The sequence below is a fragment of the Lynx canadensis genome, chromosome C2 (assembly GCF_007474595.2).
Source record: "Lynx canadensis isolate LIC74 chromosome C2, mLynCan4.pri.v2, whole genome shotgun sequence".
In the NCBI taxonomy this organism is placed as follows: domain Eukaryota; kingdom Metazoa; phylum Chordata; class Mammalia; order Carnivora; family Felidae; genus Lynx; species Lynx canadensis.
In genome coordinates this window covers 29583559-29727737 of record NC_044311.2, presented here as the reverse complement: position 1 = coordinate 29727737, position 144179 = coordinate 29583559, and the positions used below count along the sequence as shown (strand labels likewise).

Genomic DNA, 144179 nt, shown 5'->3' with positions numbered 1-144179 from the left:
AACTTTTTGAGGAACCTCCATACTCTTTTCCACAGTGACTGCAACAATTTGCATTCCCACCAACAGTGCATGAGTGTTCCCTTTTCTCCACATCCTTGCTAACACTTCTTATTTCTTGTCTTTTTAATTTAGCCGTTCTGACAGGTGTAACGTGATATCTCACTGTGATCACTGTGATTTTGATTTGAATTTCCTTGATGATTAGTGATGCTGAGCATCTTTTCATGTGTCTGTTGGCCATCTGTATGTTCTTTTGAAAGATGTCTTCTGCCCATTTTTAATTGGATTATGTCTTTTTGGTGTTGGATTATTTTGTTTTATTGATGGTTTCCTTCGCTGTGCAAAAGTCTTTTTATTTTGGTATATTCTCAATAGTTTAATTTTTCTTTTGTTTCCCTTGCCTGAGGGGACATATCTAGAAAAATGTTTCTACAGCCAATGTCAAAGAAATTACTGCCTATGTTTTCTTACAGGAGTTTTTTGATTTCAGGTCTCACATTTAAGTACTTAATCTATTTTGAATTTATCGTTATGTATGGTGTAAGAAAGTGGTCCAGTTTTATTGTTTTGCATGTAGTTGTCTAGTTTTCCCTGCACCATTTGTTAAAGAGGCTGTCTTTTCCACATTATATGTTCTTGCCTCTTTCATTGTAGATTAATTGACCATGTAATCATGGGTTTAGTTCTCAGCTCTTTATTATGTTCTATTGATCTGTGCCTGTTTTTGTGCCAGTACCATACTGTTTTGATTATTACAGCTTTGTGGTGTATCTTGAAATCTGGGATTGTGATACCTCCAGCTTTATTCTTCTTTCTCAAGATTGTTTTGGCTATTTGGGGCCTTTTGTGGTTCCAGACAAATTTTAGTATTATATGTTCTAGTTCTGTGAAAAATATTGTTGGTATTTTGATAGCGATTTCATTAATCTATAGATTGCTTTGGGTAGTATGGACATTTTAACAATATTTGTTCTTCCAATCCAGGAGCATAGAATATCTTTCCATTTGTGTCATCTTCAAGTTCTTTCAACAATGTTTTATAGTTTTCAGAGTATTGTCTTTTACCTCCTTAGTTAAATTTATTCCTAGGTATTTTATTATTTTGGGCGCAATTATAAATACAATTATTTTCTTAATTTCTCTTTCTACTTTATTATTGTATATAAATGTAACAGATTTCTCTATATTAATTTTGTATCCTGGTATAACATTATCTGACACTAGTATTAAAACAAAGATAAGTATTGCAAACTTTGGAGAAGACATTAAAAAATAAAAGGCTAGGTAAAAGCCAGTAGAGAAGATAAAATGGAATACTAAAAAACAATCCAACAGAAGGCAGAAAAGAGGAAGTAAGAAACAAAGAACAGATGAGACAGATAGAAAACAAATATTAATAACTACATTATATATAAATGAACTAAACACATCCTTTAAAAGGATAAAGATTATCACACTGAATGAAAAAAGAAAGACCCAACCCTATGCTCTTTATAAGAAACCCCCCTTAATATAAACAGATGGATTAAGGTAAAAGAATGGAAAACAATATGACCAAGCACACACTAGTCATAAGAAAGGTGAAGTGGGCATTTTAATATCCAATAAAGTAGACTTAAGACAAGAAGTATCACCAGGGACATAGGAACATTTCATAATGATAAAGCAGCCAATTCATCAAGAAAGCCTAACATCCTAAATGTGTATGACCTAGCAGAACAAAATATATGAAGCAAAATCTGACTGAACTGGAAAGAGAAATGAGCAGATCCATACTTACAGCTAGAGATTTCAATCCTCTTCTCTCGGTGATTAATGAAAAAGTAGATAGAAAATGAGTTAAGACAGAAGATTTGAACAATAACATTAACCAACCTAACCTAATTGCTGTTTATAGAACTACACTATATATTACAGATCTACACACAATAGAATTACACCCCAAAATACAGAATACATATTTTTTTCAAGTGTACATGGAAGGATGGCAAGTCCTGTACTGGTTACTCTTTCACAGGCAGAAGCACAAGTCCACACTCATAAAACTAACATTTAACAATGTATAACTTAGGCTCCCATTCAACTTTTACTGAGGCACTATCATAAGCTGCAATTATGGTAACACTAGGTATGACAAAATCTCTGATAAGAAACTAACTTAAAAGAAATGAGTATAAATCCCACTTTAAGGAAGTTGACTATAAAAGGGTAGTAAGATTAGATTTTTTTGCAGTAATTTTAATGTTTTCCAATTAATCTGAGTCAGGATTTTGATTCCATTTAACATTGTGAATTTTAAATTCAAATATGTTTTTATATGTTTATATGTTCAAATATGGTTTTATAATATTCAAATATGTTTTTAAAATACACAAACTCGTTCCTTAGCCTTTGTTTTTATTATGTAAGTCCTTGATACAGCACACACTGATGCTTTTTTTTTTTTTTTTTTTGGCACACTTGTAATCACCACTCAGACTCCCTTCAGACATATTTATTGCTTATATTCTATTTAAGTGACTTGACTCTTGGGTAAAATAAAGAATGGGGAGGGAAGATGAGCTAGTCTTATACAGTTCTTTACAAAGGTACAATTTAATAGATATTAGATTCAGAAGCATAACTCTAGTATAAAGACATAGTTTTCTCCCCTCAAAAGAAATCTGAGAACATTTAATGAAGTTTTCTGAGAAGACACAATAATTTTCATTCATTTTAATTTTTTTTATCAGTTCCAGCACATAATTACAAAATAACTGAGGTTAACACAGGCCAAGGTGCAGACAAATGAGAATGTGGCCCCACCATATCTCAGGCACTGAGCATCCCCATATGTTGTCCACTTTGATCAGTGTTTAATGTACGTGGAATGTACAGGCATCCAGAAGTTCTGTGAAGCAAAACATAAGAGAAAGAACTTCAGGTACTGCCTATGCTTGCTAAACACAATTCTGTTCCTCTTTTCTAAAAGTAAATGCTAGGTAATAACAATTTTTTTTAAAATCTCTATCTGTCTATCTATCTCCTGATGTCAGTGCTATACTTAAATACCAACATTTTCCTTTCCTCCTGCTCTCATCATCTCCAACACATAATATAATTCAACAAAAATTCAGGCACACCCCCAGCAATTTGATTATCCCAGCTCTAATTTTATTTCTCCAACTTAATCCTTTTGGAGGCAGCTATGCCATTCTAAATTTTTTTTTTTTAACATTTATTTATTTTTGAGACAGAGAGAGACACAGCATGAACGGGGGAGGGGCAGAGAGAGAGGGAGACACAGAATCGGAAGCAGGCTCCAGGCTCTGAGCCATCAGCCCAGAGCCCGACGCGGGGCTCGAACTCACGGACCGCGAGATCATGACCTGAGCTGAAGTCGGACGCTTAACCAACTGAGCCGCCCAGGCGCCCCTATGCCATTCTAAAATACATACACATATATAAAAACATATATATGCATGTATAAACTATGCCATTTTAATATATATTTATTTATATATTTAAATATAAATATACATATATATAAAATATACATATAAAAGGCATATTATAGTGCTAACTTCATTTTGTTTCTATTAATATTATTTATACATTGACTTAAAATCTTTGAAAATTGATCCTCTATGAGTCATGCTGTGGGTCATCTCCCAACCTTCTCCCTACACTGAAGTGCTCACACATGTGTACCTTTTCATTTTGTTAGCAAAAAAAAATGGAAATGCACAAGTAAACAAGTCCGATTTCCAAATGATCTCAAGTTCTATTGTACTCTCTGTCTCCTTCAAGTGATTTGGTCTTTTCTCAGGTAGTCTTATACTGTTGTCTAATTGAGTTGCTTCACTGGTAAGTCTGAATCCTCCTGCAGGGCCAGGAGCAAGCCCTCTCCATCTTTATGTTCCTATCAGTACAGGCCCAGGGCTTGGCTTACGATGGTCCTTAATACTCTACTCACCAGAGTGTAAACATGGTTTCATGTTAGCAATGGCCATAAGATACTCTGGTCCTAAGTATTTTCTGTAAGTTGTTTCATCCTGAAGGTTAGCCAAACACGCAGTGTCATCACTGAAAAGCAGATCCTTGTTTGAGGATTCAAACATCTGGAACATCCTGTATTCAAACCCATTTCTTCCAAAGAGCTCCTGAGTCAGACAGACAGACAGACAGACAAGCAGAGAGTGAGCAGCAGCACCAGGGAGCACAAGGTTGTGTATTCTGCCTCAGAAGATCTAAGTCTGCTGGGCTGCTTAGCTCCAGCACCTGGAACCCTGGGGCACAGCAACAGTTTAGGAGGCACCATTAATGGCAAAGAGCATGGCCTCTGGGTTCAGATTCTGGGCCTAGCTTTTGTTTGTCATGTGACTGTAGGAAAATTCTTTACTAAGCTCAGTAAACCTTGTTTACTCATTTGTAAACAAAGATAATAACCCTAAATAGTAAGATGATGTATGTAAATTAACTGCTAAATAGGAAAAGCTTCAAGTTGGCCACTATATCACAGTTCCACCAATCACTGCTGGATATTTTCAACTTCCTGGGTCACGCTTGCCTGTCTTCCTGCTGCCCGAAGCCCTTGCTGTCTTGCCTCTGCTATTCCCTAGATCTGCCCCAGGCACCTGACCATTTCCATCTCTTCCTGCCCCTCCTCTCCTTTCTTTCGTTCAACCCCCCTGTAGCCATGGGGGCAGCTTGCCCTTTGGGAGATGCACCTCTTCAAAAGTCCATGACGGAGAGCCTTTTGTTTTGCCAGTTCTCCCTGGGTCATAATCCTTTAACTGGGATGTGTGGGCAGCATATGCTAAGACATGGAATGTTCATCTGGGGCTCTTCCAGGAATGGGGTGTGTGAGTGCAAAAGGCAGATGAAGCTTTGGGTTTTCCTTAAGATCATTTGATTTAGGCATCCTGCTACTCCATAGCCCTTGTTGGCTGCCTGTAGAGGTCATGAGTTGTTTGAATGTTAGCTCTGGAACTTTCATGAAGCCTGAAACAGTGCTTGGCCTGCCCAGGCTCATTAATGCATTGGGACCCACCCTAGGTCAGGTAGAGCAGCCTCCATTCTGCTCTTCCCACAAATACCTCACCCTTGTGTTAAGGGCTCTGAGCCAACACCCTTATTTCTGTGACAGAAGAAGAAAGAGACAGCTCTCATGGAGGAACTGAACAAGTCCAGGAGGTACCAGGAGTCTGCTCAGAGAAGCAAGTGAGTCTCAGGGAGATACTTCAGATATCCACATGTCCAAGGCTTTTTCAGTCCACTTTGATACCTTAGACAGCCCCAGAGCACAAAGTGAACATGGCCACCATCTAGCTTTCTGCTTTCATCAGAGGCAGGGTTGCAAGAATCTAGTTCCACATCCCAGGGATAAAGTCCCAGGGAGAAAGGGTATGAGACTGGGCTGGGTGTGTCTATCAGCTCTGCAACTGACCTGAGCACTCAGTTGGGAGGACTGTGTGGACAGGACCTCCTGTGTGGCCATACCTGTTGGTTGAAGAGAATTCTGCGAACAAAATCTGCCTTATCTTTCCTTGAGACCACGGCATGATTTGGGACTCTGGCCAGGTGGCAGTTCTGAGCTTCAGTCACAGGTTTCCTGGTACCATCGAGGCACAGCAGCTCAAAGTCTTCATGCTTCAGATCCTTAGCCCATGCTTCAGTGTTCTTTCCTAGGGGGAAGGAAGGTGGGTCAGCCACAGCAGACAGCTTTGGTCAAGGTGGCCTCACCGGGGGGATGTGACCAACCACCAATGTCTGGGAAAATCATAGAGACATGGAAGAATGAAATAATAAGGCTTTAAAAATAAAACAGAAAAGAAAATTCATTTTCGGTCCTGTTAAAGGCAAAGATTTCTTAAACATCCCCCAAAAAAGCACTAGCCAAAAAGGAGAAGATTGGTTGAACTATATTAAAAATTAAATTTTAACTATATTAAAAATGTAAATGTTAATCAAAAGACATCATTAAGAAAGTGAAAAGTCTTTCAGAGAGGGACAAGATATTTTCAATCCATATAGCTGATAAAAACTTGTATCCAGAATATTTAAGGATTGCCTATATATTAAGGGAGCTAGACACGCTTAAATAAACTTTCCTGGTTACCTGACTGGGGAGTGACTTCCCATAAGAGACTCAGATTTTTTCCAAGGGAGGAAAGGACAGCACAGACACATACCGTCAGTGTTCTGAGAGACCGTGCGATCCTTCACAAAGGCCACGTCTCCCTTCTCAACCAGACACCTGCACAGCAAGGGTCCAGTTAGTGAGGAGGATCAATAGGAGTGAGAGGGAGAGACACCCAGAGGGAACCACCTAGGGGTTCACACCCCCTCCACCAGAGCCACCAGGCACACCTAACACTGACCACATCCACACACACAACTGTAACACCCAACTGTCCCTGGGAATTGGAGGGGAAATGTAATAGAAAAAGAAATCTGCCTGGGGTGCCTGGGTGGCTCAGTTGGTTAAGCATCCGACTTTGGCTCAGGTTATGATCTCATGGTTCGTGGGTTCGAGTCCCATGTTGGGCTCTGTGCTGATAGCTCAGAGCCTGGAGTCTGCTTCAAATTCTGTGTCTCCCTCTCTCTCTGCCCCTCCCATGCTCATGCTCTGTCTCCATCTCTCTCTCAAAAATAAACAAACATTGAAAAAGAAATCTGCTCATTTTGTTTCTATTGTAGATAATAACCCTTGTTTGGTTCCTATTTGAAATACTGATTGGTTTCTCCAGAGAAGATGCTTGTGTTCTCCTATTAACAGGGATATTCAAGAACGGCTCTTTGGTTGGATCAGAACTCACATCAGAGGGGCGCCTGGGTGGCTCAGTTGGTTAAGCGTCCGACTTCAGCTCAGGTCATGGTCTCACGGTCCATGAGTTTGAACTCTGCGTCGGGTTCTGTGCTGACAGCTCAGAGCCTGGAGCCTGCTTTGGATTCTGTGTCTCCCCCTCTCTCTCTGCCCCTCCCCCACTCATGCTCTGTCTCTCAAAAATGAATGTTAAAAAAAATTTTAGAAAACTCACATCAGAGATTAAAGTCAGCATGGAAGACATGATTTTGAAGGAGTCTTTTCACATTCAGATGTCTAGTCAGCTTTAATAAAAGTTAATGTGCACCACTTAGATATGTTTTCATGATTAATCCCCTGAAAAATGTTTCTCTGTGTTTAAGGTCCATTTTTTATGAGAAATGTTGAACATACTAAAAATCAGTTCTATGACATCCAGTCAGTTGGCAATTGATACTAATGATTCATTATCAGGAGCACCTCTCCAGTTTTCTCTAACTTCAGGTCCCTCTATACTTAGCTAGGATCAGTTACTCCCATTCAATTTTCCTAAGCCTTGCCCTATTTCTTTCCTCCCCCCACTCTCCATATAGTCCCAGTCCTGAATAAGCACGATCATCTGCCTCAGGTGTGTCTGTACCTCAGCAGGGAGGCAGACCAGAGACCCTCCCGATCATTAACTTCTCTGGGGCATTCCTATGTTCCTTGCTCTACTCTAGATCTGTGATTCTCAAAGTGTGAGCTGGGATCAGCAGTATAGGTACCAGCTGTGAACCTTTTAGAAATACGAATTCTTGGGCCCCACCCCAGACCTACTAGATTAGAAACGTCTGGGGGTGGGGCCCAGCAATCTGTGTTTTAACAATCTCCCCAGGAGATTCTGTGCTGTAGTGGTGAGAACCACTATTTCAGATAGCCACCTCCCCATTCTATAGAGCAGTGACTAAAATGTTTTCCAAATTTCCACATACTTCTATCTCTCCACATTCCCTCTCCCCAATACTCACTCTGACATGTCCTCCTGCTTCCCAGAGAAAACACAGATAACATCACATGGGCTTTCTTCCAGCCAAATCTGTCAGTCCAAGTCTCCAGTGCTCTTCTCCTGCCCATCAGGCACAGAGAAGAAACAAAGGTCTCCCTCCCAGCAGGTGTCCTCCCCAGGTGCCTTGCATCCCATTCCTGCCCATACTCTCAGGCACTTTCTCATAGTTTTCCTCTTTCTCTTATGCAATTGGAGTCTTTCCCTGTTCCCTGGGCTCTTTTTATCAGCATTTATACTTTTCTTTTTTAAAAAACAATAATCCCTGTTTTGATCCCACATTGCCCTCAGCAATGGGCCTCCCTCCCCGACTCATCCAAACACCTACAAGTAATCATTGCACTTACAATCAGCATCCCTTCTCACCACCCTCACTGACCCCTGCTGGTCAGTTTATGGGATTGACTCACTATTGAATCTGCTCCCACCAGATCCAGGGGCCAGTTCACTATACTCATTTTATCTGGTCTCTCAAGTTCGTCCTTTCCCCAGTTTGAAATGTTATCTCTGTTATAGACCAGATATAATGTGTCCACGTATAAGTGTTGGAAGTCTATTCTCTACCACTGATTTGTCATTTTTGTACATAAACAACTCTGTACTGATCATAATATTGCAGTATTATATAGTATTACAACATAATTTTTATATCTAGGAAAACAAAATTCCCTTTATATAATTTTATTTAAAAATTGACTTTCATTTGTCTACCAAGCTTTAATATTTTGAGAACTGACTCCTTCCCCCATCTCCCCCAATCCACTTGGTCACGGTGGAAGCAGCTAAAACTTTACAATGCAACATCACTGCATGAGTTGTGTGAACTCAAACTTTCACTGGAACTGGGCTGACAATCCCATTTCTTGAGAATTGGGAGAATATATTATAGTCTGTGTTTTACTGCTTCTGTAATAATGTTAATCACAGACATTTCCTTCCATGTAGACTGAAAAATAGAGAAAACCATCCTGCAGGGAAAGACAAAATGAGGCAGATGTGGAGGGGACGGGGGGAAGGGAGAGGGAGAGAGAGAGAAGCAGGGTATGTTCCCTTATGCTAAAAATTAATTCACTGTTTATCTACAATTCTAATTTGGCTGGACATCCTAAATTTTATCTGGCAACTCTTGCCTTATAGTATCTTGGCTGTCTCCTGAGGCTCAAATCTTAGTCCTTACAAGGTGGAAGCTCCTTGGGTTTTTTCACTTGCAACCAAAGGAGTCTTTATTCATTACATTAAAGAAAAAAAATTCAACAAGTAGATAAAATATATAGTATTCTATAGAGTGAAAAGTGCTTTAAAAAAAACCCATAAAGCAAGAAAGGGGGATGTGAAATATTGGTAAGGGCATGTGTGTGTGTATGTGAAATTATAGTGGCCAGGAAAGACTCCCTGATAAATCCTAAAGAAAATGAGGCAACTAGCTATGATATGAGGAGGAAGAATACTCTAAGTGGGAATAAGAGCAAGGACAAAGACACTGAGGCAGGAGTGTGCCTGATGTCTTCAGGGAATAGCTAGGATGCCAAGATGGCTGAAGTAGATACAGCAAGGGGAAAGATGTAGGAGATGAGGTCACAAAGGGCCTTCCCAGGTCATAAAGAGGCCTTATAGGTCAAAGAAGGACCCTAAATTTTACTTTGAGTGATATGGGAAATTACTGGAGGGTTTTAAGCAGAGAAGTGTGATACTCTGATTTATATTCTAACAGAATCACTCTTGCTGATATGTTGGGAATAGACTGGACGTAGGAGGGAGAAGAGGATAGAGCAGATGCCTCCTAACCCTTTAAGAATGTATGATAACAATCTGGAGAGAGATGATGGTGGTTTGGATCAAGGTGATATCAGTGGAGATGGGTGATGAGGTCAATTCTGGTTACCCTTTGCAGGTAGAGTCAACATGATTTGATGAAGGACCAGATATGGAGTCTGAGAGAAAGAAAGTAGACATAAATAGCAGACACTAAGGTTCTGACTTTTTTCCAAAAGGAAAAATGGAGTTGCCTGTAACTGATGTGGGTAAGACTGCTGGAGGTACAGGTTTGGGTGGGAGTATGTGAAATTTTAGAAGCTCAGTTTGGGACATTTAAATTTGAGACAGTGATTAGAAATCCAAGTGGAGATGCCCACTAGGCAGTCTGGAGTTTCATCTGGAGTTCTGAAGAGAACCGGAACATAAGTTTGGGAATTGTCAGCATGTAGATGGATCAAGAGTAGATAAAACCACCAAGGGTGTGAGTATGAACAGAGAAGTCCAAAGACAGAGCCCTGGGGTGCACCAACATGTTGAGGATGGGGAAGTGAGGCGGAACCAACAAAGAGACAGGTGCAATAGCAGGAGAGGGAGGAGGGAATCCAAAGAGTGTGGTGTCCTGGAGCCAAGGAGGAAAATGCATCCATTGGGAGGAAGTGATGGGTGGTACCAATGATACTGGTCTGGTAGATGAAGCAATGCAAGGACTGAAAACTGGTCCTTCATTTGGGGATGAGAACAAGTTGTGTTTCAAGACACAGCTCTGACAATTCCAGTCCTCTGTAATATTATATTAGTGCCAAGGAGACCATCAACCCTAATACCAATGCACTTTCTGATGTAAAAACAAAAACAAAAACTACGTTAGCCTAGGTTTCATGTTCAGTATATAGTGTTGTAGTGGATCTGTGAAAATATGTCATTTATGTACGGCTTATGAAAGAGAAAATTTTGGAGATGGCAGGACAAAGTCATCTGGCAGTGTGACAAATAAAGGGGCCTTTCCTAGAGGCTCACACATTCTCCACACAACCCTGATTCATACAACATGCCTACTGCCTCCAAGTGTCCCGTGCTGCTCAGCACACTTAGAATTAAATCTACCTCCCTGATCAGGTTGATAGGGCACAGAGACATATCCAATGCCTCAGCTCCAGCTCTGCACACCCCCGATCCCCTCTCACCCATGCGCCACCCCCCCTCCCCATCATGGCCTTTTCTGGCCTCAAACACGGCACAATTTGTCCTGCCCCATGCCTGTATCCTTGCTGTTCCTTCTTCCTTAATACTCTTCCTCCAGATTTTCTGAGGTCTGACTCCCTGTCAATATTAAAAACTTTTTTTAATGTTTATTTATTTTTGAGGCAAGAGAGAGAATGTGAGCAGGGGAGGGGCAGAGAGAGAGGGAGACAGAATCTGAAACAGGCTCCAGGCCTTGAGCTGTCAGCACAGAGCCTGAGGCGGGGCTCGAATGCATGTACCATGAGATCATGACCTGAGCTGAAGTTGGACGCCCAACCCACTGAGCCACCCTGTCAATATTTAATCCTCCTTCCTTATGCAATTCCCTTCCCTGTCAATATTTAATCCTCGATTCATACAGTCCCTTCCACTTGCTGTTATCAAAACTGTCCACTACCCAAGTCACTACCACACTACCCCCTTCTGTTCCTTTGTAGCTCCTACCTCAGTCAGGAAGTGATTGGCCCTTCATTTATATTTATTGTCCTACTCTCCTCATGAGAGGAGACAGGGAGCAGGACCTACATGTGTCTTGTTGCTGCCATAACCCCTCTACCTAGACCAGTGCCTGCCACATACTAGGTGCTCAATAACTGTTTCTTGAATGGATGGGGAGCCTAGGAATATCTATTTTTAAAATGTACTCATCAGCCAGATGTAAGAAGCACACGCCCAGTACCCCTCCTCTGATTTTAACCTGAGACTCTGAAAGATTCCATGACTTGTCCACAATCACACAGAAGAAAAGAACAAAAGTAGAAGCATGGCTGTGACCCTGTACCCCTCATTCTTGCCTCTCCTCAGGTGCCCTAAGTCTGGTGGGTCTGCAGAAAAGTGTTCCAGAAAGGAGCTGGACTTGAGTCCTTGGGGCCGGTGGGAATCTACAGTTTTGTTTTCTAATTCTGGCTCCTCTTAAATGCAGTGCCCAGATGCTGGGGTGATAGAAAAGATGAAAGGACAAGAAGTTCACTGGTTGGTGCCAAAGAGAAAGGTGCACAGACACTACTCACCTGAATGCCCCACTGGAGCCATAGTATCCCTCATGGTTGTTGGGAGCACAAGTATGGGCTGGGTCGTTGCCACCACTGCACAGAGCACAGAGACTGGAATCTGGATCAGACCCAGGGGCACAGCTTTGACTGAAGAATTCATCTGTGCAGGAAAACACAGGAGGTCAGCTCTGCCTGCCTATGTTAGAAAGAGAGCCCCAGATTTTATCCCTAGAATTGCCACATTCAGGTGTTTGGTACCATATTATTAGAAATAAGAACCTTATGGAACTAAAAAATAAAGGTTGCATCTAGAGTAAAGGGGAACTGGCTGAAGTTGGGACAAGGGTCTGTGGAATAGAAGTGGCACAGGGCAGAGGTGTGGAAGGACAGACACAGTTGTAATCCTAAGAGACACAACAAAACTGAAAGTCCCAGCTGGTTGAAATTGTCCCCCATTTTTCCTGCCCTCTGCTTCCCTTGCCTTTCCTTAAAAGGTATTCCATCTTGACTCCAGATCCAGGAAGGGGCCTGAGAGACCCAGCTGCCAAGCACTGTGCTGGGCCCCAGGGCACTGTGGTAAGGACGTCACATAGGCCCTGCACTCCGGGAACCCAAGCTTGTGAGCAACAGTCATAATTTAAGTAGCCACACCAGTGAATTTATCCACCTACCCCCACCAACCCCCACTTGCTCTGGGAAAGAAGAATATGGTTCTACACCTGCAGATAAAGGAATCTAGTGCAGACCTGGGAGTCAGGGAGAGGCCTTAAGTAGAGAGATGAAGAATGAATAGGAACAGGTTTTCCAGACAGGGAAGCATCTGCAAAGGCCTTGGGCAGGGGTTGGGGTGGGGAGCAAATGACACAGAAAGGTTAATAGAGGTCGTTGAGCTGGACCACCTACTGCAAGAGTCAGTGGGGAGAAGGCAAGGTCCAGATCCCCTTTTATACCTTTGTGTAGATTTTGTTTTTTATCCTTAGAGAAATTAGGAGCTTCTGAAGGGCTGTAGCAATGGTAGACCAGGTATAGTGGGCAGGATATAGCAGGTCTGCACTTTGCAAAGATTGGTCTGGCAAAAGGATGGATGGAATCCAGGCCAGATGTGGTGTGCAGGCAGCAGGTTACTGTTGTAGCCCAGGAGAGATGAAGGCAGCTTGAACTAGGGTAGCACTAAGGTGAGGGAGATGGTGGTGAGGTGGGGGGGGGGGGGGCGCGGAGAACTGACATCACTGGTGATGGATGGGTACATGCAGGATGACAGCTTGGTTTCCAGCTGGCGCAAGTGGATGGACTATAGAGTCCTCCACCGAGCTAGGCAGCTTTGGAACAGGACCAGGCTCAGCAGAGATGATGCATTCTGTTTTGAGCTTAATGTGCTTTTGAGATATTCAACTAGATAATGTCAAATAGGCAGTTCTGGAGGTCAAGGAGAGATCTGTGCTAGGGATAACAATGTAATAGTTATCAACATATAGACATAATACTAATAATAGTGATAGCAGCAAACATTTATCTACTACTGATTATGTGCCTAGTTTTGTATGTATAGTATTATTTGTTTAGATAGTAATCAAGGCTGTAGGTATGGATATGAGTGCCTGAGGATTGAGTTTAGAGTAGGAGAAAAAAAATTTTTTAAGCAACTGAAACATTTATTAACCAGAATGGGAAAGTGCATTTTGTAGGGGTAGGAGAAAAACCAAACCAGTGTGTTTTCACAAAAGTCAGGAGATAGTGTTGTGTTTTTTTTTTTTAATTTTTTTTTCAACGTTTATTTATTTTTGGGACAGAGAGAGACAGAGCATGAACAGGCGAGGGGCAGAGAGAGAGGGAGACACAGAATCGGAAACAGGCTCCAGGCTCTGAGCCATCAGCCCAGAGCCCGACGCGGGGCTCGAACTCAGGGACCGCGAGATCGTGACCTGGCTGAAGTCGGACGCTTAACCGACTGCGCCACCCAGGCGCCCCAGGAGATAGTGTTTTCAGGTGATTTGAAGAAAGAAGAGTCATGGAGGAATGGAGTGGAGCATGACCTTTCAGCTGAGCAACATGGAGGTCATGGGTAGCCTTGATCAGAGTTCTTCCTTATGCCATGACACAGGGAAGCCAGAAGGCAGGGAGCAGAGGAGTAAGTGGGAGGTGATTGGCTCAGACCTTGCTGTTAAGAAGTCTGGCAGTAAAGAGGTGGAGAAACAAGTCAAAAGTGGGAGGAGACTGCTGAGAGAGGCTGGACTTTTAAAAATGGAAAACATTTGGTGAGTTCAATGTTGAAAGAAATTGTTGGCTATACCAGAGGAAGAAGTAGTAACCAAAAGGGTGAGGCTCTAGGGAAGGGTGTGGGGGAGGGGCCCCCACGCAAAACACAGGTGGAGGGAGGCTGAGTAGATATAGCCATCAGTAGGCCCACAGCTTCGGCAGTGGGATGGTGAGGGGAAATTTTTCTGATCATTTCAATTGTCTCTGCAGCTGAGATAAGTCATCTGCTGAGAAACTTGGTAGATGGGTGTGGGATGGAAATGTGTGGACAGTGAGGACATTAGATAATTATTAGGAAGTGTGGGGGGGGGGGGGGTTGGCGTAGAGACACAGTGGGGGTGCTCATGAGTGCCAGGGGCCCACTGAGGCCAGCAGCTAGAGCATTTCCAGTGGAATGAACTGCTGGGCCCTGTGACTTCTCCAGCCATGTTTAGCTGCTAAGGTGCAGAGGGTGAAGAGAGCAGGGAATGGGCTTTGCATAGGAATGGGATTTGTGAGATGGCAAGAGAAAGCAGGGGACAAAGGGCCTTTTAGGTATTGACAAGAGTGTTGCTAAAATGACGAATATGAGAATCTAAGGGAGATAAGGGTGAAAGTGAAAGATAAAGTGTCCAAGGACTTACTGGTATAGGGTTTTCAATTTTTAAAAAGCAGCCAATCTAGTTTATATGGGAAAACAATACAACACACACACACACACACACACACACACACACACACACACACACTACTCTTGCTCTGTAACCCCAGGCTTGTTCCCCGAGCTAGTGGTAATACATAAAGAAAGGGGTATTTCCCTGATATCTGCCCTTTGGGCCAAGCCTCTCCCCTCAGAAGTGAGGAGGTGAGGAGAAAGGGGAGCACCCATTCAAGCAGAGGTGAAGCTCACCTGTAATGTCTGCCCAGCCCTTGACTCCACTACCCACTTATATCATCCCTTGGCATTCCTTGCCATTGAACTGAATTTCTCTCCTACACAGGCACAGGCCCAAGGAAGGGGCTGCCACACCACCTCCCAGAACATACTTACCAAATTTACAGGACCCAGTTTTGTTGTATATTAAACCCATGGGAATGTTCCAGCCTGCAGAAGTACCAACTGCGGGGTGACAGGACTTCCTGCCTTGCAGGGAGTTCCAGGTGAGGTCGGCACTTGGTTTCTTAACCACTGCCACGACGTAATAACCTTGCAACACAGATACCAAGATGCAATTTCAGTAGCTCCAGGACCCTCTGAAAATGTATTCTAGAGCTGCTACAGTTAGCCCCTCTTGCCACTCTCTCAGGGGAGGGGGAATAGCTTGAACCCCTCACCTTACTTTAGCAGAAGACCCTTCCAATAACTATCATTATTAGGTATGGGGCCAAACAGTCTGACGACTGCTCTCCAGACATGTCTACATGCATGCATCCAGAAATTTTTACACATGTATTTCATACTTTCAGTTTTATCCTGCTATACATTCTTTACTATAAGATGCTTTATCCTCCATCAATGATATATTGTAGGCACCTTTTCGATTCAGCAGAAATAGATACAACTATCTCATTCCGTTTATTGGTTAAATCTAAGTTATGTTCCACTATATGGAAATACCATATTTTGTAATCCTCCTACTGGTGGGCATTTATGTTGTGACCCACTTTGCCAGATTACATATCATCTGCATAAATTTTTATACATATAAGTGTGCACCTGTTGAAATATTTCTGTTGAACGTTAAGTCATAAAGAAAGAGCTTTAATGACTTCTTTTTTAAAGTTAAATCTCAGGGCTCCTGGGTGGCTCAGTCCATTAAGTGGCTGACTTCAGCTCAGGCCATGATCTCATGGTTTGTGAGTTTGAGCCCTGCATCAGGCTCTGCACTGCAGAGCCTTCTTGGGATTCTCTCTCTCCCTATCTCTCTCTGCCCCTCCTCCGCTTGTGTTCTCTCTCTGAAAATAAATAAACTTTAAAAAGAAATAAAGTTAAGTTTCTGATTTTCTAGTTATGACAATATTGTTTTCTCTAATTGTGACAATTTAATCTTCTTCCAAATATTAAAAATTCTTTTCTAATTATATATATATACATATGTATATATACATATGTATATATGTAATTAGGAATATATATATATATATAATTAGGAATATACATATATTCCTAATTATACTGCATTCACTTTCAAAGTAATGCCCAGTGTCTTTGGTGGGAGTAGGCCTTCTTGTCTTGTTCCTGAAAATAATGGGAACACCACTGATATTTCATATATTCCTATCCCAATACTATGTAACTGAATGTGCTTATTGAGTGAGGCCTAAACAGCAAACCTAAATTTATAAGAAGATTAGAATCATAAATCTTCAGAATTAGAAGCTGGTATGGTTCTCCACCACCACTCCGAACCCCTCTCCCCACTACACTCCCTCTCTTGCTGTTGTGATTCAGGTCTCTAAATATTCAAGCCTAGAAAAATTGGAAGTCAACATGGCAGGTGAAAGATCTGCCTTGCCAGTTACTTCCTAAATGACCTCAGACAAGTCACTTCATATCTAGATCCCCAGTTTCTCCTCAGTAGAATGGTGACAATGATACTCATCCCAGGGGCTGATTTAGAGGGATCAGATGTGCTAATATGGGCACATTGTACATTAGACTAGGACGGGGAAGTTACACTGCTGGGTTTCCAGCTACGCTGCTGGTGGCACAAGCAGTACCAGAGTCCTTCTTTCACTGCAACAGATTCTCCCAAGGCCACAGCAAACCCTTGCTTACCAGAATGTGCTCTATTACACCATTCCAGCAGCCAAATACTGTTACAGTGCCTTTCCTGAGGTGTAGCTGTTTCTGCACAAATAGCATCAATTACTGTCATCTGGTGTGTGTGGGGGGGGGGGGGGGGCTTTGGGGTTGATACCTCTCCATCTCTACTCACATCTAACCTTCTCCATCCCAGTCAGCCATCCTGAACTGTCTTCTAAGCATCTTTGTCCACCTGCATTTGCCTATCACTGAAGTTCCTGGCAATGTCAACCATTCTTCAAGCAGAGTTCCTTCTGACTTCACATATTCTCCAATCGATAGATTGCATGGCTGAGAAAAATGCCAGCCCTTAGGGTTGAGGGTGAAGACACAACTCACTGAAGACTGTTAGCCATGAAAGCAGAGGGGGAGAGGGGCAGCATACCCTAGGGCTTGGGTTCTGTTGCACATGAAGGGGAGCTGCTGCAGGGGAGCTGCTTTTGCACCCCAGGCAGCTTGGTGGAGTATGGGCACGGCGGGGCCTCTATGACCCCATTCTTAGCAGGGAACAGAGATGTTGCTGGTGCTGGGGTGCTCCAAGCCCAGGCGAGCATCTGTTTTCACCTCAGGATCCTCTGTCACTGTTGTTGTCAAAACCTAATGTGTATCAGAATCAGCTGGAGGTCTTGTTAAAACACACAACAGTAGCCCCATCCTTGGAGTTTTTGACTCAGTGGATTTGGGGTGGAGCCCAAGAATTTGCATTCCTCATAAGTTCTCAGGTGATGCTGATGCGGCTGGTCCAGGTGCTACACTAGATTGAGAAACACTGCTCCATTTTCCAAGAGTAGGTACTTCAAGGACAGATTCAGACCCTCTCTGCCCTTGTGGAGACACAGATGGGAGAACTTGTCACCTGGTCTACTCTAAAGATGAGGTCAGCTCCTCTGCTATTAAAATCAGCTGGCCAAAAGCTAAAGGGTTGAGCTCATCTTCCTCCTCCTCTTCATTAGAGCAGGTATGACTCTCCTCCTCTCGTGAGGCCTCCACTTGGCCCGGAAGTGCCTGGAACAGGCTCCTGCCTCCTGGCGCAGAGATGGGCAGGCAGCATGTGACAAGGAGCGGGGTGGTGTGTCGGGAAGGGCAAGGGGATTCCAGTCACACTACCTCTTCTCGAGCCCAGGTGCAGGCACTCCCTGGCTGTGCAGCCCTGAGCCTCACTTTCCCCATCTACACAACACGGGATAATGATGCCCACATCCTAGAGGACCGCTGAGAAGGCTAAACGAGAATAGTGCAGGCAGGAGTCCTTTGTTGACTGTAACATACCCTACAAACGGGAATTATTGCTACAGCTTCGTGACGGATTTGCTCCTTAACAATAAGCTGTGGTACTGGCAGCTTCTCCTCATCATCCTTCTGATTTTCTTACAACTCTAATAACTTTGGTTTATTTTTAAGACTTTCCCCACCCTCTCCCCCAACAATGGCCTTTATCTTTGGCCCCAGTGTTACTGATTCTGACTCACCTTCCATGGGTGTATTCACACACCTAGACTCATCCTTAGGCACTAAAAAGAAAAAAAAAAAAAAAACCAAGATAATGGCATGAAACTCTCCTATTACTCAGTCCAAAGTCATGAGCTTCTCAATCTCAAGAGTGAAGGATAAAATTAAGCAGTGTGTCATTGGTTATCAACAAGCAAGTTTCTGTAGGCCTATTTTACCCCTCTCTGCCTGACCTTTGCTATTTGAACATTAGGTTCCACCTCAGAATCTCCCCAACACTCAGGGGGTTACAGAGAAAGAAAATGAGATGCCCTTTCAAGAGGGGCAGAGGCCACTGAAGATCCTGACAAAGATCTTTCTGCATTTGCTATGTGATTGAAATCATCCTGACATCCTTCTTCTCTGCAGAACCCTGGACTGTGGTGGGCAATCATCATATTCTCGTTATGTTGGAGGGGAAAAATCGAATCCATGGAGTCAGAAAACCCTAGATACGGTCTTCATTCTACCTTGGACACATCATTTAACTTCTCTAAGCCTTAGTTTTTATATCAGCAAAATGGAGCTACCATTATTTACTTAGCAGAGTTGTTCTGTATTGAAGAATAATGTATGGTTTCCTGCTCACCGCCTAACCGATGAGGTACTTCATAAATTATATTGGTGAAATCCTCTTTTTCCCAGCTTTATTTTTTTATGTGAAAGGATCCCCACTAAAGAACATGTCCCTGTAGCATCACCCCTCAATCTTCCAGTGCAGCTGGGGTGAGTTGATTTTGGACTAGTAAATTTGGCACAAGTATTGAAGTTCATGTGGCTCAGCCCCTCCTTTCTTTATTGAAGAGAGTGGGGAGAGGTTGGTTTAGATCTTTTCAATGAAGATTTATGACAATATGTGTTCTCCTCTGCCCTCAGCCATGGGGTAAGCCAACAGACCCGTTCTCCTGAACTAGTGGGTAACTCTAACTCAAGGGCAATTTGGCAAGCCCTGCAGCCAGCTCTGTACCATGCCCTCCAATATCACCTTTTAAGTAATAAAGATCTCCTTTGATCTCATTCTGCCTTATTCCTGTATCCATATCTTCATTGGTTCTGACTCTGGGGAAAGAGGATATTATCTGCTAGCCTCTTACATTCCAACAGTAGTTATTATCTCAACAATGAACTAAATCGTTTCTTCATCTTTCATGTCAATGGCCTCGAGGAAATAAAACAGCGAGAGGCACCGCCTCCACTTACTGTAGTTCTCTGCCAGGACAGGCACTAGACCACACTGGCCCGCTATGTAGATGAAGCCTCCATCCAAAGTCATGGCATCAGCCTCTCCTTTCTGAAGAAATAAATCAGTAGCACAAAAGTGAGGCTGTTTCCTGTCTCACTGACCCTCAGAGGTTTTCTGTCTCGTTAGCTTTATGTCACATGTACTTTTGATTAATCAAGACTTCTGCCATATAACCACAGGGTTTAGAAAGCTGGACATGTTGACCCAGGAGCAAGCACCCAACCCAGATCATACTCCCTGGCATCTCTGACCTCTCATTAGTCCCATGTTGAGTACTGGACATGTCCTTAACACATTTTATTTGTGACTGTTACTACTCAGCCATCTACATGGCCAGATTCAGAGACCGTATTTACTAATGTTTCTATGAAACATGTTTTCTTCTCTATGGTGGAGTTCAACTCTGTTCCCATAATCCCATTAGCACTAACTCAGAGCACTAACACAACAGAGACATTCGATAAACAATTTCTCCAGTTAAATAATTCATTAATAGGTTATTATTTAAATCAATGAAATTTTCCAACAGCAGAGCAAAAAATGTATAGATAAGGTCACTGTGATAAAAACACACAGATACATACACATGCTTCGCTTTTGATCTATTAACTGCCTTACTAGAAATTTATCTTAAAACAGTAGCAACTATAGAAACAAAAACTTACCAAGCCCTTACTATACGTCAGGTCCTTTTGAAACACCTTCCAGTGATTATCTCATGTATTGCTCAGAAGATCCAACAAGGTAGGTACTATAATCCTCCCCCTTTTATACATTAGTGAACTAGATCAGAGACAGCTTAAATAATTCCTCTAATAGACAGTCACTAAGACTAAAACATAGTTTCATTCCTTAGCTCATGACCACTAACCCACACAGTCTCCAGGATCTATTTTAAAGGACACATACCTCAAAACTATTCTATATATTTTTTTCATCCATAAAATGGGCTCCTGAGCTTATTGTGAGGATTAAATGAGTTAATACAAGATAAGAGCTCATAAACATACTTGGCTCATAGTAAGTAGCTTCACAAATATTAGCTATCATTACTATTAAAGATACACCCGGAAATACTGAGGTCATAGAACAAAAATATTCAATCCATATTATCTACAATAGCAAAGGATTTGAGAATAAATCAAATGTAGGCATTTATAAATTAGTTAAATAAATTGAGGCTGAAATACTTGGTGGAATATTATGCAGCCATTAAAAACATATTTTAAACAAATATTTCATTACCTAAGAAAGTACACCTTCTGTGCTGACTTTAAATAATAATAACAATAGATAACATTTATTGGCTGCTTACTATATGCTAGGCAATGTCCCGAGCACTCAAATTCATTTAATCTTTGTAACCGACAAATTTAGGAGACTGTATAAATTGCCAGATCTTAATGTACAGGTTATTCCCAGGAAGGCTTACCAAAATACAGATCTTCTTTCTTCAAGAAGACTGTGTGTCTCCTAGGTTTCTGTCAATTTTTTAGTATTTGATTTATAATTTTCTTTTTTTTTTTAATGTTTATGTATTTTTGAGAGAGTGCCAGTGGGGGAGGGGGCAAAGTGAGGGGACAGAAGCGGGCTCTGCGCTGACAGGCTGACAGCAGCAAGCCTGATGTGGGGCTCAAACTCACTAACCACGAGATCATGATCTAAGCAGAAGTCAAAAGCTCAAATGACTGAGCCACCCAGGTGCCCCCTGAATTTATTTTTTCTAATCACAAAAATATTGTCTGCTCTTAGAGAAAGGAAAGTTAATAACAACACAACTTCATAACTCAGAAATTATGTGGTCATGATCTCTGAGTTATGATGTTGTGAATGATTTTATTTATCTTTCATTTCTCTTGTAGCATGTAATATTTTTGGCACCAGAAAAAAGTTAAACTTAATGACTCAAGGACTGAGAAGGCTGATTTGCTTTCATAATCCACACCCTGGGATGCCACCCCACTTCCCAAAGCTCCCAGGACTCCAGAGCTAAGTACCTAAGGAGTCTGGGTCTTGGGCCAGCCTGAGCTGGAGGGGTGCATTGGGTGGAGTTGCATGGGGCTGAGGAGGGGGTGAGGCAGCACACAACAGGTACATCTTAGCCTCATGGCTGACAGGAAGACATATGGGAAAAGGGCAGAGAGGCCATGTATCTGGGTGTCCAAGCCCAGCTGTGGAGGTAGGGCCCTCCTTACCACTATGGCAGCGATGCAGTTCTCAGTGGTCTCCTCCATGGTACACTGTAAGGCGCCACCACTTACAGCACTCCACTCATCGCACTTGACCCTCTCATGGTGGCCCACTGCACACCACAGCACCCTCTGGGAGTCTTCCACACCTAGGACAGGTGGAGAAAAGCCCAGCATGCAAAATAAGTCCTCACATACGTCTGGGAGGTTAGTGCCACTGACTGCAGAATGGCTGCCCAATGGTGTCCTCACTGACAGCAGCAGAGTGGGCATGAGACATCCCTGCTCATTCCCTGCCTATCACCCTCTGGGAGAAATGGGGAACTCAGTACTCAGAAGGAACAATGAAGGCAGAGCAGTCCCTCTCCCTATTGACCTCACCTCCTCAAGCACACCCTTCTGAGGGGAGGCCTTTCTGAGCACCAGCCCAGGTCAGGACCTTCCGGGGTTTTCTCTGACAGGACTGGGTTCTCCCATCCAGCAGCATTCCCTAGTTGGTAGTCATGTGTTATCTTTGGGGTGGGCCTAATTGTTCTCCCCTCACCCAATATCTGCTCACCACAGTATACCCACATCTAACACAGTGGCTTTTGTAGGTGCTCAATAACTATTGGTTGACTAAATGAAGACAAAAATAAGGAAGGAAAGAAAGAAAAAATGAGCCATAGGGATCCAGAGGAAGGCAAGAGCTGAATTAACACCCTCCGACATCCTAGTTTCATTCCTAATAGTGGCAGAGGCCATGTTCCCACATCGGTTTGGGATGTGCTATTTCTCCTGGGCACTGGGAAGGTGACCCTGGTTAATACACAGGACTGAGAACCATCATTACTTCAAACTGACTGTAACCTGAAGGTCTTCAAAACCCTTTTGTGATCTCATAATTCAGGCCTTTGGTGCAGCTCAGCAGAAAATCCCCTCACTAACCCCTGGGAGTTGGTAGCTCCCTTAGGCTCCACGGGCCAGTGAAGGTTGGGTAGGGTGAGGCTTGCAGGCACTGGGAAAACTTCTCTGGCTTTCCTGCTCTGCTGCCCTCCCAGGACCTTACACACCTATCCTTAGACGCTGAATGGCAGCAAAATATTTGTATCCCAGGTATAGCTTGGCATCCATCTTAGGAGGGACTCTTAAAAACCCATCGGTAGCATCTGTAAACAGCAAGTCCTTCCCATGAGGAGAGGCAAAGAGCTGGAATTCTGTTGACTTGTCTTTTCCAAAATGTTCCTGTTCAAAGGATAAAACAAACAGAGAAGGAGGGAGGCTGGCATAGCAAGGGAAAGGGAAAACAAACCCAAAACCAAATAAGGAAAACTGAAAGCGAAAAAACATGAGCACCTGAGAGTAAAGACAAAGCGCCTGGCCCACCAACATCCCTGTGTTTCCTGGGCTTCTCATGTCTCTCTCCAGGGAATACTTTACCCAAATCCCAGCTGGTCTGCCATGTGCGGCTTCAGGGAAACCGCCAGGGGCTGTCCCTCTGAGATTCGCACCAAGAGGTACGGGTTGCTGTATGCCAGGCAGCTGCTCCTCCCCAGTGTCATGTTCCCATGTGACAGGCAGTGAAGGCTGCCTTATTCCTGGCCATTAGTGGCTCTAGTGGCTCTAGTGGTCTTCGTCCTGGAGCGGCTAGTGGTCCAGCACCTGCCACTGAGCCTGGACATCAGGAGTCCTGGGCTCCTCTCCTACCTCAGGCCTACCACTGAAGGACCAGCTGGAAACTTTCCGGCCTCCAAACAATGGAAGGGCCCTTTGCCTACAACTCCCACTAGCTGGCCCAAAGCCATTCCTGACTATTGTACCTACCCCCAAGGTCTTTCCAATGTCTGTCCACTTTTTGCTTTTGCAGTGGCTGTACATGAAATGTGACCTCTGGCAACCTCCTGTACTTCCTAGGGGTACACACAGCTTACTTCCCAGGGCTCAAGAATCTTCCCAGATATACCCTACAAATTAGTTCCTCTGACCTCTACAAAGTACACAATCCAGGTCCCCAAGGTTGTACCATTTCATCTGGTGATAGTTTGTATGTATATTCATCATGTCTCCCATACTCATCTGGGAGCAACTCAAGGGCAAGTCATTGTGCCCTTCATCTCTGAATCCCCAGTGCTAAGCAGGGAGCGCCAAGAGAGAGGGGTCACGGGATGAATAAGGGCTGGATGGGAGAGGCTGCCACCAACACCAGACAGAGAGAACGCTCATGCCGAGAGAACCTGCCACTGAGGGAAGTCAGGAGGGCAGGATCGCATGCCAGTAAGATAATAGGAGAATACTCCATAGAGGAGGGGCACCTGCCCTGCATCGTGAGGACCCTTTAGAACTGAAAAGAAAAAAATGGAGCAATGAGGCACTTCTATAGAGTCTTTGGACCAGGAGGTCAATGATATAAGTGAGGGTTTTATGGCCTCTACTGTCTATAACATATACAGACTGAGTGGCTTTTCAGTGAAGCAGATGATGTGTGACATGGTTCCTGTCCTACACCCAGAAGAACTTCCAGAGTAGCTAGAAGGGAATGTAGGAAAATGCCCCAAATCCAAGCAGGGACACCCCCTCCCCCAAGCAGGAAGGGAGGATGGTGGGTGGGAATACCTGGGCCTGGTTGAGAAGCTCCCAGATCAAGTCCTCCTTGCCCCCCACCTTTCGAGCCACGACAGCATGAGAAGGGAAATGGGCCAGGTGACAGTCCTTGTATTCATCCACTGACTTCCGGGAGTTGTCCAGGCAGAGCAGCTCATACTGGTCCCTGTCAGCTTTGTTTGGCAGGTTCTCTGGGGGAAGAAAGCCCAGATGAGCCAACTGTAGACAGAGCTATGAGCTGTGGTCCCTGCTGCTCCCTGAATCACAGACACTGTTTGACCTTATTGTAATAACTTTCTAGGCCCAAGATGGAGCTAGTCCTGCCAAGGTGCCACATAAGTAAACCAAAATTTAGATCAGCTTTTGTGTCCCTGTAAATGCTCTGCTTGACCAGAAACAAAGTCTATTCAAATCAGCAAGTCCCCGAACACCAAGCCAACCCTGGGCCTTCTAACCTAGACAAAGTTGACTATATGGCCCCAGTCAATAGTCTATTTGTCTCTTCCTTGTCCTTTATTCATTTATAGAAGCTCCCTGACTTCCACCCCATTTTTCAGCTCTCCAAAAGGAGACTGTCAACTTCATGAAATGTTAAAATGTGTTTGTATCACCTAATTTGTCTTTAATAATTTTTTAACAACCTAAAGAGGACTGAAAGAAAATTTTTTCCAAATACATTTTATACATATGAGGAACCTGAGGCCTCAGGAGGTGAAATGACTGGTTCTCACTGCAGATAGACCCGGGGCTGGGAAGCCTGTTTGGCCCAGGACCCCTCTGACTACCCTACACGTCTGTAACTCTGCCGATATGAATGATGACAGCAAATGTTTTCTGAGCACTCACAGCACACCAAAGACTGTGCTGAAGGCTTTCATTTAATCCTCATAGCAACTGGGGAGGCCAGTGATATGATGATGCCATTCTAGAGATGAGGAAACGTAGGCTCGGAGAGTCAAGGTAACTTGTCAGCTAGTCTGAGGCTGATGCATCACCATGCGAGGACAATCCAGGTCCCCCACTAAAATGGCAGTCCTCCCCTGGAGGCAGAGCCTGCTGGGGAAAGGTGGTGAAAGAGTTGAAGGAGGCATAGGGCCCCAGTCAGGGTACTCTACAGGTACAAAGAGGGCCAGAAAACCTTGTGAGGGAAACAGACTGTTTGGTTCCCCTTATCTTGGTATTTGAAAGTGTTCTGGGTTGAATTGTGTCCCCTGAAATTCCTATATTGAAGTCCTAAATGCCCGTTACCTGAGAACGTGGCCTTACTTGGAAATAGAGTCATTGCAGCTGTCATTAGCTAAGATGAGGTCACACTACAGTAGTGTGAGCCCCTACTCCAGCATGACTGGTATGCTGATAAAAATGATACACACGCAGGGAGAATGCCATGTGAAGAGAAGGACTTAGGTTGGGCCGGTGTGACCACAAGCCAAGGAACACCAAAGATTGCGGCAAACCACCAGAAAGCTAGGGGAGAGGCAAAGAACAGATTCCCCCTCAGAACCTCCAGAAGGAACCCACCCTACTCACACCTTGATCTTGGACTTCTAGCCTCTCAAACTGTGAGAGGCTTCTTTTGCTTAAACTTCTATTGCTTAAGCCACCCAGTTTGTGGTATTTTGTCACGGCAGCCCTAGAAAACTCATAGAGAAGGTCTTTGGGGTTCATAAACTCTCACACTGAAAGGGAAGGAGTACAATTAGAGTTCTTGTATAAGGTTACAAGTTTAATTAGGTATGTCGAAGAGAAAATACATTTTAAATCTTTATATTAAGGGGCGCCTGGGTGGCGCAGTCGGTTAAGCGTCCGACTTCAGCCAGGTCACGATCTCGCGGTCCGTGAGTTCGAGCCCCGCGTCGGGCTCTGGGCTGATGGCTCAGAGCCTGGAGCCTGTTTCCGATTCTGTGTCTCCCTCTCTCTCTGCCCCTCCCCCGTTCATGCTCTGTCTCTCTCTGTCCCAAAAATAAATAAACGTTGAAAAAAAAAATTAAATCTTTATATTAAAAGAAAAAATTTTAATGATTTAGTAATATCAGAATTCAATTAAAAAAAATCAATATGGTCTAATAGCTCCAGAAAGAAAGAACTTTACCTCAAGGTCCCAGTGGTAGCAGCAGCTCCCCAACACTCACTTGTACCCCAAAAGCCTGATGGATAGTCTCTTATAAACTTCTACTTAAAAGGCAATGAGTGGGGGTTCCTGGGTGGCTCAGTTGGTTAAGCGTCCGACTTTGGCTCAGGTCATGATCTCACAGTTCATGATTTCAAGCCCTGCATTGGGCTCGCTGCTGTCAGAACAGAGCCTGCTTTGGATCCTCTGTCCTCTCTCTCTCTCTGCCCCTCCCCTGCTGACTCTCTCTCTGTCTCTCTCTCTTTCTCTTTCTCTCTCAAAGTAAATAAATTAACTTTTTTTTCGAAGGCAATGAGTGATCTATATTAGCAGGTAAATGACTTTCAGTAAAAGTAAATGAGGACAAGCTGGGACAACCTGTTGTTTTCAGAAAGTGAAGATGTTTTCAAATGCTTCAGGGTGAGTGTTAGAAGACTCTGCCCACTGGCATAGTAGCTGTGAGCACTTGAGCAACCAGAGGAAATAAAAATGACAATTATCTGGAACAACTTGATTCTGGGAAATGAAACCCATGAATGACCCCACTAATCAAATTTACTGATTATTAATAAGACATGCGTCAGTTGCCAAAATGCTAACAAACCAGGTCAGTGTGTAATAATGAGGGGACTGTGAATTGTGAATAGCTGAACAAAGCAACAAAGGACCTTGAACTCCTCTTTCATGCTAGAGAAAGACACTGTGTTGTAAGGAGCTCTGTGAAAAGTGATGACTTAAAGTTTCCTTTGAGGTAGCAGACATTTATCTTAAAAATGAACCTAGCATACTGAATATTCATTTGGTTTAAACATCTTGAACAATACAAGTGTATTCTGCATGTGATAGAAATTTGATTGGTTACAAAACAAAACCCAGATTCTGTAACTTCAATTTGCCTGAAATATTATTTTGGTTTTTTTGTTTCTTTCTGGTAAATGGCCCAAAACTCTTTTTTTTTTTTAATTTTTTAATCTTTATTTTTGAGAGAGAATGAGAAAGTGGGGGAGCAACAGAGAGAGGAGACACAAGATCCAAAGCAGGCTCCAGGCTCTGAGCTGTCAGCACAGAGGTCAATGTGGGGCTCAAACTCACAATCAGTGAGTTCATGACTTGAGCCGAAGTCGGCCGCTCAACCAACTGAGCCACCCAGGCGACCCGGCCCAAAACTCTTTTTTTTTTTTTTTTTTTAAATTTTTTTTTTTCAACGTTTTTTATTTATTTTTGGGACAGAGAGAGACAGAGCATGAACGGGGGAGGGGCAGAGAGAGAGGGAGACACAGAATCGGAAACAGGCTCCAGGCTCCGAGCCATCAGCCCAGAGCCTGACGCGGGGCTCGAACTCACGGACCGCGAGATCGTGACCTGGCTGAAGTCGGACGCTTAACTGACTGCGCCACCCAGGCGCCCCCCGGCCCAAAACTCTTAAAAGTGTTTATTTTTTTCAATGTAGAAACACAAAAGAAATATATTTTTGTCCACAGTAATAATGCTTTTGCAACACCTCTAGTTGTAGATGTGCTAATAAGTTCTGAAATCATTATAATAATTTGTGTGTTTGTTTAAGGTGTTTGAAGCATTTAGGAGCCATTTATACTGAAGAATTCGGGAGAATGTGATTACATTTGAAATGGATATTGCAGTGGCTAAGAGAATTGAATTATTACAACTTGTTTTATTAATTGTTAAATACTGTTTCAACTCGTTTAGTAGATTTGCAAACTGAACAAATTGAACACTAAACCAAGTACAAATAACAGAAATGATTTTTATACAGAAACTCTCCTGTATCATTAACGGTCTTGTCATCACCCATCTCTAGATGTTAGGAAACTTTCAGGTAAGAACCAGTTCCCCTGGCCAGGGTATGGCTCACGTGATTCTCCCTCCATCCAGCACTTACCAAACACTGTCATATGCCTCACGAAGGCCACATCCCCCACACCATCCTGCAGACACCTGAGGAATGGGACAGCGATAGTCAGGCCACTGTCCATGACTTGGGCTCACCCCTGCCCTGGCAACCCCCCTGAGGCTTTGCCCTGACCACTGGCTCACGCGGCTTTGCCCACAGTTTTCCAGACTTCAGTGTGTCCTCACAGAGGCAATGGCCCTGTCTGAGGGGCTTTTGAACCTCCACAGCCAACCCGGGTCTAAAGTAGGCAGGAGCTCTGTAAGCCACAACCCAGGTGATTCTAGGGAGGGATGGTGTGAAAGAAGGACCCGCACTTTCCCCTTCAAAGGCAGCCTAAAGTGATTGATTTTTTTTTTTTTTAATAAAGCCCGATACATGGAGGATAAAAACTCAGGATAGCCTTGGATTCCCAGCCAGTTTTGTTCTGGTTTTGACCATTAGCCATTTCTCTTACAGGCATGGAAAGGTGCCTGCAGAGGGCTGAGAGGGAGGTGGGGAGAGGCGAGCACATGTCCCTGACACAAGGAGATGCTCTGCCAGAAATAAGCAAGCTGGGAGGTCTTGGCCTTTGGCCCAGCTGGAAGCCCAAGCCTGTGTGTGTGGATCCCAGAGACCTAGAGATAGGTCTGTTCCCCAAGCCCTCCCTGGTCCAGGAGGGAGCACACAGGCTCCCTGGGGGGCAAAGAGGGGCTCCCACACAGAAGGCTGCTCCTCAGGATGGTTAGGAGTGAAGGTGGGCCATGGGAGGCACTCAGGACCCTGGGTTTCACACTGACACTCTAGGTGGTCTGAGCAGGCCCTGTCTATTCCCTGTGCCTTAGTTTCCCCATCATCAGGGTGAGGAGAAGCAGGGGGGCCCCACTCACTTGAAGGCACCTGAGTAGCCGAAGTACGGTTCCTGGAAGGAGCAGGCACACTTGTCTGTCCCTTTCCCCACACACAGTTGACACAGTCTGGGGAACGCTGTCCTGTTCGCACAGGGGACACAGCTGCCGGAGAAGAACTCGGCCATTTCTGCTGTGGCTGCTCAACACAGACATATGGACCTCAGGGCATGAACTGGCTGGGGGCCTCTGGGTTGTGTATATGTGTGAGTGAGTGGCCCTCTGTGAGATCCCATGAGGCTGTACATACTTCCCAAGACTGTCCTAAGGAAGCAGATGTCCAGAGGTGGCCAACAGTGCCCATAGCCAAAGAAGTGGATGACCCAGGGTCCCCATGTGTTCAGACATCACACCAATGTGTGGGCCTGGGGTCCCTAGCATGTCCACTGCAGAGAGCCACCTACCTACACTGAACCACGGGACCGCTCACCTTGTTAATTCACCACCATGGAGGCTCTAGGTGTGGCAGACAGAACTCTAAACACTGCAGGAGCTCCAATTGCCCTTTCTTACCTCGGGACATGGTCCCACCCACCCCTCTCCCCTTTGGATCCAGGAGCTATGGTAGTTGATGGTAGTTCCAGGAATCCATGGGAGAGGGTTGGGATAATTTGCCTGGTGGTTGGTAGGGGGTAGGCCAACAGTCATAACTTTTCAGACAGATGTCCAGCAGTGTCAGACATGGAGGCAAAAGAGACCCCAAGAAAGGGCAAACACGGCCAGAGCTATGGCCCAGGCTTTGGCACTCCATCTGACCCCAAAAGCCCCTTGTTTCTATCACAGGCAAAACATGGATGCTGCAGAGTTGGCAGGGATCAAAAGCACAGAAAGATTTGCCCATCATCTTTCAAAGGCTAACGAGGCACCCTAGACTCCCTTGGCTCATCATAACTGAACAAAAAGGACATAAAAAATTCTTGGCTCCAGTCTGCTCCTCACTTCTTGCCCCCATCCCAAACCCTCACCCCAGGCACTGAGGCCTGACTGCCGGTGGTGTGACTATAATCCCTAGTGAGCCTTCCTGGGAAGCTGGAAGGGAGTTCCCCTTTCTCATGAGCCCCAGGGATGGCCCTTGGCAAGGCAAACTGCTGGGGTTACAATGAATGTGGGGCTTTCAGAAGCTCAGAGACCAAGGGACCTTTGCCGAGAGAAGACTCAGCTGTCAGCTCCCGAGGGTCGCTGGTGCAGCAAACCCAGCTAGTCACATTTAAATCAGGCTGTCCTCTCCTCACCTTGTAGTTCATGAAACTCAGTGCCTGATAGTGATTATATGGCCCCAACACAATCTATGTGGGTGACTGGCGTAGGAGTCCTGCCTGGGGGCACCCAGCCCTAGCAAGCCTACCTTTTTCAATGGAGTCAGAAGGAAGAAGTGCCCCAATGGGGATGTTCCACCCAGCAGACCATCCTAGGCCTGTGTGGCAAGACTTCTTGCCTCGGAGCTGGTTCAGCTGGAAGTCGCTGTCCTTCTTCACCACAGCTACAGCATAATGGTAGGTTTGTGGATCTGCAAAGGAACAGAGTGAAAGGAGGACCAAAGGAAGACACCACATTATTGCTAACTAATCTTCCAGAGTGTGTGCAATGGGCAACTTCAGGAAATCCTAGGACCTGCACCATCTCCTGGTGAACAGGTGAAAAAAGAAAAAAATTGGCCTTTGATTAACAGGAGTGGGGTGGGGGGAGTCCATTTTCAGGGCAATGAACACTAGTTCCTTAAAGCCAGCCCCTTGTAGCCAATGGAGACGTGGGGTTGAGGCCACCGGCTACTACAGGGCCTGCAGGGCATTCTTAGGGAGACCTTCAGCTCCCAGTCATTGTGATGTTACTGTTTTTCCCCAAAGGCTTTTCTCCTTTCTCTGTTTCTTTGCCTGCAGCCCAGACACAATGGTAAAGGTGTGAGAGGCAGGATGCAGGGGTGACCCCGGGATTTTGACAGAGCCCTGAAAGTTGGACACAGATTGAGGTGGGCTGTGCTCATGTACCCACTGATGACAGTTATGGACAAGTATGGGAGGAGGCAAAGCCTTATTCTTCAACTCCCCCCCAAATCTCTCCTCACATCATTCACAGATCCATGTTCTGTAGCAACTGCAGGGGAATTAGCACAGCGAAGAGGCTGTCCAGATCTGTGTGTCTCCAGAGAGGCGCCTCTCAATGGTGCAACCCCACTGGGTAAGTGATGGACTCTGGACAGCACTGCCCCCTCTTATCCAGCAGTACCAAGGGCATTTCGATCAGGATGCATACAGTTCACAATTTCCCAGGGAGAGTCAACATTCTAGCTCTTGTAGGTCAGCATAGATGACAGACTCCTTCAATCCAAAGAGCTCCAGCAACTCTGTTCCCTACAGGCTGACAGAGACCCTGCCTCCCCCTATGGCTGCAGTGTCAGACCAGAGACCTGGGACCCCAGGGAGAACGCACCATCTTTTGACCCAAAGAATTCTGCCACGATGGGCTTCAGGTTAAAGGGGAGCAGGCCTGCCTCAAACACCAAACCTCCTTCGACAGTCACAGCATCTGCTTCATTTGCCTGAAAGAGAAGAGACCAGACCATGAATGGAGCCCCTAACCTAGACCTCTGCCAGGGACACTTGACCCATAGATATCTGCATGGGTCAGACCTCATTTCCTCCTTATTGTCCACTCAAATGTCACCTTCTCAGAAGGCTCTCTCCAACCACATCTTAATACAACCACTCCATGCACAAATGCTGAGCTCCCCCTTTGCTTTTTCCTTCAGTCAACCACCTGACAACCATTCATTGTAAATTCTCTTCCCCTATGGAATGCAAGCTCCACCAAGGTGGGGATACTTTTTTTGTTTGGTTGGCTTTTTCCTGCTGTATCTCAGAACCTAGAGAAGCACCTCCTATAGGTAAGTGTTCAATAAATGCTTGTTGGAGGAGTGAGTGAATTGTCAAATATTTCCATCCATAAGAAGTTAGGGCTTGCACTCACAGATCTGGATTCTCTCTTCAAGTATCTGTCAGTCTAGGATTCCTTCCTTCTTGTGAGAAGCAGCAACCTCACAGCCTCTTCTCAGAAGTGAGGTAGATCATTTCTCAACCCATCATGGAAACCTTTTTTTTTTTTTTTTTTTTTTTAAAGAGAGAGAATGAGCAGGGGAGGGGCAGAGAGAGAGGGAGAGAGAGAATCTTAAGCAGGCTCCACACTCAGCACAGAGCCTGACACGGGGCTCAATCTCATAACCATGAGATCATGACCTGAGCTGAAAACAAGAGTTGGACACTTAACCAACTGAGCCACCCAGCTGCCCTTAGAAATAATTTTTAAAATTCATTTATCAATTCACATTTGAAGTAACTTGGCTTTTTCTGAATTTAGTGTTGTGTTTCTATATACTTGCCTCCTTTTTCCTCCTCCCATTTTTTCTTACATATGAATTTTATTTATGTATTTATATATATAGTATATAATTAATACTCTATTTGTTGGATGTATCAGAACTCAATTTAAATTAACTTAGGTAAAAAAGGCATTTAGTATAAAGGTAAAACGACAAGAAGGCCACTGGGCCTAGTGAATACCATCAAGTTCGGAAGCAATTACATACATGGGTTTCAGTTCATACCCATGGGCTCCAGCTCATTACTGGTGGTTCCAGATTGTTCTTGCTCTTACCCCACTTTACCTACATCTTCCCTTCCTGGCTGCCTCCTCCTCAAGCTCCAACAGCTTATGAAAAGTCAGTAGTCTTAATAGAGACTGTATAACCTGCTTCGGCAACTGCATAAGGTCAAATTCTTGTAACAAATCAATCCCCCCCATAGATGAATTAGAAAAAAAAATAAAAGTTTGTATTCATGTTTTTGACCCTTACTGAGTATTTCCCAATTGTCTTCCAGAAATGACACAGAATTTATAATTCATAATACCAATAACAATGCATATTAATGTCACAGAAACCTACCAGCAAGAAATTCCATCATTTAAGAAATGTTATTACATTTCTAGGTATAAACTGTTACTTTAAGGATGGCTTTATTCAGGGGCCCCTGGGTGGCTCAGTCTGTTAAGAGTCTGACTTCGGCCCAGGTCATGATCTCAGGTTTGTGGGTTGGAGCCCTGCATCAGGCTCTGTGCTGACAGCTCAGGGCCTAGAGCCTGCTTTGGATTCTGTTTCTCCCTCTTCTGTCTACCCATCCCCTGCTTGCACTCTGTTTCTCTCTATTTCTCTCAAAAATAAATAAACATTAAAAAAAATTTTTTTAAACAATGGCTTTATTTGCATTTGATCATTAAAAAGTATGAACATTTTTTCCTTTATTGTTTATATCTTTTATTAGTTGTAATTTCTTTTCTGCAAGTGGTTTGTCTATAGCTTGTTATCCTTAAGCATTTTTTACAAATTTAAATGATATCTTAATCTAGTTTTTACATTATGCTGTTTTGTCATAGTTGATGTGAATATATTTTTGTATGCTTAAGGTCTTAAAATCTTTTTTCGTCAAAGATTTAAAACTTTTGCATTTCCAAGCTTATCTACCTCTGTGATTTATCTTGTTATGTCTATCTATATTAGTCAAATTGCGTCAAACTGAGAGTTTGTTTGGTAAATGGATTAAACACTTCACTTAATTTTGTTGCTGAAGAGTTACCCAGGGGACACCTGGGTGGCTCAGTCAGTTGAGTGTCCGACTCTTGGTTTCAGCTCACATCACGACCTCATGGTTGGTGAGTTTGAGCCCCGCATCCAGCTCTATACTGACAGTGTGGAGCCTACTTGGGATTCTCTGTCCTTCCCCCCACCTCTCTCAAAACTAAATAAACAAACATTAAAAAAAAAAAGAGGTACCCAGTTGTCTCGCTAAAGAATCTTTTCTTAGTCATTTACTTAGAAAGTTTGCCTTATCACACATATCAGTGTAAATCTATACCTTATCATACATATCTGTGTAAATCTACATGTATCTTACCTAAATTTATTAAGCCTATGGCCCTAGTGCCCTAATGTTGGATATTGATCATAGCTGACATCTGCATCATATCATGTAGACAACTAGATACATGAATATATATATAGCAAGCTGTGAATATGTGTGAATTTTGTTTGCTTTCAGGCCTCCTAACATCTGCACCAGGACCCTGGTCTTTGTAATACTGCTATTTAAATATTTTATAGTTTCAGGTAGGCCTCCACCACTCCCTTGCTAATTTTCTTTTTTAAAATACTATTTATAGGGGTGCCTGGGTGGCTCAGTCGGTTGAGCATCCGACTTTGGCTCAGGTCATGATCTCACAGTTCGTGGGTTCAAGCCCCACGTTGGGCCCTGTGCTGACAGCTCAGAGCCTGGAGCCTGCTTTGGATTCTGTGTCTCCCTCTCTCTCTGCCCCTCCCCCATTCGCACTCTGTCTCTATCTCTCAAAAATGAATAAACGTTAAAAAATTTTTTTAAATAAATAAAATAAAATACTATTTATATTCTTATCCATGTGCTTTTTCTTAAGATTTTGTAATTATTTGATACTTCTAAAAGGACTATACTTTAACAAAAATTACATTAAACTTATTAATTAACTTTGAGAAAATATGCAAGTATTTGATATTTAATCTTCCCATCTAGGAATATGTCATATGTGTTTATTAATAAATATTGTTCATTTATCCTAGAACTTTGTATTATATTTCTTTTTTTTTAATATGAAATTTATTGTCAAACTGGTTTCCATACAACACCCAGTGCTCATCCCAGAAAGTGCCCTCCTCAATACCCATCACCCACCCACCCCTCCCTCCCATCCCCCATCAACCCTCAGTTTGTTCTCAGTTTTTAAGAATCTCTTATGCTTTGGCTCTCTCCCTCTCTAACCTCTTTTTTTTTTTTCTTCCCCTCCCGCATAGACTTCTGTTGAGTTTCTCAGGATCCACATAAGAGTGAAAGCATATGGTATCTGTCTTTCTCTGTATGAATTATTTCACTTAACATAACACTCTCCAGTTCCATCCACGTTGCTACAAAGGGCCATATTTCATTCTTTCTCATTGCCACGTAGCATTCCATTGTGTACATAAACCACAATTTCTTTATCCATTTGTCAGTTGATGGGACATTTAGGCTCTTTCCATAATTTGGCTATTATTGAGAGTGCTGCTATAAACACTGGGGTACAAGTGCCCCTATGCATCAGCACTCCTGTACCCTTTGGGTAAATTCCTAGCAGTGCTATTGCTGGGTCATAGGGTAGGTCTATTTTTAATTTTTTGAGGAACCTCCACACTGTTTTCCAGAGCGGCTGCACCAGTTTGCATTCCCACCAACAGTGCAAGAGGGTTCCCGTTTCTCCACATCCTCTCCAGCATCTATAGTCTCCTGATTTGTTCATTTTAGCCACTCTGACTGGCGTGAGGTGATATCTGAGTGTGGTTTTGATTTGTATTTCCCTGATGAGGAGCGACGTTGAGCATTTTTTCATGTGCCTGTTGGCCATCTGGATGTCTTCTTTAGAGAAGTGTCTATTCATGTTTTCTGCCCATTTCTTCACTGGATTATTTGTTTTTCGGGTGTGGAGTTTGGTGAGCTCTTTACAGATTTTGGATACTAGCCCTTTGTCCAATATGTCATTTGCAAATATCTTTTCCCATTCCGTTGGTTGCCTTTTAGTTTTGTTGATTATTTCCTTTGCTGTGCAGAAGCTTTTTATCTTCATAAGGTCCCAATAGTTCATTTTTGCTTTTAATTCCCTTGCCCTTGGGGATGTGTCAAGTAAGAAATTGCTATGGCTGAGGTCAGAGAGGTTTTTTCCTGCTTTCTCCTCTAGGGTTTTGATGGTCTCACATTCAGGTCCTTTAACCATTTTGAGTTTGTTTTTGTGAATGGTGTAAGAAAGTGGTCTCGTTTCATTCTTCTTCATGTTGCCGTCCAGTTCTCCCAGCACCATTCGTTAGAGACTGTCTTTTTTCCATTGGATATTCTTTCCTGCTTTGTCAAAGATTAGTTGGCCATACTTTTGTGGGTCTAGTTCTGGGGTTTCTATTCTATTCCATTGGTCTATGTGTCTGTTTTTGTGCCAATACCATGCTGTATTGATGATTACAGCTTTGCAGTAGAGGCTAAAGTCTGGGATTGTAATGCCTCCTGCTTTGGTCTTCTTCTTCAAAATTACTTTGGCTATTTGGGGCCTTTTGTGGTTCCATACAAATTTTAGAATTGCTTGTTCTAGCTTCGAGAAGAATGCTGGTGCAATTTTGATTGGGATTGCATTGAATGTGTAGATAGCTTTGGGTAGTATTGACATTTTGATAATATTTATTCTTCCAACCCATGAGCATGGAATGTTTTTCCATTTCTTTATATCTTGTTCAATTTCCTTCATAAGCTTTCTATAGTTTTCAGCATACAGATCTTTGACATCTTTGGTTAGGTTTATTCCTAGTTATTTTATGCTTCTTGGTGCAATTGTGAATGGGATCAGTTTCTTTATTTGCCTTTCTGTTGCTTCATTATTAGTGTATAAGAATGCAACTGATTTCTATACATTGATTTTGTATCCTGCAACTTTGCTGAATTCATGTATCAGTTCTGGAAGACTTTTTGTGGAGTCTATTGGATTTTCCATGTATAATATCATGTCATCTGCAAAAAGTGAAAGCTTAACTTCATCTTTGCCAATTTTGATGCCTTTGATTTCCTTTCGTTGTCTGATTGCTGATGCTAGAACTTCCAACGCTATGTTAAACAACAGCGGTGAGAGTGGACATCCCTGTCATGTTCCTGATCTCGGGGGGAAAGCTCTCAGTTTTTCCCCATTGAGGATGATATTAGCTGTGGGCTTTTCATAAATGGCTTTTATGATGTTTAAGTATGTTCCTTCTATCCCAACTTTCTCGAGGGTTTTTATTAAGAAAGGATGCTGAATTTTGTCAAATGCTTTCTCTGCATTGATTGACAGGATCATATGGTTCTTATCTTTTCTTTTATTAATGTGATGTATCACATTGATTGATTTGTGAATCAATCAATTCAATTCATTCCTGCAGCCCAGGAATGAATCCCACTTGATCATGGTGAATAATTCTTTTTATATGCTGTTGAATTCGTTTTGCTAGTATCTTATCGAGAATTTTTGCATCCATATTCATCAGGGATATTGGCCTGTAGTTCTCTTTTTTTACTGGATCTCTGTCTGGTTTAGGAATCAAAGTAATTCTGGCTTCATAGAATGAGTCTGGAAATTTCCCTTCCCTTTCTATTTTTTTGGAATAGCTTGAGAAGGATAGGTATTATTTCTGCTTTAAATGTCTGGTAGAACTCCCCTGGGAAGCCATCTGGTCCTAGACTCTTATTTGTTGGGAGATTTTTGATAACTGATTCAATTTCTTTGCTGGTTATGGGTCTGTTCAAGCTTTCTATTTCCTCCTGATTGAGTTTTAGAAGTGTGTGGGTGCTTAGGAATTTGTCCATTTCTTCCAGGTTGTCCAGTTTGTTGGCATATAATTTTTCATAGTATTCCCTGATAATTGCTTGTATTTCTGAGGCATTGGTTGTAATAATTCCATTTTCATTCATGATTGTATCTATTTGGGTCATCTCCCTTTTCTTTTTGAGAAGCCTGGCTAGAGGTTTATCAATTTTGTTTATCTTTTCAAAAAACCAACTGTTGGTTTCATTGATCTGCTCTACAGTTTTTTTAGATTCTATATTGCTTATTTCTGCTCTGATCTCTATTATTTCTCTTCTTCTGCTGGGTTTGGGGTGTCTTTGCCATTCTGCTTCTATTTCCTTTAGGTGTGCTGTTAGATTTTGTATTTGGGATTTTTCTTGTTTCTTGAGATAGGCCTGGACTGCAATGTATTTTCCTCTCAAGACTGCCTTCGCTGCATCCCAAAGCGTTTGGATTGTTGTATTTTCATTTTCATTTGTTTCCATATATTTCTTAATTTCTTCTCTAATTGCCTGGTTGACCCATTCATTCTTTAGTAGGGTGTTCTTTAACCTCCTTGCTTTTGGAGGTTTTCCAGACTTTTTCCTGTGGTTGATTTCAAGCTTCATAGCATTGTGGTCTGAAAGTATGCATGGTATGATCTCAATTCTTGTATACTTATGAAGGGCTCTTTTGTGACCCAGTATGTGATCTCTCTTGGAGAAGGTTCCATGTGCACTCGAGAAGAAAGTATATGCTGTTGCTTTGGGATGCAGAGTTCTAAATATATCTGTCAAGTCCATCTGATCCAATGTATCATTCAGGGCCCTTGTTTCTTTATTGATCCTGTGTCTAGATGATCTATCCATTGTTGTAAGTGGGGTACTAAAGTCCCCTGCATACCACGTTCTTATCAATAAGGTTGCTTATGTTTGTGATTAATTGTTTTATATATTTGGGGGCTCCCGTATTCAGCGCATAGACATTTATAATTGTTAGCTCTTCCTGATGGATAGACCCTGTGATTATTATATAATGCCCTTCTTCATCTCTTGTTACAGCCTTTAATTTAAAGTCTAATTTGTCTGATATAAGTATGGCTACTCCAGCTTTCTTTTGACTTCCAGTAGCATGATAGATAGTTCTCCATCCCCTCACTTTCAATCTGAAGGTGTCCTCAGGTCTAAAATGAATCTCTTGTAGACAGCAAATAGATGGGTCTTGTTTTTTTATCCATTCTGATACCCTATGTCTTTTGGTTGGAGCATTTAATCTATTTATATTCAGTGTTATTATAGAAAGATATGGGTTTAGAGTCATTGTGATGTCTGTAGGTTTCATGCTTGTAGTGATGCCTCTGGTACCTTGTCTCACAGGATCCCCCTTAGGATCTCTTTTAGGGCTGGTTTAGTGGTGACGAATTCCTTCAGTTTTTGTTTGTTTGGGAAGACCTTTATCTCTCCTTCTATTCTAAATGATAGACTTGCTGGATAAAGGATTCTCGGCTGCATATTTTTTCTGTTCATCACATTGAAGATTTCCTGCCATTCCTTTCTGGCCTGCCAAGTTTCAGTAGATAAATCCATCACTAGTCTTATCAGTCTCCCTTTATATGTTATAGCATGCTTATCCCTAGCTGCTTTCAGAATATTCTCTTTATCCTTGTATTTTGCCAGTTTGACTATGGCATGTCGTGCAGAAGATCGATTCAAGTTATGTCTGAAGGGAGTTCTCTGTGCCTCTTGGATTTCAATGCCTTTTTCCTTCCCCAGATCAGGGAAGTTCTCAGCTATGATTTCAAGTACACCTTCAGCACCTTTCCCTCTCTCTTCCTCCTCTGGAATCCCAATTATGCGTATGTTATTACATTTAATTGTGTCACTTAGTTCTCTAATTCTCCCCTCATACTCTTGGACTTTTTTCTCTCTCTTTTTCTCAGTTTCCTTTTTCCATAATTTTATCTTCTAATTCACCTATTCTCTCCTCTGCCTCTTCAATCCAAGCTGTGGTCACCTCCATTTTATTTTGCAGCTCATTTATAGCATTTTTTAGCTCCTCCTGACTGTTTCTTAATCCCTTGATCTCTGGAGTAATAGCTTCTCTGCTGTCCTCTATACTTTCTTCAAGCCCAGCGATTAATTTTATGACTATTATTTTAAATTCATTTTATGTTACGTTGCTTAAATCATTTTTGATCAGTTCGTTAGCTGTCACTACTTCCTGGAGTTTCTTTTGAGGAGAATTCCTCCGTTTCATCATTTTGGGTAGTCCCTGGAGTGGCAAGGAACTGCAGGGCTCTTCCTCTGTGCTGTCTGGAGTAACTTGCATTGGTGGGCAGGGCCACAGTCAGACCTGATGTCTGCCCCCCAGCCCACCGCTGGGCCACAGTCAGACCGGTGTGTACCTTATCTTCCCCTCTCCCAGGGGCAGGACTCACTGTGGAGTGGTGTGGCCTCTGTCTGGGCTACTTGCACACTGCCAGGCTTGTGGTACTGCTTCAATGGGATCTGGCGTATTAGCCGGGGTGGATCCACAAGGTGCACAGAGGCAGGAGGAGCAGAGTCAGCTCACTTTGCCTTCGGTGGTCCGCTTCAGGAGGGGCCCCTCTTCTGTGGGCCTCTCGTCTACGCTTGGCTCCGGAGAGTCCATTCTGCTAGTCTTCTGGCAGTTTTCTGGGTTATTTAGGCAGATGTGGGTGGAATCTAAGTGGTCAGCAGGACGCGGTGAGCCCAGTGTCCTCCTACCCTGCCATCTTCCATTTTCTCTCTAAAAAAACACTCTTCTCAGGACTAAATAGCCTGACTTGATGACACAGGAAACACCACGACTGCAGGGCAGGTCCAACTGGGTTTACACCACATCCGTCAGGGTCTGTGAGCCTCAGGTCACTGACCTCACCTCCAGTTTCTCAACTGGCACAGGAAGGCTGGGCCACAGGGGAGAGAGAGCCAGGATCTGTGCTGAGAGAGGACGCTCACAAGGCTGTCGTGTGTTGTCCCTCCACTGCGGAATCTATATTTGTTAAAATCTTGCAGATCTGTCATGATTTTTTTCCTGAAACATTTTTCTATTATATTACAGTAGATTATATTGTAGCATAATAGAATTATAGTATGTTATTTAAAATTTTTTAATGTTTATTTATTTTAGAGAAAGAGAAAGAAAGAGAGCACAAGTAGGGGAGGCGCAAAGAGAATGGGACAGAGAATCCTAAGCACGCTGTTCACTGTCACCCCAGAGCCCAGTGTGGGGCTCGAACCCATGAACCGTGACATCATGACCTGAACTGAAGTTGGATGCTCAACCAGCTGATCCACCCAGGTGCCCCTATAGTACATTATTTTAAATAAAAATAAGTCATAAATTTGGGTTACTTTTCCCCAACTAATGACTGTTGTATATGAAAATGACATTGTGATATGTTTATCTTTTGCCAAACTAATTTATTCATTCATAAATAATTGTAGTAATATTTTTCTTTTTTTATAGTTGTACCACAATTTGTTTATTTATTAACCAGTTGATGGACATTTGAATTGTTTTTAATTTTAACATTATGAAAAAAGCAACTGTAAACATTAACATACAGGTGCTTATGTAGACATATGTTTTTATTTTGCGGGGGAGTAGATACACAAAAAGGGTAGTATGGTAATTGTATATTTAACTTCAGGAGAAAGTTCCAAACTGTTTTCTAGATATGCTATTTTGCATTCACACCAGCACTATCTGAGGGTTTCAGTTGCTCTAAATCCTTATTAACACTTAATGTGATCTGTGTATTTTATTTTGACCATATTAGTAGATAAGTAGTGCTATTGTCTTGATTTCCATTTCTATAATGACTAATAACTTTGGATATATTTTTATGTGCTAATTTGCCATCTGTATGTGAGTGGATGTCTGTTCAAATCTTTTGCTTATTTAAAAAATTGGGTTGTCTCATTATTATTAGGTTTTAAGTTTGTTTTTTTGTTTCATTTTAATTTACATCCAAGTTAGTTAGCATATAGTGCAATAATAATTTCAGGAGTAGAATCCAGTGGTTTATCCCCTGCATATAACACCCAGTGCTCATCTCAACAAGTGTCCTCCTTAATGCTCCTTGCCCATTTAACCTATCCTTCCACCAACAACCCCTGCAGCAACCCTCAGTTTGTTGTCTATATTTAAGAGTCTCTTAGGGGCGCCTGGGTGGTTCAGTTGGTTGGGCCTCTAACTTTGGCTCAGGTCATGATCCCACTGCTCATGGATTTGAGCCCTGCATCGGGCTCTGTGCTAACAGCTCAGAGCCTGGAGCCTGCTTCAGATTCTGTGTCTCCCTCTCTCTCTGCCCCTCCCCCACTCACACTCTGTTTCCCTCTCCCAAAAATAAACGTTAAAAAAATTTTTTTTTAAATCTCTTGTTTTGCCCCCTCCGTGTTTTTATATTATTTTTGCTTCCCTTCCCTTCTGTTAATCTGTTTTGTATCTTAAATTCCACATATGAGTGAAGTCATATGATATTTGTCTTTCTCTGACTGGCTAATTTTGCTTTGCATAATACCCTCTAGTTCCATCCATGTTGTTGCAAATGGCAATATTTCTTTTTTTTTTTTTTTTGATTGCCAAATAACACTCCATTGTGTGTGTGTGTGTGTGTGTGTGTGCGTGTGTGTGTATATATATATATATATATATATATATATATATATATACACACCACATCTTTATCCATTCATCTGTCGATGGACATTTGGGCTCTTTCCAAACATTGGGGTATGTGTGCCCCTTTGAAACAGCATACCTGTATCCTTTGGATAAATACTTAGTGCAATTGCTGGATTGTAGGGTAATTCTATTTTTTATTTTTTGTGGAACCTCCATACTGTTTCCCAGAGTGGCTGCATCAGTTTGCATTCCCACCACAAATGCAAAATGTTCCTCTTTCTCTGCATCCTTGCCAGCATCTGTTGTTGCCCGAGTTGTTAATTTTAGCCATTCTGACTGGTGTGAGGTGGTTATTTCATTGTGCTCTTGATTTGTATTTCTCTGATGATGAGTGATGTTGAGCATTTTTTTCGTGTGTTTACTAGCCATCTGGATGTCTTCTCTAGAAAAGTATCTAGTCATGTCTTTTGCCCATTTCTTCACTGGATTATTGTTTTGGGGGGGGGTTGTTGAGTTTGATAAGTTCTTCATAGATTTTTGATACTAGCCTTTAATCTGATAAGTCATTTGCAAATATCTTCTCCCATCCCATCAGTTGCCTTTTAGTTTTGTTGTTTCCTTTGCCATGCAGAAGATTTTTATCTTGATGAGGTCCCAATAGTTCATTATAGTAATATTTTTCTTGATTCTACCCTACTTTCCAGGCATGCAATCATCTGAAAATATTGATATTTTATTTGTTTCTTTCTACTTCATATGTATTTTGTATCTTATTGCATTACTGGAAAATTCCAAAAACAATGTTAAATAATAATGGTGATATGACAGCTTCTTATTTCTGACTCCAGTGCAATCCTGGCTTAGCTTTCCTGTTGGCATTTTCACTGAATCCTTCTCTATTAGTTGTTTAATTACTATTATTGCTTTTACTATTAATGAATGTTGAGAACCTATATTTTTCTCTCTACACGGTCCCTGTACTTTCAGGTCTTTAGCTTATTTCCTCTCCTTTATTTATTTATTTTTTTAAATTTTTTTTTTAATGTTTATTTATTTTTGAGACAGAGAGAAACAGAGCATGAATGGGGGAGGGTCAGAGAGAGGGAGACACAGAATCTGAAACAGGCTCCAGGCTCTGAGCGGTCAGCACAGAGCCCAATGCGAGGCTTGAACTCACAGACCGTGAGATCATGACCTGAGCCGAAGTCGGCCGCTCAACCGACTGAGCCACCCAGGCGCCCCTATTTCCTTCTCCTTTAAAGCATGGTCTAGTTCCTGTGGGAAGAAAGTTGTTCTGAAGCAATAAACACTAACAAGTACAGAAAAACGAAGTATGGATTTTCTTCCATTCTCCTTTGGGCAGCTGTGACTTACCCAAATGGACTTGATGCACTCAAAGTGAGAGGCTCTCTTCACACAGGTGACATGAGGACCATCTGCTGGAAGGACTTTTTTCATGTTGTCACTGAAATCAGAGCACTTACTGGCCTCATGATTTGAGACAGTGCACCACCTCACAGTTTTCCCAGGGACAGCCAGACACAGACCTAGGGGACAGATGCCAGAGGTGTAAGGAACCCACAGTGCTCATCTTTCTCTGCTGGCAGAAGAAGTTAAAGACAAGGTAAATGGTTGCCTGAGTGGGATAGACAAAAATTGGGTTGGCTGCATGGCTCACCTGAGTTTTCAGGTCCCATTTCTCTGATTGTGCCTTTCCCCTTGGAGAAACAAACCCAAAAGCACCTCCCAAAAGCTAAACAGAATTACCACATGACCCAGAAATCCCACCCCTCAGTTTATATTCCAAAGAATTGGAAGCAGGTACGCAAATACACATACATGAATATTCATTGTAGCACTGTTCACGATGGTCAAGAAAGGCAGAAACAACCTAAATGTACATCAATGGGTGAATGGATAAACAAAATATAGTATATCCATACAATGAAATATTATTCTGCCATAGAAAGAATGAAGTATTGCTATATGTTACAACATGGATGAACCTCGAAAATAATATGTTAAATGAAAGAAGCCAGTCACAAAAGGCTACACATTATATAATCCTACTCATATGAAATATCTAGAATAGGTAAATCTATAGAGACACAAAACAAACTGGTGGTTGCCAGGGGCTGGGAGAGAGGGGAATGGGAACTGACTGCTTAATGGGCACAGGATTTTCTTTTGGAACTAGATAGAGATGGTAGTTACACAACACTGTGAGTATACTAAATGCCACTGAAGGGGCGCCTGGGTGGCGCAGTCGGTTAAGCGTCCGACTTCAGCCAGGTCACGATCTCGCGGTCCGTGAGTTCGAGCCCCGCGTCGGGCTCTGGGCTGATGGCTCGGAGCCTGGAGCCTGTTTCCGATTCTGTGTCTCCCTCTCTCTCTGCCCCTCCCCCGTTCATGCTCTGTCTCTCTCTGTCCCAAAAATAAATGTTGAAAAAAAAAATTTAAAAAAAGAAAAAAAATAAATGCCACTGAATTGTATACTTTTAAATGATTAATTTTATGTTAATTAATGTCACCTCAGAAAAGAAAAAATATAAAAGGTGGGAGGGTGCCTGGGTGACTCAGTCGGTTAAGCATCCAACTCTTGATTTTGGCTCAGCTCATGATCTCGTGGTTCATGAGTTCGAGCCCCACATTGGGCTCTGTCTGCACTGACAGTGTGGAACCTGCTTGAGATTCTCTCTCTCTTCCCCTCCCCTCCTCTTGCTCTTTCATTCTCTCAAAATAAATAAATAAACTTAAAAGAAAAACCTATGGGAAGGAATCTTCAGCCTACTGATTTAGTCATTCTTTTGACATTAGATACTCTAACCTTATATGGTACTAATTGCTGGGGCACTAAAATCAGTACATGTTTATTTCATTTTAAGCTATAGTAATAAGTTTAGAGACTATTTTAAAGGCAAAATGCTGCTTACAAATCTGTAGTATTTGAGCCAAATGTTATTTTAAATAAAATCTAGAAGATGAAAGTACAGCAGTAGCAAATCCCAGTTTTGGATGAAGTCCTGTATGTCAGGCAGTGTGCCAAGCACATTACTCTGCTCTAAGGTCCACAAATCTCCTGCCATTTAAACATTAGTGTTTCTGTTTGTGGATGAAATTTAAGGAAAAAAAACTATCAGGGACATAAAATAACTTGAGACGAAGCTAATAATTGAACTACCCAAATCTGTTTGACTCCAAAATCTGCACTGCCTTTTAAGTGTCTGTGAGTAAGAAACATCAAAAGAAACAGGACAGGAGATGCCAAATTACCTTAGACAGAATCCCATATGAAACACAGAATGGCATATGGAGCTCCTCAACCCTATCTGAAAAAGCCTTTGAGAGTAGCAGCCCAAGGAAGGAGAGCAAGCTAGGAAATGGAACTATAGAGGCCATGTGCCCATGTGCAGAATAGAAACATTTGGAGTATTAGTTTTCATTTTCATTTTGAAACTTTCAAAGCATGTTTAATCTGCTTCCTAATATACATTGCTAAAACATTTTGTGCTTAGAAATAACTGGCAACAGTAGAGACAATACAACTCTATAAATGAAAATGCTTTGTAAGCAGGTTAAGTTATACAAAGAGCTACTATATCCAACTGTAGGGTTTCTTTTTCTTTTTCAAAGGTGTGCACTTTTTGGGAAAGCCTTTTTGAAAGTTTATATTTTCAGTTACCACTGTGCTTATGTTCAAATGATTAAAACTAGTTTCTGCACTTCTAATTTTTTTTAACTGTGATTGCAAAACAGGGCAAATGAAGTTTGTATTATTAGGGGAAAAGTGAAAGTCTTGACAGAAGCAAAACAAAACAAAAAAAGGGAAGATGGACTTTTGCTTCTACCTACAAAGGAATAACGATATGGGACTTGTTCTAGTACTTTAAACAACTAAAACACACACACACACACACACACACACACACACACACAGTGTGGAAAAAAACATGTGAAGAAAAGTTTTAAGTTATTGGATTATGGGCAAAAGAAAACCGGAGTAGCAATACTTATATGGGACAAAATAGACTTTAAAACAAAAACCATAACAAGAGACAAAAAAAGAGCACTATACAATAATAAAGGGAATAATCCAACAAGAAGATATAACAATTATAAATATTTATACACCCAACATAGAAGCACCCAAAACCGTAAATCAGTTAATAACAAATGTAAAGGAACTAATCGATAATACAATAATAATAGTGACTTTAACACCCCACTTACATAAATGGATGGATCATCTAAACAGAACATCAACAAGGAAACAATGGCTTTGAAGGATATACTGGACCAGATGGACTTAACAGATATATTCAGAACATTCCATCCTAAAACAGCAGAATACATATTCTTTTCAAGTGCACATGGAACATTCTCCTGAATAGATCACATATTAGCCCACAAAACAAATCTCAACAAATCCAAGAAGGTGAAAATCATACCATGCATCTCTTCTGACCACAACGTTATGAAACTAGAAATCAACCACAAGAAAAAATCTGGAAAGACCACAAATACATGGAGGTTAAATAACATGCTACTAAACAATGAATAGGTCAGCCAGAAAATCAAAAGAGAAATTAAAAAGTCCATGGAAACCTCTGGGATGCAGCAAAAGTGTTTCTAAGAGGGAAATTTATAGCAATACAGGCCTACCTCAAGAAACAAGAAAAATCCCAAATAAACAATCTAACCTTGCACCTAAAGGAGCTAAAAAAAAGTAACAACAAAACCAAACAAAAACCAGCAGAAGGAAGGAAATAATAAATATTAGAGCAGACATAAATGTTATAGAAACTAAAAAAAAAAAACAATAGAACAGATCAATGAAACCAGGAGCTGGTTCTTTGAAAAAAATTTAAAAAAAATCAAAAACCTCTAGCCAGACTTACCATGAAATAAAGAGGAAGGAAGGACTCAAATAAATAAAGTCACAAATGAGAGATGATAAATAACAACCAAACCATCTCCAATAAAGATTTAGTATCCAAAATATATAAAGAAGTTACAAAAACTCAACACTCAGAAAACAAATAATCTAATTAAAAATGGGCAGAAGACATGAACAGAAATTTTTCCAAAGAAGACGTCCAGATGGCCAACAGACACATGAAAAGATGCCCAATATCACTCACCATGAGGGAAATGCAAATCAAATATCTACAATGAGATATCACCTCACACCTATCAGAATGGCTAAAATTAACAACACAAGAAACAGGTGTTGGCAAGGATATGGAGTAAAAGGAACACTCATGCACTACTGGTGGGAGTGCAAACTGGTACAGCCACTGTGGAAAACAGTATAGAGGTTCCTCAAAAAGTTAAAAATAGGACTTACCCTAGATTCCGGAAATCACAATACTTGGTATCTACCCAAACGATACAAGAACACTAATTCAAAGGGATACATGCACCCCTATATTTATAGCAGCATTATTTACAATACCTAAGATATGAAAGCAGCCCAAGTGTCCATCAACAATAGACAACAATGGAATATTATTCAGCTATAGAAAAGGATGAAATTTTAAAAAAAAGAGTGAAATCTTGCCATTTGCAATGACATGCACAGAGCTAAAGAGTATAATGCTAAGTAAAATAAATCAGTCAGAGAAAAATAATATTATATGATTTCACTCAAATCTAGAATTTAGGGAAGAAAACAGACAAAGGGAAAAAATAAGAGAGACAAAGGAAAACACAGACTCTTAATTATAGAGAATAATCTGATGGTTACCAGAGGGGGTGGGTGTGGGAGGGAATGGGTTAAAATCCTGATGTGGATTAAGGAGTGCACTTGTCATGATGAGCACCAGGTGATGTATGGAATTGTTTGATCACTATACCGTAGACCTGAAACTAATACTGTATGTTAACTAACTGGAATTAAAATAAAAACGTAACATAACATAACATAACATAACATAACATAACATAACATAACATAACATAACATAAAATATTGGACAATGGGAAGTGCAGGACTGTAACCTCTGAGAGAAGGAAAACAAATAAAGTGAGTCCTATAATCATCCTAACTTTCTTTCTGGACCAGATTTCCAGATGGCAGAGCAGAGAGAAGAAAACCAAGTAGCCTGACTGCCTTACCAAGTTGAGGAGACAGAGATCATATTTAGGTAAGACTAAGGCAATTAGAATTTGTAGCACAGATAACCAAACAGTAGTGAATGCCAAAAAGGAGAGAAGAGAGAGAGAGGAGATTGAAATCTAGAGTCTACATACATTTGAGATTCTGGCTAAATTCCAACTTGAGCATTGTAGAAGCCAGGCAATAACAACTGCTAGAGAAAGAAAATTCAACGGGGAGCTTAAGCCAAACATTTTCCAGAACTTGAATGAGGTCAGGAATCATTTCAAGTTCCCATGATTCAGAGTGGATAAAAATCTCATTGAATAAATAGTACAGTTATTAAAGTTCCAGAAGTAGGTTAAACTACCCTAAAATAAAGAATATTCTAGACACAGACTAAAAATCTTAGAAACTAGTTTTGAAAGAATTAAGCTGATCTGCAGATAATATGACTGCCTGCCAGAACAAAGTTTAACACTCTTTAAATAAAAACAACAAAATTCATTACACACACACACACACACACACACACACTGTACACACCAAATTTCAATACTCAGCAAGGTAAAATTCACAATGTCTGGCAACCCACAAAATTACTATGCAGGTGAAGAAGCAGGAAAATGTAACCCATAATGAAGAGGAAAACAGTCAACAGAATCAGAACTAGAAGTAAAAGGATGATGAAAGTAACAGAAAATAACTTTAAAACAGCTATTTTAAGTATTATAAGTATGCTCAGAGATTCAAAGGAAAGCATGAACATAATGAGGAAACCAATGTAAGCTATAAAAAGAGCTAAAAGGAATTTCTAGAGACAAAAAAAACAGAACATCTGAGGGGCACCTGGGTGGCTCAGTCAGTTGAGCATCTGACTCTTGATTTCAGCTCATGTCATGATCTCAAGGTTTGTGGGACGGAGCCCCATGACAGGGGGCTCTCCACACAGTGCAGAGACTGCTTGGGATTCTCTCTCCTCTCTCTCTCTGCCCCACCCGCTGCTCACACTTGCTTGCTCTCTCTCAAAATAAACAAATAAACTTAAAAAAAAAAAAAGAACATCTGAAATGAACATTTAACTGAATGAGAATAACAGCAGATTACATACTGCAATAGAAAAAAGATAATCTGGAAGACATTACTTGAAACTCTCTGAAATGAAGCTCAGGGAGGGGGAAAAAAGGATGAAAAACCAATAAACAGAGCCTCAGTGATTTGTCACCCAATGTCAAGTGATCTAATATATATGTAACTGCAGTCAGTCCTATGGGAAAACGTGGGGAGGGGAGCTGAAAAAATATGTGAAGAAATATTTGGCCAGAATTTTCCCAAATGTTATGAAAACTATAAACTCAGTTCTAGAGCAACCAGAGAAAAGAGACAAATTTAGAGGAACAAAGATAATGAATACCACGGACTTTTTTGTCAGAATCAAGATTAAGTCATAGTCGCGGCGCCTGGGTGGCGCAGTCGGTTAAGCGTCCGACTTCAGCCATGTCACGATCTCGCGGTCCGTGAGTTCGAGCCCTGCGTCGGGCTCTGGGCTGATGGCTCGGAGCCTGGAGCCTGTTTCCGATTCTGTGTCTCCCTCTCTCTCTGCCCCTCCCCCGTTCATGCTCTGTCTCTCTCTGTCCCAAAAATAAATAAACGTTGAAAAAAAAAAAAAAAGATTAAGTCATAGACAAAATGCTAAAATAAAAATAACCTGTTAACCTAGAAATCTATATCCAATGAAATTAACTTTCAGAACTGGAGGCAAAAACGAACGTTTTCAGGCAAAAAATGTTGAGGGAATTTGGTAACAGCAAATTTGCACTACAAATACATGTTAAAGAAAGTGCCAGACCCAAGTGACATACTGGTGAATTCTATCAAACACTTAAAAAAGAAAGATACGAATGCTGCACAAACTATTTTATAAAATAAAGAAGGGAGGAAAACTCCTTTTTTTTTTTTTAACATAATTTATTGTCAAATTGGCTTACATACAGTGTGTAAAGTGTGCTCTTGGTTTTGGGGGAAGGTTCCCGTGGTTCATTGCTTACATAAAACACCCAGTGCTCATCCCAACATGTGCCCTCCTCAATGCCCATCACCCATTTTCTCCTCTCCCCTTAACCCCTCATCAACCCTCAGTTTGTTCTCTATATTTAAGAGTCTCTTATGGTTTGCCTCCCACCCTCTCTGTTTTTAACTATTTTTCCCCCTTCCATTCCCCCATGGTCTTCTGTTAAGTTTCTCAAGATCCACATCTGAGTGTAAACATATGATATTTGTCTTTCTCTGACTGACTTATTTCACTTAGCATAATACCTTCCAGTTCCATCCACATTGCGGCAAATGGCATGATTTCCTTACTAATTTTCTAAGGCTGTATTAACTTGATATCAAATCCAAACAAAGATGTTACAAGAAAAGAAAACTATAGGCAAATATCGTAGACACAAAAATTCTTTACAAAATTCTTTACTATGCAAAACCAATCAGTAAAATTCACCATACTGCAAAATTTAAAAATCCGTGATTATCTTGATAAGATACAGAAGACGTAGTTGTCAATTCAACACTCCAAGCAAACTAGGTATAGAAGGGGAGTGTCCTCAACCTGATAAAAGCATCTTCAAAAACATACAACTAACATCATGCCTAATGGGGAAAGATTTAATGCTTCTCCAGGCAAAGACATATACTTTCATCATTTCTATTTAACATTGTATAAGAGGTCTTAGACATTTTAATAAGGTATAAAATGGGAAAAAAGGGATACCAGTTGGAAAAGAAGGTATAAAATTGTCTTTATCCACAGATAATGTTTGTCTATACAGAAAAATTTAAAGACCCTGCAAAAAAGCTACTGGAACTAATAAATGATTTTAGAGAGGTCACAGGATTTGATTTGATATACTAGAATCAATAAAAATTTGATGATAGTAAAAAGAAAAAAACTGTAAAATGAAAAAATTTTATATACCACTTACAATGGCATCCAAAAATATGAAACACCTAGGGATAAATTTAACAAATTATCAATAACACTTATTCAATAAAAACTACAAAATATTCCTAAGATAAATGAAAGAAGACTAAACAGATACAGAATGCTCATGAACTACAAAACTCAATATTATTAAGATGAAATTCTTCAGTGAAACCAAGTAAAGAAAACTTCATTTTTAAAATAAAGCCAGGGGGTGCCTGGTGGCTCAGTCACTTGAGTGTCTGACTCGTACTTTCTGGCTCAGGTCATATTCTCATGGTTGGTCAGATCAAGCCCCCAGTTGGGCTTTGCACTAACAGTGTGTAGCCTGCTTGGGATTCTCTCTCTCTCCCTCTCTCTCTGCCCCTTCCCCATTCATGCTGTCTCTATCTCAAAATAAATAAAGTTTAAAAAAAGCATACATATAAAATAAATAAATAAAAATAAAATAAAGCCAGAAGGCCAGAAGTGGGAGCTCTCACACCTTACCACTCCTTGTGGATTGCAGACCCAAAAAGGAAGAGAGGTACCCTGCATTCCTAACAGGAAGAAGCCTATACTTTACTGCCCTAGCAGGAGGAAGAAATATTTTCTCCTTGCCAGGAAACAGCCTAGCTAATGAGAGACTATCACAACTTAGCCAATGAAAAGCCACTACACTTAGCCCCTCCCAACTTCCCCCTTTCTCTATGGGGAAAAACAAAAACAAAAACAAAAACTCCTGTCTTTTGTCCTCTAGTCTTGCCTATGGTTTTGCCATAGCTTGCATGTCCTGAAATGTGATTTTCTGCTATTCCCAAAGAAACCCATTTTTGCTGGTAAAATAACTGACAATTTTTTTCAAATTTTTATTTAAATTCTACTTAGTTAATATACAGTGCAATATTGGTTTCAGGAGTAGACTTCAGTCATTCATCACTTGCACACAACACCCAGTGTTTATCACAAGTGCCCTCCTAATACCCATCACACATCTAGCCCATCCCCCCCACCTCCCTCCATCAACCCACATTTTGTTCTCTATTTTTAAGAGTCTCTCATGGTTAGTTACCCTCTCTTTTTTTTTTCTTTTCCCCCCTCCCATATGTTCATCTGTTTTGTTTCTTAAATTCCACATATGAGTGAAATCATATGGTATTTGTCTTTCTCTGACTTATTTTGCTCAGTATAATACACTCTAGCTCCATCTACATCATTGCAAATGGCAAGATTTCATCCTTCTTGATGGCTGAGTAATGTTCCATTGTGTGTATATACACCACATCTTCTTTATCCATTCATCAGTCGATGGACACTTGGGCCCTTTCCATATTTTGGCTATTGTTAATAATGCTGCTATAAACATAGGGGTTCATGTACCCTTTTGAATCTGTGTTTTGTATCTGTTGGGTAAATACCTAGTAGTGTAATTGCTGGGTCATAGGGTTATTCTATTTTTCACTTTTTGAAGACCCTCCATACTGTTTTCCAGAGTGGCTATGCCAGTTTGGATTCCCACCAACAGTGTAAGAGGATACTCCTTTCTCCACATCCTCACCAACACCTGTTGTTTCTTGTATTAATTTTAGCCATTCTGACAGGTGTGAGGTGGTATCTCATCATGGTTTCAATTTGTATTTCCCTGGTGATGAGTGATATTAAGCATCTTTTCATGTGCCTGTTAGCCATCTGGATGTCTTCTTTGGAAAAGTGTCTATTCATGTCTTCTGCCCATTTCTTCACTGGATTATTTGTTTTTTGGGTGTTGAGTTTGGTAAGTTCTTTCAAGATTTTGGATACTAACCCTTCATCAGATATGTAGTTTGCAAATATCTTCTCCCATTACGTAGGCTGCCTTTTAGTTTTGTTGATTATTTCCTTTGCTGTGCAGACACTTTTTATCTTGATGAGGTCCCAACAGTTTCTGTTTGCTTTTGTTTCCCTTGCCTTTGGCAAGATGTCTAGTAAGAAGCTGCTGCAGCTGAGGTCAAAGAGATTCCTGCCTGTTTTCTCCTTTAGCATTATGATAGTTTCCTGTCTCATATTTAGGTCTTTCATCCATTTTGAATTTATTTTTATGTATGGTGTAAGAAAGTAGTCAAGTTTCATTCTTCTACATGTTTCTGTCCAGTTTTCCCAACACAATTTGTTAAAGAGAGTGTCTTTTGGATATTCTTTCCAGCTCTGTCGAAGATTAGTTGGCCATATAGTTGTGTGTCCATTTCTGGGTTTTTTATTCTGTTCCATAGATCTATGTGTCTGGGTTTTGTTTTTTGGTTTTTTTGCTAATACCATACTGTCTTGATGACTGCAGCTTTGTAATATAGCTTGAAGTCCTAAATCGTGATGCCTCCAGCTTTGCTTTTCTTTCTCAGAATTGCTTTGGCTATTCAGGGTCTTTTGTGGTTCCATACAAATGTTAACATTGTTTGTTCTAGCTCTGTGAAAAATGCTGTTTGGTATTTTGCTGTTTGGCATTGCATTAAATGTGTAGATTGCTTTGGGTAGTATAGATATTTTAACAATGTTTGTTCTTCCTATCCATGAGCATGGAATTCATTTCCATTTCTTTGTGTCTTCTTCAATTTCCTTCGTAAGTGTTCTACAGTTTTCAGAGTACAGACCATCTACCTCTTTGGTTAGGTTTATTTCTAGATATCTTATGGGTTTTGGTGCAATTGTAAATGGGATCAATTCCTTGATTTCTTTTTCTGCTGCTTCATTATTGGTGTATAGAAATGCAACCAATTTCTGTGCATTGATTTTATATCCTGCGACTTTGCTGGATTCATGTGTTAGTTCTAGCAATTTCTTGGTGGATTCTTTGGGTTTTCGACATAGAGGATCATGTCATCCACAAATAGTGAAAGTTTGACTTCTTCCTTGCCAATTTGGATGCCTTTTATTTCTTTGTGTTGTCTGATTGCTGAGGCTAAAACTTCCAGTACTATGTTAAATAGTAGTGGTGAGAGTAGACACCCCTGTCTTGTTCCTTACAGTGAAGGAAAGCTCTGTTTTTCCCCATTGAAGATGATATTAGCTGTGTATATGGCCTTTATGATGTTGAGGAATATTCTATCTATCCCTACTTTGTTGAGAGTTTTTATCAAGAATGGATGCTGTATTTTGTCAAATGATTTTTCTGCATCTATTGACAGGATCATATGGTTCTTATCCTTTCTTTTATTACTGTGTTGTGTCATGTTGATTGATCTGCAAATATTGAACCACACCTGCAGCCCAGAAATAAGTCCCACTTGATCATGGTGAATAATTCTTTTAATGTACTGTTAGATTCAATTTGTTAATATCTTGTTGATAATTTTTGCATGCATGTTCATCAAGGATATTGGCCTGTAATTCTCCTTTGAGTGGGGTCTTTGTCTGGTTTTGGAATCAAGGTAATGCTAGCCTTATAGAAGGAAATGGAAGTTTTTCTTCCATTTCTATTTTTTGAAACAATTTGGGAAGAATAGGCATTAACTCTTCATTAAATGTTTGGTAGAATTCCTCTGGGAAGCCATCTAGCCCTGGACTTCTGTTTGTTGGAATATTTTTTATTATTGATTCAATTTATTTGCTGGCTATGGCTCTGTTCAAATTTCTATTTCTGTTTCAGTTTTGGTAGTTTTTATGTTTCTAGGAATTTGTCCATTTCTTCCAGATTATCAAGTTTTTTGCACATAATTTTTCATAATATTCTCTTATTATTATTTGTATTTCTGTGGTGTTGATCATGATCTCTCCTCTTTTATTTGTGACTTTATTTTGGGGGGTCCTTTCTCTTTTCTTTTTGATAAGTCTGGCTAGGGGCTGTCAATTTTATTAATTCTTTCAAAGAACCAGCTCTTAGTTTTGTTGATCTGTTCTACTGGGGGTTTTTGTTGTTGTTGTTTCTATATCATTTATTTCTGCTTTAATCTTTATAATCTCCCTTCTTCTTCTGGCTTTAGGCTTTATTTGCTATTCCTTTTCTAGCTCCTTTAGGTGTAAGTTGAGGTTGTGTATTTGAGACTTTTCTTCGTCCCTGAGGTAGACCTGTATTGCAATATACCTCCCTCTTATGGCTGCTTTTGCTGCATCCCAAAGGTTTTGGACTTGACAGTTTAAAAAAAAAATTTTAATGTTTATTCATTTTTTGAGGGGGGTGTGAGGGACATAGAGAGGGAGAGACACAGAATCCAAAACAGGCTCCAGGCTCTAAGGTGTCAGCACAGAGCCCAATGCAGGGCCCAAACCCATGAACCAAGCTGAAGTCGGACGCTTAACCGACTGAGCCACCCAGGCACCCCCAGACTTGACAGTTTTATTTTATTATTTGGTGTGTGTGTGTGTGTGTGTGTGTGTGTGTGTGTGTGTTCAGGTATAGAATTTAGTGATTCGTCAGTTACATACAACACACAGTGCTCATCCCAACAAGTGCCCTCCTTAATGCCCACTGCCCATTTAGCCCATCCCCCCACACAACACCCCACCAGCAACCTTCAGTTTGTTCTCTTGACAGTTTTATTTTTAAGGCTAATGCTTCTCAAAATTATCCATAAATTAAATGCAATCTCAACAATATTTCAATACTAAACTTGATTTTTATAGTAGTTGATAAGCCAATTAAAAATGTATACGCATATGTAAAGGATCTAAATGGCAAACCAATACTGATGTAATACCATAGAGTTGGAGGGCTTATTCTACCTGATTTCTAGACTTTCTGTAAAGCTACTGTAATCAAGACAGTGTGATATTGGCACAAGAAGAGACATATAGCTTAACAGAACAGAATAGAGAGACTAGAAATTGACCCACATTTATAGGGTCAGTGGATTTTCAACAAAGCTGCTAAGGTAATTCAGTGGAGAAAGAATATCCTTTTCAAAAACAAGTTCTGGAATAACTGGATATTCATGTGAGAAAAATGAATCTCAGCTTTTACTTTAACCATACACAAAAACTAAAAGTGTATCATAAACCAAAACACAAAAGCTGAAGCTATAAAACTTCTAAAATAGGGTTCCTGGGTGGCTCAGTTAAGCGTCCAACTTTGGCTCAGGTCATGATCTCACAGTTTGTGAGTTTGAGCCCCATGTTGGGCTCTCGACTGTCAGCATAGAGCCTGCTTCAGATCCTCTGTCCTCCCCTCTCTCTGCCTCTCCCATACTGGTTCTTTCTCTACCTCTCCCAAAATAATAAATAAGCTTTAAAAAAAACCCTCTAAAATAAACCAAAAGAAATTATTGCAGCTTTAGGGGTAGCCAATTATATTTTTAGAGAGGACATAGAGTATAAAATCCAAAAATTAAAATTTGGTAGGTGAACTTGATCAAAATGGAGAACATCTGCTCTTCAGAAGATAGCATTCAGAAAATGACAAGCTAAGCCACAAACTTGGAAAAAATAATTGCAATACATCAGTCTGACCAAGGACTTGTATCCAGCATATATAAAGGGCTTTTTAACTCAATAGTAAGTCAAATAACCCAACTTAAAAAAATGGGAAAAGATTTTAACATATACTTCATAAAAGAAGATATACGAGTGGCCAATAAGAATATAGAGAGATGTTCAACATCATTGCTCATCAAAGAAATACAAAATAAAACTCTAGTGATATACCACAGCACACCTATTAAAATCACTAAACGGGAAAAGACTGACAACACTGAGTGCTGATGGGACGTGGAGCAACTGAAATTCTCCTACATTGCTGGCAGCAATGTAAATGGTACAACTACTCAAAAAGCGTGGCATTTTCTTAACTAATTAAATATATATTTACATTATGACCCAGCAATTTTATTCCTAGAAATTTGCCTAAAAGGAATGAAAACATAAGTCCACTCAAAGACTTGTACACTAATGTTCATGGCAGCTTTATTCATAATATCCCCAAAGTGGGGAAGCTAAATGTCCACCAACGAATGAATAGGTAAACAAACTGTGGTAAAGCCATACAATGGAATACGACTAATCAATAAAAAGGAATGAACTTTAATACATGCAAAAATGTGGAGGAATCTCTAAACAATTATACTGAGTGAAGCCAGACTCAAAAGACTACGTCTATGTACTGTACAACTGCATTTATGTGAAATGGCAAAACTTACGTAGAGTGATAGAGAGTGGGAATGACTAGGAAAAGGATAGTTTGAGAGTGATGGAAATGTTCTATATCTTGATCATGATGGTAGTTACATGGGTACGTGTAGTTGTCAAAATTCATTGAACTACATGTATACTTAAAATGAGTGCTGGGGTGCCTGGGTGGCTCAGTCAGTTAAGCATCCAACTGTGGCTCAGGTCATGATCTCACGGTTCATGAATTCGAGCCCTGTATCAGGCTCTGTGATGACAGCTCAGAGTCTGGAGCCTGCTTCAGATTCTGTGTCTCCCTGTTTCTCTGCCCCTTCCCTGCTCATGCTCCATCTCTCTGTCTTTTGAGAGACATTTTAAAAAAATTTTAACATTTAAAAAAATTTTTTAATGAGTGCATTTTATTATATGTAAATTATACTTCAGTAAAAATTATTTTATGTTTTTAAATGTTTATTCATTTTTGAGAGAAAGACAGAGACAGAGTGTGAGTGGAGGAGGGGCAGAGAGAGAGGGAGACACAATCTGAAGCAAGCAAGCTCCAGGCTCTGAGCTCTCAGCACAGAGCCTGATGCAGGGCTTAAACTCACAAACCACAAGATCATGACCTGAGCCAAAGTTGGATGCTTAAACAACTGAGCCACCCAGGTGCCCCAGTAAAAATTATTCTAAGAAAGAAAGAGAGAGGGGTTCCTGGGTGGCTCAGTGGATTAAGCTTCCCACTCCTGGTTTCAGCTCAGGTCATGATCTTGTGGTTCATGAGTTTGAGCCCTGCATCAGGCTGTGCGCTGGTGGCACGGAGCCTGCTTGGGGATTCTCTCTCTCTCTCTCTCTCAAAATAAATAAACAAAAAAGGAAGGAAGGAAGGAAGGAAGGAAGGAAGGAAGGAAGGAAGGGGGGAGGGAAGGAGGAAGGGAGGGAGGAAGGAAGGAAGGAAGGAAGGAAGGAAGGAAGGAAGGAAGGAAAGAAAGAAAGAAAGAAAGAAAGAAAGAAAGAAAGAAAGAAAGAAAGAAAGAAAAGAAAGACAGTGCAAGCAAGCTAGACTATACCAATTCAGTAACACTCTGTGACAGCCATGTGACAATTTCAAGAAAGGACAATCTGAGCCCACTGTGGATATTTGAGACTGATCCTGGGAGGGAAAAGCTTCTGGTGGCCACATGCTCATTGTGTGGAGAAATCTCTTAAGCCCCAGAGAGGCTGAAGTAGAAGGTAGAGGCCAAAGCAGAGGTGCAGGCTGTTCTGACCCTCTGGTTCTTGGCTCTTGCAAGGTCTACTAATAACAAACCCCTTTCCTTTGATCTGTTAAATTTTAAACTATTTTGGTTGCATTTCTGTCATTGCCCATCAGTTTTTTGTCGGAAAAGAACACTGAGCTTTGAAGAGAGCACATCCTAGACTCCAGGCTGGTTCATATCTAGTGGCCCACTGGGAAGGACTATGGGGGTGGGCATGCGGGAGGTAGGCAGCTCTTGCCTCTGGTTTGTAAATACAGACCTGATTGGGAAAATGACCTTTTGGTCAGTGCCTGGCATTTCCAGGAAAGGTGATAAAGGAAGAAAAAACAACACAAGCCCTGATCAGGAGCAATTAAGGAGAAACCAGGGAGCTTCACTCTGGATTCCCTGCTGGCTGTAGTTGGAACACAGCTGTACACTCCCTTTCCGGCCTTTCCCAGCCCCTGCAGAGCTCCCTGTGTGGCCCTATGTGGCACTCCTTGCCCTACCTGCCTTTTCCTCCTGCCGTCCCCAAGTTACCCCTCTCCTCAGGTAAACTACCTTACCACTCCAGAAGTTATTTAAGAAAGCCTGAGAACAGACAGAACCAGGGCTAGAAAGAACCAACAGTTGTTGAGCCATGCAACTGTTTTTCACACGCACGAGCTCATTGACTTTGTACCATCGCCTACCTTCCTACAGTTACCCAGCCAAGAGCCCTGGGCTCCCCCTGCCCAACACAGGAAGGGGCCTGCTACATTGATGTTCAGGATTTTTACCAGTGGTAACTCACCTGTGTCTAGAGTTCTGTCATTAGGTACTTTATCTCATTCCAATTTCGCAGTGTTGGTTGTGAAAAAGCAATGCCTACTGAACTAATGAGGAAACCAGTTCAGAGAGGTCAAGGGATGGCCCGGAACTGAGTCACACAGAACTGAGTGGCAGTGCTCCTACTCTAGGGTGACTGCCTTTCTCGTACATTCCTCTACCTCCCTGTTGTGTGATAGGGATGGGAGATGTACAGTTCAAAGCAGGAAAATCCCTTCTGGTTAGATACCTGATAGGTCAAGCATACCTGACATTAAGCCCCTCCCCCGCTTAGGAGCCAGGAGCCCTGGGGAAAATCCCTTCTCTCCTTTGATCATATTTCCTTTACTGTGAACGGGATCAACAGCTTCCAGGCCAAGTGTCATAAGTCCTTTCCGCGATGGACTAATGAGTAAATAGTTTAGGTTTTGTGGGCTACAAGGTCTCTGTAGCAACTACTCAATTCTGTCCTTGAAGCCTGAGTGCAGCCACAGACAATACTTACCTGAATGAACATGATTGTGTTCCAATAAAATTTTACTTATGGACACTGAAATTTAAATTTCATATAATTTTCATGTATCAAAACTACTGTTCTTTTCACTTTCTTTCAATCATTTAAAGATGTAAAAGCCATCATTAGCTCATCCAGCTGTACAACATCAGGCGGCAAGCGGGATTTGGCCCCCTGCCCTAGGCTACAAAAGTTTGTCAGGTGCCTGGGTTCACTCCCACCCCCAGCCCCCCGACCCTCCTTCCGCCCCCCCCCCCCCCCCAAGCAGAGGCACTTTGGAAAGAGCCAGGCGCTGGGCTGCTTCCGGGCCCCTAACACCCAGGCTGTGCAGTCCCACTATGGCTGACCCTCGGCTGGCACCCAGTCCGCGCCCTGGAGGGCCAGCCCCCACTCAGCTCCCAGTGCGCACTCACCCAGGGTCCCTGCGCACAGCAGGGAGCAGATGGCGAACTTCATCGTCCGCTGCAGGAATACGACACTGACGCGGGCTCCGGGAGCCGAGGCAGGCTTTACCTGACCCTCCCCAGGGGGAGCGGATCCGCCTTCCCCGAAGGGTTCACCTTTTGGGCAGATCGTTCTCGCCACACCCCCGGCCAGCCCCAGCCCTCCGCAGGGCTAGAGGGCAGCAAACTCGAGCCACGCTCCTGCCGACCCGCGGCCACTCCTTCCGCCCACCTCCGGGAGCTGCTAGACCGCACCTCTCTCGCGGGTTAGGGGTCCGCACGCCGGAGGTGCAAGCGGAAGCAACCTCGGAGCCCGCTGGACTGGCCGCCTTCACAGAGGGAGAAGGCAAGTGATCGGCTGGGTCCCAGGTGAGTTACTAGGACCTAAGTTCCCTGACCCTCGGCCTTCATCTAGCCATGAAGCTCTTAAATGTTTGGAAAACACAGACCCCAGAGGAATTGGGGGCAGTGCACAGGATACACAGGCTCCAGAGGAATGGGGGGCAATCCACAGAATGAAACCTGGGGACTCTTCCCCCAGAAAAGCATGCGCACACAGACACACAATGTTCTGAACACCATTTTCAGGCATCTTCAGACTCTTCCTCTTCAGTCGTCCACTCCGGACGCCTCCCGGAACCCCTCCCCCCCAAAAAAGACACGGTTCCCTGCAACCCTCTGCTGAAGGCTGAGGTCAGGCAAAGCGCTGAACCCCGAGAGGGCTGCTTCTACTTGGTTCTGCAGCCTGCCTCCCAGTCCTGAAGTCGGTGAGCTTCACTTAGGGAAAGTTTAGATGCAGTTTTAACTTTTGCTGAAGTACAAGAAATATACGTAAAACTTCACACATCCTAAATGTACAGCTTGATGAAATATGACCAGGTGAACACATCCGTATAACCAGCACCCACATCAGGAAACAGAACGTTCACAGAGCAGAGATGGCCCCCTAGTGCTTCTTCCAGTTGCTTTCCGTGTCCGCCACAAAGATACACATTTTCTTGGCTTCTGACAGCATGGACGAATTTTGCTGGTAGAGATGGAATCATACAATATGTACAATGCTGTGTCTGGCTTCTTTCACTTGTTATATTTGTAAGAATCATCTATGGTGTTGTGTATAGCTGTCTTTCACATGTTCTCAGTGCTGCATATTATCCTATATTTCACTTATGTTTCCTGTTGATGATAGTAGTTTCTAGTTTGGGCTCTTACAAAGAGCCAGTGAGCCCTGCTATGAACATTCTAGCACATCTTCTAGTACATGTAGGTATGCATTTCTGCAGGATATTTCCCAGGAAGTGTAATTTCTTGGTCATAAAGTAGAAGGTATGTCTAACTTTAATACATACTGCCGAACAGTTTTCCAAAGTGGCTGAACCATTTATACTCCCAACTTAAGGGTATGAGAGTTTGGTTGCTCCACATCTTTTACTATTTTGGTGGGAGTATAACTAGTTGTGCACTGTAATTTTGAGTTTCTCTGATGACTAATGAAGTTGAGCATCATTTTATGTGCATATTGGCTATTTGGGTGCCATCTCATATAAAGCATTGTTTCAAGTCTTTTGCACTGAATACATTTTATTTATTTTTTTAATGAAATTTATTGTCAAATTGGTTTCCATACAACACCCAGTGCTCATCCCCAAAAATGCCCTCTTCAATACCCATCACCCACCCTCCCCTCCCTCCCACCTTCCATCAACCCTCAGTTTGTTCTCAGTTTTTAAGAGTCTCTTATGGTTTGGCTGTCTCCCACTCTAACCTCTTTTTTTTTTTCCTTCCCCTCCCCCATGGGTTTCTGTTAAGTTTCTCAGGATCCACATAAGAGTGAAACCATATGGTATCTGTCTTTCTCTGTATGGCTTATTTCACTTAGCATAACACTCTCCAGTTCCATCCATGTTGCTACAAAGGGCCATATTTCATTCTTATTACCACGTAGTACTCCAACATTGAATACATTTTAAATAGCCTTTCTGTTGAATTAAGTTTTGGTACTGGCAATACAATTATTCAAACTACAAAACCGAGGCTTATCTAGTAAAGTATCCTCAGATTTGGGCCTTAAGAATGTAAGACTGTGTTATATTATTTTAGCCCATCATAACTCTTTATTCTGCATCCTCTTCTCATGTGCAAAGGATGAACCTTTGCTAAGTAACTATTTTTTTTTTTTCAGCCCCAGTTAAGATTGTGAAAAATTCTTCTCTCTGGCAGAGATTAACCCTGCCATCCACTGAGCCAGAGACGGTGCTGAAGTAGTTATAAGAGATTGTAAATCACAGAATTCACCAGGTCAAGGGCAAGACACCTTGATATACAAACCTGGGCTCTCCTCTCTTTCTCTGTAATATACACACATGCACACACACACCTCAAAGTAAACAGCTTGTCCTCTTCCTTCTGCACCTTACAGACATCAGCATCCTTAGACAACTCAATGGGAGATTGTCCCAATTCATCTCCCCTTTCACACCACCTCTGGCCAACTAAGCTTTCAATTTAAGAAACGTAGGGGCACCTGGGTGGCTCAGTTGGTTAAGTGTCCGACTTTGGTTCAGGTCATGATCTCACAGTTTGGGGGTTCAAGCCTTGCATCCACTTCTGCGCTGACAGCTCAGAGCCTGGAGTCTGCTTCAGATTCTGTGTCCCCCTCTTTCTCTGCCCTCCCTTGCTTGTGCACACGCTCTCTCTCTGTCTCTCTTTCTCTCTCAAAAATAAATAAATTTAAATAAATGTACACTGTCTCTCTCTATGTGCCACATGACTAGGGACAGGGCGGAGTGAGGGGAGGACCTCTCACATCTGGTGACTCTTTGGGCTTTGGAGCGAAGACCAGCTAGAGTCCACTGAGAAAAGCATACGAGCCTCCATACAAAGCACACACAGGGTCTGTGCTTTGCAAAGAGGCTGTCAGGCTGACCACAGCCCATCCGCGCTTAAGCTGGAAATAGTTACATCTTTCTCATCAGAGATTAAAGAGTGATCCCTGCTAAAGAGCATCCCAGAGAAAACAATGAACAAGTCCTCTCTTTGTTGAGACACTTATCAGGATGTCCCTGGCCTGGGATTTGCCCCAAGGATTGCTAAGAGGTAAACCCTTATTCTAAACCTGCTATGAAGAGAACACACAGTCCTGAAAGCCACCTGCTACATCCACCCCATGCCAAAGACACTCGAGGGCAGAGATTCCAAGAAGGGGATTATCTGCTTCTACGGCTGCTTGAAGTCAAGGAATCCTTTGACCTTAGAATTTCTGAAAGTGAGAATAGGAGTGCCTTCCTTTGTCTAATCTAGAGGAAAGGGAATGTATATAGTTTTAATGAAAACCTTTCATTGAATTTAAACATACACATAGAAGATGTACACATCGTAAGTGTGCAGCCCAGATTGGCACAACATGAGCACACCCCGAGTAGCCAGTATTCAGAAGATAGAGAAAGAGTATGTTACCAGTACCCTGGAAGCCCCCTCATCTGCCTTATAGTCACCAATGATCAAAGGTAATCATTATTCTGATTTTGAACACCATAGTTGAGTTTCACCTGCTTTTTATTTCATATACATGAAATCAGAAAGTAAGCACTGTTCTCTGTCTAGCTTCTTTGTCTAAACCTGATATTTGAGAGAGTCAACTCTGCTGTTTCATATGTATTCTGAGACATACCTCAGAAATAGTGCAGGTTTGGTTCCATATCCCCAAAACAAAGCAAATATCCCAGTGAAGGGATTCAAATGAATTTTTGGTTTCCCAGAGCATATAAAACTTATGCTTACATCATTCTGTAGTCTATTAAGTGTGCAATGGCATTATGTCTATAAACCTGTATATACCTTAATTAAAAATATTGCTAAAAAATGCTAACCAGTCTGAGCTTTCAGGAAGTCATAATCACTGATCCCAGATGACCATAACAAATATGATAATAATGAAAAAGTTTGAAATATTGTCGGAATTACCAAAATGAGACACAGAGACACCCTGCAAGCAAATGCTGTTGGAAAAAATGGCGCCCCTAGACTTACTCGACACAGGGTTGCCACATACCTTCAATCTGTGAAATATAATACACAGTATCTGCGAAACACAGTAAAGCAAAGTGCAATTAAATGAGGTGTGTCTTCATCCCCAAAGGCAAGGGAATTAAAAGCAAAAGTGAACTACTGGGACCTTATGAAGATAAAAAGCTTCTGCACAGCAAAGGAAACAACCAACAAAACTAAAAGGCAACCAACGGAATGGGAAAAGATATTTGCAAATGACATATCGGACAAAGGGCTAGTATCCAAAATCTATAAAGAGCTCACCAAACTCCACACCCAAAAAACAAATAACCCAGTGAAGAAATGGGCAGAAGACATGAATAGACACTTCTCTAAAGAAGACATCCGGATGGCCAACAGGCACATGAAAAGATGTTCAGCGTCGCTCCTTATCAGGGAAATACAAATCAAAACCACACTCAGGTATCACCTCACGCCAGTGAGAGTGGCCAAAATGAACAAATCAGGAGACTATAGATGCTGGAGAGGATGTGGAGAAACGGGAACCCTCTTGCACTGTTGGTGGGAATGCAAATTGGTGCAGCCGCTCTGGAAAGCAGTGTGGAGGTTCCTCAGAAAATTAAAAATAGACCTACCCTATGACCCAGCAATAGCACTGCTAGGAATTTATCCAAGGGATACAGGAGTACTGATGCATAGGGGCACTTGTACCCCAATGTTCATAGCAGCACTCTCAACAATAGCTAAATTATGGAAAGAGCCTAAATGTCTGTCAACTGATGAATGGATAAAGAAATTGTGGTTTATATACACAATGGAATACTACGTGGCAATGAGAAAAAATGAAATATGGCCTTTTGTAGCAACGTGGATGGAACTGGAGAGTGTGATGCTAAGTGAAATAAGCCATACAGAGAAAGACAGATACCATATGGTTTCACTCTTATGTGGATCCTGAGAAACTTAACAGGAACCCATGGGGGAGGGGAAGGAACAAAAAAAAAAAGAGGTTAGAGTGGGAGAGAGCCAAAGCATAAGAGACTGTTAAAAACTGAGAACAAATTGAGGGTTGATGGGGGGTGGGAGGGAGGGGAGGGTGGGTGATGGGTATTGAAGAGGGCACCTTTTGGGATGAGCACTGGGTGTTGTATGGAAACCAATTTGACAATAAAGTTCATATATAAAATAAAAAAAATAAATACTAAGATGAAGAGTTCTAAGTCAAAAATAAATAAATAAATAAATAAATAAATAAATAAATAAATAAATGAGGTGTGTCTTTATTGTAATTCATTCTTATTGCTCTGTGGTATTCCAATGGTGAATATATCAATGAGTATTAATGGAAACTTGGTTGTCTTTTTTTTTTTTAATTTAAGGCCATCATGAAATAATACTGCTGTGAAAGTTCTCACACATGTCTGTTGGTGAACATGTGTATGCATTTCTGTTGGTCTATAAACAGGGGGCAATTGCTGGATCACAGGGTGCACCTATATTCTGCTTTAATAACTGCCAAACAATTTTTTAACATGGTTGTACAGTTTCCAATCTCATTTCACTTCCAACAGTATGTGGGTTGCCCCATACCAAGTACTAATACTTGGTTTGGGTGGGTGCGTGGGTGGCTCTGTTGGTTGAGTGTCCGACTTCAGCTCAGGTCATGATCTGGTGGTTGGTGAATTCAAGCCCCACATGGGCTCACTGCTGTCAGTGCAGAGCCTGCTTCGGATTTTCTGTCCCCCTCTCTCTCTGCCCCTTTCCTATTTGCACTCTCTCTCTCTCTCAAATAAATTCTTAAAAATACTTGGTTTGGGATGAAATATAAATTTAAGTTTTCTTTTAATTTTAGTTATTCTGGAGCACTAGATGCAGTTCATTATAGTTTTAATATTAATTTCCCTGATAAGTAATAAAGTTGAATACTTTCTCATGTTTATTGGAAAATTACGTATCTTCTTTTGTGATGTGCCCAATTTTCTATTGGATTATTTGCTTATTTTTTTATTGAGTTGTAGGAGTTCTTTATATATTGTAGCTATGAGAACTTTGTTGGATGTATGTATTTCAAATATTTTCTTACATTTTGTGATTTGCATTTCTCTCTCTAAATGGTGTCTTTTCATATACAGAAATTTAAAATATTTCTGAGTCAATTTCAACATATTTATTTATGGGTAGCACTTTTTGTATGCTTAAAAAGTCTTTGCCTGTACCAAGTTCGTGAAAATATTGTTTCCTTCTGAAAGCTTCATAGTTTTTCCTCTTACATTTAGATCTAGAATCCATCTGGAACTGATTTAAAAAAAATTTTTTTATGTTTATTTATTTTTGAGAGCATGAGCAGGGGAGGGGCAGAGAGAGAGGGAGACACAGAATTCAAAGCAGGCTCTAGTCTCTGAGCTGTCAGCACAAAGCTGACACGGGGCTTGAACTCACAAGCTGTGAGATCATGACCTGAGCCAAAATCAGACGCTTAACAGACTGAGCCACTCAGATACCCCTGGAACTGATTTTTTTAATACATAGATTTATTTTCCATTCATTTTGAAGTGAAATTAAGTTAAAAGAAGCAGATGACTTCTCTTATTGTGACATTTTTTTTGTCCCAAATATTCACTCATTAGGTCTTCTCAAATTTAACAAAGGATTTATAAGCCCTTTAATTCATGCTATATAAGTATAATAATAAACTGAATAACTTGGTGAGCTAGTATAATGTCATGGAAGACAAAGCTAAACCATGTGGCCTAGATTTTTGGAATTGATGTTTGTGAATGGTGAGACAGGAGCCTGTGTTCATGTTTTCTTCTATGTATATGTCCAATGGACTCAGCACCATTACTGGAAAGATTTTTCTTTCCTCACTGCACTTTAGTACAACCTTTGTTAAAAATCAGGCAATCGAATATGTGCTACAGGACTCTCCATTCTGTTCTACTGATCTGTATATCTCACTGTCTCAATTCCTACAGCTTTATTGTAACTCTTGATATCTCATAATGTGAGTTCTTGGTTTGTTCTTCTTCAAGATGGACTTGTGAGTTCTTGGTTTGTTCTTCTTCAAGATGGACTTGGGTATGTTTGTTGTTATTGTTTTGGTTTTTGCAGTTCCACGTACGTTCTGTAATTGACATGTCGATTTCCAGAAAAAATACTTGCAGAGATTTGATTGGAACTATACAGAAATATAGATCAATTTGGAGGGATTTGACATCTCCACAATATTAACCCTTGCAATTCATAAATATGGTATATCCCTGCACTCATGAAGGCCTTCCTTACTGGCTCTTCTCTTGATAATATTTTGTAGTGTTCACTTTATAGGTCTTGAACATCCTTCCTAGATTTGTTCCTAGATATCAACTGGTTTTTGGTGCTATTATAAATGGGATCATGATTTTAATTCATTTCCCGTTTGTTTGTTGCTGCTATTTGAAAAAAAAAAAAAAAAACAGTTGGTTTTTGTATATTGACCTTGAATCCAATGACCTTACTAAGTTATTTTATTAATTATAATAGTTTCTTTTGGATTTTCTATGTATATCTTTGTGTCTTTGTAAATAGTGTTTGTTTTGTTTCTTCTTTTTCAATTCTTGTAATTTTATTTCTTTTTCTTGATCTATTGCACTGAGTAGAACTTCCAGCACATCACTACATAGAAGTACTGATAGAGGAGGAACGTTTTCAATAATTCACCATTGGGTAGAATGTTTGCTGGTGCTTTGTTTTGTCTTAGATATTATTTACTAGATTAAAGAAGCTCCCTTCCTTCCTGGCTTGACTAATTTTTTCTTTAAATAATGAATGAATGCTGAATTTTTATCAGGTGTTTTTCTGTACCTATTGAGATAATCATATGATTTCTTCTGCTTTTTCTGTTGATGTGGTGAACTCTTCTAATTGACTTTTAAATGTTAAGCCACTATTATATTCCTGGAATAAACCCCACTTGGTTAGGTATAATGCTTTTAATATACAGTGGAACTTGAATTTCCAACATTTTGTTTAGGATATTTTGCATCTATCTCATCTTTTTTCAGGAGAGAAATTATTCCTCAGTTTTTCCTTTATTTTAACGTCCCCATAAGTTTGGTTTTAAAGTTAATGTTAGCTCATAAAATAAATTCTGAAATATCTCTTTTCTTATTCTTTGGTATATGTTGTATAAAAGTAGTGTTATTTTTTTTCTTAACTCTGGAACATTTCACCAGTGAAAGCCACTCATATCTAGAGTTTTATTAGTGGAAAATTTTCAATTCCAGATAAAATTTCTTTTTTTTAATGTTTATTTATTTTTGCGAGAGAGAGAGAGAGAGAGAGAGAGAGAGAGAGAGAGAGACACCAGGGGAGGGGCAGAGAGAGAGGGAGACACAGAATCCGAAGCAGGCTCCAGACTCTGAACTGTCAGCACGGAGCCTGACACAGGGCTTGAACTCAAAAATGGTGAGATCATGCCCTGAGCCGAGGTTGGATGCCTAACCAACTGAGCCACCCAGGTGCCCCAGATAAAATTTCTTTAATGCCTAGAAAAATGTTCAGATTTTCTGATTCTTCAAGTTTCTTCACATATTGGTAAGTTTTGTTTTTCAAGAAATTTGTCCATTTCATCTAAATTTCAAACTTAACTGATGTAAAGTTTTTGTCAATGTTATCTTTATGTGTTTTTTTATGTTTAACAGTTTATTACAAAGGATACTATATTTTGTAAAACCTTTTTTATGTTTATTTATTTTTGAGAGAGAGAGAAAGACAGAGTGTGAGTGGGGAAGGGGCAGACAGAGAGGGAGATACAGAATCTGAAGCAGACTCCAGGCTCTGAGCTGTCAGCACAGAGCCCTAAATGGGGCTCAAACTCATAAACCATGAGATTATGACCTGAGCCCAAGTGAGACACTTAATTTACGGAGCCACCCAGGTGCCGCTACAAAGGATATTATAAAGGGTATGGATAAACAGCCAGATGAAGAGGCTCATAGGTGAGGTCTGGAAGGGTCTCAAGCACAGAAACTTCTGTCCTTGAAGAACTGGAATGCACCACCTTCCCAGCATGTGGATGCATTCACCAGTCTGAAGGCTTTTAAACATTTTTAATACGTGGGAATTTTTGCCATGATCCTCTTTTTTCATTGACGATATTGGTAATTCATGTTTTCTCCTTTTTGTTGATTAGAAGTGACAGGTTCTATCTATTTTATTAATCATAAACAGACAACTTTTGCCTTTGTTGATTTTCTCCACTGGAAATTCATTTATTATTGCATTGATTTCTGTTCTCTTGACTTTTTTTCGGTTTTGTTCTTTTTCTAGTCTTTGTAAAAGGAAGTTGAAATCGTTGATTTTCAGGCTCTCTTCCACTCTAATATATGTATTGAAGGCTATAAATTTCCCTATAAGCACTCTTTCTCTTGATATATCTGTATGATTATCCAAAGTATTTTAAATATATATTCTAATTCAAAATATATTCTAATTTTCATTATGTCTCTTATTGGACTCATAGTTTATTGAGAAGGGTATTGGTTGATTTATAGTGTTTGTAATTTCCAAGCTGTCTTGTGCTGTTTATGTCGATTTATAGTGTTTGTAATTTCCAAGCTGTCTTGTGCTGTTTATGTCTAGTGTAATTCCATTATGGGAGAATAAGATGCTCTGAATGAGTTGAAATGTGTTGAAGATTGTTTGGTGGCTCAGCATAAGATCACTTTTTGTTGTTTAGTGTGCATTTTAAAATAATGAGCATTGTACAGTTGTTGGACAAAGCGTTTTATTTGTGTATATATTATATACACAAACATTTATTTATATACAATATGTATTACCGGTAAATAAAATATATAAATATATATCTATGTGTGTATATATGTATATGTATGAAAATTGTGTTCTTGTTTTATCTTTGATTTTTTTAATCTGATTTTTCCATTAGTAGTCGAGAGAGGTGTGTTAAAGTTCCCTACTATGATTGTGGATTTGTCTATTTAATTTTTTAGTTCTATCAACTTTTGCTTTATATATTTTAAACTATATTTTTGAGTGCGTACCTATTTGGGACTGTGATATCTTACTGGTGGGTTAGTCCCTTTGTAATTATGATCATTATGAAAAGCCTTTTTATCTCCAGTAACGTTTCTTGCTTTAAAGTCTTGTCTAATATTGGTATAGTTATACTAGCTTTCTTTTGGTTATTGTATGCATGATATATGTTTTAATCCTTTTGTGTTCAGTGTGTGTGTCCTTATATTTAAAGTGTGTCTTTATTGGGGCGCCTGGGTGGCGCAGTCGGTTAAGCGTCCGACTTCAGCCAGGTCACGATCTCGCGGTCCGTGAGTTCGAGCCCCGCGTCAGGCTCTGGGCTGATGGCTCGGAGCCTGGAGCCTGTTTCCGATTCTGTGTCTCCCTCTCTCTCTGCCCCTCCCCCGTTCATGCTCTGTCTCTCTCTGTCCCAAAAATAAATAAACGTTGAAAAAAAAAATTTTTAAAGTGTGTCTTTATGAAACAATCTCAACATCACTCATCACCAGGGAAATACAAATCAAAACCATGATAAAATACCACCTCACACTTGTCAGAATGGCTAAAATTAACAACACAACAGACAAGAGGTGTTGGCAAGGATGTGGAGAAAGAGGAACTCTCTTGCACTATTGGTGGGAATGCAGACTAGTGCAGCCACTCTGGAAAACAGTATAGAGCATCCTCAAAAAATTAAAAATAGAACTACCCTAAAATCCAGCAATCACTACTATGTATTTACTCAAAGGACCAAAAATACAGATTCAAAGGGGTACATGCATCCTGATGTTCATAGCAGCATAATCAACAATAGCTGAACTATCAAAAGAGTTCAAATGTCCAATGACTGATCAATGGATAAAGAAGATGTGTGTGTGTGTGTGTGTGCGTGCGCACGTGCACATGTTCACACACACACACACACACACACACACACACAAACACAGTGGAATATTACTCAGCCATCAGAAAAAATGCAATCTTGCCATTTGCAATGATGTGAATGAGGCTAGAGTGTATTACACTAAGCAAAAAAAGTCAGTCAGAGAAAGACAAGTACCATATGATTTCACTCAAATGTATAATTTAAGAAACAAAACAGATGAACATATGGCGGGGTGAAAGGAGAGAGGGAAACTAACCATAAGAGACTCTTAAAGACAGAGAGCAAACTGAGGGTTGATGGAGGGAAGTGGGTGGGGGATGGGCTAGATGGGTGATGGGTATTAGGACGGCACTTGTTATGAGCACTGGGTGTTGTATGTAACTGATAAATCACTAAATTCTACTCCTGAAATCAATATTATGCTATATGTTAACTAATTCAAATTTAAATAAAAATTTGAAACAAAAAAGTATGTCTTTCATAAGCAGCATATATTTTGAAAATTCTGTCTGACAATCTTAGACTCTAATTGGCATATATAATTTGTTGATATTTAATGTAATTACTAATATATTTGGGTGTTATCTACCACCTTACTATTTGTTTTCTATTTGGCTAACCTGTTTTATGTTCCCTTTTCTCTTTTTTCTTGCCTTATTTAAAAATTTTTTTTTTCAACGTTTATTTATTTTTGGGACAGAGAGAGACAGAGCATGAACGGGGGAGGGGCAGAGAGAGAGGGAGACACAGAATCGGAAACAGGCTCCAGGCTCTGAGCCATCAGCCCAGAGCCCGACGCGGGGCTCGAACTCACGGACCGCGAGATCGTGACCTGGCTGAAGTCGGACGCTTAACCGACTGCGCCACCCAGGCGCCCCTTTTCTTGCCTTATTTTAGAGAAATCGATCTTTTAATTACTCCATCGTTTCCTTTCTATTCACCTATTAGTTACATACTCTTTTCCTATTCTTTTGTGGGTCCCCAATAGATTACAACACACACCCTTAATTTACTATACTGAAAGGAACTAATGCTCCTTCTACAACTTCCTTGCTAATGCTAGGGGCTTTATAACATTTTAAGTTCATTTAGTCCCTTTTGTCTGTTATGCTATTGTTGTGTACTTTTAATTACATTTATAGTTTAGAATGTCATAAAATCATTAAGTCAATATTTATAAATATTAAGCCAGTACTTACTTATATTTAACTGCATATTTCCTCTCTTCATTGCTCTTCACTACAGCCTCAATTTCTGTGTTTCCATCTGAGATCATTTTTATTCTGTCTAAAGAATTTCTTTCCCTTAGTACAAATCTGGCAAAGAATTTTCTCAGGGTTGAAAGTGGTGGTAACTAACAGCTTTGTAGGATTTTTCCCCACTGAGTATATTTCACTGTTAGCCATTTCTTCCACAAATTTAATAATGTCACTCTACTGTTTTCTTTTACCCATAATTTCTATTGAGAAGTCAACTGAAGTCAACTGTTGTTCCTCTGAAGGTTATGTGTCTTTTTCTCTGGCTGCTTTTAAAAATAGTCCATCTAGGGGCGCCTGGGTGGCGCAGTCGGTTAAGTGTCCGACTTCAGCCAGGTCACGATCTCGCGGTCTGTGAGTTCGAGCCCCGCGTCAGGCTCTGGGCTGATGGCTCGGAGCCTGGAGCCTGTTTCCGATTCTGTGTCTTCCTCTCTCTCTGCCCCTCCCCCGTTCATGCTCTGTCTCTCTCTGTCCCAAAAATAAATAAAAAACGTTGAAAAAAAATTAAAAAAAAAATAGTCCATCTTCTTTATGTTCTTTGACTTAACCATGGTGTGCTTAATTGTGATTTTACCCTATCTGTGGGCTGTTTTTCATCATTTTTGGAAATTATCATTATTTGTTTAAATATTCCTCCTGCCTATTCTCTGTTGACTCTACTTTTATACTTACATAATTGTATATGTAGTAATGTTTTAAAACTGCACACTTGTATCATGCTTTTTTTCTGAATCTACATTCTTTTTTTTTCTCACTGTGCTTCAGCTGGATATTTTCTATTGACCTGCCTTCCAGTTTACTAATCCTCTCTTCTGTGTATCTATTGTACTGTTAAATCCATATAGTGAGAAATTACCATCAATTATTACCTTTTCATGTAACCTCACGTGTAAAATCACATAGATTGCTTTTTGGAGTAAAAGAGTCTTTTTGCCATTCACAAGATTATTTCTGAATTGCAAAATTTTTCTTTCCTTATTTTAGTGATTCTTGTGTTCTGCCATGCAATCTTGGCTGCTGCCACAATCACAGACCAAAAGTACAAGGACACTTTTTATTGTAATCATAGTGGGATTACTACTGCCTGTCTTGCTTCTAGAATTTTCACTTGATTTTTTCTTCCTAGATTTCAGTTCTCCAGTGAAATTCCCCATCTTTTCCACTATTTTCACCATCTTTTCCTCTGCTGTCATCACATTTTTCTCTATTTTCTTGGCCCTATTGAACATAGTTTTTAAAGGTCTGGGTCTGTCTGCTAACTATAATATCTGGGCTATTTGTAGATGTATTTATGTTGTGTGTTTTTCTGTTAGTTTCTGGACATCTAGTTCTCTTGGCATGCCTTTAAATTAAAAAAAAATTTTTTTAACACTTATTCATTTGTTGAGACACAGAGCATGAATGGGGGAGGGACACAGAGAGAGGGAGACACAGAATCTGAAACAGGCTCCAGGCTCTGAGCTGTCAGCACAGAGCCCTAGGTAGGGCTTGAATCCATGAGCTGGGAGTTCATGACCTGAGTTGAAGTCAGACACTTAACCAACTGAGCCACCCAGGCACCCCTAATTTTCGCTTGAGCAAATGGACATGCTTACAAATTTTTTTGGAGGCTCCAGATGATACACCATCATTTCCAAAGTGGGTTTGTTGCTTTATTCTGCTAAGAAGATGGAGTGGGAACTGATCTCTTTCAACCAGTCAAGGTTGGGCTGAATTAAGACTGGATTGCAGTTTTGGCAGGCTCCCATAGCTTCCAATTGAAAGCCTGGTGTGGTAAGGAGAAAAATGGCCCCCCAAATATATCCATGTCCTAACCCCATAAACTGTAACTATGTTATGTTACACAGCAAGGGAAGATTAAAGTTGCAGATAGAATTAAAATTGCTAATCAGGCAACCTCAGGATAAAGTAATTATCTTGGATTATCTACCTGGGTGGGCCAATTGTAATCACAAGGTCCTTTAAATGTGGAAGTGGGAAGGAGAAGAGTTAGTGTCTGAGTGATGTGATGTAAGAAAGACTGCCATTGTGCTGGCTTTGAAAATGGAAGGGCATTGGGTCATGAGCCAAAGAATGTAAGCAGTTCTACAGCTGGAAAAGGCAAGAAAATGGATTCTCCTGTCAAGCCTTCAGAAAGGAGCCTAGCCCTGCTGACACCTTGGGTTTAGCTCAGTGAGACCCACTTCAGACTTCTGACTACAGAACCGTGAGATAATAAATGTGTGTTGTTTTAAGCCACTAAATTTGTAGGAATGGTTACAGCAGCAATAGGAAATTTACCACACCTACTCTAAGGCGTGGGGCTGTCTTCTTTACCTCCCGTTCCATGGAGCTTCAAAATATGCCAAACATCTTAAGGGAGAAACTGGTGACTTGTCAGACCTAGCCTCTGTACCTCCCTTCTCATTGGGATCTTGCCTCTATTTCTGTTTCTCCAGCCCTGAGACTGCTGTAAGTTCTGCTGGCAGTGGCCCTTTGCTCAGGCAAACCCAGATACCTCTTGTCTTGTGCCGAGAAGTGGCAAATTCCCCCAAGGAAATGTGGTTGTAGAATGTCATCTCACCTCTTTGTTATCCCCTCCCTTTTCTGGAAATTTTTCACCTCTAAGTTTCTAATGCTCTTAAATAGATGTTTTATGGTGCTTTATCCACATCTTTTAGATGTATTCAACAAGAGCACAATTCCTACAGAAGCTACTTCATCATGAAAGAGGCAAAAGTGAGGACTATGTTAGCTACTAATTTTTAATCTTTATTTTTTAAGGCTCTAGTATATTACTACTGGATTAATGAGTTTTATGGGTTATTGTATTCATTTATAAATGTTCTAGCTCTTCCTTCATTTATTCATACCTTTGAAAGGAAATAAGACCTATAAGGGTAGACATCACATTTTTCTTGTTCAACATACAAATCCTAAGGTTGGAAAATAATGCCTGGTATTATATAGGGCTCAAAAAATTACCAAATAGATGAATAAATGCACATAAATGTTTGTCTCAAAAGCGGGTTGAGCAATCTCTGCAGACCTGTGGACAAAAACCAAATAGGGTCAAGGCATGAATATTTCTCCTAAGGTTAATGATCTACCCAAAGCTAACACAGCCCAGATCCAGTAGGGCCGAGGTACCCTCTGACCTCTGAGTGGAGCAAACCCTGAAAAGTTCCTATGTACAGGGGCAAAGTCATACTGCCAAGGAAGAACATCCAGAGTGCTAAAAGTTGTCTCCCTTGCTTTGGCACAACCTGTCACAGCAGCAGAGCAGAAGGTTAGAAAATTATATTGTGGGAAACAATTTAAAGACTTCATGACAGTCTTTGGAAAACTAGGAATTTGTAAATTTATCATTAACTGTATACCAGGCACTGAGATAAGTGCTTTTCAAATATTAATTTATAGTAACCCTATGAGGCAGCTGCTATTACTATCCCTATTTCATACAGGAAGAAAGTGAAAGCACAGAGAGGTTAAGTAACTTGCCCAAGGTCAGACAAGACTACATGTCAGAGCCAGCATTCCACAGCCTGCTTCCATAGTCAATGCTCTTCCCCACGTGGCCTCTGTCATTTGTCTTTGGACTGATTTTCCTCTTTCCTCTTCCCAAGGACCTTTGTGGTAATAAAGACAATTTATTTAAACTTTGCCAGGTTTAGAATTGATTAGGTCGGGTGGTGCTAGTTGCCATAAAAGATGAAGTTTCAAATATCAATGGTTTACCCTAACAGAATAAAGCCCAATTGGCAGCCTGGTGGTGATTTGTTAGAGAGGTGGGGGTAGGGAGTTTACCTGCACAGCTCTAGTGGGTCATTCAGAGGTGGAGGCTGAGAGAGGCTCCGCCATTTTCAACATGTAGCTTCCAAGACTGCCCTGTGTGTTGACTTCCAGACTTAGGAGTGTGGAAGACAGTACGAGAGGTTTTCGTGGACTTCTACCGATATTCTGTTGGCCATAACTCAGTCACATGCCCTTCCCCGCCCCCCCACCCCCCCACCCCCCCGCCCCGATGCAAAGAGGATGGGAACTGCAATCCCTGGCAGGGCAACTTCTTCCCCGAAACTACACATACTTTGAAAGGGAAACTGGAGTCTTGGGTCTTTTGTCTTAGTTTGACTTCCTCCAGAAAACAGACTCTTTTTTTTTTTTTTTTTTAATTTTTTTTTTTTCAACGTTTATTTATTTTTGGGACAGAGAGAGACAGAGCATGAACGGGGGAGGGGCAGAGAGAGAGGGAGACACAGAATCGGAAACAGGCTCCAGGCTCTGAGCAGTCAGCACAGAGCCCGACGCGGGGCTCGAACTCACGGACCGCGAGATCGTGACCTGGCTGAAGTCGGACGCTTAACCGACTGCGCCACCCAGGCGCCCCTAGAAAACAGACTCTTAAATAAGACTTTTCAAAAGTTAGATTTGGTAAGTAAAGAAACACAGGTGAGAGGATGAGAAAGTGGGACAGGGAAATTTTGAGTCATTGTTTGAGGATTCTTCCCATGGGTCATAATCTTGTCCTGTGGCCTGTGTAGGTGGCAAAGCAGACTCCTGGCATCAGGAGAATGCATTCATGCAAAGAAACACAGATGCCGGCAGCTGGAAGTTTGCCAGTGTGCTTAGGCATTGAAGGGATGTGTCTGGAACACTAAAGGTCTGCTACAGTCTCTGCAAGAATCTACCTTATGGTCCAATGACATATGGACTGAAAAGACACATTGTTTCCCCTCTGCACCCCTGCCCAATCACATACCTGATATAGGATGGTGGAGCAGGAACAGAGTAACTACAATAAAACTCCCTTTCAGAAAGGAGAGGAGTAGAGCCCCATAGCTGTTGCTGGTCAGTGTCAACTTTGAAGTCTTACTGGGCAGGTATTGGGTGGTTCCTCTGACTGATTAGATTCAGATTTTGCTCCTTGAAAGTATTTTTTTTTGTTGTTGTTCATTGCCTTCCATGGATGCCTCCATGGCATCTCCCTCTGAGAGGGTCTTCCTTCTCCATTATCCTCTCTAGCCACATCTGGATGGGGTATTAGGGAGTTTGTGCTCCTCAAGGGCTGTATGACTTTTCGTCCATTTCCTATTGTGCATGCTTGAAGATCGTGTCAAAGTTTGAGTCCTCCAGATTTCTGGCTGCCTTCACAGAGCAATTATCTCAAAACCTTAGTATCCTTCATATTTGCTTCCAATCAGTTTCATGTGTTAGTCATCAACCTCACGCATACAGGGCAAGGGGAAGGTCTGACTGATTAGCCTGGTAAAGATCCATGAGATACTTTTAGCTCATTGATTACTTCCACAGATAGCAAAAGAGGAGAAGAAGGCAAGGTGTCAGCTCTCCAGGTCCTTGTCCTACACACCAAAAGGGATGACTCTGAAACAAAAGGGCTGAGGACTGCAACCTGCATGGTGGGAACCCCACCACTGAGGAGCCAAATCTAGACAGCAGCCAAGTGGTTCTGTTCGTGGGGGGTGGGGTGCCCAGAAAGCCCCATACATCATCAGAAATCTGGGAGGCCGTGAGAAACTACCTGATTACGGCCTGCTAGGAGAGGCAGGAAGACAGGTGGAAGGTGGCCTCTGAGCTAGCAGCTCCTTAGCTGTCTTCTCATGTTCCAGCAGGATCATGAGGTGTTTGGATGAGCCTCAGATATGCGGCAATTCCAACCTCTTCCCTATGTGGGTACATGCAAGGTTTCCAGGAAGTCATGGCAGAGCTGTCAGCCTACAGTAGCAGCCACACACACAGTTCTGTCCTAGACCAATTTTCCAGCCTGATAGCTATCTTGGCCCACACCTCTTTCTCTCTCAGCTGATGGTACCTACCCAGGTTCAGTGGGATGACCATCCTCTCAACTAGACCTTTCCCATATGGACAAGCTGAAAGGGACATTTGTTGTGCAAAACCTCTCAAGTTCATCTCTTGTTTTTAGGGCCTGGATGTTGTCAGCTTTTCCAACCTTGCACAACCCCGCATTTGGGGTTTTTTTAAATTCCTTTTTATGTTTTGCATGCAAACAAGCCAATTCTCTGAGTTTGTCTCTTTCTTATAGTACCTAATTAAATGCAGCCAGTAGCAACATATGCTACTAACATTCTATTTTACCTTTTCGTCCCTGCACCTCAGCAGACTCAGTATGCTTATGCTCTACTTTCTAGGTTATTGAATACAACAGTATAAACAAATGTTCTGCCACTGCAAAGGTGATTTCTGCAGCAATAAAAATCATTTATTAATCTCATTTTTAAGTTATAATACCTAAGTTTATCCGTTTACAGCATTAGAAACTTAAATATGAAACCCTATCACTCAAAAAATACGTATTTTTAGTTTAGTTTTTAATCTTCAGAAGTCTTATCAATGTAGCAAAATGTAACAAGAAATACTCATATTACCTCCATCCATATTTTCAAAGTCACTATTTTGTCATATTTGTTTCCTGTAGTTTTTTTTCATTCTACAAACAGTTAAATATCAAGTTCCCTTTAATCTTATTCCAAGCAGGGCTTAGAGTGTCTGACTCTAGGTGACAGAGGTGCCAAAGAAACAGGAAGGTGACACTGAATGCCAGAGAGGTGAGGGGAAAGGTAATTCTGAGCCCCATCTTCTGAGGCAGCTGCCTGCGGGCACATCTCTTCTGTTCACCGTTTTCACCAAAACCTTCATGAACCACAATTCATATCACCACTTTCATCCTTGCCTCAGAGATGCTGTTCAGGCCGACTTTAGGGTGCATCAGAATCAGCAGGAGGACTTGTTAAAATGGAATGCTAGAACCCACAGGCAGAGTTCCTGACTCAGCAGGTCTGAGGTCAGGCCTAAGAATTTTCATTTCCAACAAATTCCTGGTTGATACTGATACAGCTGGTCCAGGTGCTATACTAGATTAAGAAACACTGCTCCATTTTCTGAGAGTAAGTACTTCAGGGACAGATACAGACCCTCTCCGCCCATGTGGAGACACAGATGGGAGAACTTGTCACCTGGTCTACTCTAAAGATGAGGTCAGCTCCTCTGCTATTAAAATCAGCTGGCCAAAAGCTAAAGGGTTGAGCTCATCTTCCTCCTCCTCTTCGTTAGAGCAGGTATGACTCTCCTCCTCTCGTGAGGCCTCCACTTGGCCCGGAAGTGCCTGGAACGGGCTCCTGCCTCCTGGCGCAGAGATGGGCAGGCAGCATGTGACAAGGAGCGGGGTGGTGTGTCGGGAAGGGCAAGGGGATTCCAGTCACATTACCTCTTCTCGAGCCCAGGTGCAGGCACTCCCTGGCTGTGCAGCCCTGAGCCTCACTTTCCCCATCTACACAACACGGGATAATGATGCCCACATCCTAGAGGACCGCTGAGAAGGCTAAACGAGAATAGTGCAGGCAGGAGTCCTTTGTTGACTGTAACATACCCTACAAACGGGAATTATTGCTACAGCTTCGTGACAGATTTGCTCCTTAACAATAAGCTGTGGTACTGGCAGCTTCTCCTCCTTATCATCCTTATTTTCTTACAACTCTAATAACTTTGGTTTATTTTTAAGACTTTCCCCACCCTCTCCCCCAACAATGGCCTTTATCTTTGAGCCCCAGTGTTACTGATTCTGACTCACCTTCCACAGGTTTATTCACACAACTAGACCCAAGATGCTTATTGCCAACATTAGGCACTAAAAAGAAAAAGAAAGGGGCGACTGGGTGGCTCAGTCCGTTAGGTGCTTACTCTTGTATTCCACTCAGGTCATGATCTCATGGTTGGTGAGATTTAGACTCACATCAGATTCTGTGCTGGGCATGGCACATGCTTAAGATTCTCTCTCTATCTCTCTCTCTCCCTCCCCCGAGTCTGCTCACTCTTTTTTTTCAAATAAAAAAAAAGAAAGAAAATCAGATACATGGTGTTAAACTCTCATATTGCTCAATTCAAAGTTATAAGCTTCTCAATCTCAAAAGCAAAGAAGAAAATTTAGCAGGTTTTTTTTGTTTGTTTGTTGTTATCAACAAGCCAAGATTCTGCAGTCCCATTTTTCTACTCTCCCCCTGACCTTTGCCATTTGAACATTAGGGCCCACCCCAGAATATCCCCAACACTCAGGGAGTTACAGAAAAAGTGAGACATTAATTGAAGGGGGGCAGAGGGGAGGGGTGCATATCCCTTCGCACTAGGTGTGTAGTTTAAGTCATCCTGACATCTTTCTTCCCTTCAGGTCATTTGGCTGTGGTAGGTGGTGCTTATATTCCACCAACATTGGAGAGAAAAGGACCTTATCTATGGAATCAAAAAGACTTGGCTGCAGTTTTAATTCTACCACTTACTGTGTGACCTTACATCATTTAACTTAGCTAAGCTTCAGTTTTCACATCTGTAAAACGGAGATACCACTATTTGCCTCATAGAGTTGTTTTGAACCATACTATATGGTTTTACGCGCACTGCCTGGCATACGGCAGGTGTAAAATACTGATTAAGGAAACTCTTTTTTCCCCAGGGTTTTATTTTTCGATGTGCCAGGTCTTCCCGTGAGCAGCTTGCCAACTCCCAGGGGAGCTTAGCGCCCCTTCCCCTGCCCACGCACCCACCCCACCCAAAGCCCTAAGCCCTTGTAACCCCTAAGCCAGCTTGCAATAGCACTAAACCCCCCGCCACCGCGACTTTTGACATCTCCGCCCTCCTCCTGCAACTGCGGACGAGCTCACTTCCGCCGGAAGAGGCGGGCGCCTCCGCGCGGTTGGCGCGAAAGTCGGTTCGCGGCCTCAGCAATTTCCGGGTTTTACGTTTGCTTCGGGTCGGGGGCGCCGCCGGCTGCGGCGGGTGTGCGCCGGTGTGGCGCCCGACCCCAGCCACCGTCTTGCGGGCCACGTGCACCCTAACTCGCCGCCCGAAGACCCCCAGGCTCCACCGAGGTGAGGGAGGCACGGAGAGAGGACCCAGCTCCTTCCTCACCCTGATTGGGGGGTCGCTACACTTCCCCTGGCCTTAGGGCCCTCGTTTCTCCCGTCCGTGTAAATGGCCCTCGGACCGGCGGGTGAGGCTTTGACGCCGGAGAGGACGTGACTGCGGTTGAACCTAGAGTCGGGCCTTTCTCTGGGAGCTGGCGAGCAAGAGCATTCGGCCTTCTAGGGGCATGACCTTGCTAACCGGCTTTCCGTTTATATATTGAAGTCCGTTTACTGAGGAGTGAACAAACCTCGAGGGTCGTGGACAGTTTCGTTCTGTGTATCTTTAAGCTAAGCGCAACTGAATGCCCCATGGGCTTAGGGGTCTTAGAGCCCCATAACAAAAGCCCTGAGTGTAGTCAATTTAGGGACATTAATGTCGTTTTCTGATTTGCATGGATTGTTGTTGTCACTTTTTTTTCTCGACTTTACCCACATTCTAGCGTTTCTTAGAAACTAGTAAACGAATTCCTGGGCAAAGCCAGCATCTCTATCCTTGGGAGTTGTTGTCAGCACAGAAAAATAGCTGCTCTTAACGTTTAACTTCATACGGGATGTGTTTTTGTCTTGTTAATGGCTCCCTTATTTTGACAGTTCAAAAATGTCCAGAAATGACAAAGAACCGTTTCTTGTGAAGTTTTTAAAGTCTTCAGACAATACCGAATGTTTTTTTAAAGCTCTTGAGGTAAGGGTGCTTGAAAACGCCTTGTTTGATGCTCTGAATTCATTTTCTCCTTTTTAGTGTTTTTGATTTATTGGGCTTCTTATGTCTTAGTTATTTTTGAGGTTTTACTGTAGTCTATATTAATATAGATGTGATACATATTTTGGGGTTGATGTAAACATTGTGTATTTTGCAGAGCATAAGTCTATTAGGACATTTTTATTGAAAGTAACACACCTGCTATTCTTGGAAATTACATTTCTTTCTGTGTGTACTAATCAGAGTAGACCTTTGTGTGTTGAAGAAATATGAATCTGTTGTGTACTGGTTACACTTAATTTTTTGGCGTTAAAACTATGTTTCATTGTGTACAGTGTAATATGGGAAGATGTAGGGGGTTTTGTAGAGCCTTGCTACTCACAGACCCCAGTAGCATTAGTAGAGTTGGAAATGCAGAACATTGGGCCCAACTGAGACTTCCCAGTTAGCACCTGCATTTTAACAAGATCTTCAGTGTGATTACTGTGTATATTAAAGTTTAAGAAGCATTATTGTAGCAGGTTTTTCTCTCAAGTTCATTCAGCAAATAATTATTGAGTGTCATGACCTGTTAAGGACTGTTCTAGTACTTGGGATACATCAGTGATCACAACAGGCAAAGGTCCATGCTCTCTCAGAGCTTACATTCTATTTTAGCAGGAGGAACTAGACATAAATCAGGCAGGATAAATGAGTAAACTCTATATGTTACAAGGTGCTAAGTGCTATGGGAAGAGAAAAGAGTAAAACAGGTTAAGGGGTTCTAGAGGATGTTTGCTGGGGGAGGAGGGAAGTTACAATTTTAAGTGGAGTATGATCAGTGAAGGCTTTATGGAGAAGATGATAATTGAGTGCAGTTGAAGGAGTTGAGATAGTTAACCATGTGTATGTCTGGGGTGAAGCTTTCAGGCAGGGAGAACAACTATACACAGGCCCCTGAGAAAGTACTTGGGAGTGTCTGTCCAACATTAATGTGGCTATAGTGTAGTGAACAAGGGATGGGGGAAGAATATTAAGGGGTGCTTTAGAGAGTAAGAGTAAAGAGGTCATGTAAAAGGCCTTGAGGGCCATTGTAAAGACTTTTGCTTTTCCATTTGAGCATATCTGATTGAAGTGACGGATCAAGTCAGGTAAAGACCTGGAAGAAGAATATTCCAGGTAGTGGGAACAAGAGCAAAACCTCTAATGAGGTCATGCTTAGCTTGTTCCAGGCTCAGCAAGAAAGCAGGAGGCTAGAGAAGAGTAAGCAAGAGAGATGAGAGGTAGAAGGTAATAATGGGGAGATAGGCAGGGGCCCAGACTCATCACCTGATTTGTATTGTGAAAGATTACTAGCTGCTATCTGGTGAATAGATTTAGGGCAAGGAAGAGAGAAGGAACCACTTTGGAAACTTCTGCAGAGGTCGAGGGGAGAGATGATGGTAGCTTTCAAAGGGAAAAAGATTGGATTGTAGATGGATTTTGAAGGTCAAATTTATAGGACTTAAATACAGGAGAAAAATTTCAGGTGCGTTCTTTCATTTTTTCTTTCAGTCAATAAAAGAGTTCCAATCAGAAGAATATCTTCAGATTATTACAGAAGAAGAGGCATTAAACATGAAGGAGAATGATAGGTCACTTTATATCTGTGACCCATTTAGTGGCAATGTCTTTGATCACCTCAAAAAGGTTTGCCAACTTTTAGTGTGTTCCTTCCGTAGTCTGATTTTCATTTTGTTTTTGCTTCAGTGGATATAAATTCTTTATCGACCATGAAATATTATGCAGATTATGAATATAGAGGAATCCTTTGGTTTTAGGAGACTAGAATAATACTTTTAAAGGCTAATAATGTTACAATAGGCTTTTGTATTTTAGAAGATTTAACTTCATTTAGTTTAAGTGAACTCTATAGTAATGAAACATTTTAGTGATGGAGTTCTGTACTTAAACTCAGTTTGATTGCAAAATTTTCAGTAAAGATAGGAAGAGATCTCAACGTAACTCTTGGTTACTTACTGTCTTTCCTTTGTGCTCTTACACACTGAATTTTAGTACCTGTACCTTGTTCAGGGTCTGAAACATTATATGCTAAGAAAGAAGCATTTTGGAGATGAGTATTGCAATATACCAATGAGCCATCTTATTTCTTTTTGTTGATTTCCAGAGTCTACTGACTCATTACTTTTTTGGTGTCTGGACAAGAGAGAAGCATTGAAATAAAAGTAAACTGGCTGTAATTCCATGCAGATAACAAAGAAGTGATTCTTGTTTGAAGGAGAAGAAAACATAGAAGAGTAGGTAGATGCAGTATCTGCACAATTTATGGAAGGTCTGTGCCCACCTTTGCCAAAAGCATTGTTGGTCTTACCCTCCTTTTGGAAATAACATTCCTTGTCAGATAGAATCAATAGCATTAAAAATTCACTTTTCCTATGGCTGAACAAAAAGATAGCAGTAATCATATGCCTTTTAGATCTTTAAATCAGTCATGATTTAAATCACCCACAGAGGGGCGCCTGGGTGGCGCAGTCGGTTAAACGTCCGACTTCAGCCAGGTCACCATCTCGCGGTCCGTGAGTTCGAGCCCCGCGTCAGGCTCTGGGCTGATGGCTCAGAGCCTGGAGCCTGTTTCCGATTCTGTGTCTCCCTCTCTCTCTGCCCCTCCCCCGTTCATGCTCTGTCTCTCTCTGTCCCAAAAATAAATAAAAACGTTGAGAAAAAAAAAAAAATTTAAATCACCCACAGACTTTTTAGTTCTGGCTTGAATGTGCTGATGTTGAGCAAGACTGTCACTTTTGTTAACTCATTTATCAATGAAATGAAAGGTCACTTTTTTAGCAATCTGTGATACCATAGAGAAGTCTTTGTGCATCTTGGAAAGACATTGAGTTGAAGACAAAGTGTTTAAACGCAGATGTAGAAACTGCCTAGGATTATTTTTTTTGTGTGTGACAGTGTAGGTATTTTAGAAGGGGATCAGTGAGGCTCTTATTATTTTAAATTGCTTGGTTGGCTGGGTACTTCATTTAAAAAGTATATAATGGATATTTCCTAATTATTATAGCATAAGACTGTTACTCATACACCCTATCATTAAGGCTATGTTTGTTTTAGAGATTAAAATTTGGTGACAACTTTGACTGATGTGGCTCTTGAAGCTTATTTCTTTTGATAGACTGCATTGTTTGATTTGCATGTGTGTTTATTTAGTGTGTTGTGTCCCTAAGAAATTAAATAATTTTTCTTATAACAATTTGGTGATTTTTCTGCAGTGGTCATCACCTTCTGTAAATAATTGGTAAATATTACAAAATGTAATTTCATAATACAGGACGTCTTTTCCTACATACTAAACTTTCTCCCTCTTTTTATAGCTTGGCTGCAGAATTGTTGGCCCTCAAGTAGTCATATTTTGTATGCACCACCAGCGATGTGTCCCAAGAGCCGAACATCCAGTTTTTAATATGGTTATGTCTGATGTAACTGTATCTTGTACAAGCCTGGAAAAAGACAAAAGGGTAAGTGTTGAGGAAAATCATGACCAATATATATATATCTCCACGCTTAATCTTCCACTGTGTAGGAGACACTTTGAAAGACTTTGTAGTTGGTGTTCATGGCTTACACAAAGTCAGTATACAACAGTGTACAGTCTTTTCTATTTTAACGAATACAGTAGCATCTGTTTAATTGAAAACTGACTACTTGAAAGAAAACTCCCTATTTCCTTTCTGCAGTTGATGAGTTAGAGTTTGAGTCATATTTTTTCCACTGTAGATGGTCGATCTTATAAAAAAATGTTGACAGGTAGAACGGGCTATGGGTTTAGCATTAGGTCCAAGGTAAGAAATGCTTTGATAATGCTTTCTAAGAGATAAAAATATGTATTTTTATATGTAATGTATAAAATTTGTATTTAAAAGAAATAAACTCATGGAGTTGAGAGAAACAAATATAGGAAAATAATGTGTGAAGGTAATTATTTTTGAATTTATATTTCATATTTATCTTTATACAAAAAGTAATTTGATTATTTAACTTTATAGTGGTAAGAAACATTTGTGCCTTAAAGCTAACAACAACAAAAGATATTTATGAGTCTTTGTATTAAAAATGGCAGAGATAATGTTTGCTTTAGTATTAACATATTTTCTTTTGGGTTTATAGGAAGAAGTTCATAAATATGTACAAATGATGGGTGGACGCGTATACAGAGATCTTAATATATCAGTAACTCACCTTATTGCAGGAGAAGTTGGCAGCAAAAAATATTTAGTTGCTGCAAACCTAAAGAAACCTATTTTGCTTCCTTCTTGGATTGAAACACTTTGGGAGAAGTCACAAGAGAAGTAAGAAAGACATTTAGATGTGTTCTAGATTAAAAAAAATGATACATGTGATCATTTTGGCCTATTGTGGGTTTTTATAGGGGAGGTTTTATGTTGTTCTTTCGGGATTTGTTATTCAGGGACAAAAAGTGGGGTTCTTACCCTTCAGTGAAAACAAGAGAGCAGAATCTGCAGGCTCTTATTATCAAGGTATTAGTTAATAGGTAGAATAGGCTATTGATTTAATACTAGCTTCAAGGTAAGAAATGCTTTGATGATAAAATTGTTAGCAGCAGTAAATGCTTGTAAAATAGTTGAGATGATCACTGTAGCAATTGTCACTCTTAAGTTGCATTACCCTTCTACTACTCTGCCCATATATTAAGATGGAGAGTGAATTACCATTTTGGCAATTGTATTCCCTCCCAAAGATGTCGGCCTGTATAAAGTTGAATGTAAACATATGTAAGCCATTGACTAAGTTGTCGTCCTTCAGCAAATGTTAATCAAGCTCACTTTACGTACCTGGCCTGAGCTTAGGTGTTAGATATACATAGTGAGCAAAGCAGGATACATGCTTGCCTTCATAGACCTTAGGAATAGGCATTTTTCCAGTCTTCCTCTCAGCACTGTCCAACACATCCTAAACATGTCTCCACATCGGAACCTGCGTTCCCAGCATGTCTGTCTTGCATGGAAACAAAATGGTAATGATATTTTTGTTGGTATTCAACTAAAAATCTTTGCATATTATCCATATGGTATAAGGGAAGGAAAAAAAGTCTCCTTTTCTGGTAGGCAACCAAGATCGTTTTGAGTTTGTAGGTATTTCAGACCTAAAATTTTGGAAAACACACCACTTTGGCATGGATTTAAAGAGTTAATGAAATATATTTTCCCTCAAAACAGTTTTATTTGAGAAACTCTATCTGAAGTATTACTTTTCATTAGTGACATAGTGTTGAGCTAGATGAGCAATTAGTGTAATTTTGCATGTTTGTCAGTTTCCCTTAAAAATGATTAAAATCCTAAAAAAATGAGGAAAGCCTTAATGATTTCTGTTGTCATTATTATTCTGGTAAGTTTTAAACTAGTATATTAAAATGTTTATTTTTTTCCTTGTTACTTACTTTCCCCAGAAAAATAGCCAGATATACTGATATAAACATGGAAGACTTCAAGTGTCCTATTTTTCTTGGTTGCACAATCTGTGTGACTGGCTTGTGTGGCTCAGAAAGAAAGGCAATTCAGCGACTCACAGTTAAGCATGGAGGTCAATACATGGGACAACTGAAAATGAATGAATGTACACACCTCATTGTGCAAGAACCGAAAGGTAAAACTATATGCAAAAAAGTACAGAATTTTCTCTAGTATTTAACATTGGAAGATGTTTACAGAATAGCTTTTCCTTCTGATATGTTACAAATCTGGTATATTTTTTTCCCCTGAAATCTTACAAAGAGAGTTTGGTTCACAATCTGTATAAAAATTACATGACTATCCAGGTTTATTCAGATCATTAAAAAAACTTACAGGACAAGAAATTTGGATGAATAAAAAAAAGGCTAATGTAGCTAAATTACATTTCTTTCTAATGACAAAAGGCTTGGCTTAGTTTTTAATTGAACAAATCAGCTTTATTAGATGAACTACAAGTTGTAACCTGCAGATATACCTTGCAGCACATGAGGCAGTTAAAAGAAGAAAATGCATTACCATTTCAGTTACCCCACATTTATTCCTCAGTTTTATTTTATTTTTTTTAAATGTTATTTATTTTGAGAGAGAGAGCAAGAGAGAGCATGAGCCGTGGAGTGGGAGAGGGAGAGAATCCCAAGCAGGCTCTGTGCTGTTAGCACAGAACCCAGCATGGGGCTCGAACCCACAAACTGAGATTATGACCTGAGCCTAAATCTCGAGTCAGACTCTCAACTGACTGAGCCACCCAGGCACCCCATAAATTACTCAATTTTAAGAGATTAAACCCCCTTATATGGCATGTGTATTTACACAACACATGGAAAATATAGTTGGGTAATAACTTAAAATATTATTTTTTAATATACTGTATAGCATACTGTTTGAAAATAAGAAGTGGTAACTTTAATTTTGTTTCAGGTGAGTTTTTCCCCATAACCTATAATACTATGAATATTTCTACAGAGATAGATTTTAATGGTTACATTTCTCTTTCTGTTTCTTAATAAACATAATAGGTCAAAAATATGAATGTGCCAAGAAATGGAATGTACACTGTGTGACCACACAGTGGTTTTTTGACAGTGTTGACAAAGGTTTTTGTCAGGATGAATCCATATACAAGACAGAGCCTCGACCGGAAACAAAGACTGTACCTGATACTTCAACTCCTACTGGCCAGATCAACACAGTTGATAGTAAGTCTCAGTGGGATTAAAGTAAACAGTCATTTTTTTTTTTTTTTTTTTTTTTTTTTTTTTTTCAACGTTTATTTATTTTTGGGACAGAGAGAGACAGAGCATGAACGGGGGAGGGGCAGAGAGAGAGGGAGACACAGCATCGGAAACAGGCTCCAGGCTCCGAGCCATCAGCCCAGAGCCCGACGCGGGGCTCGAACTCATGGACCGCGAGATCGTGACCTGGCTGAAGTCGGACGCTCAACCGACTGCGCCACCCAGGCGCCCCAGTAAACAGTCATTTTTAACAGTTTTCTATGTAAGAATTGATTTGTAAATAGAATCAGTTAGATATAGTAAGGAATGTCATTCTTTCTTGATATGCTCCCAGGCATAATTGTATAATAACTAAATTGTATGAAAATTAGTCCAGAACTCCTGGTATTTCTTTTTATAATGAATGTATTTTTTTTTCTTTTTCTGATTGAACGCAAAAGATGATTAAAGAAATCAAGAATACTAATAAAGACTTAAAAGAATTTTTCAGAACTTGACTGATGTTCAGATAGTAATACATTTTTATTAGTTTGCTGCAGTTGTTATAGACCATCTGTATTCATGTAAAATTTAAAATCATTTCTATCTTATAGGTGCCATGTTGGCAATTTATGAGATATTATGCTTTTTTCTTTCCTGGACCCTACAGCCAGCAACTTCAGATTTTTAATGGAAGCAAGCCACTATTAAAATATATTAAATTTATTTTTATTTGAAAAAGATGTGAAAGTTAGTTTCATTTTCCCTTCTCACTTGGCCACCAAGACTTCAGTAAAAACATTTGATTCTTACTTTGAAAATTGTTCACAGCCCTTTGTGTATAAGAAAAGTTAATCTATAGGGAAGTAGGTAATCACATTTTTATCTCCATAAATTTCTACATCTTTGTTTGATATATAGGTCGTACTCTTTCGGATGTCAGCCATATTTCCAACATCACTGCAAGTTGCATAAATGAATCGATATGTAATTCAGTTCTTAATAGCAAAGTGGAGCCTACACTTGAAAATCTAGAAAATCTGGATGTCAGTGCATTTCAAGCACCTGAAGATTTACTAGATGGTTGTCGGGTATGTCTTTATCATGTAATACTTGCAGTGATAATATACATCAGTGCTACCTAGCCTAACTTTGAAGACACCTCAGAGTTGGGCTTGCTCCTTGTCTATGTAAACCTTTACCCTAGCTAAGCAGAGGCAAACATTAGGCCATATCTGTCCTTTAGCTATCAGGGTCCCTCTGCCTGGGATGTGCCTTCATTTGTAGCTTTCAAAGTTTTTATTCAATTCTGAACCATCCTAACCAGTAATCTTTCTACTCTGTTTTGAGACCACTTAGTTTCTGAACCACTTAATGGATTTTTATTTATAACTGTCACTTAATAAGTGTTTCTAACATGTTAGACTGTGCATGTTGTTAATATGTTGTATATAATCTCATTTAATTCCCACAAATCTAAAATGAGTATTACCCTGAGACTGAGGCTTAGCAGATTAAAATTCTTGTTCAGAATCACACAGACATTAAGTAGACAGCCATCTACTCCAAAGCCTATATTCCTAGGCTTTATTCCAGGGTCCTATATTCCATTAGACCCGCTGCTTTGTTTAGTGTCCTTTGGGCTACTTAATTTTTTAATGTATGAATAACTGTTTTATAAGTGCCTTGATGAAAACATCCTATGCTATTTATCTCCAGAGCTGAATACTTATTTAATATATTTCTACTTGTAGAGGTGCCTGGGTGGCTCAGTCGGTTAAGTGTCAACCTCTTGACACTTATGGGATCCAGCCCTGCCTCAGGCTCCATGCTGTCAGCATGGTTTTGTCTTTCTCCTTCTCTCTTTCTACCCCTTCCCCACTCGCATGTGCACTCTAAAAATAAATAAACTTTAAAAAATACATATATATAATTTTTCTACTTGTAGAGTGAATAGGCTATACATTAATTCTCAATAGCAAAGATGTAACCCTGTTTTATTGTTAAGAGAGGAAATTGGGCAAATTACCTTATCCTTCTAAACTTATAAAACTTACCGATTTATGGGGCTCCTGGGTGGCTCAGTTGGTTAAGCGTCCAACTTCAGCTCAGGTCATGATCGCACAGCTTGTGAGTTCGAGCCCCATGTCGGGCTCTGTGCTGACAGCTCAGAGCCTAGAGTCTGCTTTGGATTCTCTGTCTCCCTCTCCCCTTCTGCCCTCCCCCTTTCATGGTCTGTCTCTGTCTCTCAAAAATGAATAAACATTAAAAAACTAATAAAAACTTACCAACGTATTAGCAGAACAGAGAGTATCTTGTATAATCTTTTTTATCCTAGACCCTGCCAATTCTGGATATGACTTTTAATTATTCTTATAGGAAATTTATGTGACAGAAATCATGATTCCTCATTTTTGTTCAAATATATTCTAATGGAGGTTATTTAATTTGGGATATAAATGCAGTTAGGAATAGATTTGTCATTTAAGAAATTTTTTTAAGGACACATGTAAAATAGAGATGAAAACGATTTTTATATTTATTAAATTGGTTTCAATACATACATACTGATAGTTAAAAATAAATTTTTGCATATGTATTATTGTCAAAGCACGATCCTCAGCTTGACTTAAATTATCTTGTGTAATCAACTCTGTGTAAAAGGTATCTTAATTTACGGGTAAGAAAATTGATTTAAAGAGCCTGAGTAACTTACCGTGGTCATGTAATTAATTATTGACAGCTGAGCCAAAATTTAAACCCAGGTTTCCTGAACTCAGACATATAAACTCCAGTTTATTTCTATAATCTAAAATTTACAAATAGTAAGATATTCAATATTTAAGAAGCTACCGGCATTTTAGACATTGCTGTGCACTAATATTCAGAAGATAATTGAATTCTAGCTTCTATTTTATTAAAGCCTTAAAATACATATCAGGTGTCTACTGTGAAGGATGATGATGCTATAGAACTGTGAAGAAGTAATAGTAAAAATTTCAGAATTGTTAAAAAAAAAATCCAAGTTTCAGAATACATTCCATTCTTAATGTATTTTAAATGTACATGAGTTGTCTTATTTATACACAATGGATTTAGATATATATTTTTTTAATAATTCTTTTTCTGTTGAGAGAAATAAGCCATCTTCAATGCATTAATCTAAAGTAGATATTTTCTTTCTTTGCAGATATATCTTTGCGGTTTTAGTGGCAGAAAGCTCGATAAACTGAGAAGGCTTATTAACAGTGGAGGTGGAGTTCGTTTTAATCAGCTCAATGAAGATGTAACTCATGTTATTGTGGGAGATTATGATGATGAATTGAAGCAGTTTTGGGATAAATCGGCTCACAGGTTTTGTCAGTTTTTATATCAATGCATTTTCTACTCTGTAATGATTTTTCTTAAAATTGCATATCCATGCGGCTTTGGAAACAGCATGGCAAGTGGGATGATGGTCTTTATAGTTTGAACTAATATATAATTATGTACTATTTTTGTAGGCCTCATGTAGTGGGAGCAAAATGGTTGCTAGAGTGTTTTAGTAAAGGTTATATACTTCCTGAAGAGCCATATATCCATGCTAACTACCAACCAGTGGAAATTCCAGTTTCGGATAAACCTGAAAGTCAAACAGCCCCTTTAAAAAAGAACAACAGCTCCTCCAAGAAGGACTCTACTCCTGATGGAAAACATGAGCAAGCTGATGAAGATCTCCTCTCTCAGTATGTAAATAATAACACAACAGCGGGTAAGAAATAGTTGATTAGTATTTACAGTCATAAATTTAGAAGAGGAATGCATCATATGTGATTTCTACCAGGTTTTCTAGATTTTAAGTTGAACCTTTTTCTTAATGTTTTACGTTTGTTACTTTTTGTAAGCAGGCAAGGCCAAGAGGTGCTGAACCCTCTGACCTCCTCCTCTCTTCAACTATCTCCAGTTTGATCTGTTTTATATACCATCATCACTTTGTGTGAGTTTGTAACAGCATGAATTTTTATTTTAACCTTGTAATGAATTACCTCTTACTTGGTTATTGTGATCTTTAATGCATACAGTGCTGCACTGTGAACTGTGACCTCTGTATGTAATCTTCTCAGAATGGGAAGGAAAACTGCCAGTGAAGAGTTGTGAGCAGCATTTCTTCTTGTTTAAGAAAAAGTTACTGTGAGGGGCGCCTGGTTGGCTCAGTCGGTTGAGTGTCCGACTTCAGCTCAGGTCATGATCTCACAGTTTGTGAGTTTGAGCCCCATGTCGGGCTCTGTGCTGACAGCTCAGAGCCTGGAGCCTGCTTCGGATTCTGTGTCTCCCTCTCTCTCTGCCCCTCCCCCACTGTACTCTTTGTCTCTCAAAAATAAATAAATGCAAAAAAAAATTTAAAAAGTTACTGTGAAATATTTAGTACATTGAGAAAGATATGAAGAATAATGTGATGCATAACCATATGCTACTACCTAGGTATAAAAAAAAATAGAATATTCCACTATACCAAAAGCCTGCTGTAGGTCTCCCCATTTTCCTTATAGTTTACATGTGTATATGTTTGCAGTGTATATACTCTTTAATTTGTGTGTATTTTAACTTATATAAATGACATATGGTAAGTACTTTTTTGCTATTCTCCTCCAACCATGAGAGATATTTATCTAATCCAAGTAACTGGTTGTGAATACACCACATTGTATCCATTTTCCCACCTATAGACATTTATATTGTGTCTTTTTTTTGCCGGTGCAAACAGTACGGCTGAGATTGTTCTTTTTTTTTTAAATTTTTTTTTTTTTTCAACGTTTATTTATTTTTGCGACAGAGAGAGACAGAGCATGAACAGGGGAGGGGCAGAGGGAGAGGGAGACACAGAATCGGAAACAGGCTCCAGGCTCTGAGCCATCAGCCCAGAGCCCGACGCGGGGCTCGAACTCACGGACCGCGAGATCGTGACCTGGCTGAAGTCGGACGCTTAACCGACTGCGCCACCCAGGCGCCCCTGGCTGAGATTGTTCTTAACCATGCCTCTGTGATTGCGTGGAGGTTTCTATACATGCATATGATACCATGTTTTGTCTGCTGTATCTGAATTAATGAAATAGAGATGTTAAACTCCACCACCATAATGGTGGCTTTGACAGTTACTCCATGTAGTTCTGTCAGATATAATTTTTTAATATATCTTGATGTTTTATTACATGATGATCCTCATTTTCCTAATTTTTTTCCTTAAAATCTGTTTTATCTGATATTAATACAACTATCTGTGCCTCGTGTGAGTATTCATTTAGTGTGACTGACTTGTTTTGTTAACTGCAAATTTGGTCAGTTTTCTTTTATTGTTACTTGTGATCTATTTTTATTATTTTATGCCATCTTATTTTGTGCTTTTTGTTTGTCTCATTTTTCTATGCTTCTTTGTTTAAAATTTTTGCCTTCTTTTGGGTAGCTTGAGCTTGCCCCCTCTTACCTCAGTCTCCCAACTCTCTGTCTTCCTTCTTCTAATGTAGGAGTTAGATCTGTTTTTATTTTCAGTGATTACCCTTGGAACTTAAAGGTGCATCATAACTTGAAATCTAAAGTTAATCAGTATTTTGATCTTCATCTTTTTTTTTTTTTAATGTTTTTATTTATTTTTGGGAGAGAGAGAGAGAGACAGAGCATGAGCAGGGGAGGGGCAGAGAGAGGGAGACACAGAGTCAGAATTAGGCTCCAGGCTCCAAGCTCCAAGCTGTCAGCACACAGCCCAACGCGGGGCTCCAACTCACGAACCGTGTGATCATGACCTGAGCTGAAGTTGGACGCTTAACCGACTGAGCCACCCAGGCGCCCCTGATCTTCATCTTAAGTACAAAAACTTTATAACACTATCTTCAACATCTTGCTAATCACACCCCTCTACACACACTCACTAGTACACTCAATTTATGTGATTTGGGCTAGTATTTTCATTGTCTTTTTTAATCTCACAATTAGATACTTATTGTTTCATGTGGCCCATATTTGTTTTGATTTATCAACATATTTAGCGATTTCTTTGCTTCCCATTCCTTGTTGGCATCTGAGACCTCTCCTCTGGAATCATTTTCTTTCCTCCTATAAAATATATCCTTTAGAAATTCCTTCAGTTTCTGTTAATGTGTTTATTTTGCCTTTGCCTTAAAAAATAGTTCTGCTCTGAATACAGTCCTAGACAGAGCTCATGGGAGATGAGCCCTTGGGAGATGTTATTTCATTGTTCTCTTTCTGTGGCTGGTGGACAAGTCATTCAGTCTAATTGTTATTCTTTTGTAGGAAGTCTTTTTCTTTTTTTCTGGCCTTTTTTAATATCTCCTTTTATTTCTTGCATCCTAGAGTTTTACCATGTACTTGTCCTACTTGCAATTCATTGTGCTTTCTAAATTAAGGATTAGTGGGGGGTTTTTGTTTGTCTTTTTACTTCATTGTAAAACATTTTTCATCTATTATTACTTTGAATATTGCTTCTTCACCACTCTATATTTTCTAACTGCCGTTACTCTGTGTATGGATCACTTAACCTGCCCTTCTGATTTCATCTTTTTGTCTTTCTGTGATTTATTATGTGTAATTTATTCAGGATTTCCTTTCACATCACTGTTTCTCTGTTTAGCTATTGCCTAATGTGTTTAACCCATCCATTAAATTTTTTATTTCAATAATTATTTTTTTCAGTTCCTAGAAGTTCTGTTAATAATCTTATTCTGTATTCATGTCTTATTAATTATTTCTTGAAACACATTAAACATACTGCAGTATTATGAATGGAGGGGAGAAGTAGTTCTCTGTATTGTTAATGCTGCCTAGTTTCTTCATGTCTTTGTGATATTATAAACTCATTAGGCCTCTGGAAATTCTTTTTTTATTTTTTTTTTATTTTTTTCTTTCAACGTTTATTTATTTTTGGGACAGAGAGAGACAGAGCATGAACGGGGGAGGGGCAGAGAGAGAGGGAGACACAGAATCGGAAACAGGCTCCAGGCTCTGAGCCATCAGCCCAGAGCCTGACGCGGGGCTCGAACTCCCGGACCGCGAGATCGTGACCTGGCTGAAGTCGGACGCTTAACCGACTGCGCCACCCAGGCGCCCCAGGCCTCTGGAAATTCTAAGAAGCTTGACGGTGAGGGTTTGTTCTTCTAGAAAGGGTTCATATTTAAATCTGCCAGAAGTCTAAGGGTTTTCCAACTCAGGACACGTCTCAGTTTATTGGCTGGATGTTTTTTGGACCACCAGGCTAGTGTGAATTTGTACTCTTCACCTACTTTGAGGACCCAGCCTATGATAACAAATTCTCAGGAGAGATGTTTTTTCCCCCTTGACCCAAAGCCAAAATCAAGTATTTGTCATCTCCTTTGCAGGGTAGATTTTTTGTTGTTGTTTGATTGATTTTGGTCTGCATTGTAACTAGACATTTCCCTTTAGGGTTTCTGGGTTTGTTTACTCATTGTGTACTCCGCCCCACCTCTAGTTTGTGTGAGACCAAAGGCTTAAGTTGTTTCCCTCCACGTGATGTTCCTGAATTCTGAGAATCTAAGTTTCTGGAAAAATAGATTCAGGGTAACCATTAGTTTTAGTAACCACTCAGTGCTCTGGATTCATGATACTACTTCATTTTCAGTCCTTGATTTCTTGCTTTCTTGCAAATTCAGCTCTGCATTTGTACTGATGCCTTTAATATTTTATTCTATATTTTCAAGTGCTTTTAATGAGAGGGTTTTGCATGTCTAGCCTATCATATTTCTAGAAGGGAATTTGCAGCATTTTATCTTTTTCTTTTTTAGCTTTAATTCCAGTGAGTTAACATACTGTGTTATACTAGTTTCATGTATGCAGTATAGTGATTGGACAAGTCCGTATATCACCTGGTGCACTCCTTAATCCCAGTGACCTGTTTAACCCATCCTGCTGATTCACCACCCCTCTTGTAAACACCAGTTCTCTATAATTAAGAATCTGTTTCTTGATTTGTCTTATTTTTTTTTTAAGTTTATTTATTTTGAGAGAGAGAGCACGAGCAGGGAGGGGAGGGGCAGAGAGAGGAAGAGGGAGAGAATCCCAAGCAGAGCCTGACCCAGGGCTCAAACTCACAGATCATGACCTGAACCAAATCAAGAGTTGGAGCCGTAACCGACTGAGCCACCCAGGCACCCCTGTCTCTTATTTTTTTTTCTTTTTGTCTGTTTGTTTTCTTTCTTAAAGTCCACATATGAGTGAAATTATATGGTATTTGCCTTTCTCTCAGTGACTTATTTTGCTTAGCATTATATTCTGTAGCTTCATCCATGTCATTGCAAATGGCAAGATTTCCTTCTTTTTGATAGCTGGATAATACTCCATTGTGTGCGTGTGTGCGTGTGTGTGTGTGTGCACACACATGCACACACATGAACACGCTACATCTTCTTTATCCATTCATCATTCACTGGACACTTGGGCTGCTTCCATATCTTGTCTGTTGTAAATAATGCTGCTATCAACATAGGGGCTCTGGTATCCCTTTGAATTAGTGCTCTTATATCCTTTGGGCAAATACCTAATAGTGTGATTGCTGATCATAGGGTAGTTCTATTTTTAACTTTTTGAGGAAACTCCCTAATGTTTTCTACAATGGCTCCACCAGTTTGCATTCTCACCAACAGTGCATGAGGGTTCCCTTTTCTCCACATCCTCACTGACATTTGTTTCTAGTGTTTTTGATTTTAGCCTTTCTGACATGTGAGGTGATAGCACATTGCAGTTTTGATTTGCATTTCCCTGATGATGAGTGATAGTGAGCATCTCTTCATGTGTCTTTTGGCCATCTGGATGCTTTCTTTAAAGAAATGACTGTTCATATTGTCTGCCCATTTTTTAATTGGATTTCTTGCTTTTTGGGTGTTGAGTTGTAGAAGTTCTTTATATATTTTGGATACTAACCCTTTACTGGAAAGGTATTTGCAAATATCCTCCCATTTTGTAGGCTGCCTTTTAGTTTTGTTGATTGTTTTCTTCTCTGCAGAAGCTTTTATTTTGATGTAATATTCCAATAGTTTATTTTTGCTTTTGTTTCTCTTGCCTCAGGAGACCTATCTAGAAAGAAGTTGCTATGGCCAGTGTCAAAGAGGTTACCGTCTGTGTTCTTTTCTAGGAATTTTATCGTTTCAGGTCTCACATTTAGGTCTTTAATCCATTTTTGTGTATGATGTAAGAAAGTGGTCCAATTTCATTCTTTTGCACATTGCCGTCAAGTTTTCCCACACCATTTGTTGAAGACACTGTCTTTTTCCCATTGGATATTACTTCCTGCTTTGTCAAAGATTAATTAACCACGTAATCGTGGGTTTATTTCTGGATTTTCTATTCTGTTCCACTGACCTGTGTGTCTGTTTTTGTGCCAGTGCCATACTGTCTTGATGACTATAGCTTTGTAATAAAACTTGAAGACTAGAATTGTGATACCTCCAGCTTTTGCTTTTCTTTTTCAGGATTGTGTTGGCTTTTTGGGGTCTTTTGTGGTTCCATATACATTTTAGAGTTGTTTGTTCTAGTTGTGTGAAAAATGCTGTTGGTATTTTGATGGGAATTGCATTAAATGTGTAGATTGCTTTGGGTAGTATAGACATTTTAACAATGTTTGTTCTTCTAGTCCATCAGGGTGGAATGTCTTTCCATTTCTTTGTGTTGTCTTCAGTTTCTTTAATGAGTGTTTTATAGTTTTTGGAGTACAGGTCTTGCACCTTTTTGGTTAGATTTATTCCTCTATTATTATTACTTATTCCTAGATATCTTATTAAATAGTACTGTTTTCTTAATTTCTCTTTGTGCTGCTTTGTTACTGGTGTATAGAAATGCAACAGATTTCTGTATGCTGATTTTGTGTCCTGCAACTTTACTGAATCTGTTTCTCAGTTCTAGTATTTTTTGGTGGATTCTTTCAGGTTTTCTATATATAGTATCATGTCATTGGCAGACAGTAAAAGTTTTACTACTTCTTTACTGATTTGGATGCCTCTTATTCCTTTTTATCATCTGATTGCTGTGACTAAGACTTCCAGTACTGTGTTGAATGAAAGTGATGAGAGTTGACACCCTTGTCTTGTTCCTGACCTTTGGGGGAAAGTTCATAGTTTTTCCCCATTAAGGATGACGTTAGCTGAGTGTTGTTCATATATGGCCTTTATTATGTTGAGGTATGTTCCCTCTAGACGTACTTTGTTGAGAGTTTTTTCCATCAGTGGTGGTTGTACTTTGTCGAATGTTTCTGTGTCTATTGAAATGATTGTATGGTTTTCATCCTTTCTCTTGTTGATGTGATATGTTGATTGATTTGCGAATATTGAACCATCCTTGCATGCCAGGAATAAATCCCACTTGATTATGGTGAAAGATTTTTTGAATGTATTGTTGAATTTGGTTTGCTGATATTTTATTGAAGATTTTGCATCCATACTTATCAGGGTTATTTGGCTTATGGTTTTTTTTTTTTTTTTTTTAGTGGTGTCTTTATCTGGTTTTGGTATCAGGATAATGCTGGCTCATAGAATGAATTCCGAAGTTGTCCTTCCTTTTCTATTTTTTGGCATAGTTTAAGAAGAATAGGTATTCTCTCTTCTTTAAATATTTAGTAGAACTCACCTGTGAAGCTATCTCATCTTGGGCTTTTGTTTGTTGGGAGTTTTTTAATTACTCATTTAATTTCTTTCCTCGTTACCAGTCCAGTTCCCCCCCCCCACACTATTTCTGTTAATGGTATATTGAAAAATTGGTTTTTGTCAGACTATTTGCTTATGCTTTAGTAGTACATTATGTCAGGAGATCCTCAATTTTCTAGGATGTTTTGGCATAAAAAAGCCGCAGACTGACTCAGCAGTTTTATGCATTATCCTTCAGCCAAGGGTACGTGGTGGAATCAAGTGATTAGTTTCTCAAATCTTCCTTTCTCTGGCAGTTAGTGGTCTACCTACTTTGGAAGGGTTTAATGATAGTGAACCTGACAGAATCCCCAAGCTCCTTAGAATGTAATCAAGTTCTTTATAGTTAAAGCAAAATTATTTTTGAGAGTGCTTACTTCGTATTAGGTTTATCAAGATGTGTTTATTGGGCTCCTAAACGAGATCTGATGGATAGAAGGATTTTGTTCAAATAAATGGAAAGGACCGCTGTAGAACATGCTAATTTATTCTGAGTCTCTTCATAACTTTAGGGTTTTACTTGCAGCTTATAAGAACTTAGTATTGCCAGTTTGTTTTTATGTATTAGTTTAAAATTCCACATGGTGCAACTACGTGGATGGAACTAGAGGGTATTATGCTAAGCGAAATTAGTCAGAGAAAGACAAATATCATATGACTTCACTCCTGTGAGGACTTTAAGACACAGAACAGATGAACACAAGGGAAGGAAAGCAAAATAACATAAACACAGGGAGGGGGACAAAACATAAGAAAGTCTTAAATATGGAGAACAAACAGAGGGTTACTGGAGGGGTTGTGGGAGGGGGGATGGGCTAAATGGCTGAGGGGTTTTAAGGAATGTACTCCTGAAATCATTGTTGCACTATATGCTAACTAACTTGGATGTAAATTAAAAATAATAAAATAAAATTCCACATGGTTTCCATCTTCCATTTCACCAGCAGGATATAGATATCAAACAAAGTTGTTTCTTTTCCCTTCTAGATGTGATTATAAAATAATTATAAATGCAAAAAAGTCTTTTATATTAAGAATAGCTATTTTAAAACAGGGAGGCAAACCGTAAGAGACTCTAATAGAACAAACTGAGAGTTGATGGAGGGAGGTGTGTGGAGGGATGGGTGAAATGGTTGACAGGCATTAAGGAGGACACTTGTTCAGATGAGCACTAGGTGTCATGTGTAAGTGATGAAGCACTAAATTCTATTCCTGAAACGAATACTATGCTATATATTAACTAACTTGAATTTAAATTAAAAAAGTAAAAAGAATAGCTATTTTAAACATTACTTTCCAGGATATTTTCTATTTTCATATTGCCTTTGTGTATCATATCACCTTTGTTTCCTTCTAAGCTTATTCATCCTCACCTATCTCTAAAATTATAAATACACTATTAACCCTTTTTCTTTATATAATGAATCTGAAGTTCAAAGAGTCTCCTGATGTATTGATCAGTAAATGTTCTAGATAAAACTGTGCTTCTTCAGAGTATGAATAAGAGTAATCTAAATACTTGTATGAAGTAGGAAAATTTTATTTATTAAGTTTTATTTTATATGGCAATAGTTTAAAAATTACAGTGTTAATATCTGTTGGAGATGAGGATAGAAATGAGAAGGTGGCACTGTAACAGTGTTATGGGTTCTGAAGTCAGACAGCCTTTGATTTATATATCATTTCTGCAGTTAACTGTATGACTTTAGGCAAATTACTTAACTTCTTTAATCCTGAGATTCCTCTTGAAGAAAGGCTATAGATATACTAGTATTATCAACCTCATAGTGTCACGAGCACTAATTACATGTATGTGCTTTACATGTACATGAATAAATGAAGAATCCGTGAATAGCTTCCAGGCTTGTTGAGATCCCATAAAGCAGTGGCAAACTTGTCTTGTAAAGGACAGGATGGTAAATACTATAGGCTTTGTCAGTCACATTCTGTCTCTGTATGTATTTTATTTTGTTTTGATTATGTTTTTACAACCATTTAAAAATGCAAAAACCATTCTTTTTTTTTTTTTAATGTTTATTTTTGAGAGAGAGAGAGAGACAGAGCATGAGCAGGGAAAGGGCAGAGAGAGAGGGAGACACAGAATTTGAAGCAGTTTCCAGGCTCTGAGCTGTCGGCACAGAGCCTGACATGGGGCTTGAACCTGCGAACCATGAGATCATTACCTGAGCCGAAGTCAGATGCTTAACCACCTGAGCCACCCAGGTGCCCCTAAAAACCATTTTTAACTCACAGGCTGTGAGCCCAGTTTGACCCCTAACCTGTAGTTTGCCAATCCCTGTACATAGCACCACTAGGGTTTCTAAAAACCTTACCGAGTTTTGCCCTTTTAAACTTTTAGCCTTGATTTGACAATGTTTATTGTATATTAGGTATTATATATTTTAGTTTCTGACATTTATGTTTTTATACACCTGTTTTTTTTTTTTTTCCTACCCATCTATAAGTAAACTTGATTCTAAAATGAAATAGTTGAGACCATTTGCTTGGGTTCTTAATCAGTTCTCTTAAGTCCATATAGTAGCTAAGTAGCTGCAATTTTAATATGGAAATTTTAGGAGTTTACTTCTGTTTTTTCCTTAATGATATTTTCTCAATTCTGTTGTGAATTATTAAAACCAGTTTTGGAACTGAGATAGACCCAGTTACTGGAGCTTCAAAATTTTCAACTAATTCGGAGTTTCTAGTATAGTAAGAACATTTAGAACAGTAACATGATTGCTGTTATCACTCCGAAGGTGGAAATAGTGACAATACTCTTGGTAACCAAGAGGATGGGTTCATATCTTTTCTTCATTGTGTACTTACCGAGCCTTAATTTTTTTTTAAGTGTGGTCACAATTCTCAGGCTCCCTGTTACCTTTATATCTGGTAGAATACATTTCTTTGTCTCTTTCAGTTGAAGCTGCCAAGTCTGAAGTTGAGCCCTTTAATGACTCTACTCATATTTCCCTGCAAGAAGAAAACCAGTCTTCTGTCACTCATTGCCATCCTGACGCTTCTACAATTACTGAAGAAGGTTTATTTAGCCAAAAGAGTTTCCTTGTTGTGGGTTTTATTAGTGAAAATGAATCTAATATTGCAAACGTCATAAGAGAAAATGCTGGAAAAATTGTCTCCCTTCAGAGCAGAATTGTTGCTGATTATGCTGTGGTTCCTCTGCTGGGGTGTGAAGTAGAAGCAACTGTAGGAGAAGTCGTTACAAATACGTGGCTGGTAAGAAAACCCTGGAGTAGTTGAAATGTAGTGTGGAAGGATGTCAGATGCGAAGGATGCCAGATGCCGGAAGTGTTCATGTGTATTTCCTAGGCAGTGCAGTGCAGTTTAGGTATATTGGTATTTATGTTTGAGCAGTTTAGATTTTGCTTTTAGCAAAAGAAATTCTAAGATCTGAAAATGTGCAAGCTTCTTGGTCCTGGTCCTGGTAGAGTAGAGCTTATTGTTTCCTTGGGGCCACAAGAGCACCTTTCCTTCTAAGAAAGTTATTCCAGGTCATCTTGTACTGGTTCAGTCTTCCCTGTTTTCTCACAACCAAAGCATGACAGGCACTTTTGTATTGTTGCTTGTTACTGGCTGAACACTGGTAACTTCACCATTTTTTTTTAAGTTTACAAGAATTAAAAAAATTTATAAACTAATACTTTGGAAGGCATTAAATTTAAAGCAATATTTCCTAATTTTGGTGATAAACCTGACTGATCTTAATATCCTATACAATTTGATTTTTTTAAATTATAATTTGGAATATATTGAGAATGAGCATACACAAGGTTATATTAAAGTAAAATTGCTTTTCATCTAAACTAAAATTACTGCTGTAACTAACCCAGTATTAACCACTGGTTGCTCATTTCAGGTTGCTGTTATTGTTTCTCTTGTTTTTAAAAGGTAACTTGCATAGACTATCAGACTTTAGTTGATCCGAAGTCAAATCCTCTCTTCATGCCAGTCTCAGTAATGGCAGGAATGACTCCTTTAGAGGATTGTGTTATTTCATTCAGCCAGTGTGCAGGAGCCGAAAAAGATTCGTTGATATTCTTAGCAAAACGCCTTGGAGCAAGGTATGAGGTATTTTTCACACACCTAGTATGATGGTGTACCTTTTATGCTTTTGACTTAATTGATGAATATTCAAATTGGAATTAGGCTGAGTGTCTTTATAATATTTGTAGGAATTATGTAGTGTACCTGCGTGATGGTTCAGGGTTACTAGATGGATTCCTGGCAGATGTTAAGATCACGGGCATTAATGCTTACCTACCAGGAAAGGGAAAATCTAAAGCTGATACAAGGGCCATTATTGAATATTACACATCTAAGCGTTATTCTCTTCCATGTACCATATGGATGATTGATTCTTTTTCAGTAATTCTTGGGAAGGGAAAAAAAAAACTTAAAAGTTACTTCCAAAATCCATATGAGCCCAACCCCTAAGTGAACTTTAAGTGGTGGCTGTTTTAAAAGGAAGTACCAAACTGTTATATATATGGTAAATGTAAATGGACTAAACTTTTATATTAAAAGTTCTTTTGTCTCTCAAAAATAAAAAGAAATTTTTTTAAAAAATGCTTTTAGGTTAGATCTTGAAGCAACACTTAAAATGATTTTAAACAGGAGACATACCTAAAACAAATTGATTTGAGAACATCTCAGAAAAAAAAAAAAAGATGGGCAAAGGTATGTCAAAGAAGTGCAAACAAAAAGAAAGGAGTTGCAGTTCTAATGTCAGACAAGTTTGGGTTCAATTAAAAAGGTGTTAAATAAGAAAAAGAATAGCACCGTAAGTAAAGAGCTATTTACACTGAAGGTTTTATTTACACACACACACACACACACACCCACACACACACCACAAAGAACATGACTGTCATGCATAAGACAAAACTTAGGAGATAGGAGGTGGAATCAACAGGAATACATGACTTGTAGGAGACTTTAACTCTCATCTTTTACTTCATGACAGGTCAAATAGAAAACAGGGAAAGATCTAGATTTCAGTAGCATAGTCTCTTATCCTGAAAAGGTGAATATACCTTTTCCAGTGCCTGTGGAACACTTATAAACATTGCCTGTGAAATTGGCCACAAAGAAAACCTCAGTAAATTTCCTAAACTAGAAAGAGCACAGACCATATTCTCTAATCACAGTGCAAAAAGATTAGAAATGAGTAGTAGAAATAGAAAATGAAAAGATCTTATTAACTGGACATTTTAGAACTGTTTTTCATAACTCTTGGTTCCAAGAGGAATTCAAAACCATTTATATACCTAGAAATCATTATCAACCGAATGGTAATAAGCAATTCCAGTGCCTAGATTGTGATGTTAAAAATACCATTTCCCACTAAAAGAAATTAAAATGTAAAGAAATGATTAAGTTCACAAAAGGTGCCAGTAAGTCTGGAATATTGTCAGACCAGATAGCAAGGACTACTAAGGAAGTTGTGTGCAAAGGACCTCCACTGGCCAAAGACAGGAAAATTTATGTGTCACCAGAGATCATAATGGCAGTGGATGCAAACACTTCAAATAATATTAAATGAAGACTTTATAATGACACCAAAGAAAGCTAATTGGTCATGTTGAAAGATGCTAGGAAACCAGCTCTTTTTTCTTTCTTTCTTTCTTTCTTTCTTTCTTTCTTTCTTTCTTTCTTTCTTTCTCTTTTCTTTTCTTTTCTTTTCTTTTCTTTTCTTTTCTTTTCTTTTCTTTTCTTTTCTTTTCTTTTCTTTTCTTTTCTTTTGTGAGAGAGAGAGAAATGAGGCTCACTCGATGTGGGGCTTGGGCTCACCTGAAGCAGGACCAACTCATTATTTTGAAAGTGTTAGATAAAGAGAAAGGATCAAGTATTTATCCAGTCTTTCCTATGTAATCGGTATCAGAGTACCATAATAACGGATAAGACAGAGTTTCCCTTTCAGAGGTATTCCAACAAATAAATGAAGGATAGGGTTATAACTCATAATATCATATATGATATATATGATAGCATCGAGCCTTGAAAATCAGTAATCACATAATAAAGAGGAAAACAGACATTATATGTCTCTTAATGTACAGCATAGTGCCACCTTGAAGTGGCCTTACCACAGTGATGTGACGTCAGTCTGATGAAGCCTTTAGATTCAACTACTGATTCATAGGAAGTAGGAGAGTAGTATGTTAAACTAGAGCATAGAATGCAGTCAGCAAAATCAGACTTGGAGATAACCTTATGTTATAAATAACACAGTGTCTTCACAAATATACATTAAGAGGATAGGGAAAAGGACGAATCCTGTAAGCTAAAAGACCAAAACAAGCAAACATGTAGGGTGCCTGCATGGCTCAGTCAATTTAGCGTTAAGACTCTTTGATTTCAGTTCAGGTCATGATCTCACAGTTCATGAGGTCAAGCCCCATGTTGGGCTCTGTGCTGACAGTGTGGAGCCTGCTTGGGATTCTCATTCTCTCTCTCTGCCCCTCCTCTGCTTGCGCACTCGTTCGCTCTCTTTCCCTCTCTCTTTCTCAAAAATAAACTTTACTTATATAGATTTAGTGTTTAAGGATGCACTCTGTGATAAACCTAGAAGGTAAGGAGTGATTACCATAAATACCCAAATAGTGGCTACTGTTATTAAGAAGGGAGGGATGGTGGGGTTGTAATTGAGTAAGGGACATGTTGGAAAGGTTCTGGAGTGGCTGCCAAGATTCTGTCATCTGATGTAGGTGGTAGATACACGGGTTTTCACCTTATAATAATACTCTAAATTATATATTTCCTTTTTTGTTGTGTCCTGTATTTGAATTATACTAAACAATAAAAAACGTTTAAAAAAACCCTGAAGTTGCATGGGGTGCGTAGGAGGCTCAGTCAGTTAAGCATCCAACTTTGGCTCAGATCATGATCTCACGGTGCATGGGGTCGAGCCCCACGTCGGGCTCTGTGCCGAGAGCTATGAACCTGGAGCCTGCTTTGGATTCTTTGTCTTCCTTTCTCTGCCCCTCCTCCACTTGTGCTCTGTCTCTCTCTCTCTCTCTCTCTCTCTCAAAAATGCATAAATACTAAAAACAAAACCCTGAAGTTGTAGAAAATCTAGAAAGTAACAATAGCAAAAGAATGAGATCAGACTCCATGGGGTAGACCAAAGCAATGCTCAGAGAAAAATGCAGTAAAAAGGCTATGTAAGAAACTAATATACAGAAGCCATTGACATTCATACAACCAGTTAGAAAAGCTAATGAAAGCTAAGGTTACAATGAGAGATAAAATACCAACAGATTTAACATGAAACTTGGAAGACTTCCAGAAGCTTATAAAACTCTATTAAGGGAACAATAGAAAAGATACACATGTTCTTGGAAAGAAGATTATAAAGTTTCTATTTCCCCTACATTGATCTATAAATTTAACATCCCAGGAAAAGTGCCATCCAAAGTTTTTAGGGAGGGCAATAAGCAAACATTCTTATTTCATTAGAAAAGGTTAGAAGCAGGAAAGTTGTGAGATGGAGCCCCACATTGGTCTCTGTGCTGGGCATGGAGCCTGCTTGGGATTCTCTCTTTACCTCTCTCTCTCTGCGCCCTATCCCGCCCCAAAATAAATAAACATTTTTTTTTAAAGGGTATCAAATGAGATTATGTGTGAAGATGCTTTGGGAAGACATAGTGAGCTAGAAAGATGAGCAGTCAGTTAAGCATCCAACTGTTATTCATAACCTTTCTATGCTCCCTAATTCCATGCCTCCTTTTGGGAAGAAAGGCCAAGGTGGGTAGGTGAGACTAAGGAGGTAATTTTCCTGGTTAGTTCTTGAAAGTCTAATTTGCTAATGTTGTTATAAAAAGTTTTATTGTAGCAATGCATTTTTACCTTGGAGTAAGCATTTGTAAGAGGATTCTTAAGTGTATCAAATTTTTATCAGTAAGTATGATCTTAGAACGCTAACAACAGTTGTATTAGAAACTTTCTTCTTAGTTTGCACACTAGTTGTATATATGACCATTTGCTTTTATTTAAATATACTTTTCAGCGTTCAAGAATACTTTGTTCGCAAATCCAATGCAAAGAAAGGCATGTTGGCCAGTACACATCTTGTATTGAAGGAACCAAGTGGTTCTAAATATGAAGCTGCCAAGAAGTGGAATTTACCGGCAGTCAACATATCATGGCTATTGGAGACTGCTAGAACGGGAAAGAGAGCAAGTGAAAGCCATTTTCTGATTGAAAAGTCAACTAAAGAAGGTTAGTACTTTTATTTTGTTCTTTTGTATGTATTTTTACAATTGGATGGTTCCTGGAATATGAATGTGCCAAAGCTTGTTTTTAGGAAAGTTCATTGAGTTTTGCTTTTCACATCGCGTGTAGTGCATGTGATGTTGAACATTCCTTATCGGGTGGCAAAATAAACATGTTCATAGCACAGATGTTTAATTTGTATCTGCTCTCCACTGTAGGTACTGTCTGACAGCTGGAAGATACAAAACAACCTTCTAGCAATCTAGGGTCTCAACGTTTGAAGCCTTAAGATGTGGGCTCAGATCCCATTTACTGTTCCTTCTGTGGCTCACACTGACTATAATTCATGTGCTCTCCCTTCCTCTCCTCTTCGGACTTTTACATCTTTTCTCTAGACTACTTCGTGCTTACCTCTTCATCCTTATCTTTCAGTTCTCAGCTGGAATGTCACTTTCCCTGGGAAACCTTCCTTAATCCACCAAGTACAGCCTTTGGCCAAAACTCCCTTCATTATGCCTTTTATACTTCTGATCCCAATATCCTAATTCTAGTTTGCTTTTGTGTCTTCCCACTCATTATAAGCTCTGAAAGGGCAAAAAATATGCATGTCTTGTGCATTATATATTTTTCCTTGGCTAGCACTGGGCTGGCATGGCCTAGCCATCTAATTGTTTTTGTTAAATATTGAAGAAAGATAAGCGGATGGAAAGACACGGTAGCTTCTCTTCTAAGGTGATGGCATCTCTGTGCAAACTTCAGGGTCAAATCAGTATCTTGGGATTAGCTCTCAGAGCCATTACTTACCCAGACAGACTGGAAATTTTACAACTGAGGCAAAGTGATGTTTAGGACATATTAAGATTTCACTAAGGACTTTCCAAAAACTCCACTGTATTTGTTAACTCAGAGTACACATAATTGGGATTTTTTTTTTTTAACTCTGCCATTGACTTAAGATGACACTTAGATAATTTTTGGCAAATTGTGAGCTTTATTGAGAATATTTCAAGTTAAACAAGATGAAATAGAAAATTTCATTAATTGTTTCAGCTGATGTGCTTTGTCTAATTCAACATAGATTTTAATACATCATTTTGTTTTGTTTTGTTTTGTTTTTGAAAAGTGGGCATATGGGGGCACTTGGATGGTTCAGTCTGTTAAGCGTCCAGCTTCAGCTCAGGCCATGATCGCACAGTTTGCGCATTCAAGCCCCATGTCGGGCTCAGCACTCTCTGCCCCTCCCTCTCTCCCTGTCTCTCTGCCCCTTCCCCCCCTCACACTTTATTTTTCTCTAAAAATAAACGTCTAAAAGGTGGGTATATATAACTGTGGTTTAAAGTATACTTGAGAATTCATGTGAAAACTAACAAGGTATAAAAGATCACTTCAGGTGTGTCTCTTTAGAGACAGGTGATGACATTAGTGGCTCACATTGTTTCTTTTCATTTTAAATCTCTAGAACAAGATTTGGAAACTGAAATAACAAACAGGGTGAACGTAAGCCCAGATACTGCAGAGCATCCTGTCACACACCTGGACACTCACAGGAAAACAGCCGTTACACCTTTAGATATGAACAGCTTTCAGAGTAAAGCTTTCCATGCCGTGATCTCCCAACACACCAAACAAGTGTCTGTGTCCCCACCAGTAGGACAGCCGCTTCAGAAGGAACCCTCCTTGCATCTGGATACACCATCAAAATTTCTGTCCAAAGACAAACTCTTCAAGCCTTCCTTTGATGTGAAGGTAACATTCATAGAAAATGGTCCTGGAGTTAACAATTTCGTAGTGTATAAAGTTAAAGCTCCAAATTCTGCATCACCTCTAAAGTTTGTAGTAGTAAGTTTTGTAGAGATATTGGAAGGTAGATTCATGTTATTGAGTCCCACCGTATACTCAGGGTTGAGATAACAACTGGAGATAAAATGGTGTGAAATCAGGACTGGGTTCAAGTCCTAGATCTGTCATGAACAGTGTGACTCTAGACAGATCATTTGGCATATCCAAGCATAGGTTTTTTTCTTTTGTACAAAGAGAATATCACTTGCCCTGAAAGCTCACAGATTTATCATAGGATCAAATGAAATGGTGTGATGAAATAATTTTATAAATCCTATAAACACATTGCTACTGATGTTTCAATTCTAGCAGTGCACTTGGTGCTTGCTTTCTGAGAATGTGTCTATTATCACCTTATTTTGCAGTCCTTTCCCTTGAAAAGATGAGTTAAATCTGCTTCTTTGTTTGATCTCCTGAGCACTTGGAGTATGACACCCTTTCTAAAAAAAATTCATGCACAAATCAAGAGCTCATTTGACAATAATTGGTTTCCTTTTATTCCCCAAAGATGATTTTCTTTGTTATTCCTTTAACAGCTGTTGGCCTTTCAGGTGGCTATTCCAATAGTTGTTTATGATTTTTTACTTTTTATCTATGAACCTTTGCACAAGTATAGTTATTACTCATATATTAGAGTTTGCTGATAGGGTATTAAGAAACAACATTCTAATAATTTTTACTGGTGCGTTTTGGAGTAGGCTTATAAAGTTTACAGGTTGTTCATCTTCAGAAAATAAATATGCATTGATATTTGGACAATTTTCACCAAGCAAAACCTTTGCTGAGATCTCTTCTAAAGTAACATTTTGTACTGTGATTAGCACTGCTTGTTAATGCCTTAAGAAATAGAGGAAAACCACTGGTTTGATATCTGAGATCTAGAATCAGGCCTCTGCTTTGTTTCCTACTTCTTTCAACCTCTTTAGTCTCCATCATCCCCATCTATAAAATCATGAGGTATATTTAGATGGTCTCTCAGGTCTTATAGCTCACAGATTCTTTGAATAGTAAATGAAATGTTATTAGTAGGCAAGACAATAGAAGAAATATTCCCAGTCATTGAGACGGTTCTTCTTTAGATACCTTTCAGAAAGGTACAAAACACACTCAAAGGTTTTATTGTTTAGAGTCATAGTTTACTTAGCAGTGTTTTTCTCTTTTTTGGGGCCGGGGGGAGGTTTGATGGTTTTTGGTGATAAAATAGTGCTTCATCTTAAAATCAGTGGTTCTTCACATTGATGTAACATGGTATATTGAAATTTTTGCTCTGAAAACAGAAGAGCCCATGGAATAATTACAAAATTGGACATATGTTAGGCTTCACATTTTAAAAATCTCCTATATAAACTTAACTTTTAATTGATATACATCAGAAAAGTACAACAAATGTGCTGCTAAATGAAGTCAGAGTTAACAGCTGGAAGGCCACTGTATATGTTCAGAAAGAGATCACTGCCAATGCCATAGAACCTTCCTCATGCTGCTCCTCCTTACTGTTTTCTCCTTACTTCTAACACTGTAGCTTTGTTATGCTTGTTTTTGACTCTTAAATATGTCAAATTATATAATATGTATTCTTTTGAGTAATTTTTTTCCTTGAGCCTTCACTTGAAAGCTGTGTCCATTTCCCTGTAACTGCAGTTCATTGATTTCATAGGTGTGTAACATTCCATTATATGGACATGCCACAATTTACGTATCCATTCCACTGTTGGTGAGCATTTAGGTGGCTGCTAGATTTTTGGTGTTACATAATGCGGACATTCTTATGCATGTCTCTTGGAATATGTGTGCATGCATTTCTTTTTGATATATGCCTAAAAGTGAAATTGCTGGGTCATATTTCAACTTGAGGGGAGACTGACAAACTGTCAAAGTGGTATACCAGTTTATACTCCTACTAGTAATGTATGAAGCACCCAGCATTCCCCATCCTTGCCAGCAAGGAATTATAAGTTGAGGTTTTTCTAACTTTTCACTTGGAAATAATTTCTAACTTACAAAAAGTTGCAAAATGAAAATACTAGAAGGAATACTCATATACCAATTGTTCAGAAATGGAGTTTTCATTACTTTCCAGATGGAAAGACTGTGTTTTTAATTTCTTATTACATAGTGATCAGAGTGTTTATTTCTGTTTCATAGAACTTACTGATTTTTTATGTGTATTCCCTGTCATATCAGTATATAATAACATTTCTTGATTTTTGAGAACATTTTGTGAGAAGATATATTCTCTATCAGGGATAGTTTTTGCTACACACACACACACACACACACACACACACACACGTATACACACACATACATATATATACACACACATACATATACACAAACACACACCCCTGAAGATTAGACTTTACTGATTATGTTGTTTAGTTAGATCCTTTATAATAGTCTCTCCTAGATTTTGTTCATTTAACCCATCTCATAAGTGGTATTTTCAGGTTTCCTAATATGGCGTGTTTCTTTTTTTTTCTTGCATCACATGTGGTTTTGTTTTAGATAGGTGATTGCTATGTTAATTAGTACATAGATATTTGTAACTGTTAGTGTAACTTGGAATGTGTCCTTTGTCTCATTTAACACTTTTTGGCTTGTGAAGTCTACTTTGGTATCAGGATTTCATTCCCTGCTGTTTTATTTTCTTTGCCTTATAAATCTGTGCGTTCCTTTATTTTGGCCTTTTTGGATTGCTGTGTTTTAAATGTAGAATTAAACATAGAACTGAGTTTTGCTTGATGAGCCATTTTGAAAATTATTCTCTTTCAACTGAGGGACCTAAGCCCTTTCACGTTTAATATGATTTATATTTGGTCTCAATTCTGTCATATGTTGTAATTATTTTATATCACGTATGTGTGTATACTGTGTGTTTCTTCACATGTTGTGTCCTCTGTTTTGGGATTTTTTTTTTCCTTTTCATATTTAGGAAAGGATTTGTTAGTTTTATTCTTATGGGGCCCTTAAGCCCCCTTCTTACTTAACCTTTTGTCAGTTTTAAATTATGTTTTGACCCCTACTTATTGCATCTGTTGCAGTCAATGATCTTATTCTGTTTCTCCATTTTCTCTCTTCCACTGTTTTTAATTATGTTTTTCTACTTTGTCAGGAAATAAAATGTTTATATAGTTTTTCAACCCATGGCCCTCACCCTTGTTTTAATCTTAACCCTACAATCAAATATGTGAAAGGCTTTCTGTCATCTTTTGGTAGGATGAAATTCATCGTCTAATAGAATACTCAGGAGGGTCACATGTGTGCAGTAGTTCCTGAGTTGTGCACATTCAGAATCTTTACCAAGGCTTTGATTATTCGACAGGTTGTAGTGTTCTTGGTTTGCATTTTTGTTTTCGTGAGTTTCCTGAAAATGCTGCTCTGCTGCTTTTCTTTGTGTATATTGTTTTTGAAAATTCTGATGCCAGTCTACATTTTTTTTGTAAGTTATTCCATCTTTTGTGCCTGAAGGCCATGTGGAGTTTTCTTTTACAAGGATATATCTAGAATACTGATCATTCTCCCATCAGTTTTCCCTAGAACATAGCAGGTTTTTAAATGTTTGGAATTCGGATCCTTCTCCAAATGTTTGGTCTGAGAGATAAGAAGAATGGAGATGCCAGTCAGCTGAGTTGAATGGAATGGATTGGGATCAGGGCCTCAGATCAAGAGTTTGTATTTTGGACACATAATGTTAGAGATGCCTGTTAGATATCCAAGTACTGTTGTCAAATAGGCAGTTACATGTAGAGCTTGAAGTTTGGGTAATGATCTGGACTAGAGAAAGAAATTTGGGAGTTGAGGTTTGTAGGTAATATTTAAAGCCATATAAAATTTAGATGCCAAGAGAGCAGGAGAAGAAAAAAAGTCCAGGAATACTCTCAGGGGTTCACATTTAGAGGATGAAACAGCAGGGGTGACTGGAGAAGGAGCCACCAGTGAGGGGAGAGAAAGCCTGGAGATTGTCTTAGAGGTCACATAAGAAAGTATTTGAGAAAAAAAAAAAAAAAGTATTTGAGGAAGTAGGGGTTAACTATTCAGATGCTGCTGAAAGTCAAGAGAGGTAAGAATCAAAAATTGGCCATTGGATTTAGCATTATGGAGGTCAGTGGTGATCTTAACAGGAAGAGTTTTGATGACGTGGTGTAAGTGCAAGCCAGTGTAGATTCATACAGGAATGCAGAAGTTTGGAGACATTGGATATAAACTATGCATTTGAGGAATCTCACCCTGTAAAGGGGAACCAAGAAATGGGATGGTTGCTGTAGGGCAGAGTAGAGTTAAAAGAAGGTTGTTTTGTTTGCAAGATCGAAAAAATAACTGTGTGCCAATATGGCCAATCTAGTAGATCCAGTTGATGATGCAGACAAAACGGGAGAATTGCGAAAGCCACATCTCTGAGCTGGTACGTGCTAGGAAGTACCAGAAAGCAAGCAGTGTTAATGGCACAGGTGCAGAAAGAAGGTAGATGTGGTATGGGAGGTTCTGATTTTTTTTTTTTTTTTGTATGAAAAACCCTTTAAATGCTATATAGAAACCTTTAAAAATTTTTAGCAAATAGAAAGCCTTACCATGTTCTCACAGAAAAGATTAAACATTGTAAAGATCTATAAAGATAATATAAATCTTATTAAAAATGCAAGCAAAAAGAGTATTAAGAATCTAAAGAATAACTGAGGGTAAGCACTAGCCCTAATAGTTATTCATACATCGTATGAAGTTGCAGCAATTGAAGGAGTGTGTTATCACATGAGTACTCAATACACAGGATTACACCCATAGTTAGGAGAATGTATTATATGATAAAGGGGGCATTCAAATCAGGCAACTGGTTAACATCTGAGAATACACTTGGGATGAGAACTTAACCCTTACCCCTTACATCAGAATAAATTTCAGAGGATTAGATATTATTTACATACACAAAATGAAGGCATAAAAATTATAGAACAGACCTCGAGAGAGTCAGTTTGTTTTTCAGTAATCCCACCATTAGGAAGTCTTTTCTAACTATAACATATACCCTTAAGAAAGTAAAGGATTCTGGGGTAGCTCATTTGGTTAAGTGTTCGACTTCAGCTGAGGTCATGATCTCACAGTCCGTGAGTTCGAGCCCCACGTGGGGCTCTGTGCTGACAGCTCAGAGACTGGAGCCTGCTTTGGATTCTGTGTTTCCTCTCTCTGCCCCTCCTCCACTTGTGCTCTGTCTCTCTCTGTCTCTCAGAAATACATAAATGTAAAAAAAAAAATTTCTTTTTAAAGAATTCATATGAATCTGACAGCATTAAAAGAAATTCTCCACATTCAACTGCAGATTTTACAAATGTGCAATAAAAGTATTTCAAAATTCTCCATGGCAAAAATTTGACAACAAATTGGAAACAAATATATGTATATCTCAGTGGGTATGTATACATATAAATTTATGCAAATATTTAGGCAAGAGAATAAAAAAAAAAGACAAACCAATAGGAAAAATGGGCAAGAGCTAGGAAGAGATAGCTGTCACAAAAACTTCAATAGAAATATTATACATGCATAAAGATGTTTAATATCATTTGGTATAATAGGGTGGGAAATTAAATTTTTTTAACCTATCAGATGGGCAAAAAAGAAAAATCTGATTACCCACTGTGCTGTCAAGCATGTTGGGAAACATGCTTCAAGGCTCATGAGAATGTCAACATTGTTATATAAATTTTGCTTAAATGTTTCCCTTTACTCTTACATGGGAAAAATGGTGTGTGTGCAAGGTTGTTCATTGCATCATTATTCTGGCAGAAGATTGTTAATCTAAATATTCATCAGGAGAGCAGTGCTAAATACAGTCAGTCAGCTGTCTGCATGGAATACTATACAGATGGGAAAGAGGGGCAGCAGCATGGGCCCCTTCCCATGAGGGAACTGTGGGTGGCTTGGGAACAGGAATATATTTTGTTCCTTTGAGGATTTTTCACAATTCTCAGCTCAGTCTGACTTATTAACCTTATAGTTCACATCTTGGTTATATCCATCCTTGTTTATCCGTTTCCTTCCATGTTTTTTGTTTGTTCATTTTGGTTTTTGGTGTCCTTAATTTTAACTGCACCTCCTAGTCTAAGATTTGGCTGAACATGGGTAGCACAGCTGAAAATGTAAGTGTGTTTGTCTCTTTGAACCCATTTGCTGGACAGTACAAAATTATTTTTCTTTATTGGGTTCAGATGCAGATAATATTTCTTTTTGTTGTTTGGAGGAAAACTGGAGGAGGCTAAAGCTGTAATCCAGTTAATTTTGAGGATTCTCCTCTCTCTCCTCTCTTTACCTCTCCTGTTTCCCTTTCCCTGTACTGTTTACGTTCCTCTTCTTTTATCTCTTCCCTTGTCTCCTTGTCTCCTCTTCCTCTTAACCTTTCTTTCCCTCTCCCTCACCATACATCTAGGATGCACTTGCAGCCTTGGAAACTCCAGGAGGTCCCAGCCAACAGAAAAGGAAACTGAGTACACCACTTTCAGAAGTCATTGTCAGAAACTTGAAACTTGCTGTGGCAAACAGCTCCCGAGATGCTGTTGCTCTTTCTGCCAGCCCTCAGCTGAAGGATGCCCAATCCAAGAAGGTAGAATTAGATTTCTTAGTAAAAGCAAGTTGTATGTAAAATATTTCAAATAATAATAGTTGATGAGTTTTATTTTCTTTCCAGGAACAGGAAGAAGCTCCAAAGCCACTTCACAAGGTAGTGGTATGTGTTAGTAAGAAACTCAGTAAGAAGCAGAGTGAGCTGAATGGGATTGCAGCCTCTCTAGGAGCAGATTACAGGTAGTTGACACATCTTTCTGTTTGGTACTGTTATTGTCTAAATTTATAGGAAAACCTAAAGTTATTGTGAGCATCCACAAAGGAACATTTATTTTGCCTTTTCCTGTATTGTATTGTCTACAGTCTCCAGTTGATTTTTAATTTACTACATCCTTGAAAAATACCCTCTTCCATATCAATTCACTTTGATACGTGTATTTCATACGGTGTAATGCACAAATATTTGAGAACCTATTTTGTGCCACTCACTATCCTGGAAACTTGGGTTCCATGAATTATGAATACAGTCTAGAAGAATCCTTGTCTTTAAGGAGTTTATAATCTAATAATACAGTTAATGAGATGAGGTCTGAGATTAAGCATATTTTTAGTAGTGATTTTCAGAGTAGAGCCCTGTGAGTAGTGCTAAAGTATTGCTACACTCCTGAATTAAAGTGGTCTTTTTTTAAGGATGTTTTGATTTCTATTCATTGTTACTACTTTGGAGACCTGGTTATCAGATCTGCCCCTCCTCCTGACAGCCAGGCTAGAGACAGGTCTCTAGCACAGATGGTGCGTGTGCCAGGGATCGAGAGGCCCTGGCCTATGCCAGGCAGTCCTGGGTTGATCGTACTCCACTGTCTGCAGTGCTAGCTTTCTTGATCACTTGTATCCAACCGTTTGTGGCAGCATAATGATTGGCTCTTCAAGTAATAGACAGTTGGAGAAATATGTTTGGCTTCATCTTCCCTTTGGTAAGTCTTGTTTTAGTTAGTTTTCTGATAGATTAGATTGGGAGAATATAAAAATAAAAAGTATCTGGGATAGTTATAAGCGTCTTAATGTATTTAATGTATCTGTTGTAGAAAAGAAAAGCTCTTTACTTGTAATTATTATTTGTATTACCTGTTTCATATGTTACTATATAATCTTAATGACTGTATAATTACATGTTACAGTATTCATCTTACCTTTTACCAATTGCTGAGTTCTTAGCATGAGCCAAGCTTTGTCTCATTTCATTCTCACAAAAGTCCTATGAGGGTGTTTATTTGTCAAAATTGAATGCTTTCTTTATTCTCTTTGGATGTGGACTTGATATCAGATGTAGAAGGAACCTATAGGACTTGTGTTTTAATAAGACTTAAAATGCCAGTCCTCTCAGTGTGAAAAATAGAATCTGTTGCTGAAATTCCTAAAAAAGATATAACTGATTTAAAGTTTGCATTAAATCTATTCCTGAAAGATTTCTCAGACTTGGTGATAAAAGAGAGGGAAGAACACTTTAACATGTAGAGTTTACAATACTTGATCCGTTCTCAAATAAAACTGTCCTAGAAGTTCCCATCCATAAGCTAGAACAGAACATCCTGAAGAGGTCATGACACTGCCTACCACTTCCTACAGTTTAAACATCTAGACCAGATCTCCTCAGCATGTCATAGCATTACCTCTACTAAATGGATTTCACAAATATAACTTAACTGGTTTTGTAATTTTATTTTTTTAGGTTTATTTTTTGAGAGAGAGAGATAGAGCGTGAACAGGGGAGGAGCACAGAGAGAGGGAGACAGAATCCAAAGCAGGCTCCAGGTTCTGAACTGTTAGCACAGAGCCCAACGCGGGGCTCAAACCCACAAACTGTGAGATCATGACCTGAGCCAAAGTCAGACACTTAACCAACTGAGCGCCAGGTGCCCCAACTACTTTTGTAATTTTAAAAACTAAAAGTCATCAGAAGGCACATAATCATAGGATATATATTTAATATGTAAATGCCTGTGCCTGATGACACTAGAAGAAAACAGAGTATTCTTATGTTTGCATACATATGTAAAATCACTTCAAACGCTATAGCCACAAAGCTGAAACCAATGTAGAGACTCTGATAACATGAGCACCATTTCTGTTGGTAACAGGACTTTACCAAGAGTTGTTCACAGTTTGGCAAAGTTACAAATTAATCAAAGTACAGTCCTCCATCAATTACTTAGTTGGATGTTTGGTATATTAGTGTATATTAAAAATGCAAAACAAAACAAAACACTTGGGCTTGTAAGTAAAACAGGCTTCTAGGCTCATCTAATTATAAACAAACTTTTTTTTTTTTTTACATCTGTGAATTTGTGTCAAGACATTAGAAAATCATGTAAGACATGGGATAATTGTATATATAACTATACTTCAGGATTTCTAGCATCCCTCAACTTTACTGAATGCCAGTAGCACCCTCCATCATATAAACACATTATTGTAACAACCAAAATCACTCTTACAAATCTACACAATAGCTTGTAAAGTAACAATTTTGCTGAAAGCACTGATCTAGACCAGAGGGTGGAACACAGCGTGCCTATTAGTTTACCTATTATCTGTGGCTGCTTTCATACAAGGCAAGAGTTGAGTAGTTGGAAAAAGAGATTTTCGCTGCAAAGCCTAAAATAATTATCATCTGGCCTTTTAAGAAAAACTTTTTGGGGCACCTGGGTGGCTCAGTCTGTTGTGTCTGACTCTTGATCTCAGCTCTGGTCTTGATCTCAGGGTTGTGAGTTGAAGCCCCGTGTTGGGCTCCATGCTGGGTGTTAAGCCTACTTTAAAAAAAAAAAAAAAGAAAGAAAGTTTTCTAATCCCTGGTCTAAACCATTTATAACCATTGAGAGTCTGTCCTTGAAGGATCTCTGAGGACTAAAACCCATAGTTTCTATATTATCACAGTGAGTAATGAAGCAAGATGACTTAGGCAAAAACATTCTTCTATTTTTAAAATTATTTTTATGATTTATTTACATTTGTATTATTTTCCCTAACATCAGAAATAGGAACAACCATTAGAAAGACTAACAACTCGCGGTGCCTGGGTGGCTCAGTCAGTTAATTGTCCAACTCTTGATCTCAGCTCAGGTCTTTATCTCGCTGACAGCACACAGCCTGCTTGGGATTCTCTCTCCCTCTCTTTTCTCTCTGCCTCTCACTGGGCATAAAGCCTACTTAAAAAAAGAAAGACTAACAACTAAATTAGGCAAGGTGTTCTTTACTATTATTTTTAAGGAAACACAATAGAGTAAGAAATAGAGATGTTTATAATATAATTTAGAAGGAAATATGCCTTAATTAATTTGACTATTTAAAAACCCTAAAGATACATTTTTTTAAATGCTTGCTTACTTTGGGAGAGGGCACACACATGAGAGAGAGTGTGGCACAAGCAGGGGAGGGAGAGACCAAGAATCCCAAGCAGGCTGCATGTTCATGGAGCTGTCACAACTGTGGGATCATGACCTGGGCCAAAATCAAGAGTCAGATGCTTAACCAGGGATATTTCTTAGTTAGGAAATGGAAAGTATGTTAAGTGTCCATAAAGAGAAAACTCTATTTAACTTTGGTGATTTTATGCAGAAATATAATTTTACTTTCTCTTTGGCTTTTACTTGATCTTTTGAAGGATGGCACATATTTTACAATTTTTAGATTACTTTCCTAGATCAGGAAACTGTTACATGGGAAGAGTCAGGAGATTGTAGCATTATGTATTAGTTAATATGGGTTTTGAAGTCAAAACTACCACTTACTGAATATCCTAAAACATGTTACTTAATTGTGTCCTTTAGTTTTCTTATCTGTACAGTTTTAATATAATAATATATAATAATACCAGCGTGTTAGGATTGTTGCGAGGAATGGCTGAGATAATGTTGTTTCAAGTACATAGTTTATTACAGGGCATAGAGCAAATGTACAGTGACCAGTGACCTCCAACAACCAGAGGACAGATTGGATGTTTTGCCTATTTTATTGATTTGAAAATACCTTTATTGTTACTATAAAGTGATACTCATTGTAAAAAGAAAATTTAAACAATTCGGAAAAATATAAAGAAGGAAGTAATACTTTTAAAGACTATCTTTCCTGGTATCTCTCTGTATTTACATACCTAGTGTGTGTAAAATTTGACCCCCCCAGACCCCCAAAAAAAGCCTGTCATTTAATGTCCATGTTTACTCCAGATCTTAGAAGTTTTTTGAAGGTAAATATATTCATAGAGAGTAATGATCGTCCTAAATTTATTTAGCTATTTCTCTTAGTTATTTGTTAAAATTTGGTTGTTTCAGATGGAGTTTTGATGAAACGGTGACTCATTTCATTTATCAAGGCCGACCAAATGACACTAACCGAGAATATAAATCTGTAAAAGAAAAAGGAGTACACATTGTTTCAGAGCACTGGCTTTTAGAAGTAAGCAATACTTTTTTTTCCTTTTCTATTAAATGAGAATGTATATAAACATTTCCAGACATAAGCTAGTTTCCATATATGTAAACAAGTTTGATAACCTTAGTTAACAGTGCACATTTCATTTCTTTGGCATTAAAAACTTAAGATCTTTAGTCTCTAAATACTTAAACAAGTCTTTTCCTTTTTTTTTTTTTTTTTTTTTTTTTTTTTTTTGTTAGCATTTATTTATTTTTGAGAAAGAGAGTGAGAGAGCATGAGCAGGGGAGGGGCAGAAAGAGAGGGAGACACAGAATCTGAAGCAGGCTCCAGACTCTGAGCCATCAGCACAGAGCCCGATGTGGGAGGACTCGAACCCATGAACTGAGGTGAAGTCAGATGCTTAACCAACTGAGCCACAAGGCGACCCCATACTTAACAAGTCTTTAATGGATACTCTTTCTGACTTCTCTGATTCTTGTCACTAATAAAAATGATGTGAAATAAAATGTTCTAAAAATTTAAGGCGAATTAATTTGGCACACCAGTGCAGTTTAGAACTGTGTTTTCTAGAATTTTTCTCTGTTTCTGGGTATTCTGGAATCCAATTCCAATAGGATTGATACCTTGGCAAAAGCACAGGAATGAAATATGTTTTGTTCTTTAGTGTATATGACATTAAACAGTGAGAATAATTTTTCGTTTGTATGGTGGAATGTTTCAGTGTCACCTACTTTTCAAAACTTTAATTCTGTAAACTTTTGCCATCTTAGAACATAATGGATTGGTTGTCCTTATTCTGCTTAACATCATTTATTCATTAAGATGTTTTTTAGCTTTGTTTTAAAGCCTGCCATTGTATTGCAGTGTGCCCAAGAGTATAAGCGTCTTCCTGAATCTCTTTATCCACATACTTATAATCCCAAAATGAGCTTGGATATCAGTACAGTGCAAGATGGCAGACTCTGTAATAGTCGACTACGCTCAGCTGATTCAGCAACAAAGGATGATGAGGTAGATGATATGGATGACGCATTTACCCCCTCCTTAAGCTGAATGCATAATCTTACAGTGCTGTGAAACCAAATGTAATGACTTGTTTTGAGAAATTATAATTCTTCTCCTTGAATAGCCGGATCATTTGCCTGTAGAAGAAAATGACATAGACGATATGACCACCAGTAATAAAGAATTAGTAACATCAAATGGAGATGGAAGGAATGACTCTAAAGGAGGTAAAATATTTTAAGTTACAAAAAACATTTTTTTACAAATCTCTATCTTTCATACAGAATGCTTCCTTTGTTTTCTGTGTTGCTAAATACAAGTAAAGCATATATTTGAGGATTGATTTGAGGTTATATGCCAATCATTAAGTAATAATTTGCAAAGCTTTAAGTGATTTATAAGTGTCCAAACTTGTGAAATCTGTGGAACAAGTTATTTTAGAGTTAGTGTGATACAGCCCTATTCTGTTAAAGGTAGGTGGAATTGGTGGTTTTGTAAAAATTTATTCTTCAGTTTTCAGTAACTTCCAAAAAGCTTTATTGTATATGTGGTATATTTTAATATATTCACATGGTTTAAAGGTATGGAAGGAGGCATGAAGTTTCTCCCTGCCTTCCAGTGTTTTTAGTTTCTTATGTATCCTAGAGCTGTGTTATGCATATAGAATCATAAATACATATGTTCTCTCCTGCACTTTTTTCTTAATATTAATTTTTTGGGAGAGCGTAAGTGGAGGAGGGGCAGAGAGAGGGGGACAGAGGATCCAAAGTGGGCTCTGTGCTGATAAGCTGACAGCAGCAATCCCGTTGTGGGGCTCCAACTCACAAACCGCAAGATCATGACCTGAGCCAAAGTCGGACACTCAACTGACTATAAGCCACTCAGGTGCCCTACTCCTTCTGCACTTTTAAAAAAGTGTATAAATGGTGGACATAACTATATATGCTATTTTGTACATTCATCTTTATCTTTTTGCTTAATAGTTCAACTTTTGGAGTGTTTCATATTAGTACATAAGGAGCTTCTTTGGTCTCTCTCTTTTTTTTGTAACTGTATAGTATTGATTGTGTTGACCAAGAAGAGGCTACAAAGCAACCAAAAGCAATTATTTGGGATTTTCAGGATTGCAGTCCAGGAGATAGAGTCCATTGAAACTCGTCATTGCAAGCAGGGAGTACAGGCTTATAAAGGCAGTAACAGCAAGGTTATATAACTTGCTTTGGAAGAAATATGATTGGGGCTGTCAGAGTTTAAATTGACTATCTAATACAAGATTGTTATTTAGCTAACAGATGATAACCTTTATTTGAGTCCAAAATAGAAGGATATGTTCTAAGAGGTGGTGGAGTTTGTGGTTGACAAGCTGCAATTGACAGAAGTTAAAAGCTCATAGTGTTCCTGAGAATTGAAACAGGAGACTTTGCATAGCCTTACGTCCTTTGTCCTTTGACTCTGTTTTGAGTGACTCTCTTAGCAATGCTTCCATTTTGAATCTTCTTTCACATTTCTATGAATGACCATTTAGCCAGTCCCTTTTATGGGCATGCAGGCTATTTCTAATTTCTTGCTATTACAAAGAGTACAGCAGCAAATAACTATCTGTAGATGTCCTCTTTTTAATGGATTAATATTTTCTATTTTCCTTACTCATCTTACCCTACTGGAGCTTTCCTTATGACTTACCTATTTAGTTATTTAGTTAGTCCCACTCAGTTCATTCCAAAAATGTTTATTTAGGATCTATTTCTGTGTTTACAAGGAAACCAAAGATATATATATATTGTGGTCTGTTTTTAAGGACCAAGGGGTAGAAATCACATACATTAATTATGGATGCACCTCAGAGCATAGTACATAACACAAGAGGGTCAGAAGCAGACAGGGAGTTCTACAAAAGGGAGAATCACTGCAGGTCTTAGCAGGATGTCTTGGAAGGGCTTTTTTGATTTTTTCATATACGGTCCTTCTGGTAAGGACGGCCTAAGGTTCTGCAGTATTCATAGTCTTGTTCGTTACTGTCGCCTGTAGTAAGCAATAAATGTCAAGTTAATAAATCTGTGTTCAAATACAGACAAAATAGTTAATGTGAATGAGATGTGATAAAAAAGAGAAACTTACCTTAATTGGTATATTTGCATGTGTTTCAAGCTCTGACACAGACATTGGAGATGAGAGAGAACTTTCAGAAGCAGCTGCAGGAGATCATGTCTGCGACGTCAATAGTGAAACCCCAAGGGCAGAGGGCTTCCCTTTCAAGAAGTGGTTGTAACAGCACTTCTTCAACCCCTGATAGCAGTCGCTCTGCCCGCAGTGGGCGAAGTAGAGTCCTGGAGGCACTGAGGTATGTACCTGTCACTGGTGGCAGACAGGAGCAACTAGGTGACTCAACAGAAAGGTAGCTCCTTATTTGGGTTTCTACTCGCTCAGTTCCATAAGTTAAGCCTCATTCTGCATTTTTTTTTTTTTTTCCAGCAAAGCAGAAGTTTAGAATAACAAGAACAGAACAGGAAAAAGGGTTATAGTACTGGGCCTTACTTAGCCCAATCTATATACATATATTATATGCAGATACTATACTGGTTGTAGACTTTTCTCTCTTCCATTACTTCCTAGCTTTTCCTCCTTCCCTTTCTTGTTCCAAGCAGTTGTAGAATTCTTACTTTGGGGTAAGAGGCAGACAAAGGTTTGTTCCATACCAAGCAACTGCTTCACATTGAGGCATGATTAATATTTTTTATTACCAGGGCTCCTGGTGGCTCAGTCAGTTAAGCATCCAACTTTGGCTCAGGTCATGATCTCACGGCTCATGAGTTCAAGCCCTGCATCAGGCTCTGTGCTGACAGCTCAGAGCCTGGAGCCTTCTTTGGATTCTGTGTCTCCCTCTCTCTGCCCCTCCCCTGCTTGCACTCTGTGGCTCGCGCTCTCTCTCTCTCTCTCTCTCTCTCTCTCTCTCTCTCTCAAAAAGCCTCATTTGAAATGGATTCAGTGGATAGTTCTGTCATGTTGGTATTAAATAATAATCGTTCTAAACATTGTAATATAGAGAGAGAAATTTAAATTCTTTTAGAACCACATTCATTTTGTATTCTCTTTACAAATTTACCTTCTAGAAAAGGTGATTACAGATCTCAGTGTGATATGACAAGTTCAGTCGCATAACTTCATCTTTTTCCTGATAGAAGGATCTCTAATTGTATGATGACTGTTAGGGGACTTCTATCTTGAATTGATTGATTGAACTATGCATCTGTCTTAAGCTACCTGTATATTTCATGAGGCCAATTCTATATCTGCATACTGAGTAAACGTGACTTTTTGTCTAATATACTTCAGATGATGTTTTGTCATTACAGAGAGCCTAAATCTTGTGCCAAGTCAGAGTAAATAAGTATACTCAGAATAAGGCTATCTGCCTTGTATTTGAGGCAAATGAACTCTCTGGGCTAAATTATTTTTGTTAAGATTCCATTTACATACATTGGAAGATTTAATATTTAGAAGGAAAACAGTTGGAATTATATTTACCGTCTAGTGGAATTATTATAATTATGACATAAAACATGCTTCACTCTAGTTCAGTATATGACTGATCTAAGACTCTGGGAGGTTCGGTTACCAAGAGCCAAAAGCACCTTCTTTTAAGGCAGCTTTTATAGGGTCTTTCCTGTGTAATTATAGTTCTTATTATTTCAAGTGATAAAAATACAACTGCTGGTAAGCAAAGTAACTGGTTTTCTAAACATTACCGTGTTTCCCTAAGCCTGTATAATTAAGAAAAATTCCATTTTCAAATGTAGCAATCATTTTAGAATTTTGAAAACAATTTCTTGACAGTAAACTTTCCCTTTTAAAGTTTTAAATATATGGACATTCAGTCAAAATAGATATTTTCTTTTCTAACTAAAACAGTAAGTTTTAGAAAGAAATTTTTTTTTTTTTTTTTTTAATTTATTTTGGGGACAGAGAGAGACAGAGCATGAACGGGGGAGGGGCAGAGAGAGAGGGAGACACAGAATTGGAAACAGGCTCCAGGCTCCGAGCCATCAGCCCAGAGCCTGACGCGGGGCTCGAACTCACGGACCGCGAGATCGTGACCTGGCTGAAGTCGGACGCTTAACCGACTGCGCCACCCAGGCGCCCCTAGAAAGAAATATTTTTAAAAGAAAAAATTTCCCAAAGTTCATTTATTCCATATTTTCAGGTGCTTACTGTGTGCTAGATGGTGGGCATACAAAGGTGAGCCTCAAATTTGCAGTCTTAGGGAATTTATGAGTGTAGATTTGTCGTGCCTATCTGTTTATTAAAATTGTCACTTTTACTCCTTAGGCAGTCTCGTCAAACAGTACCTGATGTCAACACGGAGCCCTCCCAGAATGAACAGATCATTTGGGATGACCCAACAGCCAGGGAGGAGAGAGCACGGCTTGCCAGCAATCTGCAGTGGCCTAGTTGTCCCACACAGTATTCTGAGCTTCAGGTTGACATTAAAAAATTGGAGGATACTCCTTTCCAGGAGCCTTTACATGACGCAGAAACTGCTGAACAGGGTAACGAGAGGAAATCTATTCATTTGTTTGCATGAAGTACACATTGACTTCTTAAAAATAGATAAGCACATTGTGGTTCTCTGAATGACACATGCAAACAAAAAACTTACTAGATATTTTTGATTTTAGTAAGAGACAAAAAATAATTATAAATTGAGATAATTTATCAGTAAATTGAATAACATGTTTTGGTTCTTAAATTTGGAAATTGAAGATTGGGCAGTGTTTTCCAGACATAGTTTTTCAGTATTGTTCTTTCTCTCCTTCTCATCCTTTGTACATTTGTGTCATTAAAGTTTGGACTTTGCCCAGTTACTTTATTTTCATTTAAATCTTCTAAATTGAGCCAGCAGGTACCTATATCTGTTCTTTGAATTTGTATGTGTTTCTTTCTGAATTCTCCTATTTTTTCCCTTGGGCTCCACTTTGAAAACAAAATGATTCCTATCTTTCATTTTTGGTCATTTTTTCTCCCCCTTTTTCTCATATCGCATGATTCTATCTCTACACTAAATAGATTTTCTCCAATTGTAGCTTTTGCTGTCATTTTACAAATTTGGGTTCCATTTTACTGATGAAAGCTTGGTATTTAAAGAAAGGGTTGGGAGAATCCCGCAGATAACCTATTTGCCTTTTTAAAAAGCTAATTAATTGCACTTATTTATAAGCTCTAAAGGTAGGCTACTTTTACGTGTATATTCCAGAGTTTGTGTTTAATTTCATCTTGGTTAAGACAGATGAGACTATTTGCCTGAATTTGTTCTTAGTCATATTTGGGTAACATCACACTGCAGCATTTTATTGCCCTCAGCTGTCTGTGATTCCGGAAACATGTGTGTAACTGAAGCCCCAAAACACCCAATCTCTGAAGAACTGGAAACACCAATTAAAGACAGCCACCTGATCCCTACACCTCAAGCCCCCAGTATTGCCTTCCCCCTAGCCAACCCACCGGTGGCTCCACACCCTAGAGAAGAGGTTAGTTTATCCTAAGTATGATGATATGCCCTTTTGATATTGCTGTTGTGTTGCATTAAAAATTTATTGATAACAGTATCAGGAGTTCACAGATGTTGAAAACTGCATTTCTTTGCATTGTATTATTATTTCTGTATTTGATAAACTGGAAGACTAAAGTGTCACTGAAAAAGAATCATATAGCTGATGATAACCTTTTTAGTGTTAATTTTTTTCTAAAATAAAACTCTTCCATTTCAGACTATAACAATAGAGGAAACTCATGAAGACCTAAAAAAACAGTACATATTTCAGTTGTCATCTCTGAATCCTCAAGAACGTATTGATTATTGTCATCTGATTGAAAAACTAGGTACAAGTATTTTACTTAAGTCAAAAATGCAACCTTACTTGGAAACTAGTATAGTTGATATCATTTGTAAGGTGTAGAAATTGAGATTAAAAACATTGGAGCGGGGGTGCCTGGATGGCTCAGTCAGTAGAGCATGCAAGTCTTGATCTCGGGGTTGTGAGTTCAAGCCCCATATTGGGTGTGGATCCTACTTGCAAAATAAAATTTAAAAAGATGGGTAACTTGTCTAAGGCTGTATGTATTGAGTCAGCATTAGAACTTTGATTTTATAAAGGTCTAAATAAATCTGAAGTCACTGGGTTATAGCATGTAAATATTTAAAGTTTATTTAGATTGAAACCAGCCATCAAAATGATTTAAGAATGTCTTGTGCTGCTTTGAGCTTTTTGTTCATTGGTGAAATCATTGCAATTGTAGGTTTAAAATAACACTGCATTTAATTGAGGTTGAAGGTAGAGTAATACCCAGAGAGGAACAACCTCTTCTGTAACATTCCACTATATATGTCAGGCTGTCCACCTGATGTCATTCTGGAAGCAGCATACTAGGAAGGTAACCTGGTGCTCTTTAGCAGTACTGTCCAACCTAAAGAGAACATAAGCCACATATGTAATTTTAAACTTTCCAGTAGCCACATTTTAAAAAGTAAAAAACAAGTGAAATTAATTTTAAACATATATTTTATTTAACCTAGTGAACTCAAAATCCTATATTCAACACAATATCAATATAAAATACCAATGATATTTTCCTTACTAAGTTCTTGAAATCTGAGGTATATTTTACACTTCTAGCACCTCTCAATTTGGACCGGCTGTGCTTCAAGTGTTTGATAACCACATGTGGCTGGTGCCTACTCTGTTGGACAAAGCAGCTGTACAGGGTTAGGGAAAGTATAGGAAGAGAACTTAATCTGACAGCTTGGTATTGAGAAAACATTAAGATATAATGGTTGTTTTAGGGGCACCTGGGTGGCTCAGTTGGTTAGGCATCCACCCTTAGCTCAGGTCATGATACCGTGGTTAGGGAGTTTGAGCCCTGTGTCGGGCTCTGCTGACAGCTCAGAGCCTGGAGCCTGTTTCAGATTCTGTGTCTCCCTCTCTCTCCACCCCTCCCCCACTCCTGCTCTTTCTCTCTTCTCTCAAAAATAAACATTAAAAAAAAACTTTTAAAAGAAGAAATGGTTGTTTTAGTAATGGCCCTGAGTTATCAAGAAAGTATTAAATGTTATTTAGTGCTGTCCTTTTGAGAATGTGGAAAACCATGATTTTTTTAAGGTTTCTGTCAAATACTGGGGCACTTGGGTGGCTCAGTCAGTTGAGTGTCTGACTTTGGCTCAGGTCAGGATCTCACCATTTGTGAATTTAAGCTCCACATCAGGCTTGCAGCTGTCAGCTAAGAGCCCACTTCGGATCGTCTGTCCCCATCTCTCTGCCCCTCCCCCCCACTTTGAAAAATAAACATTAAAAATTTTTTTAAAAATTTCTGTCAAATACAGTCATACAGTTGCAAAGCTGTATTTCTTGGAAACTGGACTCGTGCGGAACAGTTTCTCGGTTACTTGCTAAATCAGATAGAGTTGTAAGTCACAATTGTTAAGCTTTACGTAGAGGTCCCAAAATGAAAGAAGCTGTTTCAGGTGTCCATCTCCTGTATTTTGTTCCATCTCTGTAAACTGTGGACAAGAGTAGTATCAACTAGCAGAGCATTTTCTAGAAGAGGACAGAGAAAAGAGGCAGATGAGGACAGACTGTGCTGGAATTGAGTCTGAATAGAAAGTTTTTGATACTAGAATGCAGAGAGACCATATTATAAATGAAGCGTGGCCAGCTGATACACATGAGTCAGTATATTGTGTTGTCTGGGTTACAGCATGAATTTGTTATATAGGATTAGATCCTGTTACAATGTGGAATTTTCACCTTACTGTTCTTTTGTCACTCTGATAGTGGGTGAGTTACTGTGTATCTGTGTCATCATGGGTAGATTGCAGATAACAATAGTCACCTACCTTCATAGAGTTGTGGGAATTAAAGGAGTTCATAATCTGGAGCACTCTGAATAGTCCCTGGCATATAATAAGTGCTCAAACAGTATTGCTGCCATTATTAGACTCCTCTGTAAAGCATGAGTAGAATTTGAATGTTTTGTTGAATTCTCACGAAGTCCTTAAAACAACTCTGCCTAACCAGTAATCTCACTTCTGAAGTATAAATCAAAAGCCATGCTTTACATATGCTTACGCCACCTTCTTTCCTCTAAGTCAGGCTTCATACATTTGTATGAGAAGAGGGTCAGCCCCCACCTGCTGCTTCATCTCTGTTTACCTATTGTGTGTGTTTTCCTCCCAAGCTTCTATGTTGTTGGGCTACTGACCTTATTTCCACTCACAGAAAATTTTCTTCTGCTTTTAGTCTGTAGAAGCCCCTTTTTGACTTCTGTCTCCCTGGTTATGCATATTCAGTGCTTGAAAACTGCAAAAGTGGTTGAGACTTGAGATACCAGCAGTAGTATATGGCCTCTGTTTATATTGTTTCTTTTTATATCTTAATTGTAACCAAGTGTGGACAAACTGGAAAGTTTGAACAAGGAAATGTATTGAGATAGCAAAGAACTTTTGTTAATTATATTATATCTGATAATGGCATTGTGGCTGTATAAGAAAATTACCATGTACTTTAAATTTTTTTTAATGTTTATTTTTGAGAGCAAGCGAGCACGTGAGTGGGTGTAGGGGAGGGGCAGAGGGGGAGACACAGAATCCAAAGCAGACTCCAGGCTCTGAGCTGTCTGCACAGAGTCCAATGTGGGGCTCGAACCCACGAACCGTGAGATGATGACCTGAGCCAAGGTCTGACGCTTACTGAGCCACCCAGGCACCCCTGAAAATTGCCATGTACTTTAGAAATGCATACTGACTGGACAGGGATAGAGTAACACAGTGTCTGGAATTTACTTTAAAATAGTTAAGCCGGAAAGGAGGTAGACTGAAGTGGCATAGCAGGATTTTGATAATTTTAGAAGCCAGGTGGCCAGTGTGTGAGTGTTCATTTTACTGTTTGGCTTTCATATTTTAAAGTTTCATAAAAAATATTACTTTATAAAAATGTATGTGAAATGAAATAATTTTCAGTCAAGGTTTTTTTTTATTTGGTGTATTTTGTAAATTCTGTGCAGAGTTGACATGTTTTTTTCCTAGGAAAAGTTAAGAATTCCAATAAAGTATCCATTTTTCTCTACTTTAGGTGGACTAGTAATAGAGAAGCAGTGCTTTGATCCCAGTTGTACACACATTGTTGTGGGACATCCACTTCGAAACGAGAAGTATTTAGCTTCATTGGCAGCTGGGAAGTGGGTGCTTCATCGCTCCTACCTGGAAGCATCCCGGGCTGCTGGGCACTTCGTGCCGGTGTGTATTCAAATTAACATGAAGAATCATTTTTCTTTAAAAGTAAATTTCTTAACAATTGATTCCAGTACTTCCACTGACCATTCATATAATTGAAATAACTAAATGTGACAAATTAGATTATACCAATTTTATAAGGCCCACAGTAACAAAACAAAAAAATGTATAGAGATCACAAACCCAGACTCTTAGTGATATCAATTTTAATTTGGAAGTGAGCCTTTTTTTTTTCTTATTGGAACAACATTAGAAAATTTCAAGATTATCTCGTTATAAGCTTTTATCTTTACTGCAACAATACTAAGTTGTGTGAGATATTTTGGTTCCTAACTAACCATCACAGTAATACCTACCATGTAGTTTTTTGAAGTTTTCAATCAACATCCCTTAGGGATCTGATTTCTGTAGACAGGTAATCAAGCTGTTAATACATGTGTCCACTGAGAACATGTCCTTCTGTGAGGTTCATCTTACAGTAGATAAAACCAAATAATCTATGTTTATCAATTACTAAGGTATAGTTATCTGTGTCTCTTAGAAACGTATGCAGTATTTTTCTGATTTCTAATTAAAATCCCGGTATATGAATCGAAATTCATGTACATTTCCTTCTCTCTGTTCAAAAACTGATGCTTATTTTGTGCTCTATATTTATAACAATTGAGTGTATAGCTTTTAACTCTTACTAGATCATGGACCCCTTAAGGACATACTGTAGGACAACTCCAAAGTGTGTTGTACTGATTGTCTAGGAAGAAGACTACGAATGGGGAAGTAGTTCCATACTTGACGTTTTGACTGGAATCACTGTACAGCAACGAAGACTAGCACTTGCAGCAATGAGATGGAGAAAAAAAATCCAGCAAAGACAAGAATCGGGCATTGTTGAGGTATTAACATATATATAGTTATGTAGGTTATTTGAATGGCATTCAGGAATTGTAGATTGAATTCAGGAAGCCTGTATACACACTCTGGGTGGGGCGGAAGAATACATCTTTATTTCTACTAACATCTAATTGAAAGCATTTCCTTTCATTATAGAAGTCTGGGTAACAAATCCCAACGCTATTAACAGTACCAGTGATTTTACCCCAACAAAAATCAAGATATTTTTGCTTTGCATTATATTGCAAGTATCTTAAAGTACTGTTTGTGTTCATCACTGTTTTTTAAGTTAATGTTTATTTTTGACAGGGGGAGAGAGAGATAGCATGTAAGTGGGGGAGGGGCAGAGGGAGACACAGAATCCAAAGCAGACTCCAGGCTCTGAGCTGTCAGCACAGAGCCCGACATGGGGCTCGAACCCACAAACTGTGAGATTGTGACCTGAGCCAAAGTTGGATGCTTAACTGACTGAACTACCCAGGTGCCCCATCATCATTTTTTTTAATTGAAATGTAGTTGATGCACAGTGTTACATTAGTTTCAGGTATGCAACATAGTGATTTGACAACTATACATTATGCTATGCTCACCAAGTATAGCTACCATCTGTCTTTACTGCTCTAAAATTTTAGTAGTTATTCAGCCATCACTAGGTCTTTTGTGCAGAAGCACATCTGTTATGTTATAAATTTGTAAATATTTGGATAATTTTTTAAAAGATGTGGGGTTTTTTTGTAATCCTTTATATTAAAAATATTTTAGGGGCGCCTGTGTGTCTCAGTCGGTGAATCATCCGACTCTTGATTTCTGTTCAGGTCATGATCTCAGTTTGTGAGATAGAGTCCTATGTCAGGTTCTGCACTTACAGCACAGAACCTGCTTGGGATATATTCCCTCCCTCTCTCTCAAAACATTTTTTAAAAATCTTTAAAAAAACAAAACAAAACAATATTTTGAAACATTGTTCATGTGGCATGGAAATTACATTTCAATAAAGATGTTACTTTAAAATCATTTAAAGAACAGGTCCATAGGTTTTACCCAACTGTCAAAGAGGTCCTGGCTTACAAAAAGGTTAGGAACCCAAGTTAGATAATCTTTTGTGTTGTATTCTGAGTTCTCTCCTTTATCCAAGCCCTATGTTAGCCTTAATTTCCCTTCTTTAGGGTAATTCCATTGGCTTCTGTTGATTGTTATTCCCTAGCTAAATATTTTGTATTTCCAATTTGCAAACATTTTCAAGAGAAATATAATGGAAGCTTCTTTAAAGAAGCTGTGCATGAAATTCTACCCTGGATTAATTATAAGAAAAAAGACTAAACAAAAGTCAGTTTGCTTTGTTTTCATGTTAGCTAATCAGTAAAGCATTTTCCTTCATCTTCAAGTATTTATTGATGGCCTACTGTGTGCCCAACACCCTGGCTGTGTGTTTCAAAGTGTTCTGACCAAAGACAATTACCACTTGTGGCAGAAGTAAAGGTTATTTGTTGACATAAAACTAAATTTACAGATAAAATAATGTATTTGTATTGTATTTCGCAAATAATTTCAACACTGGTATTTTTTCATTTGTAGGGGGCATTTAGTGGGTGGAAGGTCATCTTACATCTTGACCAGTCCCGAGAAGCAGGATTCAAACGCCTTCTTCAGTCAGGAGGAGCGAAGGTTTGTATTGAGTCAACTTACTAAATTTTTTACACAAGTTATTTTCTAACCATGATTGCTGTGATCAGGTGATTTTCTGTACTTTATGAGATGGTAATCCTCAAGCACAAATTATACAGTTGAACTACTTTGGGACAATGATAGATTATAATGCTTATTTCTTCTTTAGGTGCTACCTGGTCATTCTGTACCTTTATTTAAAGAGGCCACACATCTCTTCTCTGACTTCAGTAAACTGAAACAAGATGACTCAGGAGTTAACATAGCAGAGGCTGCTGCCCAGAATGTGTACTGCCTGAAAACAGATTACATTGCTGATTATCTGACGCAGGTTTGTACGAGTTTGTCCTTGCCCTCCTCATACCCAGAGACAGGCTTATATGCATAGGGAGGTGACTGCACAACAAAACCCTTGTTAGCTTATGTATTAATAGAATATTCATCTCCTGTTGTTCTCCTCTATGCAGTTCCTGTTTCATTCTGTTTTTTATAATAACACATATGTAAACACTGAACTTGGAGTTAAATGAGGCAGGTATAAAAATCTAGGTACCTCTAAAAGCTTTAAAACTGCTTTTTAATTAAGGTAAGCCAAAACTCAGCCTGCTGTGTAGGTTTTGCTGTTTGTGTTTGGGAGTTGGCTCAGGATTTATAGAAAGAATGGCTAAAACACGTTTATGTTTTTTTACGTTTTTTTTCTTACATTTTTTTTTAAAAAGCCTTTATCATAAAGCAGTGAGGTGTACCGAAGAGGAATTAGTAAGGCAATACTAACTCCTAGAAACACCTAAATAACTTTTTAAAAATCTCGAGCTTTTTCTTTCCCTGCCTCTCTTGGGGCTGTGTTGGGAGTTGGGTACTAGATGTCTGGAAGAATGCAGTGGGGGAGTAGTAGGGTGCTCTGTATTTCTGTGTCTCAGCTCACCACTGCCTACCTAGCTCTCAGCAGTAGCTCAAAACAGAACACTTGCGTGGAGCAAAGCAGCAGAATAGGGAGGGGAGAGTGTCGACTTCATGTTCAAGCTCATGGTCGAGATAAGCTAGGTACAAGTACAACTCAGATAGGCTCACCGCAGTGTTCTGACCTCAGGTTAAAAGCTAGGTGCATTGGGGGGAATGAACGAATGAATGAATTAAAAAAATAAAGGTGGGTGCAGTAGCCACAGGGATCTTGGTGATGATAGCTTTTAGCTTGTCTTTAGCCACGTCGCTCCAATCTGGACGGTCACCCTCTACTTCTGTGCACTGCTGTCCTCCCAGGACCTCCATTCACTATCCTTTCTCTTTGTCAGATCTCCTGTTTCTGAATCCCATGTCATCCTGATCTCTCCTTTTGTTGAGGGTCATCTTATAGTAATTACTTGAGAAAGCACATGAGAGATAAACAGAGATTTTCTATGTGTGAAAGTTCTTTCTTCTGTGCTCACGCTTGACTGATAGATAAGTTCCAACCCAGCCTTTGACGCCCATCCAAACTGTTTTCTCCTTGGACTTTTGATTGCTTGTCTCCTTGCTCCTAGTATTGCTGTTGGGTAGTTAAAGCCTTCCTGATTCATAATCTATGTAACTAATCTAGTAGGAAGCTCTTTTTATCCCTAGTTTTCTAAAATTTCAAAATGATAGGTTATCATGTGGGTCTGTTTATATAATGCCATACATGATAAGCCTCTTCTGGTCTGGTAACTTGTATCTTTCAGTTCTGGGAAATCTTGAATTATTTCAGTGATGATTTTCATTTTCCCTCTCCATTTTCTGTTCATTCCTTCTGGTACTTCTGCTACTTACATATTGGATTTTCTTATTTCGCAAGTATTTTTAATCCTCACTTTTTGAGAGGTTCCCTCAGTTCATTTTTCTCCTTTTGTTAGCTCTTCACTTGGGTATCATGTTTTTAATAAGCAAGACCTTTTTTTAGTTTTTTTGAATTTACATTTTAGTATTTTAATAACATCTTTTTTTTGCTTCATAGATGTGATACCTTCTACTAGATGTCAGGATTTACTGGTTTATTTTTCAAACTTCTCTTATTTCTGCATACTCTCTGCATCCACTAAGCTGCATTCGCCTCTTTGGGTCTTTATCTTCCATGTTAGAGGAATTTATCAGACATTTGGTAATTCTTGGCTTTCTGTTCATGGTTAAGAGTAGAGGATTAAAAGCTGATTGGAAGTACCGAGTGCACAAGTCTTGGCAGCTTTGATCTGAATGCAGTAGTCTGGGTGGTCTAGTTATTGGGGACTCTCTTCTAGGTTCATACTTTCATGTACTTCTTGAATTGTTTCAGTTGATTCAAAAAGGAGTCTTCCTGTGGATAGAGTGTATTATGCTAAGTGAAATAAGTCAGTCAAATAGCCTGTGATTTCACTCATATGTGGAATTTAAGATACAAACCAGATGAACATAAGGGAAGGGAAGCAAAAATAAGATAAAAACAGGTAGACAAACCATAAAAGATTCTTAAATACAGAAAACAAACAGGGTTGATGGAGGGAAGGGGGTGGGGGGATGGGCTAGATGGGTGATGCATACTAAGGAGGCACTTGTTATGATGAGCACTGGGTGTTATATGTAAATTATACACATGAAACCAGTTTACCGTACGTGTTAAGTAGAATTTAAATAAACAATTGACATGAAGAAAAACAACGAGGAGTCTTGCAATCTGCCTCAAGGAGGAGTCTGGCCACCTTTTGTTTTACCTGAGATGCAATTGACATAAAATTAATTTCAGATGTCCAACATAACAATTGCGTGTGTTAATATATATATACAAAATGATCACCATAAGTCTAGTTAATATCCATCACCACACATTGACAAGTTTTCTTTCTTGTGAGAACTCCCAAGATTGAGTCTCTTAGCAACTTTCAAATATACCATACAATATTAACTGTGGTCACCATATTGTACATTATATCCTCAGGACTTACTTATTTTATAACTGGAAGTTTGTACGTCTTGGTCACCCTTACCCATTTCCCTAAGCCCTCCAGCCCTGCATCTGGCAGCCTCTCTTTGGTTCTGTGTGTCTATCACATTTGGGGGATTTGTGGGTTTTATTTTGTTTTTTGTTTTAGATTCCACTTACAAGTGAGATCATCTGGTATTCTGTCTTTTATCTGACTTATTTCACTTAGCATTAAGGCCATCAAGGTCCATCCATTTTGCTGCAGTTGGCAGGGTTCCTGGGCTGAAATATTTTTTATGGCTGATTAATCCATTATTGTGTGTATATTAGGTTTTTATTCATCTGTCTGCAGGTACTCAGGTTGTTTTCATATCTTGGGTATTGAAAATAATGCTGTAGGGGCGCCTGGGTGGCTCAGTCGGTTGAGCGTACGACTTCAGCTCAGGTCATGATCTCACGGTTCGTGAGTTCGAGCCCCGCATCGGGCTCTGTGCTGACAGCTCAGAGCCTGGAGCCTGCTTCCAATTCTGTGTCTCCTTTCCTCTCCCCCTCACACTCTGTCTCTTTCTCTCAAAAAAAACGTTAAAAAATTTTTTTTAAAGAAAATAATACTGTAATGAACATAGGGGTGCAGAAATCTTTTCAAATTGTTTTCATTTTGGATAAATACGTACAAGTCAAATTGCTGAGTCCTAGGTAGTTCTATTTTTCATTTTTTTAAATTGAAATATACAGTGTTGTATTAGTTTCAGGTGTACAATATAATGATTCAATAATTCTGTACATGGTTCAGTGCTTATCAAGAGAAGTATACTCTTAAGGTAGTTCAAGTTTTAATTTTTTGAGGAAAAAAATAATGGCTGCACCAATTTATACCCCACTAAGAGTACAAAGAGTTCTCTCTTCTCCATATCCTCACCAACACTTTTTAATTCTAATGTGTTTGGTAATATTTTGTTATGGTTTTGATTTGCATTTCTTTGATGATAAGTGACGTTGAACACCTTTTCACGTACCTGTTGACCTTCTATATGTCTTTGGGAAAATGTTCAGATCTTCACATTTTTAATCTGATTGTTTTGGATATTAACCCCTATCAGATACATGATTTGCAAATAATTTTCTCCCTTTGTTAAGTTGCCTTTCTTTTTGTTGATGGTTTCCTTTGCTGTGCAGAAGCTTTTTAGTCTGATGTCATCCCACTTATTAATTTTTGCTTGTGTTGCTTTTGCTTTTGGTGTGAAGTCCAAAAAATTTTTACCAAGAGAAATGTCAAAGGAACTCGCTCATTACAGGGGCGCCTGAGTGGCTCAGTCAGTGAAGCGTCCAAGCTTCCTCTCAGGTCATGATCTCGTAATTCGTGGGTTTGAGCTCCACGTTTGGCTCTGTGCTGACAGCTCAGAGCCTGCTTTGGATTCTTTGTCTCCCTGTCTTTGCCCCTCTCCTGCTCATGACCTCTCTTTCTCTCTCTCTCTCAAAAATAAACATTAAAAAATAATTTTTTTTAAGGAGCTCCTTACAGATTTCTTTTAGTTTTATGGTTTTATGTCTTGGGTCTTTCATCCAAATCTTTAATCCATCTTGAGTTTATTTTTGAGTATGATGTAAGATCACGGTCCCATTTCATTCTTTTACATGTGGCTGTCTAGTTTTTCCAACACCATTTATTGAAGAAACTATCCTTTTCCCATTAGATATTCTTGGCTCTTTTGTAATTGACCACAAATCCCTGGGTTTAATTCTGAGTTTTCTATTCTGTTCTATTGATCTCTTTGGATGCCAGTACCATACTGTTTTGATTGCCATAGCATTGTAATATAGTTTAAAATCAGGGAGCATGATACCTCCAGCTTTGTTCTTTCTCAAGATTGTTTTGGCTATTTGGAGTCTTTGTGAGCCATACAGATTTTAGGTTTGTCCGATCTCTGGTAAAAATATGCCATCGGAATTTTGATAGGGATTGCATTGAATATGTAGATTTCTTTGGGTAGTGTGGACATTTTAACAATGTTAATTCTTCCAGTTCTTGAGCACAGATATCTATTCATTTGTCATCTTTTAAACAGGGTATCTTTGGGTCTTGCTTGTTAATTCTTTAGTGTAGTTATTGATATGACTGGGTTTATGGTTTTTTGCAATTTGTTTTCATTTTCTCTCCTTTGTTCTTGTGTTCTTCCTTTCTTGCCTTTTTTTTTTTTGCTTGGCGGCAGGGTGTGTTCTGCTCAACAGATTACAATATACTTCCTTAACCTTTCATAGTCTAGGTAGAATCATGTGCCACTTCACACAGAAGGCAGAAAACTTGGAATCATACGGGTTCCTTTGCTTCCCCTGTCCTTTAAATTCGGGTACAGTAAACTGTAGCTCACAGGCCAGATCCTATCCCCTGCCTTTTTTATAAAGTTCTACTGGAACACAGCTGCATTCACGCATTTGCATATTCTCTGCTCTTCTTTTGCACTCCAACAGCCGGCTTGAGTAGTTGCAACAGACCATCTGTCCTACACAGCCTAAAATATTTAATGTCTAGTTCTTTAATGTAAAGCAGGGGCCAGCAAACTTTCTGGTATCAGTTTTCCTTCAGCCTGAAAAATTTTGGTTTGTAGTATAAGTCTGATGGGACCAATTCTAGTGTTTTTTTTTTTTTTTCTGTTTTTGAAAGTGTCTATTTTACCTTTATTCTTGAAGGATCTTTTTGTAGGATATAGGATTTGGGGTTGATATTTTTTTTCTTCTTCTTCTGCTACTTTAAAGATTCCACTTTCTTGCGGCCTCCATGGTTTCTGATAAGAAGTCAGTGGTAATTTGAATTCTTCTGTATGCAATGCAGTATGTCATTTTTTTTTTCCTGACTGTTCACAATTTTCATCTTTGGTTTTCACCATCTATGATATTTCCAGATGGTGTTTCTTTATATTAATCGTGCTTGGTTTCTGCGGAGCTGTGTCAGTCTGGAACTTTCACCAGATTTGAGAAATTTTGGCCATTATTTCTGCTCCATTAGGAATTTAGTCACTCATACCTTTTGATATAGTTCCACAGGTCCCTAAAGCTGTGTTTAGTTTATTTGCAGTCATTTTTCTGTGTTTTTCTGATTGACTAATAATACCTCTTTATCTGCCTACAACTTTACTGATTTTTTTCTGTTATTTTCATTCTGCTCTTAAGCCTATTCCAGGAGATTTTTTTTTTTTCAATACTAAATTTTGTTTTATTTAAATAGGCTTCACCCCCAGCACACAGCCTAAGGCAGGGCTTGAACTCACAACCCTGAGATCAAGAGATGGAACACATAACCAACTGGGCCACTCAGGCACCGTGATACTAAGTTTTTTTGTATCTGGAATCTCTATGGCTTCTAGTTCTGCTTTTTCATTTCACTCAAGTATAATAGCTGCTTTGGTATCACTGTTTACTATCCAACATCTGGGTCATGACAAGATGTTCAATTTATTTTGAGTTAATTGTAGATTTAAAAATGCAGTTATAAGAAATAATGCAGTGTCCCCCAGTAGATAAGGTCTTGCAAAAATGTAGTAAAATTTTACGGCTAGGGCATTGACATGATGCAGTCTATGTGTATTCCAATACCCCCCACTTCTCCTTATGTGTCTGCCACCACAGTCAAGATACAGAACACTCTGTCACTAGAGCCATCCTTCATTTTGGCTTTTCTTACTCACACCCACCTCCTTCCCTTCATTCTCTTCTCTGAGCTGTCTTACTTCTGGCAACCACTAATCCATTGTCAGTTTCTGTAATTGTGTCATTTAAAATCTTAAATGGAATCAGTATAGTATCTAATCTTTGGCTTTTTTTTTAATCAGGTTGTTACTTGTATCAATTTTATCTTTATTGCTGAATAGTTCAGATGTACTACAGCTTTAACCATTAACCTATTGAAGGACATCTGGGTTATTTCTAGTTTGGGGCTGTTATGAATAAAGCTGCTCTGGGGCACCTGGTGGCTCAGACACTTGAGCAACCAACTCTTGATTTCAGCTCAGGTCATGATCTCCCAGTCATGGGATTGAGCCCTGCTTTGGGCTCTGCACTGAGTGTGGAGCTTGCTTGGGATTCTCTCTCTCCACCCCCTCTCTACCTCTCCCCACCCCTCCCCAACTCCCACGTGTACTCTCAAACATTTAAAAAAAAAAAAAAAAGCTGCCATGAACATTTGTGAGAAAAGATTTCATTACACTGGGATAAATGATTGAGAGTGTGTTTTCAGAGTGATCATATTTTAAATTCCTACCAGTGTTGTTTTTCTGTATCCTTATCAGCATCTGTCTCTTATTTTAGCCATTCAGTTGATGTGTAGGTAATCTCTCACTGTGGCTTTAATGTGCATTTATATAATGGCTCATCAGAGTGACTGTGATATGCTTTTGTCCTCTTCATAAAGGTCCTATGAGGTGTGAGGTTCATGTAGGTATGAAATTTAGGTAAAAAATGGTCTTAGAATGTCCAGTTGCTCCACCATCAAAACCATCCTCCATTTAGTTGCTTTGAACCTTTGCCAGAATTCACTTGGGCATGTTGTGGGGGCTATTTCTGGGTTTTCCATCCTACTCGTCTAGGTGTCTTTACCTCTGCAATAGCGTCCTATTATACATGTAGTAAGCTCTGATGTGAAGCAGTCCTCTTTACTCTTCTTTTTCAAGACAGTCTCAGCTGTTCTAGGGCCTGCACCTTTCTGTGTAAGTTTTTAAATAAGCTTATTTACATGCCTACGAAAACATTTTGCTACCATTTTGTTTTTTTTTTCAACGTTTATTTATTTTTGGGACAGAGAGAGACAGAGCATGAACGGGGGAGGGGCAGAGAGAGAGGGAGACACAGAATCGGAAACAGGCTCCAGGCTCTGAGCCATCAGCCCAGAGCCCGACCCGGGGCTCGAACTCCCGGACCGCGAGATCGTGACCTGGCTGAAGTCGGACGCTCAACTGACTGCGCCACCCAGGCGCCCCATTTTGCTACCATTTTGATAGGAATCACATTAAGACTATGAGTGAATTGACATCTTTACTATATTAAGCCTTTTGGTCCATGAACACAGCATGTCTACTTAGGTCGTCTTTGATTTCTTTCATCAGCATTTTGTAAGTTTCAGTATATGTTTTAGGTTTTATATCTATTTCTTTTTTGGGCTTTTGGATTCTAGTTTTTTCTTGAGAATGGGTCATGTTCTTCAGATGTGGAGTAATTTTGGATATATCTGGACATTATAAGTTGTAGAAACTCTAGATTCTGTTGTGTTCCTCAGGAGAATGCCATTCTGTTTGCTTCCCAGGCACCTTCTGCAATACTTGGGGGCTTAAATCTTTAGCCTTACGTTGAGCCACCTCTGTACATCCATGGGGAGAAGTGAAAGATTTGGGCAGAGTTCACAACAGACTTTGGGACTTCCCCTGCTCCTTCCTGAGATTTCCCACCTCATTTTCCAGTGGCTGTGGTTTCAGGCCGTTAATGCTGCATGTTTTCTGTTGAGGTTTAGCCAGACCACATGACACAGACTGGGGCTTCTTCTCAGACCAAAAACAAACAAATGACAAAAAGAGAAACTCACCCTAGTATTTGCCTGATCTCGTTTCCTCTCCTGTGTCTTGTGTTGGGTGCTTTTAATATATTTGGGTCACAAGTTGTCATCCAGGGGAAGAGTCCAATCAAAAGATTCATTTTCATGTTATCCAGTCTGCCATCTTGCTAGAAAACCAAGTTTTATCACACTTGTAATAGGGAGGAAAGGTCCTTTTCAGTCAGGATATGGTTATAAGAGAATTGCAAAGGTTTTTGAGGCAGGTAGAGTAGAGTATATGAATTTTGGCCTTGCCACCTGCTAGTTCTGTAATATTATTTAACCTTTATCTTATCTGTAAAATAAGTAAAAAAGATTTTCAAAAACTGACACTAAGTATAAGGTGTCACTTCTTAACCCTACTTTACAAATGAAACCGTTATCAAGATCCAAACTATGAATTTTTCTGATAAAAGGTGAGATTTTGTCACACACAGTCTGTTCCCTAAATGTGACAAGGGCCAGGTAGCACCTTAAAAGACAAAATTATTTTGGTTAAAGAATTACCTAATAACACTTTGAAATCTGAAAAAAAAATGAACAATGTTTTTTTTCCCCGCTTTTATAGGAATCCCCTCCTCAAGTAGAAAACTACTGTCTATCAGAAACTATTTCATTTCTTCAGAATAAGGAACCTGGGCCTGGATCATCACAGAAGAGGAAAGCTCCTACAGAGAAAAACAAACTCAAACGACCTAGAGTAAACTAATCGTGTTTACTCTTTAGTGACCAAACCTGATCTTTTTAAATTACAAAACCTGAATGCTACGGTCATGGATTTGCATAGTGATTTAAAGACAAGTGTCTGAAGAATTCAGGTTCAGCGTATAATAATGACCTTGCTTGAAATTAGTTTTTAACACCTGAAATTTTAATCACTGCAACATTAACTGTCTTACTTGAAATAACAACAAAATACAAATCCTCCTCTAGCTTGTCATTAAACCACATTGAAGTGTGTAAGGGACTTTTTATTTATTTTCTTGTAAATAGCTGAGGCTGTAGTTTAGTGGAAGTTTTAGCAAGGTGATGGATTTTACCTTAAAATGCCTGCATTAATTCATAACAAGGAAGTTATCAATTGGGATTTATTCACGTTTCCCCTGATTCTCCTCACTACTTTCCTGCTTTTTAACAGGAGCCTGAGCACAAGGTTTAATGAGGAACCAAGGCTTTAAACTAAAATGTGTGAGTGTATATATATGTACATGCATGTTTGTACAAATCTCCATGATATTTGCCAAGTTTGGGTGCTAAAACTTGGAAAATAAAGAGTAAAAAAGAAAACCTATCTGGGCAACTAGTTTGAGTTTAAGTGATCTCTACACCCAACATGGGACTCAGACTCATGACCCTAAGATCACATCACATGCTCTACCTACCTACTGTGCTGGCCAGGTGCCCCCCATTCAATTAAGTTTTTAAATGCAAAGCATTTCTCTTGTTGAAATAATAAATGATGTGTAAAATTTAGCTTAAGCAAATTGCTCTATTTCTCATTTATTTAGAATACTGTATTAACTGGGTTTAAAAAAAACCCTTTTGTTGGAACTATAAAATTGCATTAGCCTTTATTAACCTAATCTGAACCCCAAGTACTACATGTGTTACCACAGTCCTCTACAGGTAAAGCTACCTCATTTTGTTGAAGGGACAAACCAGAATTAGAACCATGGTTTTTATGTAAATGGTCCCATTCCTAATGATTTTCTGAAAGGCAAACTCAAATGGTGATGGGTCCAAGTTCTTAACCTGGAACAAAACCTCTCAAGTTTTTATCAGATCTTCCTCTGAATGGAGGGAAATAATGGGTTATCGCAGCCCTCACAATTGGCCCTTCAAAGTTTTCAGCTTTGAGCTAATTCACGGCTTAGGACAAAAATTCCTACACAAATAGCCTTCGCATGTAAACTTCACCCTCCCCACATAGAAACCACACTGGCCTGTTTTTTATCAGCCATTTTGTGTGATCTGAGTTTTCACTGGCAGTAAAAGATCCTATTTCTCTCTATCCCACATAAAATTATATAATGTACTATATTCTTTTCTGCCAAGATTATGAACGGTTTCTCCAGTCAGTTCTGAAAACACATAGTTTATAAAGAGTCCAGATGTCAGCTCCTCCCGATTCTCCAGAATCTCTAGATCAACAAGTTTGGCTTTGGCTTTGCTTCATAGGCCTTCT

At 39.5% G+C, this 144179-nt stretch overlaps 2 protein-coding genes across 3 annotated transcripts; one reads left to right on the top strand and one right to left on the bottom strand.

Moving 5' to 3' along the window:
- Positions 1-2700: 2700 nt before the first annotated feature.
- Positions 2701-60571, bottom strand: LOC115523837 (inhibitor of carbonic anhydrase-like). The gene is made up of 17 exons (XM_030330090.1): positions 60398-60571; positions 43678-43850; positions 31693-31801; positions 30611-30772; positions 29248-29404; positions 28370-28425; positions 24372-24550; positions 22832-23003; positions 21786-21928; positions 19548-19638; positions 18329-18370; positions 15105-15260; positions 11837-11978; positions 6174-6238; positions 5482-5666; positions 3956-4142; positions 2701-2890 (listed from the first exon to the last, which is right to left on the bottom strand). Exons 1-17 carry the CDS (start codon positions 60438-60440, stop codon positions 2856-2858), a joined length of 2097 nt encoding a protein of 698 aa, XP_030185950.1. The 5' UTR covers positions 60441-60571; the 3' UTR covers positions 2701-2855.
- A 20779-nt stretch (positions 60572-81350) lies between these two features.
- Positions 81351-143283, top strand: TOPBP1 (DNA topoisomerase II binding protein 1). 2 transcript variants are annotated; one of them, XM_030329611.1, is made up of 28 exons: positions 81351-81468; positions 82096-82186; positions 83738-83872; positions 85561-85704; positions 86354-86535; positions 87654-87850; positions 88734-88913; positions 89850-90019; positions 92119-92282; positions 92432-92679; positions 102525-102841; positions 103514-103686; positions 107634-107845; positions 109299-109585; positions 116100-116273; positions 116358-116473; positions 120562-120685; positions 121529-121675; positions 121794-121896; positions 123818-124010; positions 125996-126216; positions 127028-127194; positions 127435-127546; positions 130792-130955; positions 131708-131845; positions 133419-133508; positions 133678-133839; positions 142563-143283. In XM_030329611.1, the coding sequence occupies exons 2-28, from the start codon at positions 82103-82105 to the stop codon at positions 142701-142703; spliced, it is 4545 nt and encodes a 1514-aa protein (XP_030185471.1). In that variant the 5' UTR covers positions 81351-81468; positions 82096-82102; the 3' UTR covers positions 142704-143283. The 2 variants fall into 2 exon arrangements, with proteins under 2 accessions (XP_030185471.1, XP_030185472.1); XM_030329612.1 differs by lacking the exons at positions 81351-81468; positions 82096-82186 and adding an exon at positions 84351-84515 and having other exon boundaries at positions 83796-83872.
- Positions 143284-144179: the final 896 nt, after the last annotated feature.

Coding starts and splice junctions, on each gene's coding strand:
- LOC115523837 (XM_030330090.1), bottom strand. CDS start 60,440: ATGAAGTTCGCCATCTGCTCCCTGCTGTGCGCAGGGACCCTGG. Junction 24,551..28,369: donor GAGGCATATGACAGTGTTTG/GTAAGTGCTGGA, acceptor TTCTTCCCCCAG/AGAACCTGCCAAACAAAGCT. Junction 15,261..18,328: donor TGTGAATACACCCATGGAAG/GTGAGTCAGAAT, acceptor CTGTGTTGCAAG/GTTATTACGTCGTGGCAGTG.
- TOPBP1 (XM_030329611.1), top strand. CDS start 82,103: ATGTCCAGAAATGACAAAGAACCGTTTCTTGTGAAGTTTTTAAAGTCT. Junction 86,536..87,653: donor TGGGAGAAGTCACAAGAGAA/GTAAGAAAGACA, acceptor TACTTTCCCCAG/AAAAATAGCCAGATATACTG. Junction 87,851..88,733: donor CATTGTGCAAGAACCGAAAG/GTAAAACTATAT, acceptor TAAACATAATAG/GTCAAAAATATGAATGTGCC.